Source organism: Salvia splendens, chromosome 2 (assembly GCF_004379255.2).
Source record: "Salvia splendens isolate huo1 chromosome 2, SspV2, whole genome shotgun sequence".
Classification (NCBI taxonomy): domain Eukaryota; kingdom Viridiplantae; phylum Streptophyta; class Magnoliopsida; order Lamiales; family Lamiaceae; genus Salvia; species Salvia splendens.
The window spans coordinates 34,027,631-34,136,991 of NC_056033.1; the positions used below are offsets into that span (position 1 = coordinate 34,027,631).

General features: G+C 39.0%; 10 protein-coding genes and 1 pseudogene across 15 annotated transcripts in view; 5 read left to right on the forward strand and 6 right to left on the reverse strand.

Moving 5' to 3' along the window:
• LOC121765046 (signal peptidase complex subunit 3B-like) overlaps window positions 1-1,295 on the reverse strand; it is a 3,410-nt gene extending 2,115 nt beyond the window's left edge. Inside the window, exons 1-2 of the mRNA XM_042161091.1 lie at window positions 1,049-1,295; window positions 892-939 (exon numbers count right to left, since the gene is read on the reverse strand). Coding sequence (XP_042017025.1) covers window positions 892-939; window positions 1,049-1,174 — 174 coding nt within the window. The 5' untranslated portion in view covers window positions 1,175-1,295. The remainder of the gene's footprint in view (window positions 1-891; window positions 940-1,048) is intronic.
• A 2,427-nt stretch (window positions 1,296-3,722) lies between these two features.
• On the reverse strand, window positions 3,723-7,216 carry LOC121765055 (probable E3 ubiquitin-protein ligase LUL4). 3 transcript variants are annotated; one of them, XM_042161117.1, is made up of 4 exons: window positions 6,573-7,216; window positions 4,806-5,313; window positions 4,071-4,173; window positions 3,723-3,978 (listed from the first exon to the last, which is right to left on the reverse strand). In XM_042161117.1, the coding sequence occupies exons 1-4, from the start codon at window positions 7,163-7,165 to the stop codon at window positions 3,968-3,970; spliced, it is 1,215 nt and encodes a 404-aa protein (XP_042017051.1). In that variant the 5' UTR covers window positions 7,166-7,216; the 3' UTR covers window positions 3,723-3,967. The 3 variants fall into 3 exon arrangements, with proteins under 3 accessions (XP_042017051.1, XP_042017043.1, XP_042017035.1); XM_042161109.1 differs by having other exon boundaries at window positions 3,723-3,981; window positions 6,573-7,214; XM_042161101.1 differs by having other exon boundaries at window positions 3,723-4,173; window positions 6,573-7,215.
• A 6,257-nt stretch (window positions 7,217-13,473) lies between these two features.
• Window positions 13,474-15,353, reverse strand: LOC121765074 (probable transcription factor At3g04930). Of its 2 annotated transcripts, none has more exons than XM_042161132.1 (2): window positions 14,049-15,353; window positions 13,474-13,770 (listed from the first exon to the last, which is right to left on the reverse strand). In XM_042161132.1, exon 1 carries the CDS (start codon window positions 15,242-15,244, stop codon window positions 14,078-14,080), a length of 1,167 nt encoding a protein of 388 aa, XP_042017066.1. In that variant the 5' UTR covers window positions 15,245-15,353; the 3' UTR covers window positions 13,474-13,770; window positions 14,049-14,077. The 2 variants fall into 2 exon arrangements, with proteins under 2 accessions (XP_042017066.1, XP_042017059.1); XM_042161125.1 differs by having other exon boundaries at window positions 14,054-15,352.
• A 4,734-nt stretch (window positions 15,354-20,087) lies between these two features.
• LOC121792337 (N-acetylglucosaminyl-phosphatidylinositol de-N-acetylase-like) lies at window positions 20,088-29,339 on the forward strand. 3 transcript variants are annotated; one of them, XM_042190240.1, is made up of 11 exons: window positions 20,088-20,211; window positions 25,552-25,757; window positions 26,068-26,134; window positions 26,266-26,336; window positions 27,163-27,227; window positions 27,366-27,410; window positions 27,697-27,777; window positions 27,952-28,019; window positions 28,335-28,386; window positions 28,572-28,732; window positions 28,879-29,339. In XM_042190240.1, the coding sequence occupies exons 2-11, from the start codon at window positions 25,649-25,651 to the stop codon at window positions 28,943-28,945; spliced, it is 786 nt and encodes a 261-aa protein (XP_042046174.1). In that variant the 5' UTR covers window positions 20,088-20,211; window positions 25,552-25,648; the 3' UTR covers window positions 28,946-29,339. The 3 variants fall into 3 exon arrangements, with proteins under 3 accessions (XP_042046174.1, XP_042046175.1, XP_042046176.1); XM_042190241.1 differs by having other exon boundaries at window positions 26,074-26,134; XM_042190242.1 differs by lacking the exon at window positions 27,366-27,410.
• A 1,987-nt stretch (window positions 29,340-31,326) lies between these two features.
• Window positions 31,327-33,167, forward strand: LOC121765091 (probable transcription factor At3g04930). Its single transcript, XM_042161142.1, has 2 exons — window positions 31,327-32,624; window positions 32,929-33,167. Exon 1 carries the CDS (start codon window positions 31,435-31,437, stop codon window positions 32,599-32,601), a length of 1,167 nt encoding a protein of 388 aa, XP_042017076.1. The 5' UTR covers window positions 31,327-31,434; the 3' UTR covers window positions 32,602-32,624; window positions 32,929-33,167.
• Window positions 33,168-39,192: 6,025 nt separating this feature from the next.
• LOC121792338 (5'-3' exoribonuclease 4-like) lies at window positions 39,193-51,528 on the forward strand. The gene is made up of 23 exons (XM_042190243.1): window positions 39,193-39,429; window positions 39,514-39,833; window positions 40,544-40,646; window positions 40,714-40,790; window positions 40,883-41,074; window positions 41,234-41,353; window positions 41,466-41,528; window positions 41,614-41,754; window positions 41,876-42,040; window positions 42,250-42,327; window positions 42,956-43,042; window positions 43,944-44,024; window positions 44,733-44,828; window positions 45,583-45,653; window positions 46,006-46,134; window positions 46,226-46,302; window positions 46,384-46,424; window positions 46,535-46,609; window positions 47,444-47,583; window positions 47,670-47,774; window positions 47,855-47,930; window positions 50,162-50,244; window positions 50,427-51,528. Exons 2-23 carry the CDS (start codon window positions 39,627-39,629, stop codon window positions 51,160-51,162), a joined length of 2,943 nt encoding a protein of 980 aa, XP_042046177.1. The 5' UTR covers window positions 39,193-39,429; window positions 39,514-39,626; the 3' UTR covers window positions 51,163-51,528.
• A 129-nt stretch (window positions 51,529-51,657) lies between these two features.
• Window positions 51,658-57,240, reverse strand: LOC121765104 (probable serine/threonine-protein phosphatase 2A regulatory subunit B'' subunit TON2). Its single transcript, XM_042161147.1, has 12 exons — window positions 56,964-57,240; window positions 56,787-56,878; window positions 56,642-56,704; window positions 56,384-56,482; window positions 55,563-55,721; window positions 54,628-54,699; window positions 54,397-54,529; window positions 54,245-54,309; window positions 53,853-53,928; window positions 53,109-53,210; window positions 52,343-52,535; window positions 51,658-52,145 (listed from the first exon to the last, which is right to left on the reverse strand). The coding sequence occupies exons 1-12, from the start codon at window positions 57,094-57,096 to the stop codon at window positions 51,911-51,913; spliced, it is 1,422 nt and encodes a 473-aa protein (XP_042017081.1). The 5' UTR covers window positions 57,097-57,240; the 3' UTR covers window positions 51,658-51,910.
• Window positions 57,241-60,933: 3,693 nt separating this feature from the next.
• LOC121765113 (E3 ubiquitin-protein ligase ATL6-like) lies at window positions 60,934-62,596 on the forward strand. The gene has a single exon (XM_042161154.1). The coding sequence runs from the start codon at window positions 61,012-61,014 to the stop codon at window positions 62,209-62,211; it is 1,200 nt and encodes a 399-aa protein (XP_042017088.1). The 5' UTR covers window positions 60,934-61,011; the 3' UTR covers window positions 62,212-62,596.
• A 9,890-nt stretch (window positions 62,597-72,486) lies between these two features.
• LOC121765132 (trafficking protein particle complex subunit 6B-like) lies at window positions 72,487-75,181 on the forward strand. Its single transcript, XM_042161169.1, has 4 exons — window positions 72,487-72,763; window positions 73,714-73,831; window positions 73,911-74,139; window positions 74,862-75,181. Exons 1-4 carry the CDS (start codon window positions 72,612-72,614, stop codon window positions 74,888-74,890), a joined length of 528 nt encoding a protein of 175 aa, XP_042017103.1. The 5' UTR covers window positions 72,487-72,611; the 3' UTR covers window positions 74,891-75,181.
• Window positions 75,182-75,418: 237 nt separating this feature from the next.
• LOC121778860 lies at window positions 75,419-94,832 on the reverse strand (annotated as a pseudogene).
• A 1,001-nt stretch (window positions 94,833-95,833) lies between these two features.
• On the reverse strand, window positions 95,834-100,659 carry LOC121765143 (zeta-carotene desaturase, chloroplastic/chromoplastic-like). Its single transcript, XM_042161177.1, has 14 exons — window positions 100,249-100,659; window positions 99,831-99,955; window positions 99,584-99,718; window positions 99,343-99,415; window positions 99,149-99,222; window positions 98,752-98,856; window positions 98,245-98,489; window positions 98,069-98,156; window positions 97,601-97,643; window positions 97,351-97,507; window positions 97,129-97,257; window positions 96,947-97,019; window positions 96,451-96,615; window positions 95,834-96,246 (listed from the first exon to the last, which is right to left on the reverse strand). The coding sequence occupies exons 1-14, from the start codon at window positions 100,397-100,399 to the stop codon at window positions 96,091-96,093; spliced, it is 1,719 nt and encodes a 572-aa protein (XP_042017111.1). The 5' UTR covers window positions 100,400-100,659; the 3' UTR covers window positions 95,834-96,090.
• Between the last annotated feature and the right edge of the window lie 8,702 nt (window positions 100,660-109,361).

Sequence of the window (109,361 nt, forward strand, 5' to 3'; positions counted from 1 at the left end):
GTACCCTGCTCCACCACGTGTGGGAAATATAGGATACTTGACAAGTCCTTTTCACTTTGACTCATTTTAAGGAATATGAGTGATGGGTATTCCCTTTTACAAAATGGAAACTAACTGTTTATACTGACATTATTGGGAGACTTGTCCCCAAGATTTTATAGACAGTACTCCCTATGATGATCACGGTTCTCTAATGTGCTATTGTAGCTCAAACCAAATATACAGGAAGGAACAGGAGTATCTATAAACCTTGTGTTAAGTAAAAGTAACTACAAATATACAGTAAAAAAATAACAATTTGTTTACACCATGTTTGCACAATAGATTTTCACTGTTAAAGAAAAATTTTATGTATAAGTGGGTCCCACCTTCCTGGGAAGCAAGCAATCTAGTATCAAAAGGTTGATCCAAGAGACATTGAGAAAATCAGGCTCCTGTTTAGTCCCTTCCATTTCACGATACATGCATCTAGACTCTCTGAACAGGTTTTCATAGTTATTTGATTAAACCTTTAGGACCCATTTATATTTAAATTTTTTATTCTTTTATAACATAATAAGATCTCCTTTACAGATTAGCTTTGCCGAGTAAGGACTGCGTAATGGTAATTCCCCATGATACACGGGCATCCAGCATCAGTAACAAGATAAAGATAGCACATGAAAAGGACCCTGGATTTGGAATTAAAGATTGCCAATAGGATTACAATCGCATGATCCGCTTGAGGCTATAAATTTTTGGTGAATAAGTAGAAACATTTTGGTAACAACAAAAAGCCTAAATTCTAAAGTCGAGCAACACATAATTCAACTACCGGTTTCTCATTTGCAGATCGGTTCTCTACTCAATTTTCCCACAATCTACGAATTAACTCCGAACAAAAAGAATTACCTCATCATCACCATCCGGTTTCTTCTGGAACCAATTGATGTTCAACACCTAAAACCCACAAATGAATTCAAAATCAGGGACGAAACAAACAAAAACGCGAATCTAATCAACTAATTACAACACGAAAGCATCAAAAAAAAACAAATTCAAAGCTTACCTGAACTTCAGAGGTCGGGGAGAGCGAATTGAAGTTGTCGGATACAGAGGCCATGGCGCACATTATCGCGAGAATGGTGATGGCGAAGGTTAGCAGAGCGTTAGCTCTGTATCCGAACGAGTGCATGATGATCCTGCTGCTTCAAATTTCAGCCCCCCTTCAAAGTATGCACAAAATTGAAGAGCAAATCTGAGCAAAAAGGGGCCTCCGTCAATTGAAGATCAATGAGAGTGAAGAGGGGTTATGACTTGTGACTTTACAACGTTTTTAATTAAGACCTCTTTTGTTTGCATTTAATTTCAATACTATATCATTATCGACGTCATAATTATATTTCTTGGACAATAGTCGATCTTCAATAAAACAGTAAGTACAAAAAATGTCTAGAATTTTGGAAATTTGTCAAAAAATTTAAACCTATCTTATTATGGCTTACTTGACTTTTCTTCAAATTTGTTGTAAGTATTTACATTTGCAAAAAAAAAATGGATCACCTACTCCACAAATGGTGCACCATTCCTACTCCACACTCACACTAAAATAAAATGTTTCCACTATCACTTATTAAAAGTACTCATGTTATTATTTTATTTTGGTGTGAGTGTGGAGTAGGTGATCCACATTGGATCAAAAATTAAATTGTAATTTCATTAAAAAGATATTAGGGTTATAGACTACTAAAATTAAACTGTCTATATACCCCAATAGAGAAAAGATAAATGTAAATAAATTGTACAAATACATAATATCCTTAATTTTTTAAATTTAAGTAAATTTAATTAAAAACTAGCTTGGTTATTTATTGTATTATATGTAGCAATAAGAAAGTAAGTGATATAGAAATTTTATGTCGAATCATAACATTATTTCGAGCTTGATTCGAATTAATTATATAATTTTTAGTAAGAAAATATTTTTTTTGCTTAAATATATAAATATTAAGTTAAAATTTTTATTTTTTTCAAAGCGTTGCAAAATGATTAGTATGAAATTTATTTTAAATCAATTAATGTTTATAAAACAATTTTCAATATCAAATGTTAAAAAAAGTTCGATTATGCATGTATAATCCATAAAGAGCGCATAATCCATAAAGAGCGGACACACATATTTAGGGGTTGTACTACATATTAATACTACTACATGTTATAGTTTATGTGAAAATATAATGTCATTTGTACAAATTTGATTATGCAGAGTCATTTGTTATTGGGCGAACCAGGTAAAATTAACATACTAGTAGTTTGAAATTCATGATATAATATAGGAGGTGTAGCTCAAAATTTCCACATTTTGTGCTGGGAAAATTCCTATTTAGATACCTCCTGGCAAAACAGAATCGTCGTCAACAATTTTCACTACGAAGGAAATACCGAAACTTTGAGATTGAAAATTATATATAACAAATCGTAACCACTAAAATTCAATCCGAAGCTTCTGTCTGAATTATTCAAGATTCGAATTCAATGTAATACGTACATTTTAAAAAAAAAAAGAACAAATACAAAGTTTCGTATAAAAAAAATGGACTTTTCTAACAACTTGGATTCATCATTTTTACAAACGACAATGTATCAGGGCCAGCTAGAACACTGATAATAGTAAATAATTTCTGGTATATAACATAGTAAGATCAAGCACAATGTGCAAGAAGTGTAAATACAAGCAGAGACCGAATATAAGAGCATCTCCAGTGACGGCCTTCCGGTAGGACGTCCGGTCGGACACGCGGAAGGGCTACCGGGACGTCCGCCGTTGGGGGGTCGAAGGTCGGATACGGACGTCCCGTGAGGACGTCGAGTGTCCTCGGACGTCCCGGCGACGGGCGGGCGGACGTCCGCCACTGTGGCAAGGGTCGGACGTCCGATAATTATTATTATTTTTTTAAAAAAATTCTATATATACGGCTCGTTGAACTTCATTTCATTTGCGCCACTTGTGTTAACAAGTTTCTCTCTTCTTTTACCACAAATTTCATTTCTACCTAATGGAGAACGATAGGAACTCCCCGGCCACGAGCTAGTCGCAGACTCCGGCGTTTCCCATCGATCTGGAGGGAAACGTAATGTCGGGGATGGGTGGAATGGGTGGGATGATGTCCCCTTATATGTACAATTGGATGGGTGGTATGGGTGGTATGATGCCGAGGGCAGCCGGGATGGGGGGCATAACCCCAAATATGATGAATAAGCGGAGGGGACGACAGGCCCGGCGCGGGCGACGGGGGGAGCACTGGTAGCGGAGGCGGCACGAGCAACGAGGACAGCGCGGAGTGAGCCGGGGATGTTGGACTATGTATTTTTCTTTTTTTCATGACTATGTATTTTACTTTTTTTCTAAATTCTCTTTTTTTTATGTTTTATGACTATGTATTTTTGCCCGTTTTTTGGTTTCCCGTAATTTTTCCCGTATTTTGCTTTCCCGTACTTTTTGTTTATATTAAAATTAAATTATTGTGATTTTTTTTATTGAGGGATGTCCTAGTGGGAAGGGCGATGGGAAGAGCGGATTATGCAGGGGATGTCCTAGTGATGTGGCAATAGGGTGGGATGTCCTAGTGACGTGGCAGGAGGTGTTTTTGGGATGTCCTAGTGGATGTTGGGACATCCGCCCACTGGAGATGCTCTAAAATCATTTAACACTTTGCATTACTCGGAAACAGGTACACCAAATCAAATCAAATCAAATCAAATCAAAATTAATATAGCAAAATAAAATATTACAAACTTTAGTTGTATAAAACACCGTGAACAGTAAACAAAAAACAAAATAAAAAAGAGGGATAATAGAACGAAAAGATTTGGTATGGACTGTACAGATCCTGATGAGAAGTGATTACATTCTTACAAGTAAAATTTGTGTATAGTTACTATTCATAGAGAAGCTGGTCGTTGATGATGGTTGTCCCATGGCAAGCTACTACGCCCCTCCTTCTAAAGGTGCAATAAGTCCATGAGGAAAAATCCACATGTAGTCATGGAAGAAGAAGAAGTACTACACTAAATATGTGTGGAATCGTTACCTTCATCGATCTTGATCTCCAGAAGCTCCTCAATGGGCTGCCGGCACACAGGACATTTATTTGATTGGATTCTCAACTCTTTGGCACAGTCGCTGCACAAACACTGCAAAACAGCAAAACTGGATTTAACAGGAGAGCAATAGATAACACAAGCACTGTGCACACACGATACCCGAAAGAACAGATATGGCACCAAACGCCAGATGAGGTAATAGGTTTCATTATTGCATCCAGGATTAACACTAAACACTTTCTTCTTTTGGTTTTCTGAGAGGTTTTACAGCTTTGACCAATTTATATAGAAGAATGTGAAGTGCTATAAACGCTTTAATAAGCAGCATACCCTGAACAAGATCCTCAGATAGTAGACAAGGTAGAACAAAATGGAAAAAAAACTTTTTATTATGAAACTTCTGGAATAGCAAAAGGTAGATATGTTAGTATAAGTTTTTGCTCCAAAGATGCCTATTTATCTTGTTAGGGACAGGTAAAGTGGCTTCTACAAAACACAAAATAAGGGTCAGTTTTAAAAACTGCAGTAGATGGATTCCAGAGCTGTTCGACAAGGAACTAATTATCAACTTGAACTAGATCAAACTTATTTTGGATGAATTTTCAGCACCAAAGACCCTTCACCCATTTCATTGCATAACCACACTGTTTCAATTATATGCATATGAGCATATCCACTATCCATGAACAATCAAAAGAAAATATTAAAGTTGAGGAAATTACCATGTGCCTACAGGGTAAGACAGCCGTGTTCTTGTCCTCAGTCAAACAAATTATACATTCTTTTCCTGAGTCAGCATCGCTGATGGTAGCTTCGTCTGAATCGCTTATTCCAAAAATCTCACGCAACTCATACCGTGCACCATCAATTGCTAAAATCTGCTTTATTACTTTAACTTGAAAACTCCCATCTTCCTTCTTTTGTAGGACAGCCTGAGTGATCTGAGCATTAGGAGAAGCATTTAGAACTTCCTCTTTTGAACCCTCATCCACAGGTGCCGATGCTAGATATGACTCTGCTACTATAACAAGCGGATAAATATCTTCTCCTGGCACAGGCTTTGACAGGTCATCAGTATCAAAGAAGCCTAAGTCCACACCGGTTCCTGAAGGCTGGCAGAATTTCTGCCCTAGTCCTTTCTGAAATGGGATTTGAACTGGCAAAATCTCTGGATAAACTGGAGAGAATTTACAGTTCTCCCCCTCCTTAGCAAAATAGAAGATGGTAATTCTACAGTAAAAGATTAAAATTAGATTGGTCAGGGCCAAGCCTCTGAAGAATACACAATGCATCCATAAGACAATAATTACACATAATCATAGTATTGCATCAACACAGTATTCACATAGTGTGATTTTGTATCATATACTTTCTAGATATTTAGAGATTACTAAGTTTTCAAGCTTAGCAAGGTGAATGGTAGATACACCAACTGATACGATCTCATCATCATCAGTATTTATTGTATTCATGGTTAGGTTACAGGGATATCCATATAGTACACAGAGTGTCACAATCTAACATGCTGCATTATTTTACATGCAAAAGGAGCTCAGCTAAATTCTAATTCAAAGTATTTAAGTGTACTAACCCTCTATTCAGAGGATTCTCAATTCACTTATACTAATTTCCACATTATTATCTTTCAAAAGGACCAAGTCCTCTTAATTTCATAATAGTTTGATCTTTTGAGCAAATGACTCAAATACTAAGATGTTATAAATTAATCCCAGACACCATCTTAAGATCATCAAAGCCTCATTTGATCGTCTGATAGGTAAACAAGTTTGGTTAGAGATTGGACTGTTGAACTTGGGGTATAACTCCTTGTTTTGACAAATGTGACTGAGTTCACAAAACTTTTCATGTGAAGCTAATTCAAGCTATGTCTGCTATTATCATTATTATCAATGCAGGGACTGCAAGCAATTCTGGTTAAATCTCTAATCACAATGCAATTATGTTGGTATTGCTAACTACTACAAGAAACAAAATATGTAAGAGTCAGCAACAAAACTCCTAACAAAAAAATAGCATGAACCACACCGTCAGCAGATGAACATTTCACAAACCATAACCAAATACATGAAGTGATTATCTTAAGACAATCCTACCGTGCATCAGAACAGTTTATCATGTTAATTCAAGGATAATCTAGCTGCCAACAACTACAATTTATCTTGTGATCAACTTCTCATGGCTGCAAATAATTCAAGTGATCGACACACTAGAACTACAAGCCAGCATGATCAACTTGTTAGTTTCTTTTATCTGTAATCTAGATAAGTTGATTATGCCTTAACCATTTTCATTGATTAATGTAGATCTAACCCCCTTCTCGGCTCATCCCAAAACAGGCTAAAGACAAAAATTATCATCAAAACAAAGGGAAAATCAAAGCAACATCAGAAAAACCATTTATCAAGGCAAGCACACAATACAGTATTGACCAGCAACACGAATTCCAAAATTTCGAATCCAATCCCTACCTTCCATCAACCAAGGCATCAAAAGTGAAGGTAATCAAGTGGCAATCGGAAGAGAGATCATCCAATTGAAGCCTAATTGTGTCTTTGTGAACATTCACATCGTTTTTAATCTTCTTAGCGCTCTGGTGATCGACGTAGGGAGCAGGCTGCTGCAGCTGCGGGAGGGGCGCGGAGGCGGACGGGCCCCAGGCGCTGATCTGGGGAGCGTAATAGGGACGGTAGTTGTAGTGGCCCATCATGTTAACCGGAGGTCTGGAGTAGTAGCCGGAAAAGTTGTAACCGTAGTTGTAGGGCGGCGGAAGAGGCGGGGGAGGGGGGCCGTAAGGGGGCGGCAGCGCGGGATAAGGAGCGGGTGAGTGGGGGGCGTTGGCGGCGAAAGCATAGCTTGTTGGATTGCAGGAGGGAGGCGGCGATGGTTGTTGTGACGGTGTTGGAGTTGGTGGGGAGTGGGTGAAGGGGGGAGGGGGGTTTGAAGAGGATGAGGGTGGGGGTAGGGGTGGGGGTGGGGGTGGGGGATGGATTAGCTGCTGCTGCTGATGGTGGTGGAATTGCTGATCGTCGTGGCGGCGCCTTTTACTGAAGGAGAGGCCCATATTGTAGCCGGAAGCGGCGGAGGAATAAAAGTCGACGTTTGAAAGAGGAATAAATCGATTTGTAAATAAGAAATAGAAATACTGAAATAAGTCGACCTCTTCTTTTCCTTTTCAAAGAGGCTGTTACCGCGTATAATTTGGATATTTGAGAGATTTTTCGACTTGTATTTGGCAAAGATTTTGGGAAAATCAATTTTGCATTATACTGTATAATTATATGTATAACAGGTATACACTCCTCCAGTCCTCCTATCTCATAAAACTTGAAATTTTGGAAATATCATGAATTTTAATATAAAATTAGTAAAATAGCAAAAGAAATAAAATAATTGAAATAGTATTATGAATAATGGGAATATGAAACTCACTTCATTAGTAATGCTAATATTTGGTGAAAAGTTTATAAATAAAAGTAATTAATTTTGGATTACTGTCTAAAATGGCATAAAAAGTTATAAATAAAATTAAACTAGTTTTGTATTACTATCTAAAATGGCATAAAAGATTTTTTTTAAAGATAAAAGAGTTTTTTTGTTTTTTTAATACTAGAGACTATAAACTTGTAACACCCATACTTTTAAAGTACTAAATTAAAGCATGTCATGAAATAATTAATAAAATTTTAATTATGCATGCTATGTTTCTCGTTAATGTGCTTGGGAATGAAGTATGGTATTTATGTGATGATGTGATTTTGGGACGTCCTTTTTATGTAATTGTGGAACTTTAGGAGACGTGTGAATGTCTCGTTAAAGTAATGGTGACGATATTGCTATACTTAGCATAATGAATGAGATGGTTGAGATAGATCTATTAGAGAACGGCGCGCGTGGATCGAGGAACGGTCGAGGAATTTATATTTGGAACAACACCACATATAAATTGTGACGTCGGGCGATTTTTAATCTTTGTGAAGAACAAGATAACGAAATTATATAAAGTTTCGTGAATTTTAATTATTGAAAGGAATGCGAGAATGCAAAGTATATATATGGGCTTCTCAATCAAATTAGAGTCCAAATGTTTATATAAAAATTTGCTTTGGGCCATAACAATTAAAAGTCTAACCAATTGATAATATTATACAAACTTGGGCTTACAATCAATTGAGCCCAAAATCATTTAATTTGGGAGCCCAAATTCTTTTCCAAACAAATGGGAGCATGCCCAAGAATCCTTTCTTCTTCTTCCTCTCCCTCGTGGCCGACGGTTTCTTCAAGTGGAGACCCTCCATTTCCACCTTCTTCACCTTCCCTCTTCCACCCATTAATTCTACCACCCAAGAGTCACACAAGTTAATACATTAGCCCCTTCAATCCTTTTATCACATTATACTTCAAAACAAGAAAAAAAGAGAGAGAGGGAGCCGAGAAGTGGAGAGAGCCGAGAGAGAAGGAAGAGACCTTGCTACCATTCTTGCTCCTCCATCACCAAGTTCAATTCTTTTTGAGGTATAATCTCTATCCAATCCCCAAAGCATGAATTTTAGTAGCTAATTCATACATTTTGTTCATACATCCACTCCCACAAGTAATTCAAACAATCCAACAATTGAAACCAATCGAACATCGCCGTAACTAATCGAAAACGCGAAAGAACTTAACTTTGTAATAACAACGTATCTTGCGGGACGTTTCGGGGTGGTTTCGGGCGTGTTCGGAGTGTTTCCGGGGGGAAGGCGGCTGTGCAGCGGCGACCGCGGGATACATCGGCGGATGCAGGTGGGGTCGCGCGGGGTCGGCCGACCCCACCGCCGTCCCCGGAGAACCGCCGGAAGACTCCTCCCAACAGCCCCCGACCCCACGGCATCCGGAACTCCGCCCCATGAGGGGTTCGTGTCAGCGGAGGAGATGGAGAAGCGGGTGGTTGAGCTGATGGAGGGGGCAGAGGAGGTGAGGAGGGAGGTGGAGAAGAAGAGCGTGGAAGCGAGGGAAGCCATGGCGAATGGGGGATCTTCGGTTGCGGCGCTCTGGAAGATGGTGGAATTGTGGACCTCTGCTTAGTGTGTTAGTCTTTGTTGTTTTTGTTTTTATTTTTGTCTTATTCAAATAATTGGACAATGTTTTATTAATAAAAGCTGATAAATAAATTTGTAAGTTTAGCATCAATTTGTGTCACAACAATCTTTGAAGAGGAAGCTCAGCTAGAAAACTAAGAACAAAAGGGACTCCGTGATCACTCGTCCCCATCCACACAAAATACATCACTATAAGAAAATAGGCACCTATATTTACCAGCTATCGCTCTCCCCTTTATAGAGTTTAACATTTACTACCAATTTACTTACTTCTAATATACTGGATTGTACTCACTTCTTATTTCATTTGAAAATATAAGTTAAAATCTAATTAAATATGTGCTATATATATGCTTTTTTAAAATGATCTAGATGATCAATAGATCAGATTATCAGAAATGGTAAAATTAAATTAAATATTTTCTAATTTCCAGTTGAATCTAGTTTTTTAAAATTATCTAGACGAGGCTCAATACTATATTTATGTATTCAATTTAAATTTACACATTTAAAAATTACGATAGTTAATTCAAATTTGTAAATTTCTACTATAATTTAATATATTGATTTTGAAATGAGATAGTTAGGGATTTGGGTTGTGTTTTGCATTTATGATTGTGTGAATTTAAGATTTGGGATTTAAAAATTGTAAAAATATTACACATAAAATTGAATATTACCACTCCATTCTTCTCACAAGAATGTGCGTTATTTCATTTTTAGTCTGTCACATAAGAATATGCACTTTCAATTATTAGTTTCTTCTCTAATGCAGTGGGACCCATTCTCCACTAACAATACTTTAATTACTTTTTCTCTCTACATCAATTTGGTGAAGGGGAAGAGAAGCAGATAAGATAGCAGATTCATTATTATTTATGTTCGTACTACTTTAACGTTTTTTAGGAAAACAATTTTTAATCTTGGGTTAAAGTCTTTTTTATCCTAAAGTACTTATAATTTGATCCATGCATCTTAATTATTCTCTATGTAACAAAATAAACATTTTAAATATTTTTGAAATATAAATATTTAGTGCTCTACTTATATCACTTTTGTATATAATATTTACAGTGATTTTAAATGTACATATATTTACAATAATTTTATATTTTACAATGAATAATACATATTTGCAAGCTAAAGCATGTTTATATTTATATAATTTTTATTTTAAAATGAATAATACATATTTGCAAGCTGAAGCATGTTTATATTTTATTAATGAAGCTAGTGCTACTTAAATATTAATATAATATTTATTTATTTTATTATTAAAAATAATATTAAATTAAATATTTAATATTTAAATATATGTTCCGCCCCCACCATTTTCGGGTCCTGGATCCGCCACTGGCGGGATAAGGCGGCCGAACAGCGTGATAGCTGACTCGGCGCTGCTGGTGGGCTACGGTGATTCCGCGATGGCCAGACTTCCTCCACTCCGACGGCGACAACAGCGAGCAAGGACGACGGACAGCTGCTGCAATGTAGACGTCGACCTGCTACTGCGGCGGATCGATGACGGCGACGCGGGCTGCCCATAGAACGGCGGCTGACGGAGGCGGTGAAGAAGCCGATGGCAGCAGCAGCCGGCGACAGCAGCTGTGCTGTCCGGCGACTTCAACAGCAGCGGCTCGACTGGAATGGACGACGGCGCGACAGCACCACCGTTTCTTCCGGCGAGCAGTGGTCGCCGGCGTGGGGGTCGACGAGGACGACAGTTTTCACGGAGGCGGCGACTCAACTTTGGGGAGAATTTGTGCAGTTTTCTGTCGAAGAGAGAGAGGGGAGGATAGAGAGAGGGGTGTGGAGAGGGTAGAGTAGTAGTTAGGCATCTTTAATTTATTTGGGGCTTTAAAATTAAATTGGAAGTAGGAAGTGAGATAAATAACTAAGTCTTGGGCCGATGATTTAATCGTAAGGAATGATTTAATTTATCGTGGGAATTTCTAATTAATTTCTGGAATAATTCAAATTATGAATAATTTATCCCAAGTCCGAAATAATATAATTTCGAAGAGAAATAGTTGCGATAACTTAAATATGCGCTTAATTAATTTTTAGAAATTATTTCGACGTCATGGAAAATACAAGGAGCCAACGGAGGAAAGAACGAGCGTAATCGGCCGACCGGCGTCGCACGCGACGCCTTGGGCTGCCGCCGAATAATAAAAAAATGCACGAAAACCGAGAAAATGAAATAAAAGACGTTAATTAGAGTGCATGCATTCTAAATGTCTTCGTTATTGAGATTGATGTGTACTTTATGTATTTTCCGAAAAGGTGGTTCGTACGCCCGCTAAAGTCAGAACGAGAAGCTATTTAAGGATATTTTAAGCTTTCGAGGTGGGCTTTATTACTTAAACTTTTTATTTGAAATTGACATGTTCATGGTGAAATAAGGGAGGTTTTAAATAGTATGTCATGCCGTGTTTTATGTTTTGAAATTGCCTATCTGATTGTCTACTAGAAAAATGTTCTACTAGACTTTGATGGTTAACGAATTCAGGTCTAACTAGGGTGTAAACCCTACTTAGGCTAGTGCACTGATGGGGATCGTGAGCCGTCCTCTAGGTCGGCCGGTCCAGTGAACGAGTTTGTGGCCACATTCTTGTTTCACATGATGATTCAGATATGGTATATGATGGAGGATGATGTTTGTCTGCGCAGACACTATTTTAAGGAATGATTTTAGTGGTTCTCGGCTCTTTAAAAGTAAAACCCGAGTTTTACGCAATGATGGCTTGACATAACTTAATCGATAAATGTATTTCAGGCATGAGTTCACTGGGTGCATCAAGTACTCAGCCCCTGCATATGTTTCCCTATATGCAGGTTGAGCAAGGACGGGAGACGGAGGATGTTGAGCAGTGGGCCAAGATTCATATTCAATAAACGTTCCAGTTACTATTGTGTCTTCATACATAGAAGTAGCTCTACTCTTAATTGCTTCCGCTACTCTAAGTTTTAAGAACTCCTACATTTCCTTTAAATTGTAGAACTATGTCATTGACACTATGTTACCTCGTGATTTTAAACTTTGGTTTGATAAATGAAATTTCGTCTTTTGATCTATTTGTCGTACCTCATTTATTTGTTTCCCCCTTCTTCCCCGCTTCTTAATTTCCCCATTAGTCGTGACCCACCGTGCTTCCTATCCTTAGGGAGTGCGGTCGTGACAAAACTTCACAACTAATAGTAAATTGTAGTATTAATTTCTATATATTTTATCCAAATTATAGTACTAATGAAAATGAAGTCAGGTCGATGATCCAAAGCGTGCTCACGGAAGACCCGCTACCGATGCCCACTTTGGATCACCTAATCCTTTTCCTAATACATTTCCTACTCCACCCCTCACAAACATATTATATGATGGTGGGGTCCATTACCCATGTTAGTGAGTGTGGTAGGAAATGTATTAGGAAAGGATTAGGTGATCCTTACTGACCGATGCCGGATTGGCCTAGGGCCCGACAGTTGTTCCTCTACGTGCAATGCGTAGTCCAACATGGCTCGGTCTAAGAGCTCATGCATCTCGTTGTCGGGCTGTCGTCGGCGTTCATTTTGAGTAGAGAGAATTGTGTTGTGCATTAGGGGCGTGCGTGGATTGAAATGAAATGGGATAAGGGGGGTTTATAGTGTGAATTTTGAAATTAAAAATAAAAATAATTAAAAATAAAAATTTGAACGGTCAGCGGTTTTACCGGCAGTCTGTGCTGCAATGGGCGTCAATCGACAGCTGATCGCGGTGAGCATGGGCGAGATATCGGGCGTTGGGGGAGCATCGTGGATTGGCGCATACTTTGCAACGTGAGACGACCAAACTGCCGATCGGTCGGCGTTGAGGATATCCCCCATTGTGAATGCTTTTATTTGGAACAAATTAAAATGGAAAGTGTGTTATCTTAATTAGAGCGGAGAGAGTATTAAATTGGGTTGGGGATATTGATAAAAGTAAAAATTATATACTACTAGTAATATATAAATGAGAAAGAAATTAATGGAGCATATTTTATTCAAAAGTGAAATTAAGTTGGATTGAAAGTTATTTATACTGTATAACCTTAGCGTAGCAAAAAAGGGAGTAAATTTTTGGTTTTTGAACTATTGATTTGAAGCAGCAAATGAACTTTTGCTCAAAGATGTTCGTCGCTTGTGGGCAGTGGGCTACAGCAATATTAAAAGTTACGATACCAGATTGATATTGGTGAGCAAAAGATATTGCAAATATACCATGTATATGAATTTGAATAAAACCTTTGTGTATAACCTTTTTGCTCGTTGGTTATTGAAAAACAAGGCATATGAAATTCATAACTTCACATAAAAGATTCACAACTTATTTGCAAACAAAGCTTGCTTCATCAAAATTTACAACTACTTTTTGCATCAAGTTTTCCAGATAAATAAACTAACGGTAGGTAGATAACGTTTACATCTGATACCTCCTCCACAAATTTGAGCTATGCTCATATAAGTATTAGTCTCTGGCTAAGCTAAGCAACCAACACTGTTACACTAACCAAGTATACATTTCGCATCCACCATGTAAACAGTAGAAGACAACATTGACGCCGCCGCCCTGGAAATTTCACAAACCCATGCTTATCAAACAAAGAAACTGCAAACACATTTGGTTTGAAGCTAGATTCTAATTCAGCATATGCATTTCATGTGTGGAAAGAAGTAAAATGAAGAACATAATCACCAATCTCAAATCAATATTTTATCAATCATAGCCTAAGCATGAGCTGCAGTTACACACTTATCAGCAAACATCCAAATCAAATAATCTACATACTTATAATATAACAAGAACCCAAAGTAGTTATAATAAAGTAGGACAAACAAGAAACACAACTTACTGCCCCAAGGAAGACTTGCATCGATCAATTCCCCGTGGACCTAAGCTCCTGCAGTTGGTCTCTAATCTCATCCTGCACCAGCTCCAGCCGCTTCGAGAACACCTCCAGCTCCAGTATTTGTTGCTTCCTCCACCGCTCTTTATCTCCCCCCATGCTGGTCCCGAAGCACAAGGGTATCGGGCTTCGTCCCAATCCGAACCCATTTCCACAGCACGGCGACCCGTTGCTGTTCAGATTAGGGCTCGTCGAATTGCTTAGTAGCTCTTTGAATATTGGCGATAAACAACTCTTAACAGTCTCTTCTATCACGCCTGATAACGACCCTGTTATCCCCAATCCAATTACCGGAGCAGCCATAGGCGCCACGGCAGATACAGGCTGAGCGTTGCTGATGTTGATGTTGGTGGCGTTGTGTTGCTTCTCCTCCAATTTCACTGCTCCGACACGGTTCCTCTTCCTGGAGCGCGGAGTTTTGGCGTTTATATCAATGCCGTTTAGGTTGGGGCTCTGGCAATCGACGAAATTATTGAAATTAGGGTTGTTGAGGGAGTCGTCGTCGTCGTCGATCGGCACAGGAGCGGCGCGGTAGGCAGCAGCGCCATTGACGGCGGCGTTGCCCCAAATTTTGGAGGAGATTTCGAAGGTGGCCTGCTCGTGGGGGGTCTTGAAGGCGTGGTCCTTGCCAGTGCCGAATTTACCGATGACGTTGCGGTACTTCTTTTTGAGGCGACGCAGCTTCTCGACAAGCTGGTTCTTATTGAAATCAAGCTGGAATTTGTTCCTGATCTGATCGTAGAAGGCGGTGGTGTCGTGGTGGTGCTGGGAGGAGGTGTGGGGGCCGCAGCGCTGGGTGGTGTAATCGAGGAAGCCCTGAAGCAGCTCAATTTCGTCCTCATCGGTCCAGAGGCGCTGGAAGAGCTTCCGCGATTCGTCAGGCGGTGGGGGAGGGGGTTTCTTAGCGGGGACGGAGATCTCCGGCTGGTGGTGGGGATCGGGGAGGCCGGGGACGGCGATGGTTACCTGAGCAGCAGAGAAGGGCGGGGGAGGACGATCGGGGGCGACGGGGGCTGAGGAGGCGGAATCGTCGTCGTAGTGGTCGAAGCTCTCGCCGTCGTCGTCTTCATCGTCGTCAAGGAGGTTCTCGTCCTCGTGGAAGACGATGGGGGCGGCGGGGTCGTCGGCGGAGGCCATCGGCTAGGTTTAGGGCGGGGGTTGGGTTTGGGGGAATTGGGGGCTCACAACGAGGCTGGCAGTCGCATGGTGTGTAATTGATGGACCCGGATCCTCTGCTGTGGCATAACCACAGCACAGCCTGCTGTGTATCCAAAACGGTACCGTTTTATCTGATGTCCATTTCGTTCCCTTTTTTTAATTCATTTATTTCCTTGAACTAGCTAGTACTACAGCAAACCCCAAATTATTTCTGTTTTTTAAAAACCCTTTAATTCTTACAAATATTTTGGTATATGTTAGTCTAAATAATAATTAATTCAAACTTTGAGGAAACAGAATGCCATTTATTTTTTAATTTTGCAAATTTTCTTTTATTTAAATTCTAAAATAATCATAAAATTTAAGTAATATTTTAAATTAAAATACTCTTACTATTTTAATCATGATAGAGTAAATTCCTGCTTGAAATTTATAAATTTAATTTTAGTTTATTTTTGTATTTAAATAAATGAAAATCTGCAAAATAAAAAATAATTGGCATACTAAGTAAATAATATTTTAGTGGAATGTGGTATCCATATTATTAGTAAGAGAGAACGGAAAAAAGTAAGAAAGAAGTTGTTAAAACTTTATTTTTTTTAAATGTGCTCTAGTTTTGTGGACAACAAAAAATGGCAAATGCACTCTATTTTTCGTGGACGGATGGAGTAACAGGTAATACACCCTCCGTCCAAGAAAAATAGACAAGATTGTGAATGATACGAGTTTTAACGTGTAGGGTTAGTATTGGTTGAAAATTTTCCCATTTGAACTTAATCTATTTTTGTTAGGCGTACTAAAATGGCAAAATTTGTCTATTTTTCATGGACGGGGTGAGTAGTTAATGTCGAAGTTTAAATCAATTAGTACATTTTATTTTCATTAACACACACCTAAATATTTGTAAGATAAGAGTTTTAAAAGAAATCTATTTTGCAGAATTGAATTTGCTCCAGCAGTTCAAATAAAGAAAAGAATTTTAAGAGAAAGGAGATGGATATCACACAAAAACGGAGCCATTTGTATCACAGCATGTTACATGCTGTGCTTATTCAACAGCAGAGGATCTGGGTCCGTAATTGGTGGGTTAGGTATGGACATCCAAACCAAAACCGAAACCAAGTGGGTTGAACGCTTCACCACACGCCACCTACGCTATGCTAGCTACCATTTCTACCGCTAATCCGATTATATTGTAACTAAAAATTAAAAACTCACTTTCTCTTTCAACTTTTACCAAATCCTCGTGGAGGTTTTTTTAGTTTATTTCAATTAAATTGATTCCTGATTAGATTGCACCGGCTCATTCCGAACTGACTGAAAAAATCGATTCATTTTTTGTATGGTATAAATGTTAGCTTCACGTATATATTGTGTACTGTATGAAATTATGTTTTTTGTGAAACTGAAATCTTAAAAGGTGGCAAGAGTTTTGGTTCCAGACACGTAATAGTACTGGTAGTCGCATGGTTTGTAATTGGTGGGTTTAGTATGGACACCCAAACCTTAACCAAAACCAAGTGGGTTTGAATGCTTCACCATACGCTACCTATGCTACGCCAGCTAACCTTTCTTTTACAGCTAACTCGATTCTAAGGTAACTTAAAAACCCACTTTCTATTTCAACTTTTACCAAATACTCCACTCCTAGTGACTATTTGTATTGCTTCATTTTAATTCTACCCAATTTTCTGACTACAAGTATTAAATATTGCGTACTGGAGGTTTTGTATTTTCTTTTAATTATAATGATACTGAAAAAATGATTCTTTTACTTGTTTGGCATAATTGTTAGCTACAATTGTAATGAATGATTAATTTATAATTTCACACAAATATTGTGTATAAAATTTGTTTCATTTCTGCTAGATAAATAGCAAGATCAATATCATTACTAGATTCTATAGGAAAATGCTCCAAGTGCATGCTATATAAGTTGGGATTTGGATCTCCTATTGTGTTCAAAGTCACAACATGATGTGTTGTTCCACACAACATAATATTTAATTCATAAACAATAATATTAATTTCTTTTATATTTTAATAATGTGTTGTATGAAACAACATGCTCTGATGCGATTTAGAGTACAATAAGGGAGTCAAACCCATATAAGTTGTCTTGTATATACATATCAGTTGACCAATGAAGAGAACGAGGTGCATTTACTACGTTCTATGAAACTCAAACAACTCACTCATCGACTCTTTCACTTCTTTCACTATTTCAGTTCCTTTAACATTTCCACACAGCAACTCGAAGCATGTCTCAACATGATTAATCTCCTGCATTCGACGAAGCATGCAATAAATTATACTAACAATCTTATTCATCTCCAAATTTTATTGAGTTCCTCCAGTTAACTTAGAATTCAATGCCCATCTCCAACCAACAGATAAGGTCAAAGATATCACACATCTCTATAAAGAATAAATGTAATGTTGGCTTTTTTATGGCGGATACACTGAGAGTCAATGAGTGGAACTTCACCAGATAATCGATCATCTTATTCACATTTATCCAATCTTCTTCCTCGCACGGTGAATAACTTATTAAGCAGATTATATTACCTCTACATTCCTTGTTACTTGATGTTTCTTTCGAACACAAGATTTTAAAAAGTTGTGCTTAACATATTAAATTTAGATAAAATAATGCAAGTGATTAACTAGAGAGTAAGTAAGACAAAGAATGAAGTTAGTGAAATTAAAAGATTTGTTTTTGCAATGAAAAGTAATTACTCAGGTAACTTAGGACAACCAATTACAATGGGCCTCTACCGCCGTCAATCACTTCTTGTAAAAATCCTTATCTATCCAACAAAGCAGACAACGTTTCCTGTCCCTCCCACCTCTCTCAGTGTCTCTTGTAATCACTCTCCGTCATCACCTTTTCATTGTGTGTGGGCTGACTGCACTGCACATGCAACACCAACGGATCGGCTACCACCACCACTTACCTCAACCATAAAACCTCTAGCCGATACCTTTCTTTTTATCATGCTTTGAATCGGAGGTGATAAATTATATACTAGTAAGTAGTAATTAGATTTGTTTAAGATAATTGATCTTGATAATATGTAAATTTTAAGTTTTTTCCGTTTTTTTCTGATAAATAATATTCCTTCCCGATAAAATAAGGACATTTGAGATGGCACGAGAATTGATGAATAATTGATAAAGTAAAATAGGTAAAAAGAAGGATAATTAAAATAATGTTATTGAATAGTAGGACTCATATTATTAACAGTGTTTAAAAGTGAGTATAGTGGTATAAGTTGTAATGAATTGATGTATATGAGTAATGGGGTTTTGAGAACTTTCCATAATTAAAAATGAAATATTTTTATAGGACTGGTGGAAAAGGAAAGTGTCATTATTTGTATGGGATGGAGGGAGTAGTAATGATGAAGGTAAAGTTGACATGACAAATACTTGACATATTATCATCAATGTGGCAAAAATTTAGGGGTGGGTCGATAGGTATACCGTAGTGAAAATGACATATCGTATACTGTATCGAAAATATCGGTATGAGATAATACCATACCGTTGTCGTTCTGAAATTTCGGTACACCGAATTACAGTATGGAGCATTTCCAATACCATTATCATACTAAATTTCGGTATACCAAACTTTACGATATATCGAATTGTGGTACACCATACCAAAAAACTATTATACCGTACCATTTCATTCTTTAATAGTACAAAAAAATATTTCAAAATAGTAATAGGTTTTAATCTAATAAACAAAGATTTTATTATTGTTTTAATCGATAAACACGGTATATACCATTAATATGATAAGTATTGATATACCACGATATAAGAAAATTCATACCATTACCATATCGAAAATTTATGATACGGTATCGTATCTACCGAAAATTATGATATACCGAAAATTTGATAATTTTCAATATTTTTGATATTTTTTCCCACCCCTAAACAAATTGTGGCAAATCATAATGACCTGTGATTAGTTTGCAATACACTGACTTTCGGTATCTTTATTTTTTTTTCTACTTTTAATACATTAATTAACTATGAGATTTTTTCTATTATTCTCCAATACACAAATCGAATTATAATTAAATTATGTTATGAATTGATCTAATTTTGTTGTTTCCTAAATTGTACTTATGTTTACGTTGTTTTACAATAAAACCATTTAATTTTTTTTTAAATTGGTATATGTCTAATACCTTGAAAATTGAACAAATTTTAATAAATATTGTGAATTGAGACGTTTGCGAATTATTAAATCCAAATTGCATTTGCCTAGGGTGATGATTGTTTTCACTTTTATATATAGTACTAATACTTAAATTTTTTTATTAGCATGATTATGTAAGAACTTACACACAAATTTAGTTTGATTATATTTTTCTTTATTTATATATGTGATTTAAAATTTATTATTATTATTATGTAAAATTCTATTTTATTAAAATTTTAATAAATAAAAATTAATACGCATGTCTAAATATAAAAGAAAGTGTTGGGAGTATTAAATAATTTTGGGAAAAATCTACCGTTAGGAAAAAGGTCAGAAAATCTCAAAATTTTGATGAAAATTTTAGAAAATCTCAAAGTTTGATATATTTACTGATAAATTGAAGTTGACGTTCAGATTTAAATAATGAAGTAATATTAATTTTGTAGGAAAAATAAAAACTCAAAATTCAAGTATTTACAGTTAAAAATAAAAATTGAGAAGAAAATTAGAAAAAATATTACTGCTTAGAATATATTTTAATTAAATTTATCTAAAAATAAAAGAAAAAGAAATTAAATAAAAAAATGCCACAGCTAATGGTTGTTGAAGTGCAACAGCAAGACTGCAATCGCCACTGAAACACCAGATCCGCCCGCCGCTGCCAATCACCTTCACAGCGGCCCGACCAACTCCGCCGCCTAATTACCATAATAAGATCGAATCTCCGGTTAGTCTTTCTTTGCTCTGGACATAATTGTTTTTTTGAAACATTATTTAACTTACATTACTTGGAATATCACGAATAGCTCTCTCAACCATTTATTGAAATTTTATTTTCATTCATAACCCAATTGATGATTGACTATTGAAATTCTCACTTATGACTGTGGTATTCTTATTACGGTGTTGGTATTTCTTGGCAATTCCGTTCTATTCTGGTACGTAGTTGCCGGAGAGTTCAGGATCGCCGGGGATCGGAGAACGGCCATCAGGAATCAGTCGGAAGGACTTGAACTTAGAGAGCTTGTAGAGCTAACGGATATAGGATGTGATATAGAAAATAAGCATATTTGCATTCATTGATGTAATGTGTGTATGCACTGTTATCAGTATTGGCTGTTCATAGCAATGAGGATGCATGGAAGCTATGGTGGAATGCACAACACTCAAACAAGATGTTCAAGTTTGAAAATCTGTTGGAGCTAACGGCTACTAGCCGTTTGAGTTCTTGTTTGCAGTGGTTTCAACCTTTTCTTGAGTGAAGCTCTCATTCACTCACTTTAGCTAAGTGTTTGTATAAATAGTAGTGAGTTCACATAGATGAAGGATGATAGTTTGTAACACTTCATCACTTTGTTCATTCAATAAGGTTTCATTCAAGTTTCTCACACAAAACACTTCTTCATCTTCTTCTCTCGGCACAAGCTTGTTCTTGATCGATCTTTCTATGATCTGAATTCAACAATTGGCGCCGTCTGTGGGAAGTCCATTGATCGATCAAGCGGTGTAGCAAATGGCAGCGAGGCTCGATGTTGAGAAGTTCACGGGGAAGAATGATTATGGCTTATAGAAAATGAAGATGAGGGTCATTCTGGTGCAACAAGGTTTATCCTCGGTTCTGACTTCGGATGAATCGTATGGAAAGGGGAAGGCTCCTGCATTAGATGATAAAGCTCAAGCAAAGCTCGATGAGATGCAGTTAAAAGCTCATAGCGCGGTCATCCTATGTCTTGGAGACAAGGTATTGCGTGAGGTCCAAGGTGAGAAGACTCCATCTGGCATCTTGAAGAGGCTTGATGATGTATATCTAGCCAAGTCTCTGGCTAATCGATTGTACATGAAAAGGAGGCTCTATTCGTACAGTTTTTCTGAAGATAAGCCAATTGTGGAGCAGTTGGAAGATTTTGCCAAATCAGTGGATGTCAAGATTAATGATGAAGATAAGGCTATCTTGGTCTTGAATGCTCTTCCCAATTCCTATGATCAATTGAGGGATGCGATCCTCTATGGAAGGGATAAGGTGATCACCTACAATGAAGTTCATGCTGCACTCATGGCCAAGGAGTTGCAGAAAGGTGGTTCTAAAACTTCTGATAACATGCCTGAGTCACTTAATGTCAAGAAGTTCAACAAGAAAAGATTCAAAAAGAAGTTTGAGGACACTAAGCATGAGGGCTCTGGAATGAAGGAGATAAGGTCTTGCCATTGGTGCAAGAAACCAGGGCACTTGAAGAAGGATTGTTTTGGATGGAAGAAGAAACAAGCTTCTGAAAACAAATCTCATTCAAATGTGACCAGTAGTGATGGAGAGGAAGCTGCAGAGGTCATGAATGTCATGGACAAGATTGAAAGGGGTTCTTGGATAATGGACTCCGGATGTTCATTTCACATATGTCCACACCTTGACTGGTTTCAAGATCTGGTGACTGGTTTCAAGATCTGGTGCAGTGCAATGGATCTGTCCTGCTAGGCAATGATAATGCATGCAGAATCAAAGGCATTGGCAGAATAAAACTGAGGTTGAATGATGGCTCTGTGAAGATTCTCTCAGGGGCCAGGTCAGATACATTCCATAAGTAAAAAGATATTTTGTATCACTTGGCACTCTAGAGAAGAAGGGTTACTCTTTTATCTCTGGAAATGGAGTAATGAAGATATGCAAGGGCCAGCAAGTGAAGATGGTGGCTCAGAGAGGTGGAAGCTTGTATTATTTGCAAGCTACTGTAATAATTGGTGAGGCTCATGTAGCAGCCAAGTCTGATATCAGGAATTGGCATCTCAAGCTGGGACATCCAGCTGAAGGGACTCTGAAAGCTATGATCCAGAGGAAGATCATTGATGTCAATAGCTTGGAGAAAATGGATCATTGTGAGGATTGCTTGCTAGGAAAGGCAAAGAAAATTTCATTTCCAGCAGGTAATCTTCTTCATCATCACCTCTTGACTACATTCACTCAGATTTATGGGGGCCATCACCCGTTAAGAGTCTAGGTGGAGGAAAGTATTATATGTCCATCATAGATGACTACTCCAGGAAGGTATGGGTATTCATCTTGAAAGAAAAGTCTGAGGCATTCATCACCTTCAAGAACTGGTGCACGGAAATGGAGAATGAAAAGGGCACTTTTCCTAAAGTCCTCAGGACAGACAATGGATTGGAGTATTTGTCTAAAGAATTTGATGTTTTCTGCAAGGATAAGGGTGTAAGAAGGCACTGTGCCTGCAAACCCCCAACAAAATGGGGTTGCAGAAAGAATGAACTGTACTCTACTAGAAAGGGTCAGATGCCTACTGTCTTCATCTGGAGCAGGGAAGCAGTTCTGGGCAGAAGCTGTTACTAGTGCAACTTATTTGATTAACAAATGCCCCTCCTCAGCCATAAGAGGCTCAATACCAGATGAGAGATGGTATGGTTCAAGGCAAGAATACTCAAGATTGAAACCCTTTGGATGCAAAGCCTTTGCACACTTGAAGCAAGGGAAATTGAATGCAAGGGCTTTGCAGTGTGTCATGTTTGGGTACCAGAAAGGAGTCAAAGGGTATAGGCTTTGGTGCATTGAGCCTGGGAGACAAAAGGTGGTGATTAGCGGAGATGTTTTTATAGAAGACAACATGCCCTTTCTAATGGGCAAAAATGATAAAGAAGAAACTGATGCAACTGATCTTAATTCTCCTCTGATGGTGTGAGTGTGGAGACTGATGAGGCAGGTGGAGGTGAAGGATCTCAGGAAACCAAGAAACTAAGTCAGATGATCTGCAGCCTCAGCAAAGCTTCACACAAGATTATCAGTTAGCAAGGGACAGACCAAGAAGATTAAATATAAGAGCACCAGCCAGGTTCAATGATTATGAGATGCTTTACTATGCTCTACATGTGGCTGAGCAATTGGAGACTACTGAGCCTAGTTCCTATACGAAGGCGGTGAATGGACCAGAAAGAGACCAATGGACTCAAGCTATGAAAGAAGAAGTTGAGTCTCTGATTAAGAACAAGACCTGGATCTTGGTTGAGAAGGCTGAGTTCAGAAGAATTATTGGATGCAAATGGGTGTTCAAAAAGAAGTTAGAATCAGCAGATGCACACAAAGTCAGGTTCAAAGCAAGACTTGTTGCAAAGGGTTTCAACCAAGAAGAAGGGATAGATTTTAATGAAATCTACTCTCTAGCTGTGAAGCACAAATACATTCGAGTACTATTGGCAGTGGCAGCTAAAAGAGATTGGGAGCTTGAGCAAATGGATGTCAAAACAGCTTTTCTGAATGGAGATATTGAAGAAACCATTTACATGGCTCAACCACAAGGTTTTGAAGTCCCTGGCTCTGAGCAAAAGGTGTGCATGCTCAAGAAAAGCATATATGGTGTAAAACAGTCCAGTAGGCAATGGTACTTGAAATTTGGTGAGAGTTTGTCAAAGCTGGGCTTCACAAGATCACTCTATGATAGTTGTGTGTTTGTGAAGAAAGAGAAGAACAAGGCACCCATCTATCTCCTTTTGTACGTGGATGATATGTTGATATCAGGACAAGATATTGAGGAGATCAGAAATGTGAAACAACAACTCAAGTCAGATTTTGAGATGAAGGATCTTGGTATTGCAAGAAGGATCCTTGGTATGGATATTGTCAGAGATAGGAGCCAGAAGAGGCTTTGGCTATTCCAGACTGATTATATCCAGAAAACCCTGAAGAAATTCAGACTTAACAATATGAGAAGCACAACAACACTAATGGCTATACACTTCAAGTTGTCCCGTGATCAGAAGGCCAAAGGTGAAGAAGAGAGGAAGGAAATGGAGTCGATTCCCTACTCTAACATTGTTGGCAGCTTGATGTACCTGATGATATGCACAAGACCAGATATAGCACATGCTATAAGCACAACAAGCAGGTATATGGCAGATTATGGCAGACAGCACTGGAGTGCATTGAAGTGTACTCTGAGATACCTTGGAGGTGCAGATAAACTAGCCATATTATTCTCCGGTGGAGGTAAAGTAGAAGAAGAGCCATTAATAGGCTACTGTGACTCGGACTATGCTGCAAATATTGACACAAGAAGGTCATAGACTGGCTATGTTTTTACCTTGTTTGGTTCTGCTATATGTTGGAAATCGAGTCTGCAAAATGTAGTAGCTCTTTCAACAACTGAAGCTGAGTATATGTCCTTGACCTCAGCAGTGAAAGAAGGCAAGTGGCTGCTTGGACTTGTGGCTGAATTTGGAGTGCAACAGAAGGGTGTGGCAGTGCATTGTGATAACAGTGGAGCTTTGTGTCTTGCTAGGCATCAAATGTTTCATTAACGTAGCAATCACATTGATGTAAGGCTGCATTTTATAAGGGATGAGGTGGAGAGTGGAAGGGTGAGGCTGATCAAGATTGACACGACTCACAACCCTGTTGACATGCTCACTAAGCCCTTAAGCAAAGAGAAGTTCGAGTATTGTTGCAGGCTAGTGGGATTGTGTCCGATAAAATTCTGAACATTGCTTTGAAGCCAAGGTGGAGATTGTTATCAGTATTGGTTGTACATAGCAATGAGGATGCATGGAAGCTATGGTGGAATGCACAACACTCAAACAAGATGTTCAAGTTCGAAAATCAGTTGGAGCTAACGGCTACTAGCCGTTTGAGTTCTTGTTTGCAGCGGTTTCAAATGTTTCTTGAGTGAAGCTCTCATTCACTCACTTTAGCTAAGTGTTTGTATAAATCGTTGTGAGTTCACATAGATGAAGGATGATAGTTTGTAACACTTCATCATTTTGTTCATTCAATAAGGTTTCATTCAAGTTTCTCACACAAAACACTTCTTCATCTTCTTCTCTCGACACAAGCTTGTTCTTGATCGATCGTTCTATGATCTGAATTTAACATGCACAATGCGTTTCATTTTCGCGTCTTCCTTCATTCACACTAAGCTAGCTAAGTTCGTAACTGATAAACAACATAGTGGAACTGCCTGGCAGTTAACACAACTATGTGCTAACACTCTTCTACTGCTAGCTTCTTGTGGTTGGTCATCTTCCTTTCTTTACATGTGTCATATTCTTATTATATTTGCTGTTTGTTCAGGCTTCACTTGAGGATCTTGAGCTGAAACTGCTCGATGAATTGCCTCGGTGACTGATTGCAGCTACATTCGATCTCATATTCCTGTGAAGCATCAAACATGACATGGATAGCCTTAACCTTAGCAGTGCTAGTGCTCTGGTTTGCTTCTCTCTGCAAAGTTTTTCTGGAATCTATGTCCGCTTCAAAACCGGCATTCTTAAATGATGGTAATTCATGGTTTTTTCCATGAGCATCTGATGAACTGCAGCGTTTCAAAACAAGGCTCACTTCGGTGCATTCACCCTAATTAAATCCCAGTTGTGATTAATAAATCCTAATTATGTTTGAAATATGGCGGACGCACTGTGCACCACAGCACCAGGCTGCAAACAAGTTTTTGATGCTTCTTAATTACTGTTTTATTCACTCTCCAAAAAGAAATTTGGTATGCTCATCGGCAATCCATAAATGTGCTCTGTGATTGGTTGTATATACACATATATACAATACTTGAATGTTTTTTGTTGGTTTCTTGAGTGGCAGGTGCTACTTCTAGAAGGAGAAATGTCTTGGTGGTTATTGCTCATCCTGATGATGAGTCTATGTAAGATTGCACTTTTGTTATTGCCATTTGATGTCAAGCACCACTTATGATTTATTGATCACCTGTTCTCTATTTTTCTCGTGCTCGGTCCATTTGGGTTTAATGTATCGTTTATTGTTCCATGCATGCAGGTTCTTTGCTCCTGTTATTAATTACCTGACTTCCAGGCATCATAATGTACACATACTTTGCATGTCAACTGGTAATGCTGCCTATGTACTCGTACAATTTTCATAATATGCCAATAGAATTTTACCCCACTCATTATTTGTTATCCCTGAATCCTAAACTAACAATGTTGTGAAAAAGTAATCATTAATTCATCATGATCGTTTCCAGAATCATTGGGCTTTATTTGTAGATATCATGAAACTTTATTGAGCAATTTTTGAACCCCTTGTAACTGAAAATATTTACCTCTAAATCCATGCTAGAAAGTGTTGTTGAAGTTTTCTAAGGATTACTGACAGTTTTGGCTTCTTTTCAAGCATAGTAATCAATTGACAGAAATAAAATCATCAACCCTATCAGCCTAATAGCACTCCTACGCCGATTTCTTCTAAAATTAGAGGATATAAGGATATAAAATTATTAAAGTGGAGAAAATGTTAGTAAGAGATAGCATAATGTAGATAAGACTCTTCTCTACAATATTCTCTCTCTTACTTTACATTATCTATTATTTTTCCAAAATGAGTGCAAAAATAATGCGCCTCGCTTATGGTGGGGCGGAGGGAGTATGATACAGAACAAGATGTGATATGGTTGATATGCATACTTAGTCAGTGTTAGTTAGGATTTGAATGTTGAATTAGTTGTTGCAGATTTCTCTCGTTTTGTAACTCTATATATTGAGGCTGTTAAGTGGTGAAAACCATCTTTGGAGAGATCACCAGTTTAGACGGTTGTAGACCAAATCCAATTTATTGTTTGTAAAGATATTTGATTGGTTAGTATAGAATATTTTTCTCTTAGGTTTTGTGAATTTTCTCAAACCCTACAACACTTGATGCCTGGTGGTAGTGTAGGCAATGCAGATGGCATGGGAAGTGTTAGAAAAGAAGAGTTAGAGCTGGCCTCCGTGGTTCTCAAGGTTTGTATTTTGACTTTTGGTTTGTTATCAGTATGCATATCATTGCAGGGATATTCTCCTAATTTCATCGTGAATGCTTTCTATATGGTTCCTGATTAAAAACTTTTCCGAAAATCACTCCAATTGCATTATATGCAGATTCCAGCACAGCAAGTGACCGTACTAGATCATCCAGATTTGCTGGTTTCTTTAGAAATCTCTTTCATATGCTAGCACATAATCCCTCCGTCCCATTTAAAGTGATTCATTTTCCTTTCTGGGACGCCTCACCTAAAGCAACACATTTCCTAAAATTGAAACACTATCATATACATCTCTCCTACTTCATTCTCTATCCAGTCAACTCACAGAACAACACTGCATAAAATCCCATGCCGAAAAAGAAACCTTTCGCTTTAAGTGGGACAGAGGGAGCATTTTCTATTTATTTCAGGTGCTAACATAATGTTAGGTTACATGCTACTACTAGGATGGTTTTGGCAATGTGTGGAACTGGGACCTGTTAGCTAGCATCATTGATGAGGAAACTCATACCCATTCTATTGACTTGGTAAGATTCTTTTGGTCAGAATGTCCTGATTATCTCTACTTCTCCACTCAATGGACATTTATGTTGATATTTTGAGTCGTTTGTGCTGGTGGAGCCACAATTTGGTAGCACCTCTGCTCATTCTTCCGTTTATTGATCTGATATTCTCTTAAGCTCTTGTATTTTCGTTTCTAGATCATTACATTTGACAATTACGGTATCTCGGGTCATTGCAACCACTGCGACGTTCATCAAGGAGTAAGGTAAGAGCAAGAAACTCATAGGTTATGCTCTGTTGGCCATATGTCAATTGCGAGAAGTTCCGGTGTTGTGTGCATGTGTTTAAATTGTAAATTAAGGAAATTCTAGTAGCATTGAGCAACATGTCAGGCTGTGAGATTGCTCAATGAGATGAATGCATCTCTTAGTTTTTTCTTTTATTTAAAAGGATTGTATTGGAATGGTGGTTCGTTAATTTTTTTCAACCAATACATATCCTAGGACTATTAACTGCAATTATGTTGGAGGCATTAGGTGAGGAACTTGACACTAATAAGCTTCTTTTCTTTGTAACCCAGAAAGCTAATGCATGATGCCTTAGGGGGAAGACATCTTGAGGCCTGGGAGATTGTAAGCTATCCTTGTCATTTGAAATCTAGATTCATGATTTAGATGTTTCAGTTCAACATTTGTAAATTGTCCTTATGTAATATCTTAAAGTCTGAAATTGGTCCCACATATTTTTCAAGTCTTAATAAGCTTTACTACTACAATATTTGGACTCATATATTTTGACAAGTTTTCATCATTTTCAGATAAGCCCTAACATAGTACGCAAGTACATCGGACCAGTGGACATTTGGTTATCCATCATGTTTAGCCTACTTGATAAAGATGGACTCTCACATTGCTTGCTTAACTTAGATCTCCGTAAAAGTTATGCAGCTATGGCTCAACACTCCAGCCAATGGGTTTGGTTCGTCTTTCTTGTTCTTTTTCATCGACTTATTTGGCATCATTATTATAATTTAACAGTGAACTCGTATCAAAAATTTTCTCTTTCAATTTCTGGTGCATATATTTATGACTAATTATTTCTTATGGTTTTACTTCCTAATGCAGGTTCCGCAAACTTTTTGTAACATTTTCGAGTTGTACTTATGTTAGCACCCTTAAGAAGATCGCATAAGTCTGCAGCCGAAGGTACATTGGTCTAGATGGAGGTCACGGAGCTATGATTTATGGTCTTACATCACCTGTGGTGAGTGGAATGATGGGTTAGGATCATCTGCTGCCTCTCACAAAAAAATAAATTAAATAAATAAATTAAATTAATATAATATTATTTTAATGGTTTGTGAGGAGCAGCAGAGGATCCCTATCCGTGGAATGAACCGATACATGATACTATGATAATAGAGATTAGCGTTGTTTTCATTTTTATTCCACAATATTAGTTTTGAATAACGAGTTTTTTTGTGTGTTTGGATTTTGGATGAAATAGCTATGGCGATTGGTGGCTTGGCGCCAAGTGCCAACATATATTTATATTTTTGGATTACTTAATTTTTTAAACAGTACTATTACGTGTCTGGAATCAAAACTCTTGCCACCTTTGAACACAATAGGAGATCCAAATCCCAACTTATATAGCATGCACTTGCAGCATTTACCTATGGAATCTAGTAATGAGATTGAGCTTGCTATTTATCTAGCAGAAATGAAGCACATTTTATACACAATATTTGTGTGAAATTATAAATTAATCATTCATTACAATTGTAGCTAACAATTATACCAAACAAGTAAAAGAATCATTTTTTTCAGTATCATTATAATTGAAAGAAAATAGAAAACCTCCCATACGCAATATTTAATACTTGTAGTTAGAAAATTCGGTAGAATTAAAATGAAGCCATACAAATAGTAAGTAGGAGTGGAGTATTTGGTAAAAGTTGAAATAGAAAGTGGGTTTTGAAGTTACCATATAATCGAGTTGGCTGTAATAGAAAGGTTAGGTGGCGTATGATGAAGCATTCAAACCCACTTGGTTTTGGTTAAGGTTTGGGTGTCCATACCAAACCCACCAATTACACACTATGCGACTACCAGTACTATTACGAGTCTGGAACCAAAACTCTTGCCACCTTTTAAGATTTCAGTTTCACAAAAGACATAATTTCATACAGTACACAATATATACGTGAAGCTAGCATTTATACCATACAAAAAATGAATCAATTTTTTTAGTCAGTTTGGAATGAGCCGGTGCAATCTAATCAGGAATCAATTTAATTGAAATAAACTAAAAAAACCTCCACGAGGATTTGGTAAAAGTTGAAAGAGAAAGAGGGTTTTTAATTTTTAGTTACAATATAATCGGATTAGCTGTAGAAATGGTAGCTAGCATAGCGTAGGTGGCGTGTGGTGAAGCGTTCAACCCACTTGGTTTCGGTTTTGGTTTGGATGTCCATACCTAACCCGATTATATTGTAAGCATAGCGTAGGTGGCGTGTGGTGAAGCATTCAACCCACTTGGTTTCGGTTTTGGTTTGGATGTCCATACCTAACCCACCAATTACGAACCCAGATCCTCTGCTGTTGAATAAGCACAGCATGTAACATGCTGTGATACAAATGGCGCCGTTTTTGTGTGATATCCATCTCCTTTCTCTTAAAATTCTTTTCTTTATTTGAACTGCTGGAGCAAATTCAATTCTGCAAAATAGATTTCTTTTAAAACTCTTATCTTACAAATATTTAGGTGTGTGTTAATGAAAATAAAATGTACTAATTGATTTAAACTTCGACATTAACTACTCACCCCGTCCATGAAAAATAGACAAATTTTGCCATTTTAGTACGCCTAACAAAAATAGATTAAGTTCAAATGGGAAAATTTTCAACCAATACTAACCCTACACGTTAAAACTCGTATCATTCACAATCTTGTCTATTTTTCTTGGACGGAGGGTGTATTACCTGTTACTCCATCCGTCCACGAAAAATAGAGTGCATTTGCCATTTTTTGTTGTCCACAAAACTAGAGCACATTTAAAAAAAATAAAGTTTTAACAACTTCTTTCTTACTTTTTTCCGTTCTCTCTTACTAATAATATGGATACCACATTCCACTAAAATATTATTTACTTAGTATGCCAATTATTTTTTATTTTGCAGATTTTCATTTATTTAAATACAAAAATAAACTAAAATTAAATTTATAAATTTCAAGCAGGAATTTACTCTATCATGATTAAAATAGTAAGAGTATTTTAATTTAAAATATTACTTAAATTTTATGATTATTTTAGAATTTAAATAAAAGAAAAATTGCAAAATTAAAAAATAAATGGCATTCTGTTTCCTCAAAGTTTGAATTAATTATTATTTAGACTAACATATACCAAAATATTTGTAAGAATTAAAGGGTTTTTAAAAAACAGAAATAATTTGGGGTTTGCTGTAGTACTAGCTAGTTCAAGGAAATAAATGAATTAAAAAAAGGGAACGAAATGGACATCAGATAAAACGGTACCGTTTTGGATACACAGCAGGCTGTGCTGTGGTTATGCCACAGCAGAGGATCCGGGTCCATCAATTACACACCATGCGACTGCCAGCCTCGTTGTGAGCCCCCAATTCCCCCAAACCCAACCCCCGCCCTAAACCTAGCCGATGGCCTCCGCCGACGACCCCGCCGCCCCCATCGTCTTCCACGAGGACGAGAACCTCCTTGACGACGATGAAGACGACGACGGCGAGAGCTTCGACCACTACGACGACGATTCCGCCTCCTCAGCCCCCGTCGCCCCCGATCGTCCTCCCCCGCCCTTCTCTGCTGCTCAGGTAACCATCGCCGTCCCCGGCCTCCCCGATCCCCACCACCAGCCGGAGATCTCCGTCCCCGCTAAGAAACCCCCTCCCCCACCGCCTGACGAATCGCGGAAGCTCTTCCAGCGCCTCTGGACCGATGAGGACGAAATTGAGCTGCTTCAGGGCTTCCTCGATTACACCACCCAGCGCTGCGGCCCCCACACCTCCTCCCAGCACCACCACGACACCACCGCCTTCTACGATCAGATCAGGAACAAATTCCAGCTTGATTTCAATAAGAACCAGCTTGTCGAGAAGCTGCGTCGCCTCAAAAAGAAGTACCGCAACGTCATCGGTAAATTCGGCACTGGCAAGGACCACGCCTTCAAGACCCCCCACGAGCAGGCCACCTTCGAAATCTCCTCCAAAATTTGGGGCAACGCCGCCGTCAATGGCGCTGCTGCCTACCGCGCCGCTCCTGTGCCGATCGACGACGACGACGACTCCCTCAACAACCCTAATTTCAATAATTTCGTCGATTGCCAGAGCCCCAACCTAAACGGCATTGATATAAACGCCAAAACTCCGCGCTCCAGGAAGAGGAACCGTGTCGGAGCAGTGAAATTGGAGGAGAAGCAACACAACGCCACCAACATCAACATCAGCAACGCTCAGCCTGTATCTGCCGTGGCGCCTATGGCTGCTCCGGTAATTGGATTGGGGATAACAGGGTCGTTATCAGGCGTGATAGAAGAGACTGTTAAGAGTTGTCTATCGCCAATATTCAAAGAGCTACTAAGCAATTCGATGAGCCCTAATCTGAACAGCAACGGGTCGCCGTGCTGTGGAAATGGGTTCGGATTGGGACGAAGCCCGATACCCTTGTGCTTCGGGACCAGCATGGGGGGAGATAAAGAGCGGTGGAGGAAGCAACAAATACTGGAGCTGGAGGTGTTCTCGAAGCGGCTGGAGCTGGTGCAGGATGAGATTAGAGACCAACTGCAGGAGCTTAGGTCCACAGGGAATTGATCGTTGATTACTTCCTTGGGGCAGTAAGTAGCGTTTCTTGTTTTTCCTACTAGTACTTTTTAAAACTACATTGGGTTGTTGTTATATGTAGATTATTTGATTTGGATGGTTGTTGATAATTGTGGAACTGCTTAGGCTATGATTGATCAAATAATGATTTGAGATTGCTGATCATGTTCTTCATTTTGCTACAAATATGCTGAATTGGAATCTAGTTCCAAGATGAAATAAGTAGTTGGCTTAGGATTGATAATGGTGATAACTAAATATGTTTGCTGTTTCTTTGTTTGATAAGCATGGTTTTTTATCTAGTTGTGAAATTTCCAGGCCGTTGTGGATGCTTCTTGTCCGGGAAATGGATACTACTTGGTTAGCATAGCAGTGTTGGTTGCTTAGCTAGAGATTAATATATGAGCATAGTAATGGAGCTCAACTTTGTGGAGGTATCAGATGTAAACATTTTCTACTAGTATGAGTTTATTTATCTGAAACTTGATGCAAAAAAGTACTTAGTTGTAAATTTTGATAAAGCTTTGTTTGCAAATAAGTTGAATCTTTAAGGTGAAGTTATGAAGTTCACATGCCTTGTTTTTCAATAGCTAAAGAATTTCTCATAGTATCTGGTATTTGAACGAACGCAAAAAGGTTATGCACAACAGATTGGATTCAAATTCATATTCGATGCTATATTTGCAATATCTTTGGTACTCATAGTGTTTGCGACAATCTTCATTTTCAGCAACAATCTATATTTTCTTTGTGACGTTGACATTTTTTATTTTAGTCACATAACACTAAATAATAAGGCTCTTCATTTTCTGCTACAATTTATTTCACCCTTTTTAAAAAACAATATTCAGTTATTTTTTTAATTTTTGAATTATAAACAAATAAAATTGCAAAATTTGAAGAAAATAACATTGACTAAAAACTCTCCAATAAAATTAACATCGACGACGAGGTCATCGTCTTCACATCAGGATTTCACGTTTTTTACGTCATTGGGATCGCTAACCATTGAAAGAAACTATGCGACAAAGATATTTTGAGTGGTCAAAGTCATGCAATTCATTAACGAACCACCCCGATGCGAATCCAGGTATGGCTAAATCATTTTCGTGGGAGAAACGAAGAAGGCATGGCAAACAACCAATCCGAAACTATAGTCTAATTCAAACCTTTCGTTGCCTATCAAGATGATGCCCAAATGCGCTTCTAAGACCACTAATGTTTTCATCATTGAAAGAACTTCGTGTGGCTACCTTATATGCCTCAATCAGAGCTCTGATGAAGAATATATGGCCGTTTAACGAAGGTTGCCCAGAGCAGTACAAATCTAGCGACTCGGCGGTTTTTTTCGGTGATTTTAACAAAGTTTCTAGCAAGTCGCCGGCTTCACACACCGACGAACCCGTCGACCCGCTATAATGGGAACATGCCCATGCGGGATTTTGAATAATTTTTAGACTCTTCACATTCCTCCTCCTATCTATAAATAGGGCCTTCGCTTCATTTGTAATAGATTAGGAGTGAGTTTTGAGGATCTCCTTGAGAGAGTCCCTTCCCATGTTGGGTGTGATAAATGTTTAGAAAATACATGGTCAACCTATGGTTAGTTACTTGGTAAATTCACAACTAGCTAGCAGAGCTTGAGTGAAAGTATACCATATGGGCGGTTTCGAGTATACCTTTAGTGACGGAGCTTAAACGAAAGTATACCCAGTGTCGTGTAGCTAGAGAAAGAGTCGATACAAATGTTTGCTTGGATGAAAGTTTTCAAGGGTATCCATCATCTTTTTTATGGAGGTTCTTAGGTTCTTTATAGCTAGCAATTGTGACCAAGTATATTATTTCTCACTCACCGAGATTGAGTTTAAAGAAAATGGATATACTACGGTCACCTATTCCGAACGTAGATCGACGCTATATTATTTAATTTCATAAAATTAAATGTCACGTTTATTCTTGGTCAATGTCATTTGGCTGAGCACGATTCGAATAGGATATCAATACCACCAAACAATTGCATCAACATCGGCAACGATATATAGATGTGTCAACGGTCACGGAAAAGCCTTATTGTGCGTCAGCCACTATTACCACCTGACACATGCCTACCGTCGAAGGCATTGATGCTCCTCATCACCACCCATAGTTATCGAGGCCCTCGACTCTTTTCTCTCCTATCCAATGACTCTAAACCCCACTGCTCAAATTTTGGAGACCATCTTCAATCCTCCATCCCCACTAGATTCTATAAGAGTGTCCACTACGGGACCGTCGCGCCTATAGCCCCGACGGGGGCGGTCCCGGGGCGGTCTATAGTGGAGGTGTTGTCCGCCCCCGGGGCGGATGAGGAGTGTGGGGGCGGCAGGCGGCGGAAGGGCATGCGGCGACGGGGGCGAGGACGCGGCGACTCCGGGGCGGACGCGGCGGATAGGCGGGGCGCCTATAGTGGAGCGGTGCCCGGCGTGGCTATATGCGGTGATTTTTTTTTGAATTCAATTTAATTCACCTATAAATACACCCCATTTCATTCATTATTTTCACACCATTCCAACTCTTCATCACTAAAAATTTCTCTCACTAGACTTTGTGGTCAGAAATGGACAATTTGTGGAGAGACACGTGGAATGCTCTGATTCAACAGGTGCAACACCAGGCCGCACAGGAGGATGCGGCGCGCTTGGCGGAGGAGGCGGAGGCTGCGATCCCTCGTGCTATTACTCATCGGCGGACCATCCCACGAGACCACGTCTGTGCGCACCAACGTCAATGGCTGATTACTTTGTGGATAACCCTCGTTATCCACCCGAGATATTCCACCGGAGATTCATGATGTCACTACGGCTATTCAATCATATAGTGACGAATTTGGCGGAGCGTTACCGGTGCTTCACCCTCCGGCGTGATGCCGCGGGCCGGATCGGGCTGTCTACGCAACAGAAGTGCACCTCTGCACTCCGGTAGCTTGCCTACGCCGAACCAGCCGATATGTTCGATGAATACCTACAGATGGGTGAGACGACTGGCCTCACGGTTCTTAGGCAGTTTTGTAAGGGGATCCGGGAAATTTTTGGTGGGGAGTTTTGATGTGTATTTTTCGAGCTTTTATATCAATGAACTAATGACACACAAGCTTAATAAATTAGCTCTAAAATTACAACCTTTCTGCAAGAGTACAGATGTAGTTGTAGTAAAAGAGTGTCGAACCACAGAGAGGCGTGGGTTATTTAATTTTAGGTTGAATTTTTTTTTGATAAAGATATGATAAAACAAACAAAGATAAATAAAATACAAAATTTAGAAAAATAGGATAAGAAGAAAGCATTGCTCCTATATGTCTCGGGCATATGAATTGGGATACTTCGATGGATTACTACAATCAAGACTATGCTTAAGAGGATTAAGTTTGTTTTACGCTCTCTATCCGTTGAACACTTCAAGGGAATTGTATACCTAGGATAAGCTGAACATGTCTCCAAAGTTCTACTCACTAATCTATCATCACTACTAAGTCGCGTAACAAGCTTTAGATTAGTTTATTCAATTGTCAAACACGATAATTAAATCATAAATTAACTTAATGCCCACACGGAAGCGCAGCAGACACCAAACCAAATTTACAGATAAAAACTATCGATCCACTCGAGACTAACTTTCTGAACAAGTATCAAATCTCGAGTTCCTTGCATATGAGTATTGGCCAAAATCTATGCTAAAGAGGCAATAGAATAATGGCTACAAAATTCTACCTATCTAGACGTCTCAAGATTAGTAGAATAATTAAACAATTCATAAACAAGAATCACACATAAATTAAGCCGTAAAAATCATCAAAGTATCCACAATTCACCCTACAACATATTCGAAGCAACGAAGGAAATTTAGCCAAACATACTAAAATGAATTACACCAAAAGAACCGTGAACCGTGAACTCCATGGTGTTCTCCAACTCTAGATGATGGATGATCTCCCCCGAGATGGAGTTTGGATCATTCCTTCCTCTTCTCTCCTCTTGCTTCTTTCTCCAATTTTCGTCCCCCGTTTTCTCCTCAAAAAACCCCCATCAACTCCCGCCGTCTCTCTTTTTTCTTCCTTTTTCCAAAACCGCTCCAAAACTGACGAGAAACTGTCAATTTGCAGTTAAAGATGAACCACCCGGTCGGGTGGATTTTGAAACTGAACAAATCACCCGGCCGGGTGATAGGAATTTCATCTTTTCTGGACTCTTTATGCTTTACGAATCTCACCCGACCGGGTGATTTGTTGGTGTAAAATTCACCCGGGCGGGTGGTTTCCACTGGAGTCTCCACGCCAAGAAGAAGCGGCTCGGGCGGGTGGTGCGTTGGCTGCCCGATCGAGTGGTTGCTGCTGCGTTTGGAACTATTAATCAGTGCACGCCAAGTGTTCGATGAAATGCTTCAAAGAGGATTCTGTACTTGTATTTTGCATAGCACACCATGTGTTTGATAGAATGTTTGAATGAGCTCCAGCCAGCTTTTCACATCCTAAACTTCGATGAAAACACGATTTGATGAGTTATAATTTACATAAAAATGTGTAGTCTAAGGGAAAAAATATAGAAAATATGCTTCGCATCAAGTTTCTACGGAAGCCCACCCCTGATGAGTGTCAGAACCTGCTGGATATGCACGGTTCGATCCATGGGTTCCCAGGAATGTGAGGAAGCATTGATTGCATGCATTGGGAGTGGAGGAACTGCCCCGTCGCATGGAAAGGCCAGTTCACAACTGGATTCAAAAGCAAACATCCAACGATGATTTTGGAAGCCGTTGCGGACTATCGTTTGCGAATCTGGCATGCGTATTTCGGTGTGGCAGGTTCGAACAACGACATCAATGTTCTTCAGTCATCGCCGCTCCTCAACGATGAGTGCTGGGGGGAGGGTCCAAAAATCAACTTCGTAGCCAACGACACGCAGTACAGTAGGGGCTACTATTTGGCAGATGAGATATATCCGCAGTGGCCCGTATTCGTCAAGATTGTCCGCCAACCGGTTGGACCGAAGAAACAACATTTTGCGCGCAAATAAGAGGGTGCTAGGAAGGATGTTGAGCGGGCTTTTGGTGTCCTCCAATCGTGGTGGGCCATTATACGATGCCCGACACGAGTTTGGCACGAAAATGATGTCGCGAATATTATGTTAACATGTATCATATTGCATAATATGATAATAGAAGATGAAGGATTTCCGGCAGAGCGCTGGGCACCGGAAGAGGGCGCAAGTACAAGTCACGGTGTTGCCTCCGCGCCGATATAGATGGGCGTACCACGGAGCAATGAATATTTGATCTAACGTTTCGCTGATATGCGCAGGATCACATCACATACCACTCTCCAGGCCGATTTGATTGAAGAAGTATGGGCACGTAGGGGAGGTGGCGGCGCAGTGTGAACACCTTTGTGATTTGCATTAGATTAAATTTTCGTTGTATAATTTTTCCTGTACTTTAATACGATGAAAATTTAGTTGTATTTTATTTTAATTATTCGTTGTATAATTTTACCCTTTTGCAATACAACGATTATTCGGCCCCAATTACCTCATTTTCTAATTATTTACATTGCGATGATTTTAATTATACTTGATTGAAAGTAAAAACATTTTAAAATGAAAATTGATTATAAAATTTTGGGGCTATTGGAAGTGTTCACCATAGTGGCGAAAACAAAATTTTAGGGCTATGGACAAAAAAACTGGGGCTATGGACAAAAATTGGGGAGGGGCTATTGGGGTGTACGCCTTTTAGTGGACACCCTAATAGGCCAGTCAGCCACCATAGGCGGAAAGTCTTTTGAAGAAATTCTAGGATATTGTAAATTTCCTAACACAAACTCTGACATACATACACTATTTCTAGGATCAGTTCAATACACGAGATTGGAATTGAATTGGAATTAAAATTCTACGGAATTGAATTATAATTCAATTTCAAATTCTTTGTTCGTTAAACAAAGGAATTGAATTTTGATTCAAAATGTGTTCGTGCGCGTGCATTTTGTGCGTAGTATATTTGTGGGTTTGTGTATAGTGTGTGCGTGTGAAGGTGCAATGTGTGTTTGTGGGTGTAGTATGTGAAAGTGCTTAATTTTATAAATATTTGGAATTCAATTATCTATTTTTGATATAGAATTAAAATTGTAGAATTGGAAGAAATTGAAATTGTAATGGTAATTTCCAAAGATTTTGCCAACATTGGATTTGGAATTTAAGGTCCAATTCCGCAAGCCCAATTCCATGATACCGAACTGAACTATGGAAAATTATTTTTTTAAAAGTTAATTCACCATACCAATTTAAAACTTTTAGTCAATGTTTTAATAAGCTACTAACTTTAATTAATAATTTAATAAGCTACTTAGTAGTAGTAGCATTTTGTTTTATAATTACAGCCGTTTGTGCAAACTAAGATAACAGGGCTGAATTGAATACCAACATTTACAATATTTGTATTTTCCCCTTTACTCTCACTGCAAGTCCTTAACATTGCAATAAATAAATAAAATTAAAATTCCCCAGAATTAAATTTAAAAAAAGGTATTTTTTAAGTGCAGCCAAGAATTTCTGACGCAACGATCTCAAATTTCCCTAAATCCAACGGTATACTAGTATAATTTCGACGCAGAAACAATTTCATCACAGTAAGTCACAGGCTCACAGCGGTGGTTATCGATCTGCTATCGAGAGTTAGGAGGAAGGGAAGGATAATTTGGGGGAGTTTGAAGTCAATGTCGAAGGGTGGATGCAAAGTCAAAACTTGATTTCGTTTCAAATACTCTAATTTTACAGAAGCAGCAGCTCGGTAGTAGATTGTAGAAGATACTACTAACTTTTTTTTTATAATTATTTTAGAGAGAGAATAGAATTCGCTCACGGTTTTTCGCAGAAGTGCATACATAGCTAGCAAAAACGCCCGAATTCACAAAATCAACAGCATCCGTCGGAGCTCAAGTTGAGCCGTTTTCGGTTGTGAAATCGAAATAAAATCTTTGCGAGGGAATGGGGGTTCCTGCTTTTTACCGGTGGCTGGCGGATCGGTACCCGCTGTGTATTGTGGATGTGGTGGAGGAAGAACCCGGGCAGGACGAGAGGGGTGTGCCCCGCCCTGTCGATGTTTCGAGGCCAAACCCTAATGGCATTGAGTTCGATAATATGTATTTGGATATGAATGGTATTATTCATCCTTGTTTCCACCCCGACGGCAAGGTAACTTTTTTGTTACCCCATTGGAATGTCATAGTTACAACGATTTGTTATATCTTTTGGTTTACTTAAATATATGAGATTATATCAATGGTTCCTATAGAATGTTTGGCTTTCAAAAGGTATAATCATGTGTGAATTGCAATATACAATGTGGCAGAGTAAAAGTTTTGTATGTTTCAGCTGCATCCTTTTCTAGCATGCCTGATTATGGCCTTAATACGAATTTCCGTATCCTGAGTAATTGATTATTTTGAACTAAGATTTATACAATGGTGTATGGTTAGATGAGTTCATGAATTAAAATGCTACACATCATAGTTGATTTCTGTGTCTTGATTTCTTCTCTAGAAATTGCTTTCTTTTATCAGAGTGAGGGTGGTAGAGATGATTTCATATGGCTAAGAGTGGCTGGTGGGCATGGTTCAAATATATTACCTCATTGACTATATATACATCATTTTCATAGTTAATAAATTTTACGTCTATGAATCTGAGCTGCTTGCATTACTTTTACGTGATGGTTTTGGCTTGTAATATGACAAGGCTGATTGAACAAACTATTCAACTCACATAAGAGTTATCATCCCAGAATGAAATTAAATAAGATGCATCCAGTGTAGCACTTTATTCTCACTCTACTGAGATTTCAAATACATTCTTCTTCGCCTTAAACATTGCAACAACATAATATTTGTTTTTTCTTAGTGCAGCCTGCACCTACCACTTATGCAGATGTATTTAAATCTATCTTTGATTACATTGACCATGTCGTGTCATTGGTTCGTCCAAGAAAGCTCCTTTATTTGGCAATTGGTAAGCCAATATAGTAAGATCTCTACTGCAGATCAAACATAGTACCAATGTTCTTTCCTTTCTACAGATGGTGTGGCTCCCAGGGCTAAAATGAACCAGCAAAGGTCTCGTCGTTTCAGGGCTGCTAAGGATGCTGCAGCAGCTGTACGTATCCTGATCTGAAAGTAGTGCGCATAAGTAACTTTGATGTTCATATTAGAAACGCAACACTCTTCATACCCTATTTCTCATACCAGGAAGCTGAAGAAGAAAATTTGAGGAAAGAGTTTGAACTTGAGGGGGAAAAACTATTGCCAAAAGGAAAGACTGAAACATCTGATTCAAATGTTATCACCCCTGGCACCCCATTTATGGCAGTGCTCTCTGTAGCACTTCAATATTATGTGCAGTCAAGGTTGAACCGCATTCCCGGATGGCACTTTCTCAAGGTTTCTAACTATCTTACAGGACTTCCTGGCTCTATCCCAAGATGAGATAAATCCTTCTTGTGGAGCGATTCTTTCTACTATTTGTTTTGGACTATATATTTTGCTTTCGGGATATTGTGTCTCTCTTTATTTATTTGCAAGGCATTGGTATTTTTGAAGGTTATTCTTTCTGACGCAAATGTTCCTGGTGAGGGCGAGCACAAAATTATGTCTTATATTCGTTTACAACGCAATATTCCTGGTTTTGATCCAAACACCAGGCATTGTCTATATGGCTTGGTGAGCGTTGAGAACCATTAGCTTATTCTTTATTGTTTTCTCTTTTTCTTCTAGCCGTTATGTTTGTTTTGCATTTTGACGAGAAACATTCATTAAAATATCTTTTAAGTAGGATGCTGACCTGATCATGCTCTCACTAGCTACTCATGAAGTTCACTTTTCAATACTGAGAGAGGTTCGTTGCTAGTGTATCTAAACTGAATGAACAGTTCTCTTTTCTATTAAAAAAGCTATATTTACCCTTTTTCCTTATGTTGCAGGTGATTACTCTTCCTGGGCACCAGGAAAAATGCTTCCTCTGTGGCCAAGCAGGCCATCTGGCAGCTGAATGTCGTGGGGGATCCAACGGTGATAGTACAAAGAATGCAGATGACACTCCCATTCATAAGAAGAAGTATCAGGTTACATAATTGAAGGCTTAGTCAAGCTCTTTTTTCCTGTTGTGACTATTGTCTCATTGTTCCTCCATGTTTGATCTCTGTAGTTGATTCTTATTGTGATAATTCTACATTTTGTTGCCAGTTTCTCAACATCTGGGTTTTGCGAGAATACTTGGGATATGAGCTGAATATTCCAAATCCTCCATTTGAAATTGATTTCGAGAGGCTGGTGGATGATTTTGTGTTTTTATGCTTTTTTGTCGGCAATGACTTTCTTCCTCACATGCCCACGTTGGAAATTAGAGAGGTATATACGTATTGAATCTGATGAATTTTTTGCTCTCCTCTGGTTATCAAGCTTGTCAACTACCTATTTTATTTACTCAGGCATGAACTGCAGATCCAAGCAAAAATGCTCTGCTACATATTACTATATCATAATCTAACCTACACATGATTTAGTAATCAATTACTCTTTCCCTCAAGTTTTTTGCTTGTTTACTTTTCAATCTGTAGGGCGCCATAAATTTGCTCATGTTTGTATATAAAAGGGAATTCACTGCAATGGGCGGTTATCTTACAGATGCTGGTGAGGTAATCTTAATGCCTTCTAGGCTTTTAGCACCATTTAAGCATTTTGCAGTAAGACATGCATTTCTAGTATATGTGCATTCAGTGCTAGTGAACTATATATACGGCTGTTTCAAAAGATGTAATTTTCCTGTATATGTGTACAAATTTGCATCAATGCTTGACTACACAACCCCTCTAGCTCTCCACCTTCAAATGGGTCAATGCTTCCACCTGCCCTCTTTGACCCAATGTACACCACCTACTTTGCCATGTATTAATGTCCTTGTGATGGATTATTATATATTTCATCATTGACTTCTTTTGTGTATAACTTTCGGACTTGGGTGTTCACTGTATTGTTTTATTTTACTCCCTCCGTCCCCAAACAATAGTATACTTTTTTTATTTTGGTCTGTCCCACAAAATTAGTCCACTTCTATTTTTGGCAAGTTTTTCTCTCTTATGAAGTTTGGCCCATTCTCTACTAACAATACTCCAATCACCTTTTCTTTTTATCCCTCTCTCCTACTTTACCAATTTCGCATTAAAACCTGATGTTCCCAAAGTCCCTAATTTTAGGGGACCGTGGGGAGTATATAATAAGGTCTGGACCTTTCTCATTGCTCCTGGTGTGGATCTAAAATTTCAGGTTTTCTTGGACCGGGTTGAAACTTTTGTTCAGGCAGTTGCGGTGCATGAAGATCAAATTTTTAAAAAAAGAACCCGTATACAGCAGGTAATTAGTTCATTTTTTCTTGCCCTGACCTTTTGCATGCTCTTTAACATTATCAGCCTTATACAGAGTCAATAGTTGAATGCATTTTGATTTTACAGCATCAATCTTTATGTGAGTTTAACTGGATGAGAAATTTTGTATCAACATTTGTTCAATACACTACTGGATATTGTATTTTAAGGATACTCTTGCATTTTTTTTTGTTATTCTTGTGCTTAAACATATAGTCTCCTTATGCATGCCTTACGTTTCTGGTGAGAATTAACCTATTTCAGTTAAATGGGTATTTCAAAATTCATTTTCTTGGTTGGTGCACTTGTACAGTTTATTTATTGTGTTGAACAGCTTTAAAAACATTATTTGAAGTCTCAGTAAGATTACCTTATTTTCCCCTGTATAATCCCAAGATTAGGTAAAAATATGAGATATTTGGAACTGGTATACAGTCATGAGACTTGTGACTATATAATGACAATACAGTTTCAAAGATATCAGTTTATTGGGGGGGGGGGTGCTTGGATGTTTTAAGTGGTATGCATCAGTTTCTTAGTGTAAATATGAGAACTCTGGAACTCTATAACATTGCTTGTTGGTGTTGCTGACTTCTCAGAGTGAGCAGTATCTTAATGATGTCCTATATGATTTTGATAAGCTAACACTTTAATTAATGCATGCATATGGTAGATATTTGTTCTCCTTTTCCTAATTGCAAGATGATATCCATCTTTGAGTGTCATCATAAGTTTTCCATGAATAAAAAATGCCTCTTACTTTCTTTTTTGATATCAGTTTTCTCATATCTATTTGGTTTGTAAAGCTAATAAGGTGTTTTTTCTTGTTAATTTTGGGCCCATTCCAATTACTGAGATATGAAGCATTGGCATTTCCCTTGTTTTATCAGGCATATGAGAATAATGAAGAGATGAAGCAAAGAGCAAGGGGGCAGGCTAGTCAAATTCCTAATGCTTCAGCAGGGGATAAGGTACTTCCTCTCTTCAGAGTATTCGCTTGAACTTGATATCCTATTTCAGTTAATGACTGGCGAGTTGAGCTGGTAATATCAGAATACAGCATACTTTAAAACCTGGTTGGTCTTGGTAACTAGTCTGATTTAATTGTCGGCTGTTGTTGTCCCCCCTCTCTCTCGTGTTGAATGTCAAATTACCATTTCCAGTAACTAGCTAAATGTTATGCGCACTGCACATGAATGCATGAACTTAATAATATGCACTTATATGTTTCAAATATAGATAAATCTCATCACAAATTTTAAGAGTTGGAGGTACAAGATGGCTCTTATCTTAGTATTTAGTCAGATGCAAAATTATTTGTATCAAAATATAGACCCTTTGGTTAATATGGATAATGGAGTTGGATAGCATTAGTAAAACAATTACTGTGGTATGGAACATTGTACTATTATTTATCATACTTGTAATGTGGCAGCTTATTTGGACTTCAAATATGATTTTCTCCCGATTTATTGAAAACAGTGATGATAAGTGTGTAGTTTGGTAATGGCGCAGTTACCTTTTGTGATTTTCTCAATTATTATTCTATTTGCTATCATGCGTTTTCTGCTGGTGTCTAGAAAATCAAAACATTCTCTTTGGTGTTGATCCATCCTTTTAAAATGCATCAAGGTAGTGGCTTTATATCAATAACATGGTGACTTTTTCTCCCTTATCAGGTGAAGTTAGGGGAACATGGATATAAAGAAAGGTATTATTCTGAGAAATTTGGTACATCTGATCCGCAGAAGATTGATGAAATACGAACAGATGTGGTAAGTATACCCATCATGTTCTGTGTTAGTATTTTGTAATAGCTTCTGTGTTGTGGTTACTTTTTTCTCTATATAGCTACCAGAAGTTTTTATTTAAATATTGCAGTAAGCATCAATTGCTCCATGGACAACTTTACAGTAGGCTTTCTACCAACTTGTTAGCTCTATATATAACTTCCTTATCAGCGTGGACAAGCTATTATAATCCTTATTCTGTATAATATGTGTTTGGTATATTTGATGTGTTGTAACTTGTAATTACCTTTTACTACCAAAATGTACTGTGTTTCCCTTGCCGAAGCTATTTCCCATTGCATCTTTTCTGCAATAAGTTCATGGTCTTACCTAATGAAAGTTTAATTCATACTTATTCAGTTATTATATGCAGCTCGAATACAAAATTTCACAAACTGAAATAAATTACTGTCCTTTTATGGTCTTTATTAAGACATTTTATTTGCCACTTTTTGAGTTTAAGTAAAATACCACTACATTTTGATTTAAATTATTGCATTTCTTTTATTTTCATATTTTCTTCCTTACAGTTTTCAGAAATATTTCTTTTCTTATTCTCCTTTAAATATTGACAAGAAAAACATAAAATCATCTAATCCAATGGAGAAGTGGGAGTTAGATCGGTTGCAATTTGTTTAGGAGGTTAAATTTTTCAGCAACAACCTTACTTATTCTTAGGTGCATTTATATATCTCAAACATATTTTCGAATGTAAATCTGACTTTTTTTCTTCTTCCAGGTTTTGAAGTTTGTGGAAGGGCTGTGTTGGGTTTGCCGCTATTATTACCAAGGTGTCTGCTCATGGCAGTGGTGTGTACTTTTGTCACCCTTTCACAATTGTACAATTGTTGTTATCTTTATTCTTGCTGATAGTGGTGCATGTGCATCGTGATCTACATATGGTAGTGAAGATAATTACAAACTACAAGGGTACAGACTCATGCTTCGGTTTGGTAATAATTGATGAAGCCATATAAGCCATTTTAATGCAACTTTGCACTTTCTGGTCTTTTATTAATTCTTAGCTGGAATACTGTGTTAATCTATATGCTGATGAACATGAAGGTTTTAATGTCATATACTTGCATCCCAAAGTAACTAACAGTTGTATTTTTTCCTCCCGAATCATGCACACTTTGACCATTTGATGTTTTTTCTCCAGGTACTATCCATACCATTATGCTCCATTTGCATCTGATCTTAAAGGCTTAGCTGATTTAGAAATCACTTTCTTCCCAGGGGAGCCTTTTAAACCCTTTGATCAGTTGTTGGGAACCCTACCAGCTGCAAGGTATTCCTCCTTTTCTACAGTGTGATGATCCATTAATTTTCCTCACTTGTTTCATTTGTTGTGTTTCTTCGATGTTGTGTCCTGTGCACAGTTCTACCGCTCTCCCTGAAAGATACAGAACGTTGATGACTGATCCTGCATCACCTATTGTTGATTTCTATCCAAATGGTAGTCATTTGTTCGTTGCAGACTGTCTCTTTTATTATATGTATTTACTTACCATACTTTTGTTTTTATTCTTGTGACCAGATTTTGAAATCGACATGAACGGAAAACGCTTTGCTTGGCAGGTACTCTATTTCATAATTCATATGGTTATATATTATTTGCTTTGGTGACCAGTTGTATCCGGTCTCAGGGTTTTGCCAAAATTAATGTTTTTCATTTGCCAAAATCTCAGGGTGTTGCCAAATTACCTTTCATTGATGAGAAGAAATTGCTTGCTGAGACCAAGAAGCTCGAGGAAACTTTAACGGTCTGTAAGATTTGCACCCATCGGGTCTCTAATAACTAACTAGTATGAACTGAAAAGAAACAACTATTATGCTTAAATATAATTAATTTTAAAACTGAAAAGCAAGAGATTTTCTATGCTTGCTATCTTTGTGGAGATCTTGCATAAATAGTCTGTGAGTTAGACCAAAATATGTCTCTGCAAACAATAAATTGGCTTCATTTAATCTCTCAATAGAGGGGCTGAGCTGATGTTTTTGCTGTTAGCTACAGCTTCAATATAATAGCAGGTGGCTGGCCCTATAATCATACTTCTTATATTCTACAAAAACATGATAAGTACTCCCCCGGTAATACCCAGGGAGTGTTAACTTTACCTGATATATCAAGTTTTGGGAGGAAATCTGTTCCATTTCTTCTGTTCAGTGAGCAAGATATGTATCTCACTGGCCCTAGATATGAGTAGTGGCCCTCACTGTTCACTCCATATATGCCCAGTAATTAATCATCCAAAAAAGGTCGGTTTTATATCTGATGGGCCAAATTTACTGTATGATTTGTAGCAAATTGACAACTTTACACACACAGAAAGAGGAATCATTATTTTCAAATCTGGGGCAATTCATACTCACCGAACATTGTATATGATTCTTTAATTGTGGGCCATCCACTACCCAAATCTGTTCTAGTTTTTAATATTGAGCTTCCCAAATCAGACTAAGTGAACACGACCTGAGCGTCAATTAAGGATACTGTTAATCCATTATAGCTGGAGCGACTGAAGTATGCAATGTGTATAAAGATGCCATACAATAGCTAGAAAAAGAAATGCTGAGCCATCTTTTGTTTTCCTCAGGAGGAAGAGCAGTTTCGGAATAGTGTCATGTTCGATTTGTTGTATGTTCATCCTCGTCACCCTTTGGCAGCTCAAATAACCATATACTATCGTCTTTCTGGAATTGAAAAATCCCCATGGCCTATTGATGCAGTTGCAAGGTTAGGCTCTATCTATTATGATGAAATTTTATCTTATACATCAGTTTCTACAATGTGAATCCTTTTCCATTGTCTGGATGTCTCAGTGCTGGAATGAACGGATTTTTGTGGTTAACTAAAAGGAATGGCTTGAAAAAGGTTATCCCTTCACCTGTCTGCAGTTTGGAAGATATCACAAACGATCAAGCCCTGTAAGTAATATGTGACCTTCAACCCAAATTGCATATTACTGAAACCAGAAACTGAATGAGCTATTCTATTTTTTTTCCAGAAATATCACATATCTTAATCCAGCACCTCATGCTCACATTCCAAAACCTCCTGCAGGTGTTAATATGCCTGTAAAGGTATGTTCCTCAGCTTTTTTTTGGGCCACTTCTCTTGGTCATTGATGCATAGGAGTAATCTTATTATTAAATTTTGCTGAGAGCTCCAATTTTGTTTTAAAGAAGATTGGGAACAGTATTTTGTTTTATTTCAAACAAAAGGTTGACAGTACAATTGGAACAAATGAGCAACACAGTTGAATTAAATTGAGAAGATGCGATCACACACCTTGAGTTTTTGTTGCATTTCCTTGATATATGATAGAAGCTCACCTGAAGGTCTTTGAATACTCCATCCGTCCCTGAAAATTTGTCACATTTCATTTTCTGCACTCGTTTTAGAAAAATGATACTCCCCCCGTCCCTAATAATTCGTCACCATTCGACTCGGCACGGGTTTTTTTTAGAAATGTAATAGAAAGTGTGTTGAAAAAGTTGATGGTATGTGTGTCCTACTTTTATATACTCCCTCCGTCCCAGCCTAATTGAGACGTATTCCTTTTTGGTACGTCCAACCTAAGTGAGACGTTTCCTTTTTTTTGGCAACAATCAACTCACTCCTCTCCTATTTTATCCTCTTACCTCTCTTACTTTATCCTCTCTCTTACTTTATTTCCTCTTTTTCTTTCTTACTTTATCCTCTTTCTTACTTTTTTTTCTCTTTCTCTTTCTTACTTTATCTTCTCTCTTACTTTTTCCTCTCTTTCTCCTTCTTACTTTACTCTCTATCTTACTTTACTATTAATAATTTAATTCACTAAACACCACTACCTAAATTCTTGTGCCAAAATAGAAATGTCTAGCTTAGGCCGGGACGGAGGGAGTATTAGTTTTATAATAAAATGTGAGTATGAATGGGTTAGTGGAATGTGGGGTCCACTGCCAAAAATGGTAAAAGTGAAAGGTGACAAATTTTTAGGGACGGACGGAAGTGGAAATAGGTTACAAATTTTCAGGGACGGAGGGAGTATTAAATAGCTAAAGTGAAGAAAAAGTAAAGTAAAAGAGAGAATAAAGTAGATGAGAGTCTTTTCTACATTATTCTCTCTCTTACTTTATATTATCTTCACTTTAACTATATATTATCATTTTTCCAAAACGAGTGCAGAAAATGAAATGTAACAAATTTTCAAGGACAGAGGGAGTATTACATTAGAAGTAGTTACAGAAATTTTTTTATCCCTTATCACGATAGGAACTCTTCAAAATTTTGACTGGAAAATTGTGAATGAATAGTTAACTTGGAGTTGAACTGCTGAATAAAGTTTGGACTGGCCTTTCACTGTAACCTTATTCATGTGTTTGAAAGATCGGATATTTGGTTCTGTCAAATGTATATTGTCTTTTGTTTATGAGTAGTTTTTGAAAGAAAGTGGAAAACATGGCAGATAATATGGTTAATAGGAAAAGAAGCAATGTTTCATAGATAATACGAGTAGCATTTATACTACAAGACTGAAGGACCTAGAAGCTTAGCAAACCCTAGATGCTAACTGACAGATTCATGCTACACCAGCTCAACAGCGTAGCCAACAGAAAAGAGAATATGCTCAAAGGCTTGATGCGTGCTCCTGCGATCACCCTTTATCCAAGCCTTCTTTTGATCTCGTAACAACTTTTTTCCACATAGCTTTGGATAGTGGTTTTGGGACCACTTCATCTTGTTTGTTGACAGCTGGATTGTTCAGTTTAGTCTCAATCTTCTGAACTGAATTAGCTCAATCATTTCCACATGCACGTCGTTGCTTAGGGCCAACAAGTTTACAGTTCTATCGAGTTGCTCTTGAGTTTGACAAGCCAAAGTTTGTGTTACCATTGTGCAACCATCGTCTATCATGCCAAATGTTGATGACCATGTTCCTTCTTTCAGTTTTTTGTATTTATATACTCCCTCCGTCCCAAGGTAGTTGAGTCGTATTCCTCTTTGATTTGTCCCAAGGTAGTTGAGTCATTTCCTTTTTTTGGTAAAAACTTTTATTCCCTCTCTTACTTTACTCTCTCTTCATCTCTCTTAGTTTACTCTCTTCACTTTAACCTTTAACAAATCAATTTCTTAAAACACGTGCCCAAAAGAATTGCCCCAACTACCTTGGGACGAGAGAGTATATTTTTCTTGGCAGATAGGTATGAGTTGGTCAATGATGATTTTAGATAGCATATAGCTGATTTTGAGTTCTCTACTCAATATATATACTGGCACATATACTTTCTATCTTTTCCACGATGTAACCAATTGTATATTTTAACTGCAGATAGTGAAATCTTTTGACATAAAACCAGCCCCAGTATTATGGCATGAAGACAATGGTGGAAGGCACCATCTAGGCAAAGAAAGGTACTAATTTTACACATGATATTCAGTTGCAGTCAGTGGTTTAAGGCCGTTCTTTGCTTTGAGCTTTAAATTAGTGAACCTTATTTCAAAATGGTCTTTTGGATATAAGGAAAGTAGAGTCTGGATATGTGATTGGTTTAGTTCCCTTATCATGCTTCTCTTGTATTGTATATGTTCCACAGACCACAGGTTTCCGGGGCAATATCTGGTCCTATTTTAGGAGAAGCTGCTCATCGTCTGGTTCACAATACGTTGAACATAAAGTCGGACCGTATGAATTCTCGCAATTTTCATGGGAATCAGGTTGCCAACAGGATGAGGCCAGCTGGACCGCCTGGGTATGAAATGGGAGTTTCAGAGATCCAAAATTCTCAGAATCGCCATGCTTCTTATAGGCCAAGAGCAGTCGTGCCTTCTGGGTATGGTCGATATGGTAACAACGAACAGGGATATTATAACAACTCAAACTCTTTTAGTGTCCAACACAGCCCTCACACTCCGATGGGAAGTGCTCGATACATTGGCCCCCCAGATAATTTGCAAATCAACAGGCCGATTTACAATGCTCAAGATAGATATACATATCAGGAACAGCATCATGTTCTGAGAGGCGGCATGTCTGCATTAACTATTGATGGTGGTTCTTCCAAAGGCAGGTCACTTGCTGGATCTTCTCCAAGGCCGTCAAATTCTGTTCAGATATCACAGACCACTGCTCAACTCCCACAGCAGAGAGGTCCGCTTCCATCTCCGCCTCCTAAATGGATCAGTAAACATCCAGCCGAGGCTACAGAAATGTATTATAAGCAACAGAGTTCAGTAGCAGCTGGGCAAGGGGGACCAGTGAAGCTGGCTAGCCGCTATCAGGTAAAAAATAAGACGGTGCAGAACGGCGTTGATCCACAACTCCGGCAGTGATCTCCAGGATGTTGTATACTGAATATGATGGATGCTAATGCGATCTATTTTAATCTCTTAAAGCAATGCACCTTGAATTCAATTGGAGGTGCATATATGTTGTTCCTTTTGTTTTGAAAATTTCAAAGTAAATTATTATAGCCTTCAATTAAGATTAGAACACAGGTTTAGTGTAGCCTTCTTCTCCTTAATGGATGCCACTGCCATGTTGTGGTAAAGGGTATTTTAATTTCCTTTCATATTTTTCCTCTTATTCCTTTTTAGTCTGAATGTAGGCAGGAAAGAATGTTATTCCAATTAAACTACACATTCACTGTTTGTAAAACAACGTTCTTGCGTACTCCTATGTAATCATTTTCATTCTAATCTTGCAAATTGTGATTTAGAGAATATTCTATTAAGTTCTTGGTAAAAAGTTAGTCCTAGAAAAATATGGATATGCACTTATTGAGAGAGCGAACGTTGTGACTGCAAATAATTAAAAAGATATCAGAGTTCAAAAAGCAAACATATATTCTGTTAATAAAATCCAGTTAGCTCGACAAGCGACATAACAATTACATGATGGTTCTACACATATAATTCTCAACACTAGGTCTTTTAAGCCTAGCTCATAAATCCACAACTTTCCTACAGGCTATGACACGTTAAACAAACAGAGTGAGACTACACATTCTTGATAAATCACAGCTTATCTGCAACATGTGTTGTTACTACAAAGTGGCTCTGAAGACTACGAAGCCTATTGTTACTCTTCGGGTTCTTCCTCTTCCTGGAGAAGATTTTCTCTGTTGTCATGTGCCCAGAATCCGCGCACATCAATAAGCATGCTTGCAACTGTGCCACCCTGCTTGCAAGCGAGTAGATCGGCTAGTGTAATTCTCAACGGGTCAGCTGGTTTTACCATATCCCAGATTTCATCCCTCACATCCTCGATACAAAGTTCATAGTTGCCACCTTCAATCCATTTCTGGTGAACATCCCTGTTCCACAATCAGGAAGATTTTAGTATCATAACGAAATAAGTTATCGGGGAAGATCTGAAGCTCGGTCTGCATGTCTGTCAACTTGAGACTTGAATACTTGATGATAGTGCTCAAGAGCTACATGCAGGAACTCCAGCAGCAACAAATATATTCTGAACACTTCAGCAACAAAATCAATTACATTAAAACCACACCTGAATAATGTGTGGATATCAGCCGTTGTAAGGAATCCCCTCCCATTTAGATCAATGCATCTCAACAAATATGTTAATCCTTCTGAAGTATCTTTATTCTCCAAAGCCAGAACAAAGTCGAGAAAACTCTCAAAATCCATCTCGCGAGCATTACCATTACCGTTCTTTCCACGCCGGACATGCTCATCAAACACTGATAAGAAAATGATAACATTAATTGAAGCTGGCTACCAAAAGAAATAATACAAAGTATGGCAAACAAATTTAACTAGCATGGTTGGTTAACTAGCATTCATACCCCAGGTTTTAGCAATGTTAAAAGTAGGGGTATTGGAGATCATATAATGGTAATAAATTTTACAATATGGAGTTTCAGTTTTGTTTAAAAGCAGCTTTTGAGATATCATCTCCAAAGTGGGCATTGAAAATTTTAAGGCTTCTGATTTTAATGGGAGCCAGGGTTAGAGGATTGCATTTATTACGGTAAGAAATATCCATCATAAAGGTTTAACCAATTGAGAGTCATTTCATACGTGGCATATTGCCTTCACGAAACCAAAATGGTTCCTATAAAGAGCAAGCTTGAATTGTAACAAATTAACAATGATGCTAACTAAAGAACATGTGTTGGTGTTGAAAAATATGAGAAATTGAATTTTATTCCAGATAAATGAAGAGAACGTATAATTGGCTGGGGTTGGTCAGATTTATCAATTGAAAGAGGTATTTTTTATGTTATTCCCCCGAGGATACAGTTGGTTCCTACCTCTCTCAATGAATATATCTGTCAATGTCCCATCTGCATAATCTCGAAGTTCCTGTTTGCTCAGTGATCCACTCATATCTTTATCCAGAGCGAGGAACATATCTGCAAGGACCAACCCTAGCAATTAGGAGTAATAATCTAATAAAAACAAACATCTGAAATAGGCCATAAAAACTATTCAAGGAATCAAAGCAAATTTCCCAACTCCAGAAAGAGGCAGTAAGAGTAGTAAAAAATTGTGCAGTCAGACGAAAAGATTCTGGAGTAAAGAGAAGAGTAACCATGGAAAATTTCAATCCGCTGAAGGTAAGCACTTGAATTAACTTAATCAAATTTTTTAGAAAATATTACTCTACATACGTCAAAACTTTCATAAACATAGTGTTCAAGAAGTTACTGAAATTTATACATAACTCAGACAGAAAGTACACAACACCACCTTAAATATAGTTTGTATAAAGTTAACTAGTATTTAGATTTAAACCGATCTATTGAATGTTAATTGGAACCTTAGGATTGAAATAGAATCTCTTGTCGAAATGTGAAAAGACATGGTACAAGAGCATATACTTATATATGTAAACATGAAGAATACTCAAATGAGGAAAAACACATTGTTGAAATAAGTTAACTATTATAGTTTAAAACCGATCTATTGACTGTTAATTCAACCTTATGATTGAAACAGAATCTCTTGTAGAAATATGACATTTCTTAAATAAAAACTAAGATCAAAGAACAAACCACATATGCGTTGAGCAGATGTCAATGAGAACCAGTTTTCAGCCTGTTCAGTATCCGTCGCTTCTTCCTCACTTTCCTGGTGTACATACAAGATAAAAATAATGCCATATGCAAAATATACAGGGGAAGAAAAAATGAGCAACAAATGGCCTAACGATGCTCCTGCTTTTTAATGCAAGAAAGTTGAAAAGGTCCAAAGATAGTATGTCTAAATGCTGGAGGTGAATCCCGCATGAATTACCTCCTTTTAAGTCAGATTTTTTAGACTAACTTACTAATGAATTCAGGCCTTAAAAAACAAGATCAAAATGGAATAATTTGAACTACGATACATTACAGAGGCATTTGATTCATCAGGTATTGAATTGATTTCAAAAAATACTAAAAGTTACCTGATGTAGTTCCATTAGCTCTTGAAGGCAATTACTAAGCAGGACTTTCTTTATGCATGCCTTTCCTGACATTACCAATAAGTATACATGCACAATGCATATTAGACAGGCACAACTTTAGAAGTGAGCCAACTAGTAGAACTGAAGCCAACCTCGTTTATGAGGATCACAGAAGAAGAAGAATTTGTGGGCAGCTATGCGACAATACATCTGCACAAAACCATCAGGCATATCCCTCAACTGCGCCAAGTTGGGAATAAGACCTCCTATGTAATTTTCCATTTCCTGTGTTCATAGAGAAAAGGGGAAGTTAGCACATCTGAGTTTGTAATCAACAGCAAATTCCAATCAAATCAAAGCTTCAAAAAGAACAATAAACATACGTGAGGCTGAAGAAAGCCATCTGAATCCTCATCAAGCTCACTCATATCAATTCTGGCTTGAGTGAGAGAAACCTGGACATTAAGAGATCAAGCATTATTTCATGACTGAGAATCTTTTTGAATCCAAGCAACTCATGACATGGCCTCATTCTTTTATTATACACACTGCAGTTTCTGACCAATTTCTTACTGAAAAGAACTCTCAACTGAAAGGCATCCATAATAACAGTTCAAGTTTATACTGTAAATAGGGATAGAACAAGTGGAAGGGGAGTATTATATATGAGACTTCTAAATGGCAAAATAGAAAGAACTATGTGCATTAGGTTATTAAAGACCAATCAATTATTACAAAGCTTCAAGTTTCTATTTGAAGTTGTCAATAGGCATAATATAAAGAATGCTAGTTACTGATTTGTTATTTTCGTATAACTGTTAAGGAAACCCAGGTCATCTCACCTTCACACATCTCTTTGAATGACCAGATAAGATCACCTTAATGCATTTTGATATATTTTGTTAAAGCACCATAAACCCAAAAATGCATATTAGGAGAATACATTGTCAAACTTTTAAATGATCCAAAAGAAGTTCTACTCAATAAAAAAACAACATTGGTATTAAACTTTTCTCAGAAACTTAACTATCCGTCATCTTTAACATAATTGTAGCTCATAAGGTGCAGGGAAAAGTAAGCTACAGAAACAACTGCCAAACTTTTTTTATTTAGAAAGTACTCCTATAAATGTGAAGATGTTTTAGCAACCCTTATTGAATTGTTGATTCATTTTCACGCAATTGGTTGTATTTTCTTATCAAGGTAAATAGAACCAGTAAAACAAAAAAGATACAGGTTAATATACTAAACATCTAGGTGAGATTGGGAGGGCAGTACAGTTAATTTTTGCAGAAACCAAAGGAGCATAAGCTTTTACCGTGCGCATCACATAGAGGTAGAAAGGGAGGATGGATATTCGCCCAGATTCATCTTTCTCAAACTTCATGAAATTTGAGGGGCTAAAAAAGCGCCGACATTTAAGGCCTATCTGCTCTGTACACACGGAGGCAATGTGGCAGAAGTCTTCATAATTCATCTAAACAATTACAAGAGCCATATATCAGTCACCTTGTTACAACTTACAACCAATCATACAAGCATCAGAAATCTGATGGAGTGAATCAAAGACAATTCATATATAACGAAACAAATTGACGAAAACCCCCTGAGTGAAGCCAGGCATACAAAAACTAAAAAAGAAGTTGAGAATAGCTGCAAATACATATCAACAATGCATATACATGCCAAAATAACGTCACCTACAAACAAAATATAGTTAGAACAATAGAACAGGGCCATAGACACTATAAAACGAAAAAAAAGATCAATTCAACATAAGCAGTTAGGCAAGATCTATACCATGTGGACCTCATATTACTGACTTGACTACTATCTGATGATTCAAGTTCCACAAAATTGGCATTTATGTGACCAAATTCCGTAACCGTCTGTTATTTCAGAGAACAACAATCAATAGACAAGCACTAATACATCATAAGAATCTATTTGACATACTGCAACCACCAACAATTCTTTCACTACCTACACAAACATTTTAAGTGTCTATCATAATGTATGTCTGGTGCATAACTTTGTGCAGCAAAGGCTGCAAGAATAAAGCTTTGGTACTCCAAATATACCATAATAGAAACATTTACAAACACTCTAAGGAAGAAATGCGAGTAAATAATCAGTAACCTTTTCAGCTCCAGTGGCATCGTCGATTACACAATTTTCTCTCAGGCAAACCCACATAGCATCCAGGTCATCGGCATTCAGCAAAAGATCAGATTGTTTCTGATTAGAGGAAAGAAAGAATTCTAGTTATACATCAAAAATAAAGTCAAGCAACCTATAATAGGAAAAACAACTGATCATCAGCTGTACTCTTACATGCTAACATACTGAAAGAAAATCAGATAAACAAATAGCAAAACACAAAATCATACCAAATACCTTGAGAAAACGATACTTGGCCAGCCTCTGGACTCTATGACTGATGGAACCTTCTTCGGGTTTCTGAACTCCGAAAGGAAAAATACAATCAAAACAACATAACGCCTAATTTATATACTACTATTTTCTTTTTATCTAAAAAAACCTTCTTGTAGAAGCTCGGAATGGTGCCAGCTTCAGCGCTCTTTTGTTGCTTTGCTTTGAATATGTCAAGCAAAATTCTTTTGGTCTCTAGTTCTGAATAAAGCAAGTAGCAATTCCACATTGTCAGTCTAGGTCGAAAATATGGAGGAAAACAAAGCAATTGTTAGCAGATACGCACCCATGAGGGCTTCGGATCCGAGACCGGCGCCGGATCCGATGAAGCGGCGGAGATTACGAACCCAGAGCATTGAAGACGCCGCGGGAATCTTCCGCTGCGTCGATGCCTCGCCATCGCTGGACCCACTATACATTTTCGCCTGATTGCTGAAAGCCCTCTCTTTGTGTGCTCCCAATCTTACCTCACCAGCAATGTCTGCTAAACAATTTGTTGCAATTGTGGTTAATTTTGCAAACTTCTAACATTATTCAGGGATATACTGCAATTACCACTCTTTTTGGGACCTTTATCTATTATACTAGTACCAAAAATCTAATCCAACTTATTTTACACCTTCATCCTACATTGCTAAAAAAAATTAATTTTTCTTCCTAAAATAAAATCAAATCCTCTATAATAGAAACTCTTTCTTTTCGATCCGTCCTTTAAATATAGAAATTTTCTATTTTAGAATATTTCTTTTTCTCTAATAAGACAGGATTCACTTTTTTTTTCTATTTCTCTTACTTTATCAATTTTATATTAAAATTAATGTCATTTTAATAATTTCTATTTTTAGGGGATGGATGGAACAGTATTATAAACGTTTCTTGCTTGCAAAAAAAAATACACTTATTTTATCTAACGAGACCCACTTATTTATCTACAAGACATATCAGCCATTTTATGTGAGCTTTACCGTACATTGCCGCATAAAATGAATTTGGTCATAAGTAATTATTTTTATTTCTTTTGTTTAATGGTTTAATATGTAAAACTCGTTTTAATTAATGAGGTACTTCAAAATTACTTTTAAGGACATTCGAAAAGGTTATATAGAAGACTATTTTTGTGCGATATGGTGACTAATCTTTTTTTTAATCATCTTAAATTTTGTATGGGTAACCATTATTTTACGTGTATAAACATAATCTGAAATGAACGATGATCTGTTGACACAGTTGCAAATTTGCAAGATTCTTCCTCACACATTTAAATGCAAATGACATGCGGAGCTGAGACGCGACGTGAAATGGGCCAAATAAAATACATTTTGCAATATGATATTGATTGGAGAGCCAAATTAAGTTTGAGATGGGATGTGAAATGGTATTATACATATTTGAACATATAAATAATAAGACAAATTATATGTGCAGCTGATAAGTGAAGTTTCTAATAATACAGCCCACTTGAATCGAACTTACTAATAATATGCGCAACCTCGAAAGTTCCACATATCCCAATTTCTTTTCGAAATTTCTAAATAGAATAAAGCTATTCGCGACTTTGCAGTATCTAATTTGTTTCAAACATTCAAATGTTGCGTATAATGTTTGATGTCTCTCCCGTTATATGAGTTATAATATTGCTTTATTTATTATTTTTTTTATTAATTTTGAAGTTATATTCTCTCCGTCTCTAGTTCCCATCAAACTTTTTTTATAGTTCTTATGCAATGCTATTTTATGCGTAAAGTAAATTAATAATAACATATGAAAAATAACAAAGAGATGAGAGAATATAACTTTAGAAACACTTTCGGAAATAGTACCAGTTTTAAAGTGTGTGCTTGAAAAATAAAATAAAAGTGGAAGTGTGTGTAAAAATAAAAGTAAAGCACCATATACTTTTATAGTCCATTTGAGGTACTTATGAATATATTCTTCTATCAAATCTTCTCTAGGATAATGTTTATCAATAGCATAACAAAAATGTAAGATTTTATAATGTCGAAACGTAAGAGCATTAGCAATGGGGCGCCCTAAGGCGCGCCACGTCAGCAGTTTTATCCTCCTACCTCCCCACCTGCAGTGGGGCGCCCTAAGGCGCGCTCTGCCCTATGGCGCGTCACATCATCATTTTATTGTTTTGTTTAATTAATTTAATTGTTTTCAAATAACAAGTAACGAGTAAATAAAAACGGTCTAAATAACAAACGGCGAAGTTTTAATAAAAAAAAGTTACATCATTGAACTAATATAAAAAAAAAACTAAGTCAGACCAATTCCCAACTTCCGACGCAGCTCATTGAGTAACGCCCGGAGATATTCGGCTTCGTCGGGGTCGGTACACTTCTTGAGGGCCCTGTGCGTCAGCAACATCGTCCTTGCCATCGGCGCTGTTGCTAACGACTCAAACGCGGTGGCCGTCTGGGTCGGGAGCTCTACCGGGACCGGAGCTTGGGTTGCAGCGGTCGACGATGAGGTCGCGGTCGCCTTCCCCTTGGCCTTCGCAGCCTTGACGCCGGGAGGACGCCGGAAGGACACCGGTGTGCCGGAACTCCCTTCATCCACGTACGTCCGGTTGAGGTCAACCGGGTGACTGCCGCTGCTCGTGTAGTCACCAACTTCGGTGACCTTCGTCCTCTTCGGCGCACCAGTGTGCATAATTCTACCTTGGAACTTCTGCTTCTCCCTCAAGAGCGCCCAGATGGCCTCGTGCTTGAAATCACCGAACATCGACCGGTACGACAACATCGCTTTAGTGCGCACGTCGCTCGCGCTCTCGCCGCTCACCTGTGACCGCGTGAACTTCTCGAACTCCGCCGTGTACAAGTTCACTTGCTTCTTGACTTGATTCCAGTGCTTGCGGAGTTGTTCACGCTTGCGCTTGTACGCGGTCGGCGGCTTGACCGAATTGTAGAGGTCCGCGATGCGTTCCCAGTACGTGATCTGTCGCTGGTTGTTCGCGAATATCGGATCTTCCGATATATCTACCCAACACCGGGTTAAAGTGAGAGTTTCGTCGTCGTTGTAGTTCGTACGGCCGGGGGCGTACTCATCGCAATCACCGGGAGGCGGCAACTTCTGCGCCCGCTGCCGGTTCCGCTTCTTTCTGGCTGAGGCGGAAGCGGTCGCGGCGGGGTCGGGATCGGCCGCTGCGGTTGGGCGGTGCGGAGACGGCTCCATGTCAGACAACCCATATGATTCTGTACTAAAATCGGGATCGTAATGGATGTTGGTGTCGAACGAACGATAATCGCCGGGTTCTGTACCCGGTCAATGCGCCCCTGCGCTAAACGTAGGACTATTGGGGCTTGAATCCATTTCGTAGTAATTATGTAAATGTAAGTTTCGAAAATGAAATCGCGTGAAATGAAAATGTTACAAATGAATGGTATTTATAAAAAAATTTAACCGCGTGCCATCGTCCGCGGTCGATCGTCTGCGACCTCCACAATGAGGTGGACGATGGCCATCGTCCGCGACAGCCGCAATGGGGCGGACGATGGCGCGAACGATGGCCATCGTCCGCGCTATCCTCCGCGACCGAAGTATAGGGCGCGACTATCGTCCGCGACCTATGGCGCGCACCCGCAATGGGTGCGGACGATGCGCGCCATCGGGCGTGCCATCGTCCGCCCATTGCGAATGCTCTAAGCGACTAACTTATAAGTTATAACATGTACTCCTATAAGATTTATTGTTATTTTCTAATCAATTAGATGTTATCTTTATAGTTTGCCGAGATATAATATTTCAACATTTTATTCTTTACCCATATAATGGAGTAGTATTTATAGGTCATATGACTATACAATACCTATAATAAAAGTTGAAACTGATGGAGTCGACTGTCGACCCTAGGTCGCACAATGGCTACGGTCCCAAGTCAATTCTATAATTTTAGATAATAGCATAACACTTTAAATATAATTATGAAAAAATAAAAAACATTACGACATAGATATTTTATCAAAACTCCTTTTTAAATTACGAGATCGTTAATTTGTAGGAGTATATATTAGGATGTTCGCAGCAAGAGAGGCACAATTAGTGTTGACCAGAAAGTCACGAAAATAAAATTAAAAAAAATGTTGGTCAAGTGTGAATTGTATGATGGGGAAATGCCGTTGGAAGGTTCCAATATAGACTAAAGTCTAAAAGGATGTAAAAATCATAATTACATCGATCAACAAATTAAATTGAATAAGATTAAAATAATATAATTAAATCATTATCATAACCTAAAAGTAACATTTCCTGCTTCATTTCCTTCCATTCCAGTCTCTCTCTAGAATAAATTCAGCAGCAATCATTCACATCACCAAAATGGTGCAGTATATATGTATTTCCACACATATCTATCTACAAAAACTTTAATCACAATGAAATCCACCTACAGCAAACGCCATGGCACCATCTCCCTCCTCTTCTTCTTCCTCGTTCTCTCCCTTTCGCCGGCGGCAGCCCAACCAAGCCCCAATCCAGACAACATGTACGCGCGCTTCAGCCCCCCCATGGCCGTCATCATCGCCGTCCTCGTCGCCGCCCTCTTCTTCATGGGCTTCTTCTCCATCTACATCCGCCACTGCTACGACGCCTCCGCCGGCTCTAACGTCGGAGCCGCCCTCCGCCGCGGCAGCCTCTCCCTGCACGCCCGCCGCACCGCCGCGCGCGGCCTCGACGCGTCGGCGATCGAGGCGCTCCCGACCTTCTCCTACTCCGAGGTGAAGGACCACAAGATCGGCAAGGGCGCGCTCGAGTGCGCCGTCTGCCTCAACGAGTTCGAAGACGACGAAACGCTGCGTTTGCTCCCCAAATGCGACCACGTCTTCCACCCCGACTGCATCGACGCCTGGCTCGCCTCCCACACCACCTGCCCGGTCTGCCGGGCCAATCTCGCCCAGCAGACCGGTCCTGACCCGGTCCAACCGGAGGAGACCGATCCTCCGGTTGAGGGTGATCAGTCCAGAGACGAAGAGATTGTAATCCAAGTGGACGAAGATGATCATCCGCAGCCCTCCGAGAGTTTCGAAACACCGAACCGGCCGGCAAGGTCGTGGTCGATTCGGAGGCCGAAGATGCTCGGGTTTGGTAAGTTCCGGTCACACTCGACGGGGCATTCGCTGGTCCAACCGGGCGATAATCTGGACCGGTTTACACTGAGGTTGCCCGAGGGAGTGAGGAAGGAGGTGATGGACCGGGCAATGCTGAACCGGACTAGAAGCCTCACGGCGGGGCTACAAAGGGAAGGTAGTTCGAGGAAAGGATACCGGACCGGGGGAGAAGAGGGGAGCAGCCGGGCTGGGCGGTTGTATAAGCGGCTCGAGCTGCCCGGTCGGGGAGCCAACTCGGACCGGTGGGTGTTTTTCACGAGAGGGATATCGTTCCGATCGCCAAGGGTGGTGGCGGACGGCGGCGAAGGGTCCAGCTCAAAGAGGAGCGGGGGGAAGACGCCGGTGAAGATGCCGTCGTTCAAGTGCTTGGAACCTAAGACGGACGGAGATGAAAACCGGCCGTTTTCGGAGCCGGCGCGGGTTTAGGGGTGTTGGTTAGTCAAAATTGGCGGAAAGGTATATGATGGGAAGGCAGTTGGAAGAGAGGGCTAGGTTCGGTGGGGTAGGAAAAAGTCTAATTTGGCTATTTTCTTATTGGAATCGGATTCTAGATTAACTGTGCTTTTTTTTTGGTACTATGATTTTCTTATTTGGCTCTATTCTTCTCTTTTAATTGCCTATATATCTGTTTGTTGTTCATTGATTTGTGGTACAGTATCATTTTTGGGTAAGCTTGAGGATGAGAAATGGAAGTCAGTGCTGTAAATTATTTTATGACTTTTCGGAATGTTATGTACCGTTTGTAGAATAAGAAACAGTTAGTTATTGAATTTTATATGCTCTTTGGGAGCTAATTAAGATTCTAAAGGTATTTTTGGGTCGTTACTGTTTGATTTTAACCCACATGAGAAGATACGTGGCTAGTTATATTATATACACAAGAAATGGTTTACCTAACTTTGAAAATCAATATTTTCTATCCACTACAAAAATTTGATAGTCAATGGTATGAATTTTAATAGTACTATAAAATTATTGAAGTACGAGCAAGAAAAAGATGTTAAAATATTTTTTTATATTCTTTTGTTGACGTTTCTAATATAGTTGGAGTATTGTTAATGAAGAGTGTGATAGTAGATAAATTTTTTTTATCAAAATGGTATTGAAGACAACATTAGTTTCAATATATTGTAGATATCCCAACAAAAGCATTATGTAAATGTTAAAACATTAAATATTTAAAAATTATGTAACGATAGTTTGCCCGTCAGTATTAACAAACATCACTAGTACATGAGATCTTTAGATTAGTCCGGTCACAAAATTATAAGTTGTGAGGTTATTGTGATTGGTGTGAGAGAGATAGAGGATCGACAAGTTAGTTACCACAATTTTCATCCTCGTAAATAAAATCAATTGTTACAAGAGGTGGTGGAGTAGGATAATTTCGTTTCTCAAAAATCATAGCTTTAAATTACCAATATATTAGGCCAAATATTCAAAGCATGTGTATATATAGTAACATATCATTTACGAGTAGGTATTACAAAATAAACATCACAAGTTCAATGTGAAGTCAAATTAATTAATTAGAAAATTTTGGTTTGAAAAAAACCTTTGTTTTTTTTGGGGGCTTTCATACTGAAAACGGAAAATTGGTTACGCCAGCATTAATCGTTGTCATACTGTAGAAATAAAATAAAATAATTTTCGTTCAAAGAAAAAATAGAAGAAATTTTCGCAGGGGTTGAACATTAAGTGTCCACTATAGGGGGCGGACAGCCCCTCCCACCGCCGCCCCCGAATCGAACCGCTGCGCCGCCGCGTCAGCCGCGGCTATAGCAATAGACAGCCGCGGCTATAGCCCCACTCCTTCTCTCTCCAGCCACCCTCAGCCGCGTCCTCGCCCCGCTCGCGGCGATTCCGCGTCCGCCGCCCATCCCCCCACCCGCCGCGTCCACCCCCGCGGCGGATACCCCCTCCACTATAATAGCCGCGCCTACCGCCCCGCTCGCGGCTATAGCCACGTCCACCTTATAGTGGACGCTTAGTGAATGACATTAATAAGTGGTTAGTTTTTAATTAGGGGAGTTTGAGTTGAGTGGATGGCTTTACATTGGGTTGCCCATAATCCAAAGTCAAATCACCTGTCCTTGTCATAAATGGGAACGCAATTTGTTCTACGAATTAAAAAATACTTACTCCATAGTCTCGAAAACGAGTTGCAGCCACATGCTTTCTTTCTTTTTTTTCCTTCAAACATTTATCCTACTTTTCTTATTTGTCAATTCTTTTCTTATCACAAACTTAAAAATGTCTTATAAAACGTCATGGAACCTTTTATCAAAATATCAGTACAAATTAAAAACTGGGGAATTTCAAAGATTAAAACATAATTGATAGAATTGCTGGAAATTGAGATTAATTTGAAACCAATCAATTGTAGTAGTCAAAAGTCAAAGTCAAAATCTTTGAAATCACTTCAGCTTCCGAATATCCCAATTAAATGTGCAACCCATGCATCAAGTCATGAATGAGTTCCATTGCTCAAATCATGAAGCCATCTTGCTCAAACAGTTTTGTTAGCTACGTCTTTCACTTCTGTTTCGCTAACATGGAGAAGATTCGTGAAGGTGTGGAGGAAGAGCCCTACTAAGAGATTGCTTGAGCCTAAAATAGTGTCAAGAGGAATAAGCAGAATTTCTAGGCCTGCACACCTCAAAACTGCAACCAATAACTTTAGTTCATGTAATGTGGAGTGTACTAGCTACTTACTCACACTTTCAATCATATGCTACATCTTTATTTTTAGAAAAAAAGGTTATCTCTCACGTTATGACATTTTTTATGAGACGAGGGACGTATATAATAGTGCCACATAAATAATAACTCAACTATAAATCTTTACGTTGTTGCGTTAAATAAAAGTTTTCCTTAGGAAATAGATCTATTATTAGAGAGAGTTTTTCTTTTCATTATAAAAGAAGGAATCACGTGACTCGCAAACATGTCTTTAAGAGAAACATGGAAAGATCTTGCGTCTTTTGAAAGATACATATGGGAAACACGTTAGAAGAACAAAAGTATTAAGTTGCGCAAGCGGTTGGAGGCGCGATTTATCGTCTTCAATTGCCCACACCCAACAGTGTGTTGGTTTCTGGATTACAAGATAGCAAATCCGGGCGTAATACAACCCAAAAGAAGGAATACAGAAGGAAGAACTGAACTGAAATTACAACTTAAAAATGAAGCAACTAAACCAGTATGGTATGATAGCCGAGTCGAGGAGGCCTCTTCCCGCAAGACGAGATACGCCCCGGTAGTGCTCTCGGTTTGGCGTGTCGTCCCCAAAGGTAAAACGGCTACGTCTCTTTTGATGCAGCACCGCAATCAGCAGAGCTCCGGCGAACGGGATGGAGGAGAGGGCAGAGCTTTCGACAGAAAAACAATGCAGAGAGGGAGAGAGCTTATGATGCTGAGAATGCTTGTGAATAATGTTATACTAATGCAGTGGAATGGCTAGCCTATTTATAGGCCAAGCCACCATGCAGGGTCAACCAAGCCATGAAGGCTCATCATGGCAGATTCGTAACCGCCGGCGGTTACGAGCGTGTGGCAGGAGTGTGCCTTTCGCGTGTGGAGCGTGTGGATTTCTTATGTGGCAGCCGTGACTGTGATCGGGATCGGGATCGGGCCCAGGCTCGGGCTCGGGCCGGAGGCCCGCGGCCCGCGGCCGCGGCCGCGACCACGACCACGACCACGGCCACGGGCATGGGCAGGAGGGCGGGCGGCGGCGGCGGCGCGCGCGTGTGGGCTCTTTCACCCATCTTGGTCCACTATAATTATTAAGTAACATAAAGTCACTTAATTTATACACATTAAAAGATGTGTTAATCCTCCAATGTGGGATAATTAACACTAGTTAATTATTCCCTAAGCTCCAATTCCAAGCTTTAATTAAAAACTAATTATGCCCAACTTTAATCCACTATTTCTCACTCACCGGAAATCGGATTTGAGAAAGTGAATATACTACATTTATCTACGTAAAATGTAGATCGACGCTATGTCATTTAATTTCACAAAATTAAATGTCTCGTCACATTTATTATTTGGTCAAAATCCATTGACCGGGCATATTTAATCCATGATTTTTACAATCCCCCACATGAGTGGAAATAGCCAAATGCATATGCATGCAGACACAAGCTCAACCCTCGAGAGGTATATAAGCATAAGGATAGGTAGTTGTTGGCCTTGAACCTTCCATAGTCGACACCATCGGATACACAGGCGGCTTAGTAGCGCGATGCTAATCCCCCACGGCGTGCACCGAGACAATGGTGTTAACGCTTAAACACCTCAACCTCATCCGTTCTCACGTTTTGTGTCCATTGCGGTCTTGGACACCACTTTGGATTCATAAGTGTGTTTTATGAAGCGACCACACTTCACACTTACATAGGTGATTCTTAGTCAAGTACCTTGCCATACTTGGTCTCTTTGAGAACTCCATCTCTTTGAGATCCTTAAGAACCATTAAAAGTCATAGACTTAGCCTTTACCACTAGGCAAGTTCTCTAACACTCTATTGCTCTCTAGGGAATAGATATAGTTGAGTGTTTCTCATGAACTCTCATAGCTTAGTTGTCCCTTTGAACCAAGTTCTTGGGATCTCCAGTCATCATGGTTGGGTTACCACTATAATAGTTCTTTAGTTTGTGGATATCAAACCCATTCCCTCTAGCAACTTGTTCATTTGATCACGGTTTAACCCTTTGGTTAGCGGATCCGCTAGATTATCTATTGACTTCACATAGTCAATTGTAATCACCCATGTTGTGATCAAATGTCTCACGGTGTTATGTCGTCGACGTATATGTCGAGACTTACCATTATAGAAGCCATTGTTTGCCCTTCCAATAGCTGCTTGGCTATCGCAGTGGATCAGCACTGGTGGCACTGGCTTAGACCAACATAGAATATCTTCAAGGAAGTTCTTAAGCCACTCGGCTTCCTCACCCGCCTTATCTAAGGCAATGAACTCCGATTCCATTGTTGATCGGGCTATACATGTCTGTTTTGTGGATTTCCACGATACAGCACCACCCCCAATAGTAAAGACGTATCCACTTGTTGAAAGTGAGTCTCTATTATCGGATATCCAATTGGCATCACAGTACCCTTCAAGTACCGGGGGGTATCTCGAGAAGTGTAGCCCAAGATTTTGAGTATGTTTTAAATATCTCAAAACCCTCACAAGAGCTCTCCAATGCTCTTTCTTGGATTGCTCGTGTAACGACTCAACTTGTTCACGGCACAAGCAATGTCAGGTCGAGTGCAATTAGTCAAGTACATAATGCATCCGATCACCCGTGCATACTCTTCTTGAGCAACAGGCTCGCCTTTGTTCTTGCTCAAGTGAACGTCGAGTTCAATTAGAGTCTTAACCGGTTCGCCATCATAGGCTTTGAATTTATTCAATATCTTCTCAACATAATGTGATTGTGTTAAGATGATTCCATCAGACGTTCTTAGAATCTTCATTCCAAGAATTACATCGGCTAGACCCATGTCTTTCATGTCAAAGTTTCTCTTTAACATGGCCTTTGTATCGTTAATTACTTGAGTGTTACTACCCAAGATTAACATATCATCAACGTATAGACACACTATAACATGACCGTTATTAGTGCTCTTGATGTAGACACATTTGTCACACTCGTTGATTTTAAACCCATTTGATAACATCACATTATCAAACTTCAAGTGCCACTGCAATGGCGCTTGTTTCAATCCATATAGAGACTTTACGAGCTTGCATACCTTTTTCTCTTGTCCAGGTACTACAAACCCTTCGGGTTGCTCCATATATATTTCATCTTCTAATTCACCATTTAGAAACGCGGTCTTTACATCCATTTGATGAATCTCAAGATTGTGCAATGCAGCAATAGCGAGAAGCACTCGGATAGATGTAATCCTTGTTACAGGTGAATATGTATCGAAGAAGTCATGTCCTTCCTTTTGTTTAAAACCCTTTACTACTAATCGGGCTTTATACTTATCTACTGTTCCATCGGCCTTAAATTTCCTTTTAAGTACCCATTTGCAACCTAGAGGTTTCGCACCTTCAGGTAGATCTACCAACACCCAAGTGTGGTTTAGCAAAATTGAATCAATTTCGCTTTGAACAGCTTCTCTCCAATGCAGCCCGTCTGGGCCAGCAAAGGCTACTTTTATCGATGTTGGTTCTTCATCCAACATGAAAGAAATGTAGTCAGGACCAAAAGTTTTTGGTGTTCTGACTCTATTACCACGTCTTAGTACTGTATCTTTTGGATCGGGCCTTGCACGCTTGCGCGATTCAGGTTCCGCATCCGCTGATTTAGAACTAGTGGCTTCTTCTTCCACTTGTTTAGAACTAGTGGCTTCTTCAATTCTTGTCTCAGAATTGGTTGAGACTTTTTCCTTGTCTTTGCAAGGAAATGTATTTTCGAGAAATACAGCATTCCTCGACTCAATTGTTGTTCCTACTGTGATAGTCGATATTTCAGACTTGTGAACAACAAATCGATATGCACTACTGTTAAGTGCATATCCAATGAAGATGCAATCAACCGTCTTAGGTCCGATTGTAACTTCTTTAGGCGGAGGAACCATCACCTTTGCCAAACACCCCACACTTTGAGGTATTTGTAGGATGGCTTCCTTCCCTTCCACAACTCATAAGGAGTGACATCCTTTCCTTTGAGAGCGATCTTATTCAAGATATAGTTGGCTGTCAAAACAGCTTCCCCCCACATGTTATGTGGTAATCCTGAAGTTAGAAGCAGTGCATTCATCATCTCTTTTAGAGTTCGATTTTTGCGTTCTGCAACACCATTAGATTGTGGTGAATATGGTGCAGTCGTTTGATGGATTATACCATTTTCGTTGCATAATTCCTCAAACGGGGCTACATATTCGCCTTCTCTATCGCTTCGAATCGTTTTGATTTTACAACCAAGTTGATTCTCAACTTCGTCCTTATAACTTTTGAACGCTTCTATTTCTTCATCTTTACTTCTTAAAAGATAAATGTAACAATACCTTGTGCAATCATCTATGAAAGTGATAAAGTACTTTTTACCACCTCTAGTTTGCACCATCTTTAAATCACATACGTCCGTGTGAATTAATTCAAGGGGTTTTGTGCTTCGTTCAACCGAGTGAAACAGCAACTTAGTCATTTTTGCTTTAAGACAAATTTCACATTTATCTTGTATATCCAATTCATTAGCCTTTAGTAAATCTAAATCTACTAATCTTTTAATGGCTTTTGAATTTACATGTCCCAGTCTACAATGCCACAAATTTGAACACTCAGTCAAGTAAGAGGAAGTAGATGCTTTATTTTTATTAGCCAAAGGCTTTGCAACACTGCGAGTTGCCACACTAAGCTTGAAAAGCCCATCGGTTACATAACCTTTTCCGAGGGATTTTCCAAACTTATACAAAGTAAACCTATCAGAATCAAATACAAGTTTAAACCCCTTATTAACTAGTATTGATCATGACACTAGGTTCTTGCGGATGTCCGGGACATGCAGCACATCCTTCAAAGTGATCGTGACGCCAGACGTCATCATGAGAATCACGTTACCAACGCCGAGGACTTCGGACGATGCTTGATTCCCCATGTTGATCTTCCTCCCTTCAGCAGCAGTGTAGGAGGCAAACTTGCTCCTATCTGAGCAGACATGAGCAGTAGCGCCGGTGTCGATGTACCAGCCACCCTTGTTATCCACAAGGTTAACCTCTTCGGTGACCACAACAATGAGGTCGTTTTCATCCCAGTCCTTGAACTCCTTCTCAACGACGTGGGCAGCCGGCTTCTTCTTCTTGCTGCGGCAGTCTTTAGCAAAGTGGCCTTGTTTGTCACATTTGTAGCAGTCGCCTTCAAACTTCTTTGAAGGCTGCTTTCCCTTCTCTTTGTCGCTTGGACGGTTGGGGCGAGGGCGTTTGTTGGAGGGACCGCCCCGCTCCAACAGATTGGCTTTGGCTTCAAGTGGGGTGAAGCCCTTAGCCTTTTGGTCGCTTTTGCGCACATCAGCCTCAATGCGCAATTTCACGATCAAATCTTCAAGGGTCATCTGCTTTCGCTTGTGCTTGAGATAACTCTTGAAGTCCGTCCAACTAGGAGGGAGCTTGTCAATGATCGTGCACCTTACGAATTTGTCGGGCAAGGTCATCCCTTCAGCCACTAATGAGTGGATGATCACTTGGAGCTCTTGGACTTGCTCCATGACGGGTCGAGAATCGACCATCTTGTAGTCCATAAATTTGGAAGTTACAACTTGTTCCGTCCCTGCAGCATTATCTATGCTATACTTCTTTTCTAGGTTTTCCCACATTTGTTTAGATGTGGTTACATTGGAGTATACATTGTAGAGGCTATCATCTAATGCACTTAAAATAAAATTTTTACATAGATAATCCCCTTTTCTCCAAGCTTCATAGTCCGCCATGACTTCGAGCCTAGTCTCTTGGTCGCTTGGCGCGGGCGGCTCGTTTTCAGTGAGAAAGTTGGCGACGCCCAATGTTGTCAAATAGAACAACATCTTTTGGTACCACCTCTTGAAGTCAGATCCTCCAAACTTGGGTGGTTTCTCGGCAGGTGGCATCATTCTTGGTGCCAAAGGTGCCGAACTTGGTCCATGGAAGGAACCAATTCCGTTGCCCCCGAAGGAGCCAACAACATGGTTGGGCATAGAGCCCCCACCATTCATGTTGGGCATAGAGCCCGCCATGGTCATGTCGGGCATAGAGCCCGTCATGTTCATATTGGTCCCGGAGGAGCCAATACCCGTGTTGGTCCAGAAGGAGCCAGCACCCGTGTGAGACCCGAAGGCCCCAGCACTCGATCCATTAAAGGATCCGAAGGAACCACTAAAAGTGGAACCAACTGTTCCACTCGAGGTGGATCCGCCAGTGAGCCCATGGGTGGGGTTGTTGATGAAGATGGATAGAACCCAGGGGTTGGCATCATCGACGGAATCGATGAAGTGTTGACCGGTCCAGTGGTCGCCATGGTGGAGGGAATGGCAGCGGCGGAGGTGGTAGCGGCGGTGTTGGAATCAGTCGACATTTCCAGCAAAGGTATTAAGTGTTTCGAAAGTTTTTAGGTTCAGTTTAGAGTCCAAATTCCTTCAAAGGCAAGTTATATCTCGTCTTGCGATTGTTGGTTTCTGGATTACAAGATAGCAAATCCGGGCGTAATACAACCCAAAAGAAGGAATACAGAAGGAAGAACTGAACTGAAATTACAACTTAAAAATGAAGCAACTAAACCAGTATGGTATGATAGCCGAGTCGAGGAGGCCTCTTCCCGCAAGACGAGATACGTCCCGGTAGTGCTCTCGGTTTGGCGTGCCGTCCCCAAAGGTAAAACGACTACGTCTCTTTTGATGCAGCACCGCAATCAGCAGAGCTCCGGCGAACGGGATGGAGGAGAGGGCAAAGCTTTCGACATAAAAACAATGCAGAGAGGGAGATAGCTTATGATGCTGAGAATGCTTGTGAATAATGTTATACTAATGCAGTGGAATGGCTAGCCTATTTATAGGCCAAGCCACCATGCAGGGTCAACCAAGCCATGAAGGCTCATCATGGCAGATTCGTAACCGCCGGCGGTTACGAGCGTGTGGCAGGAGTGTGCCTTTCGCGTGTGGAGCGTGTGGATTTCTTATGTGGCAGCCGTGACTGTGCCTCGCTTGACGACGTGTCAAGCCACTTGGACTGCTAACTCGGCGGTGGTCTAAAAAGATTAGTTTGGGCCAAGCACCAAGCCCAAAGACCACCCAAAGACCAAGATCCAAGATCCAAGTCCGAGATCGGGATCGGGATCAGGCTCGGGCCCGAGGCCCGCAACCACGACCACGAGCACGGGCACGGGCGGGCGGCGGCGGCGGCGCGCGCGTGTGCGCGCGTGTGGGCTCTTTCACCCATCTTGGTCCACTATAATTATTAAGTAACATAAAGTCACTTAATTTATACACATTAAAAGATGTGTTAATCCTCCAATGTGGGATAATTAACACTAGTTAATTATTTCCTAAGCTCCAACACCAAGCTTTAATTAAAAGCTAATTATGCCCAACTTTAATCCACTATTTCTCACTCACCGGAAATCGGATTTGAGAAAGTGAATATACTACATTTATCTACGTAAAATGTAGATCGACGCTATGTCATTTAATTTCACAAAATTAAATGTCTTGTCACATTTATTATTTGGTCAAAATCCATTGACCGGGCATATTTAATCCATGATTTTTACACAGTGATATTGTGATTATATTTCTCCATCTATCACAAGCGAGACACTTTATTAAGCACTTATATTAAGAAAATGGTATTTAATAAATTGAAGTTGAGAGATAATAATAATACAGATAATTAATCATTTTTGCAGGAAAAATATGAGTGATTACCTATTAAATGTTACTATCTCCATCCCATAAAAATATGCACTTTTTTTTAATCCGTCCCACAAGATTATGCATTTTCTAATTTTGGATAGTCTAGTATCTCTAATGACGTGGAACCATTTCTCCATTAACAATACTTTAATTATTTTTTTCTCTCTTTTATTTTACTAATTTTATATTAAAACATGTGCTGAACCAAAGTGCATATTTTTTGGGGAAGGAGAGAGTACTATATCCCAAGTGCCTTAATTATTAGTAATTTTTGCAAGAAAAAATCAACAAAGATTCCATTATTTGGAGGGGAAAAATTTAAGAAAAACAGGATTTAGGTTCCAAAATAGAACATATGTTCACATTTTATAATCGAAGCCTAAGGTCGATTTGATTTTCGATCTCCCAAGAGTCAGATACGCAATGGTGAGAGAAGTATCGGAAAGTTGTGTGGAGAGTTTGCTTGCAGAGATAGTGCTATCGTATTGCTCAGGCTTCTACGCCAACAAACCCGAGCTCGCAGCGCGGAGGATCGAAGCCATCGGCTTTCAGGTCGGTCACCAATTAAGTGAAAGGTTAGTTAATATACTTTCTGTATTCGATTGTCAGATTCCACAAATGTGTTTAATTGATATCGATTTCGATTTCGATTTCTAGTCTCTCTTGATAATGTCTCCCCACTAAGATATAACCCTAGTTTATAATTTCAATGCGTCATTCATGTCAAATTTGCTTAAACATATCGAAATAACCAATTGAGCCTGATCAAGTTAGGAATAGGACAATCTCATTTGAATTGTATGAGTAAATTTAGCATATCAATCTTTGTTGTGACATGGTCATGCATATAATGGAAATGAGGAATATATTCGGATTAGAAATTCTGCTTGCTGTGACAATATTGTTCGAATTAGTTAATTGACTTGAACACCATCTGAACCTTGTTTACGATATTTCATCCTTGTACATCGACGTTAATTAGTGGCCAACAGAAATTATATCCCTTATAGTATTGTCTGATGACTAATTATGTTTGAATGCCATTTGTCTTATACAAGATGAATACCATACAAGGATTTCTAATAAGGGAACAATGTGAAACAATGAAACTGAAAGATTGAACTTGGATTGTGATTTCATGGCTATTAAGCCAAAGATGTATACATGACTATTCCGCAGCATCTGAACATTGCAATAGGATTGATGTTGATGTATAGATAGGGAATGTTGGGGGTTTAACAGATATAGGGAAATGACTCAAGCATTTTCCACAACATATGATTTTTTCTTGCCTGTCATGCATCTTACTACTTGAGGTTGAAAAGCTAATACTACATGATAATTTATTACTTCACAAGCTGTGTATTAATCATTAATTACCTTTATCCCGTTATGCATTTCTGTGGTAGGGTTCTTTTAAATTCAGTACAAACAAAGTTCTTTTTCAGAAATTACCTTTTTACCTGAAGCAGAATGTTTATCACTTCATACATTTCGTCCTCTGCTTGTCATGTATCCCTCTCAGGTACACAATGGATCGACCAAGGTTCACCGATAACCTAGACGCCATCAAGTTTATCTGCAAGGACTTTTGGTCCGAACTCTTCAAGAAACAGATAGATAACTTAAAGACAAATCATAGAGTAGGTACCAGAATTTGAACATAGCTTCATATTACTTCAATTCAAAATGTTATGACTTCAACCATAACTTTTCTTGCAGGGTACTTTTGTATTGCAAGATAATCGATTTCGATGGCTAGCACATATGTCTGTTGACCCATCAGTTCAAGCATCTGGCAATATTCAAGATCCTTCAGCAATGGCGGAAAACAAATCAGCTCAGGCTACTGGAATGCACCTATACTTTCCTTGTGGAATCATCCGAGGAGCACTTTCAAACTTGGGAATTGAATGTGCAGTTTCTGCAGATATATCCAACCTCCCAGCATGTGAGCTTATTTCCTTAATTATATTCAATACTTGGAGCTATATATAGAGGGAATAAGTTAATAATTACATGAATGTTCATCTTTTCCTTTACTTATAACAATAATTTTGCACTACATTCCAAAAGAGTCATGAAAGGTTTTGTGTTTCACTCTTCCTTAACGCGATGCACATTGTCAAGCCCTTACACTGTGATGCACCGTCAGCCCTTTGCCTAGCCTTTATAATCCTAATGCCGTTGCTTTGGTTGAGTCAAAATCTCTTTTCTTCTATATCCTTGCAGAATGCTGACTATGCTGCACTTCTTGTGCAGAGTATTATTTTCTAATCAGAACACAAAAAACATTTTGAATTGCATGCTGTCCAAGATATATCCAGGACTACTAGGTCTTAAGTTACATCTGATTTATTCCTCCTCCATAGTTCTTGATCAATCCTCATCTAGTAAGTCCTTAATTTGAAGTGCAATCCGTTTTGCCTCGTGGTCATTTCCTTCTTTTCTTTCTTGCAGTTCTTTTGAAGAACCACACTTTAACTGGTCATAACTAACATAGTTATGTCCCTGATCTCCCGGACTACTGTTGCACTTGCTTTTTGAGAAAGCTAAACTGTATTCTTTTTTCGTTTTACCAACTTATAAATGAGAGATTTTATTTCTGAGGCCAAACCAAGTCGTGCATGACATATCTACCATTTTTAATACCTACGTGTTCTCTTCGTGCAGGTTCTTTTGTTATCAGAATAAAGGCATGATAGTCCATTGAAATGGTGCCGGAGTTGTTGGCTGATGCTTGTGTTGAAACTTCTTTTCTTTCTTGCAGTTGTAAATCGTACTTGTACACCACCAACTCTATCTTTCTGTTACTCATGCATGACTGAAGCTGTCTTATTTACGCAATTGTTATCAGAAAAATGGTTATTGCAATCTGCTGTGCCTTCTTCCTAGACTTAGGTTTTGTAAAGCCTATTGCTTTGAATTGTTGGACAGATGCGTAATAATCTCAGGCGAACTTAATATGAGAATTGACGTGAATTCTGATTCTAGTAGAGAACTTACATCTCTTCGTCTTATTCATCTATCTTGATTTGTGTTTAAATCGTATAAAAAATAAATATAATCATGTTTTGAGTGTTTTTGAATTCGAATGCTCTGTGGTTGGAATCAGAAGGCTCAGTTACTCACTCATCTCGAACTTCGAAGCTGTTCTAAGGAACTCGACATTTAATCAAAAGACATGCACAAGAAATGCTTTTTGACAGTACTTATTCATTGATGTTATGATCCTGTATAAAAATGTTCATGTGACTACACATTCTATTCTATATTTATAAAAACAAGAATTCACCTTAAAGGCAGAGGTTGCTGAGATGATATTCTGCTATACACAGATGTGGCCATAGAATGAATTGCATGCTCATCGCAAGGGTTCCACCGCCTTAAATTTCTAATCTACAATTTCCCCTTAAAATGAATCCCGTTGCTACCAGAGCAAAACGAATCAGAGGTACAAGTCGAGCACAAGCTGAGTATCAAACCAAAATTCACTTCTCTAGTTCTGCAACGGCTGGAGTTCCTGCTCTGCTACAACCAAATCAACAGGCTTGTATGGGACTTCGGCCAGGTTCCGGTTCCTCCTCCAGATAAACCATCCCCCAGATGCCAGCATTCCAATTACAATCAAATGCTATGTCCTAAACTCATTAAGTTGTGCAATTTCTCAGTCTCACATGATGAAAACAAAGTAGGCAAAAAAATGAAAGATACCGCTTTTATAACTATTTACATAACAGTCCCATCAAAGAATCAGATAAAATCTAAACTACATGCAAATAAACTTGAAAGCGTAGATCTAAGACCATCCACAATAGGAATAGCCCAGCAATAGCCCAGCCACTGCCACATCAGCAGCACTAAAAATCCTCCTGCCACATCATCAAAACAAGCAAATAGCCCAGCAATAGCCTAGCCATAGCCCAGCCACATAATATCCACATCACTATTAACAAATATATACAAAATGAAATAATTAACAATCACACAATATGCGAAATTTAATTTACGACACAAAAACGAGAAAATTCACAAATATTAATAAAATTTAAAAAGTACATTAATTAAAAAAAATTACATAATTAAAAAAAACTAACGGCGGTCAATCCTCCGTGCCCATAACTCTTCAATTAAATCCTTTTGGAGTCGAATATGAGCCACCGTTTGGCGCATGTCGGCATGTGCTTGTAAGAGGCCGGCTTCATCGTTAGGTACCCCACTCCGTACGTTGGGGGCGGCCACGCCGTGGCTTGGACCGGCTTCATTTTCGTCGTTGACCCAATTGGTCAGTTCGCCACCTTCATCTTCGACAATCATGTTGTGCATGATAATACATGCGTACATGATGTCAGCAATGCATTGGACATCCCACATATGCGTTGGACCCTTAATTGCCCCCCATCGAGACTGGAGCACACCAAATGCGCGCTCCACGTCCTTGCGCGCCGACTCCTGCCGTGCCGCAAAGTAGGCCTTCTTCTCATCTCCTGGGCATCGGATCGTCTTCACAAAGACGGGCCACCTAGGGTATATCCCATCCGCCAAGTAGTAGCCCATATCATGTTGGCTGCCGTTGGCGACAAAACTGATGGCCGGACCGACGCCCTGACACTACTCGTTGAAAAGTGGCGACGAGTTGAGGACGTTGAGGTCGTTGTTCGAACCAGCTATCCCAAAATACGCGTGCCAAATCCAAAGCCGGTAATCAGCTACGGCCTCCAGGATCATCGTGGGATTCTTTCCCTTGTAGCCGGACGTGTAGAACCCCTTCCAGGCTGTGGGACAGTTCTTCCACTCCCAATGCATACAATCAATGCTGCCTAACATACCCGGGAACCCATGCTGACTCCCGTGCATCCGCAACAGATCTTGGCAGTCTTCGGGGGTAGGCTTTCGCAGATACTGATCACCGAATACTTCTATCACTCCCAGACAGAAATTCTTCAGACATTGCAGGGCAGTCGTCTCACCGATGTGGAGATACTCGTCCCACATGTCTGCCGCGCCTCCGTAGGCCAACTGCCGGATTGCCGCAGTGCACTTTTGAATAGGTGTGTGGCCGGGTCTGCCAGACGCATCGTGCCTGAAGCGGAAATACATATATCGTTGCTCCAAAGCGTTGACAATACGCATAAACAGGTCCCTGGTCATCCTAAAACGACGCCTGAAAAGGTTGGCGGTGAACCGAGGCTCCTGTGCGAAGTAGTCTTCGTATAGGCGCTGATGTGCAGCTACGTGATCCCGATCAATCACACTGCGGCGGTGGACCACGGGGGGAGGTCGAGGTATCGCCGGCTGCAAGGCACTTTCCATCCATTGGTTTATCGCGTTGGTCGTATAGGCGTCCAACGCCTCGGCCATACGACGTTCGTACTCCTCAGCATCCCCTCCGTTACCACCACTACTACCACCAGCGTTACTCATTTTGCGTTGTTGATCTTGAACAGAAATTAAGATAGAGAGAGTACTCGTTAAAACAAGTGGTGCGAATGAAAATGCCGAGCAAAGCGCGTATATATAGTGTTTCGGAAAAAAAAAAAAATTAAATTTCGCGCTGGGCGGTGCGCTGGGCGATCCGGGAGCTGCAATAGCGCCGAACGGACCGCCCAGCCGACCGCCGAGCGCCACGCCACCGCCCAGCGCTGCGCGGTTTCTCTCTCCACTCAGCCGCTGGGCGGCTGCAATAGACCGCCCAGCGAACCGCCCAGCGCCGGCGCTCGGCTGGGCGGTCGCTGGGCGCCTATTGTGGATGGTCTAAGAGAATGAAATTACGTTTCAGGACGTGAATAGGAAAATGTCATCATCCACCAATTCAAAAAGAATGCCTCCTTCACAATTTATAGAAAGGTCAATCCTCAGAAAAAAAGAATCACCATGTCTTGCATTAAAGGAAAACACATAAAAAAGAATACTTCAATTTACCTCTCAGGTGGCGGCTCCAAGCTCCATTCAGACAATTTGTAGCTTCCAAAACTATCAGGGAGATGCAACTGATTTCCACTCAACCTGGATACAATTTTCTAGCAAAAGAACAGAAAAAATGTTAATCTAAACAATGCTACCACCTCATAACCAAAATGATGGAAATCTTCTCCAGTACAATTTTTTTTTACCGTAGCTGTAGCATTAGAGATATAATCATCATAATGTGCAGGCAAAATAGCCCATCTTAATAGTGTCTCATTCCCCCAGAAGAGTAGTTTGTCAATTTAACCTGTGTGCAACCCATCACAAATGTAAGTCCCAATGTAAATGTAGCTGGGTACAAATGCAAAGGATACAGTAGTACCACAAAAATCCATTTAAAAAAAGAAATTAGAAAATCAAACTCAGTAATAATATCCATATTGAATTCTTAAAAAATCAGCAATGTGTATTGATCTACCTGAGAAGGCTTAACATCTAAATCCTTTGCAATGAACTGAGCGAGTTCTGCGATGTGAGGCTTCAGCTCTGTGTAGTTGATGGTCAACAGCATGGAGAATTTTACCAGGCCAATCTTAACTTCCCCTGTGTATTAAAGGATACCAACAGTTAAGTTATAAACCTTTCTGATTTGGCTCCCATAAACATACAAGCAACAAAAGTAACATATCAAACCAGGAGCTTGGGGTTGATGGGGTCCAGTTGGCGCAAGATTAGGAGCTATGCCTGTGGTTGAGTTCACCTCATCTGTGTCTGAAGGAAGAGGTGGTGAGGCAGGCGACAAGTGAAGTCTCTCCCATAACTCGGAGCAATTGGTTTTCCAGAAACCAACTTTTTCATGTTCACGGTCATATGTTACAAGTGTATTTCTGACAATTATACCTGCCACAAAAAGAGGTAATACATACCTATATATATAGGGTCTTGTTAGGTTAAGATTTTTTAGCTTAATTGAGAATTGAGATGCATTTTCAGCCACTCATTTTGAAATGTCAACTGCAAGTAGATTATGTCAACTAAGGGGTATTATCGTCATTTCATTTCAATAGCCAGAATATCAAATGTCAACAACTCGTATTAAAATGTCAACAACTAAAAAAATTTAATTTTTTAAATTTTTTTAATTTTTTTAATTTTTTTTTAATTTTTTTTTAAATTTTCGCGCGATGTCAACTACTGAGACATTATGTCAACTACGATGTGTAGTCTGCACATCAAATGTCAATAGCTCTGCACATCAAATGTCAACAGCTTATAATTGACATTATATATGTGTAGTTGACATGAATTGTATATGTAGTTGACATTATATGTGTGTAGTTGACATGAATTGTATATGTAGTTGACATTACATGTGTGTAGTTGACATGAATTGTATATGTAGTTGACAAAAAAAAAATAAAATAAATAAAAATAATCGAAAAAAAATAATTTTTTTTAAAAAAATAAAAAAATATTTATTAAATAAAATATATGATGAAATTACAAATATGCCCTTTCACAATTAATTAATATAAAAATATTTTCCATGTGGCAAATTCTGGACCACTCATTTAATAAAAATGAGTGGCTTATAATGCATCTCAATTCTCAATTAGGCTAAAAAATCTCAATTGATAACAACCCCATATATATATATATATATATCCTTCAATTGTGCAGGTTAAGACCACATATCCAGAACTGTTCCATGTTTGCCATCAAAAAACCTTGGGATTCAGGGGCAGCTTTTTCCCAGCAATGTGAATCTCATTCAGCTCGATATTGTAATATGGACTGTTGCCATCCCGAAACTAGAGTAAATGTGTGAGATGTATCAAGTGTACTTGTTAGGATAGAGCCTAACACTCAGTTGTAATACCTCAAAGTCTTTAAACATACCAGCGAACAGGGTCTGAATGGGTAAAAGCCATCTCCTCAGGGGAGGAAATTCCTCCAAGAACCATTGAACCCCCACCGACATCCATTCCACCATAGCACAACCAAAATGAATCACTGATTACACCTTTCTCAACAAGTTGATCCACGATACTAAGATCTCCACAACCTAAACCCATTATCCCATCAGCATGTTGGCTGTAAAGATCCCCTGTTTCCATATTCTCACATCCAAAAGTAGCTCGTTGCGGTTGTAGATCACTTTGATTGCCAATACTCCCAAGACCCCACTGGTAGTACTCATTTCAGCATATTGCCGTTGATAAATACATTGTTCTCTATCACTATCACATGTGCAATCAGTGTTGCACTTAAGAGGTTTATAGGTTCTTGACCCTTCCGGTTGGAACCTTGGATTCTATTAAAAGAAAGAGAAAGAGATCTCGATAAAATTAAGTAAAAGAATGGCGTAATGTAGATTACAACTTGGGTTAGGCAAATGTAAGCACTATAATAAACAGGCATACATGCAGTGACCAAAATATAGTATGGAATCTATGGATCATGGGTATGCACTGCTGAATCATTAAGTAATACTGAATGAGAGAGAAGAAAATAGTGAAAACACACAAGAAAAAATGCATTAAAGTTAAAGATCAATAGAAATACTTGAGACAGATGGATGTATATGCTCCTCACATTAGTGAAGCAATGATATTTCCCCCCTTCCTCTTTCAAGCTGGCTACTCATCTTTCCCTATATCCATTTTGTCTAATTTGACGGGAGCATAATACAATTCAGAAGTGGATCTCGAGGGCTACGATAGTGAGAAATCAATGATAAACAAAATACCGTTCTCACTAATCTGATGCACATATCCTTTTCTTTTACTATGAGGTAATCATAATTTCTATCAAAACCAGCCAAGCCAGTAAAGATAATTTAGTCATTTTATAACCCTTGTAATCTAAGTCATTTTGTTCTTTCTAAGACCATCAGCACTGGGGCGCCCTAAGGCGCGCCATGTCAGCATTTTTATCCTCCTCCTTCTCCACCTGCAGTGGGGCGCCCTAAGGCGCGCCCTATGACGCGCCACATCATCATTTTGTTGTTTTGTTTAATTAATTTAACTGTTTTCAAATAACACGTAACGAGTAAAAAAAAACGACTAAATAACAAGCGGCGAAGTTTTAATAAAAAAAATATTACACCATTCAACTAAAAAAAGAAAAAAACTAAGTCGGGCCAATTCCCAACTTCCTACGCAACTCATCGAGTAATGCACGGAGATACCCAGCTTGTTCGGGGTCGGTGCACTTCGTCCTCTTCGGCGCACCAGTGTGCAGAATTCCACCTTGGAACTTCTGCTTCTCCCACAAGAGCGCCCAGATGGCCTCGTGCTTGAACTCGCCGAACATCGACCGGTACGACAACATCGCTTTAGAGCGCACGTCGTGCACGCTCTCGCCGCTCCCCTGATCGCGCGCACTTCTCGAACTCCGCCGAGTACAAGTTCACTTGTTTCTTGATTTGATCTCAGTGCTTGCGGAGTTGCTCACGCTTGCGCTTGTACGCTGTCGGCGGCTTGACCGAATTGTAGAGGTCCGCGATGCGCTCCCAGTACGCGGTCTGTCTCTGGTTGTTGGCGAATATCGGATCTTCCGATATATCTACCCAACACCGGGCCAAAGTGAGAGTTTCGTCGCCGGTGTAGTTCGTACGGCCTGGGGCGTACTCATCGCAGTCACCGGGAGGCGGCAACTTCTGCGCCCGCTGCCGGTTCCGCTTCGCCTTCCCCTTGGCGGCACCGGTCGCTGCGGGGGCGGGATCGGCCGATGCGGTTGGGCGGTGCGGCGACGGCTCCATATCAGACAACCCATACGATTCCGTACTGAAATCGGGATCGTAATGGGTGTTGTCGCCGAACGAACGATAATCGCCGGGTTCTGTACCCGGCCAATGCGCCTCTCCTCTAAACGTAGGGCTATTGGGGCTTGAATCCATTTCGTAGTAATTATGTAAATGTAAGTTTCGAAGATGAAATCGTGTGAAATGAAATATTACAAATGAACGCTATTTATAAAAAAACGAAACCGCGTGCCATCGTCCGCGGCCTTCACAATGGGGCGGACGATGTCGCGGACGATGGCCATCGTCCGCGACCATCGTCCGCGATGTCCGCAATGGAGCGGACGATGGCGCGGACGATGACTATCGTCCGCGGCATATGCCACACACCCACAGTGGGGGCGGACGATGAATGGCGCGGACGATGCGCGCCATCGGGCGTGCCATCGTCCGCCCATTGCGGATGGTCTAAAGCGCCACTGCTGCGGCTTTCTGAATTGATGCATAATCGGCGGTGGATTGGTTGTGGAAACGGAGAATGAGGATGAAGGTCCACGTATGCCGTATGGGATACATGTCGAAAATAGAGATAACCTTCTATTCTAAGCGTTTGAAATCATTCATATTATATTTTCTATGGAGTAGTGGAAAAATTCTATTTTTGGTAATGCATGTTAATAGAATTCCATTTTAATGAAGGGTTTTAGTTGTATTCCGACTCAGGGAGTGACGCATAACTGTTATGCGTCGTTATTAATGAAACGCACAACTCTTATGCGTCTTCGGGTAATGACGCACAAAGCTTATGCGTCTTTCTGTAATGACGCTGATGCGAAGCATATTTTCTATGTTTTCCCCTTTATATTACACATGTTTATGTAAAGTATAACTCATCAATTCGTGTTTTTATCGGAGTAGGATGTGAAAAGCTGTCTCCAGAACTTATCACCCGGTCGGGTGAAATTGTGGTGCAAAAATCCACCCGGCCGGGTGCGATTCAGAACAAGGCAGCGCGAGTCCAGGAAGGGTCGAATTTCTTCCACCCGGCCGGGTGATATTTTCAGTTGTAAAATTACATTCCAACTACAAATCAGCAGTTTCTCGGGCAGTTTCATGCATGGAAAAGGAGAGAGAAAAGGCAGTTATGTGGGTACCACTTGGGGAAGATTAAAAAGGGAAAATTGAGGGAGATTGGGGGACGTGTTTTTGGTGGGTAGAAAATTGAGAGAGTCAGCGAGAGTTTTGAAAGAAGAAAAGAGGGGAAGAAGAGGATCCCACATCCAATCTTCATCATCTCGGAGACGGATTACCGCCGGCTATAGGAGAACACCATTAATCTTACGGTTTTTTCTTCATTAGCATGTGTGGCTAATTTTTCTTCATTGCTCCTAATATTAGTAGGATGAATTTATTGTAGAGATTATATATTTAATCATTTGCTTTGGTTTTCGTCTATGGTTCGGATTTTATATATGCTACGTTTTGATGCATCAAATGCAGTATATTAATTGCCTCTTTCTAATGTCTCTTTAACTTGGAAATTGGATGAAAACTTAGATGAAAAACTTGTGAATTTAACCTTGTTCAGAGATGAATGCATAAGTGAATATTGATGTAAAAAAGTCTTCGAAGTTGAATTAATACTTACTACGCATCCGTGGGAGTTTAGTTTGATGAGAAGATGTTTATGTGTTAAGTGTTCAGCTAACCATAATATTTGTTGGCTTGAGAAGTTAGTCTAGTATTTACCGCGCTTCCGCAGGAATATTAGTCTAATGAGTAGGTACTTGTGGCTATGTGTTAAGCTAGCACTAGTACTATAATTCTTTAAGTATGTTCAGTACTTTTAGAGTGTAAAATTGATACATCGTTCTCAATAGCTTATGAACTTGAATATAGAATCAATACAATAGTGATTCATCCGACTGTTGTTAGGAGCAATGTTCTTTATCTCTTGAGTTTCCCTATTTCCGTATTTTAGTTTCTAAATTTAGTTTATTAATCTTGTAAAATCTTGTTAAATAATCATACGCCTCCCTATGGATCGACACTCTTTTACTACAACTGCATCTGTACTCTTGCAGAAAAGTTGTAATTTTAGAGCTATTTAATTTACTTGTGTGTTATTAATTCATTGATATAAAAGCTCGAAAATTACACATCAGACGCACAAATATTTTGCATTTTTAAATGACGCACAACGCATATGCGTCTTTGTAGAATGACGCATAAGGGTTATGCGTCTTCGACTCGAGTTTTAAAACAGGCAGAAGGCTTCGCACAGAGCAGAAGCAGCGAACAAGCAGGCAAAATTCGTAGAGTCGACTTCATCCGACGAATCCCAGCTATTTCTGGCGAAAGAATCTAAACCCCCTAGGATTGTATTCCGGAAGTGGTTGTTCACCTTGCATAACAGGTTTACATGCTACTATCTCATCATCAGAACTACCATCAACATCATCAGCACCATCACCATCACTAAGATCGGGGTCTGGCTCTGTCTCACATAGTGGCGTTGGCTCATCAAGATCATCTGCAACATCTACCTCATCATTCAATCCAACACCAACATCAGCAACATCTACAACATCTCTCTGCTCATTCATACTATGATAAAAGCTCATATGCTCCACCCTCGCAGATGATCCAATATCACGGTCAAAGCTCATTTGTTCAACCCTCGCAGATGATCCAATACCATAATCAACAACTGGTGAGATTTCTAAACTCCTCACAGGTGAATACTCAACAAATAATTCAATACACCCACTTGAATTTTGAGCATTGTTGAACATAAACATCACACTTTCATCATTGCAAATCACAGAACATGTATAACTCATACCGGAAGCAAAGACTATACATTGTCTCCATAATAATTCTATTATGTGTTGGTTCATATCTATTCTCATCGCATCACATATCATGGCTACCAATTCAGAATAGAAAACACATGAATTTAATATGATGGAGCTCCTCGCACGAGGTGGTTCATAACCAATACCCATATGTGGTAGTTGAACTACTCTACCACCTCAATACAAACTCACAAATACTTGCATGATTTCTACATCAAAAAAATTTAAAAAAATAACAATTATTGACATTTTTCCTACAAGCCATAATTTAATAAATTGGGTAAAACTAACAAATGAAAGCAAAATAAACATTAATAATGATGAATGTAGCTAAATTGAAGAACAATTACCGGAACTTATGGAGATAACGTTGGAAATCAATCGAAATCGCCGGAAATCGCCTACACCCGAGAGAGGAATTGAAAGTGTATTCTGTGCGCTGCTTCTGCCTTCTGCGTTCTGATAAAACCCGACTGAAAGACGCATAATGGTTATGCGTCATTACACTAAGACGCATAATGGTTGTGCGTCTTTAAAGACACATAATGGTTGTGCGTCATTACGTAAAGACGCATGATAGTTGTGCGTCTTATTAATAAAGACGCATGATGGTTATGCGTCACTCCCTAAGTCGGAATAAAACTAAACTCCTTCATTAAAATGAAATTCTATTAGTGGCCTAGAACAAAAATAGAAAGAACTCATGGAGTAGTAGAAAACTAGGCGAATGGGATGGATAATTGCAAAAATTTTAATTTTAATAATTTAATTTTTCAATTTTCACCATTTATTAGAGTAATTTATTTGACATTTTTCCCCTTTCTCATTTAGCAACATTTTATACTCTTACTTAAAAAAAAAATTATCCACGTAATGCAAAATTATTGAAATAGTAAGAGCATCTCCAATGGCGGACGTCCAGTCGGACATCCGCGACGGGCGACCGGGACGTCTGCCATTGTGGCGTTTCAACTCGGATACGGACGTCCCGTAAGGACGTCGGATGTCCTCGGACGTTGCGGCGACGGGCGGGCGGACGTTCGCCATTGTGGCGTGGGTCGGACGTCCGGGTCGGACGTCCGGTATATTAATTTTTTTTAAAACTCTATATATATGACGAGTTGAACTTCATTTCATTCGCACCACTTGTGTTAACAAGTTTCTCTCTCTACATCTCTATTTTCAAGTATATCTACAATGGCTAGTGACAGTGATAGCGAGGAAGAATTGGAGGTCGCTGTGGAAGGTGCGATAGATAGGCTGCTACACTAGAGGGAGCGGCGGCGGTACATCAGCCGATCCGTCGTCGGATTATAATACCCCGTGACCACATTGCTGCACATATTCGGTTGTATCAGGACTACTTCGCTCCGCAGCCGCGTTTTGGGGATGCCTTATTCCGGCGACGTTTTAGGATGCATCGTCCGTTGTTTATGCATATCGTGGGTGCTTTAGAGAAAAGATACCTGTATTTTAGGATCAGGGAGGATGCAGCTGGCAAACCCGGACTCACGCCCTTACAAAAGTGCACTGTCGCAATCAGACAACTGGCGTACGGAGGCGCGGCCGACATGTTCGACGAGTACCTCCACATTGGCGAGTCGACAACCGTCGAGTGTCTGCAGAATTTTTGCGCGGGCGTGAGAGCGATATTCGGTGAGCGGTATCTTCGGAGTCCGAGCCCCGAAGACTGCCAGAGTCTGATAGATATGCATGGGTCGGTGCACGGGTTCCCTGGGATGTTGGGCAGCATAGATTGTATGCGTTGGGAGTGGAAGAACTGCCCCGCCGCCTGGAAGGGGATGTACACTACTGGCTTCAAAGCCAAGCATCCCACGATGATCCTTGAAGCTGTAGCTGACTACCGGCTGTGGATATGACATGCTTATTTTGGAGTCGCCGGGTCGAACAACGACATCAACGTTCTCCAGTCGTCGCCCCTGTTCAATGCTCAGTGCAATGGCGTTGGTCCCGCCATCAGTTTCGTCGCCAACGACAACTTGCACAATATGGGATACTATTTGGCGGATGGGATATACCCAAACTGGCCCGTCTTTGTGAAGACAATCAAGCATCCGCTCGGACAAAAGAAGTCATACTTTGCGAGCCGTCAGGAAGCAGCGCGCAAGGATGTGGAGCGGGCATTTGGTGTGCTCCAGAGTCGATGGGCGGTAGTCAAGGGTCCTGCACGGCAATGGTATATTCCCAACATCGGCGATGTCATGTACGCATGTATCATAATGCACAACATGATTGTCGAAAATGAAGCTGCGGAACTGACTCAGTGGACCAATGAAGATGATACGGGTGCAAGTCCAAGTCACGGCGTGGCCACCGCGAATGTGAATATGGGGGTACCTCATGGAGAGGTCGAGCGGATGCGTGCATTTGCCGACATGCGGCAAACATATGCCCATGTTCGACTTCAGAACGATATTATCGAAGAGGTTTGGACGCGGAAGGGTTGACGTTGATGTTAGTACTTTTTTTTGTTTTATTACTATGTAATTTTTTTTTCAAATCATGTATGTTTTTTTTAAATGAAGTTGTTAATTTTTCCCGTTCGTATTCGTGTTGAAATTTTATTTCCGTAAACATAAATTGCTTTATTTGTGAATTTGTGATTTTTTAATTGCGAGAAGTCCTAGTGGAAAGGGCGATGGGAAGAGCGGATTGTGAAGGGGATGTCCTACCAAAACTTAAAAGTTATATAGTACAAATAAATAGTAGGGCTTAATTTTTGTTATAACTAACTAAATAAGACAATATTTTAAATTATGTTATTCATTCACAAAAAAATAATTACGAGATCCAGCCGCAATACTTTACAATCAAAATAAATTAGAATGGGAGGAGAGTGGTAAGCTGATGGTTTCCAGAGTGTTGACAAGTCGAGCAAGGACAGGCCCGTCCCTTGGCCGGTGCGGCCTGTGCGACTGCACAGGGCCCCCAATTTTCAGGGGCCTCTGAAATATTTCAGCCCATATACATGTATTCCTATTTTTTCAGCTCAACAAAGCTATTTCTCTTGTATAGCAACGCCCAGGCCTTTTTCTAGCACCGTGACTCCAATTCTGATCGGTTTCTTTTCCCTATCGTAGACCTGAGAGCCGCTCGTTCGTGTTCGGTGTTTCTCATCGACAAACGCCGCAACAGGGACCAGCTCACCAGAGCCATCGTTGATCGCTTCTGCAGCGCCTGCCATCGTCGGCCATTGCGATTGGGAGCAGCGCAAACGCATCAATTTGTTTTTTTTATAGTATATTTCTTTAAAATGCATTGTCTTTTTTTATTTAATTATCATATAGCTTTAAAATGCATTGTCTTTTTTTCTATAGTGGTAGGCCTCATTTTAGATTTTTGCACAGGGCCTCTGATTTTGTTGGGACGGCCCTGAGCAAGGAACATAAGTAACAGAACTGCCAGTGTCAAGTATGAGAGCGAACTGCTGCGGCGGCGGCGTTCCGATCCACAGCGGAGTCGTGTAATACCTGCACCGCCACATCATATATTGAAGATCGGATCTGGCGAGCATCACAACGGAAAATGTACAGTTAAAAATAGAAGAAAGACCAGCATGCGAGTCGAGATGGAGGCGGCTTCTGCTGCGCTGCTTGAAAAACAAGGGCAAGATCATGGCGTTCCTGTGCTATTTACAAATCTAATTGAATGGTAATGCGGAGAATTTGATGGAGATGTAGCGGCGGAGACCGCAGTAGTGGTGAAGAAGAGGATGGCGAGAGTCTGTGATGTGAATGTGAGGGCGGAGGAATATTGTGAAAGACGGAGAGTTTATTATACTCCATGTAACTTGTGTTGACTTAGTGTCTACTTTTTCAATTTTTCTGAGTTGACTTTACGTGCTTTGGGTAGGGCTGGAGAAAAATATCGAAAAAATGATATATCGCTCGTATCGTATTAAAAATATCGAAAAATTATCGAATTTTCGATATATCGTAATTTTCGATACGATACGATACCGTATCATAAGTTTTCGATACGATAACGATATGAATTTCCTTATATCGCGATATATCGTTTTATATTGAATATACGATATATATCGATATTTTCGATATATCTTTTTATATCGAATATACGATATATATCGTATATATCGAAACATATTGAAATTCAATACATATTAAAATTTAAAATTATAAATATATAAATCCATTTAATTGTACTTGGTTGTGTTGTATTTTGATTATGGAGATAAGAACACTATTAATTTTATTGTGTTGAAGTTTTATTAATTTTTGTGTGAATTTTAAGTTTTGAAATTATAACTTTCGATAGACAGGTATTCGATACGATATCGATATTTCGATATATCATACCGAAATTCGATATATCGATATATCGAATTTCGGTACGATATATCGAAATATCGATACGATAACGATATTGATATTATCCATATCGAAAGTTCGATATATCGAAACACACGATACGATAACGATATGAAATTCTTTCATATCGATATTTTCAATACGATACAACGTTTTCGATATGATATCTCGTATCGACCCATCCCTAGTTTTGTGGTTTGCTTTTGCAATAATAATAGTAGCCTTTAGAGCATTAGCAGTGGCGCGGAGCTCCCGGAAGAATTCCCAAAAACGCCTCCTATCACGTCATACGGACTTCCCACTGCACTGCCACGTCATACGGACTTCCCACTGCACTGCCACGTCGTACGGACTTCCCACTGCACAGTGGCGGAATTCCCGACGGACTTCCCACAATAAAAAATTCACAAATTCACAAATTAAACAATTTCCGAAATTAAACAATTAACGGAATTAAAATTTCGACACAAATAGGGAAAAAATTCCATTAAAAAAAGAAAAGTACATTTCACCAAATTAAATAAAAATACATTTCAATAATTTAAAACTACATCAACGACGACCCCTCTGCTGCCATACTTTTTCAATAATATCGTTCTGGAGTCGAACATGGGCTTGTTTTTGGTGCATGTCGGCAAATGCACAGACTCGATCGACTTCGTCATGGGGTATCCCCATGCGTACATTGCTAGTGGCCACGCCGTGGCTTGGACCTGCAGCATCAACATCATCATTGGCCTAATCAGTCAGTGCTGGACTTTCATCTTCGACAATCATGTTGTGCATGATAATACATGCGTACATGATGTCGGTGATGCTGTCAACATACCACAGTCGTGTTGGACGACCCTTCAATGCCGCCCATCGAGCCTGGAGCACACCAAATGCCCGCTCAACATCCTTGCGCGCTACCTCCTAGCAACCCGCAAAATATATCTTATTTTCATCTGCTGGGCATCTGATCGTCTTCACAAAGACGGGCTACATAGGGTATATCTCATCCGCCAAATAATAGCTCATGTTGTGCTGGTTGCCGTTGGCGACGAAGTTGACGGCCGGACCGACGCCCATGCACTGGTCGTTGAAAATGGGCGACGACTGGAGGACGTCGATGTCGTTGTTCGACCCGGCTACTCTAAAATAAAATTGTCAAATCCACACCCGGTAGTCAGCTACCGCCTCAAGGATCATCGTGAGATTCTTGGCCTTGAAACTAGTAGTGTACATCATTTTCCAAGCAGCGGGGCAGTTCTTCCATTCCTAGTGCATACATACAATCTATGTTGCCTAACATCCCCGGAAACCCGTGTTGATTCCCGTGCATATCCAGCAAAGCCTGGCAATCTTCGGGGGTAGGCTTCCGAAGATACCTATCCCCGAATATCTCCCTAACGCCTTGACAAAAATACTTCAGGCACTCTCGGGCAGTCGTCTCGCCGATGTGGAGGTACTCGTCGAACATATCGGCCACGCCTCCGTATGCCAGCTGCCTGATTGCGGAAGTGCACTTCTGAATCGGCGTGTGGCCGGGTTTACCAGCCGCATCCTCCCGCACCCTGAAATACCGTATCGACGCTCCAAAGCGCCCACGATACGCAGAAAGAGCGGACGATGCATCCTAAACCGTCGCCGGAATAGGTTCTCCCCAAACCGTGGCTCCGGTGCAAAGTAATCCGCGTACAACCTATGGTGGGCAACGAGGTGGTCTCGGGGTACTATAGTGCGACGATGGATGGGTCGAGGCACCGCAGGCGCCGAGGCCGCTTGTTCCTCCCTCTCTGCGGCCTCCCGCACACGTGCGTGAATCAGTCGCATCATGTGTTCATAATGCCCATCACCACCACTACCACTACCACTACCACTACCACTATCGGCCATTACGGATATATAAAAAAATATAGAGAGAGAAACATGTTAATACAAGTGGTGCAAATGAAATGAAGTTCAACGGGATGTATTTATAGAAATTAAAAAAACATTTAATTCAATAAACGGGAATTCCGCGCGGACGTCCTTGGGAGTCAACGCAATGGCGGACGTCCGCACGGAATTCCCCTCGGAAGTCCGCGGAACGCCGCAGAACTGCGAATTCCTTGACGGAATTCCGTATCCGTGCATGCCACGCATAATGGCGGACGTCCGCCACGGAATTCCCGCACGCCGGTGGGAATTCCGCGGTGACGTCCGCCACGGCTGATGTTCTTATGATACGTGCAAGTGCAACACAGCTGGGTGATCGATTCGCATGGCCTAGTGATTGGATGGATCGTGGGAGAAGCGCGCCACAACACTTTTCTCTTTCTATTTACTTTATTTTCTCTTTTTCATTTTCCTTTTTCTTCTTATCGGTGAATTCAAAGAAGTACCGAGTTTACTACTCCACTTGGAAATAAAAATCGATAGTTTGTACATTTATAAATTAAATCTACCAACAATTGTTTTTCGATAAATTTCATTTGGTTCTTAATGTCTGATATTAATAATCAGAATAAGCACTTATTATATTTTTTATTCACTAAAGTAATTTTTGAACTATTGGTCCTTTTTATTTTCATGTTACAAATATTATTATTTTAAATAGAGGGAGTCCTAACTAACTCTATTGTTAAAATTCATTTTCAGAAAACCCCAATTGGAAAGAAGACATGACATGAACAAATAAATGACAAAGAAGACTGTATATATATGGAAGACTAAAGTCTCAAAATGGTCCTTAACATATGACGTTTTTTGATTTTGATCTAAAATATTATCTTTTGAATTATTTGGTCTCTCACATTTGAAATCGGACCACATTTAGTCCAAAATTGACGGAATAGTTAAAATGTAACGGAATGTAACAGTCAACGCAATTTTAATCAATTTTGACCCGATTAAGTTTTATAAAAATTCGATTTTTTCCTTTTTGAAATAAACCCAAATTTGGTTCAAAATTATATTTAATAAAATAAATATAAAACTAATTTTAATTCTCTCTCTCTCATTTCCATTCATCTTCTTCGTCTGAGGAAGGCAGATAAACGCGAGAAACCCTAGTTCTCGGAAGAACATCAAGTAACCCCAACTCCCCAACCATGGACCGTTCGAACCACAACAAAGAGACCGGTGAGAGTGGCGGTGGACGTGACCTCTGATTCCGGTACAAATTTTGCCATTGCAAGAATCGAGCTTCGCTGAGAATCGTCAACACCCATGGAAAACCAACAAGGGGGAAGCTATACTTTGTTTGTGAGAGAAAAGATTGCCGTTTTTTCAAGTGGTGTGAGCCAATCGACGAAGACGACGCCGTGACATCTGCAATGCTGCTGCCGGAGACCGAAAGTGAGAGTTTTAGTTTGATTTTGTCATCAATCGAGGAGAATAATAGGGCAATAGAGAAATTACGTAGTGTTGTGATGTATGGATTTTGTTTATTTGTTGTGGTGTTTGTTTGTATATTAGGGTTCAAGTAATGAAATTCCGTTTCCAATGGTAAATCAAATCTGGAATCTGAATCAAATTTCGTTTCTTGGTGTATGTTGTACTCCAGAATGGTATGAATTGCACTCCGAAATTGTGTTTCTTGGTGTTTGAAGGGCAAATATATCTGCAACTCTATGCATATATTCTTGTTGGCCGTTACTGGACTTTCAGTGGCATGGACTGATCTACACCTTCATATCATGATTTTATAGTTGCCATGAATTACATATACATTGTTTTCAAAATATGAGTATCGCATAGTTTGGTGCTCTCGGGTGAGGAGGTGCATTTAGGGGCTTATAGGCTGGGTTTGGTGCTCTTGGGTGAGGAGTTGTATGCTCTAAGAGTGCAAAAAATGTTAAGTACCAAATCTAAGCATTTTAGATGGACCAAAATATGTCAAGGACTAAATCTGGGGTGAGGAGTTGTATGATTGAAGATTGCAAAAAATGTTATCAAAATGTTAAGGACCAAATTGGCAGTGTAATCTTATATAAATATGCTGCATAAGAGTGCAAAAAATGTTTTCAATCTGGTGATTATCTGATACGATCATGGGAGCCGTGCATCAAACATTTCAGCCGCAACGGGATTCCAAGGGTACTCGACCTATTGAAATGACGTCTAAACCCTAAACGATCTTCAAAGGCCACCAATGTGTTCATCTTCGAAAGAGGGTCGCGTGAGTATATTGCACGCCTCGATCGGAGTCCGGTGGAGAGAGTTATGGCCGATTTACAAAAGCCGCGTAGAAGAGATAGCGAGTCCAGAGAAAACACCCGACCGGGTGATTGTGAGGTGCAAAACACCCGACCGGGTGTTTTCATGCTGAGCACAATTGGAGTCCAGGAGGCAGGAGGTTCACCCTCCGGGTGAATTAACTTCGCGAAAACACCCGACCGGGTGATTTTACTGTTTTAGACGATTTTCACTTATTTTGGGCCATTTTCTTGGGTTTCTAACCCTAGCTATAAATACCATTTGTGAGACATTTATTTGCAAACTTTGATGAATGATATTTTGAATACTCCTTTGAGAGCATCTCCCTTGTGAGATTTTTATCCAAATTCCTACATGTAGGTTGCTTGGTTTATGTTCATTAGACTAGATCAAGTATAGGTATGCATTTATGGTGGTGTAGTCATGAATGTGGAGCCAATGGAGTATTTTCTTTGGGTGAAAGTAGCCTAGGGTTGCACACATCTTCTTGTGGGAGGTCATAGGTCCCCAAAGAGGATTCCTCTTTCATTACACTTTCTTCTCATCCATTTTCTCTCCATCCAAATCCATTTTGAGTCTAGGCTCTTTATCTTTATCTTTAGAAACTAAAAATTGAAATCAAACACTATTTTAGGTATTTCTTGGGCACATAGAAGGATTCCCTCACAAGAAACCTTATCATTATCTTTTCAGAATACAACGAGGCATCTCTTGCAATTAGTATCTCAATGCAGAATGAATTTAAAGATTGGGATATAACAAGTATGTTCAAAATGAAGTTAGCAATTCAGAATGAAATTTTAAGATTGGGATATAACAAGTATCAACATACAATTCATTTCCCTTGCTCTTCTTCATCTTCGGATCCCGAACTTGGAGAGTCACTAGGAAGTTGATCACTGTCACTAGTATCATCGGTATGGTGCCTTGACATTACATCCACGACCATTTTCTACCATTCCACTTGGGCAGCCATAATATTATCTTCATCCTTATCACTAAGGTCGTAGTCACTATCAACAAATGGAGGCACCTCCACATTGACCTCCTCAGCAACATCAACCTTGCTCTTCCCCTTAACAGTCGCATTTAGCCTTTCATTTCCCTTGTCAGTGGACTTTCCATCATCAACATTAGCCTCTCCATGGTCTTGTGTAAGGTCGTAGTCACTATCAACATATGGAGGCACCTCCACATTGTCCTCCTCATCTACATCAACCACACTCTTCCCCTTAGCAGCCGCATCTAGCGTTTCATTTCCATTGTCAGTGGACTTTCCATCATCTCCATGGTCTTGAGTTACTTGACTGACCACTACCCCAGTTGTTTCCACAACATAGAGGTCAACTATCCCTGCTTTTACTCTAATTTCAGCCATATCCATGGAGGATTTATTGTCAAATAAGCGGACCAAGCCTTCTTTTAAATTCATCCCAATCTTCAAGTAAAAGTACTCCAACACACTTACATCTAGACCAAACTTCTTCTTAACAAAGTCATCTACTTCAAGTTTCGACCATTTGTCTGGGTCACATCTGTGCATGTACTCAGTCATCTCATCCACGTATTGTTTTCCACGACTTTCACGACTTTCATCCATATATCCAGAATAATGCACTTTTGTTGTGAAGGTACCATCTTCAATAAAAAGAAAATGAGAATCATATCAATCAGTCCAAAACATCTACTTTAAACAATCAAATATTTATATTAACAAGTGTGGTCCCCACTACCAAGATTGTTCCCCAACACCAGACCATAAGCATTTGAAATTTGAAGCAAAACACACATCACCAACCTTGGTCCCCACCAACACACATAAAAGAATATACACACATACCCACATGCTCAGCACACTCAGTACACCACACCCATATGCTCAGCACACCCAGCGTGAAAATCCTAATCGAGACAAAACCCTAATCACGTAATAAGTGAAAATCGAGACAAATCAATTCCTAATAAGACAAAATTGAGACAAATAGAGGACAAATTGACACAAATTTGGGACCACTTTCGAAACGAGATTAAACATGAAGTAATACCTTCTCGATTTTCACTCGGCGTTGGTTGACTGTGCAACGCCTTCCTCCTCCTCTCAAACGTGTATTTGTTATCACGAGGATCGCCGAGGCAACGGTGATAGGAGTCATACACGTACCAACTCATTGCGAACTACTTTGGAATCGTCGGTGAGAAACAGGTTGAATCGCTGGCGAAATCTAGGGTTTCAAGTGTCGATTGGAATTTATGGGCAGAAAGAACCCTAATCTATTCGAATTTTGTGAAGAGTTAAGGGAAGAGTTTGTTCGAAGTATGGATGAAGGTTGCGTCGCTTCGCATTTCAGTCGAACATTTTTATTTTATTTTTTATTTGCAGGTTTTATATTTTAACTTATTTTACATTTTACATTTTTAAGTTTTAGGTTAATTAGGTATTAGCCCATAATAAAACATAGTTATAAATCTTAATCTGGTCAAAATTGATTTAAATTCCGTTGACCGTTACATTTTAACTATTCCGTCAATTTTGGACTAAATGTGGTCCGATTTCAAATGTGAGGGACATAATAATTCAAAAGATAATGTTTTAGACCAAAATAAAAAAAACGTCATATCTTAAGGATCATTTTGAAACTTTAGTCTATATTGAATTACAATGAGTTGTTAAGGCAGACTAGGTGGGAGTTGCCCAATGTCAGTTTTTAATCTGCTACAACATTGTACAACCTTGCCTTCTTCTACCTCAATTCCCCACAATAAATAATAAAGTAGTTTAATTTTTGGTGTATACTCTATTAGCCAGATAGTTCTGTATTTGCAACTCACAGCTCATTTTTTGTGGGAGTTAATGGAATTCAGACAAATGTTAGCTCATCCGATGTCGCAGTTTCTTCGAATTCAGTGGCGTCAAGAGCCTTCCGTAGCACAACCAGCACCTCTCCCGCGTCGCATATGTAGGCAGACGCTTGCCTACCAGACAGTGTCGCTCCTTCCATGCTATCAATGTAATCCTGTTAGACCCAAAATGCCACTATGAGATCATAACATTTGGGATTGTAGATGAGGCAAGCTACTCAGATCTAGACTTAATACAGTTCATCCGAGCTTGTTCACTAGTTAGCTCATGAGCAACCTCATTTCATGAACTAGCTTGAAAATGCCAAATACTAAAAACGAATTGTAAATTCCATCAATACGCAGCGAAAGACGCCGACCTGTTTAGTGTAGGAGCCAGCCAGGAAGAAGTTCTTGATGGGCGTCTTCTGGTCAGGTCTGAACGGATCTTTACCGGGGCCTTCTCGATACAAGGACTGTGCAATTTTCACAACGGACGACCAGGTGACCTCCAGACCTTGGGCAGATGGGAACAGGTCCAAAACCTGATGTCAAGAAGTAATTATCAGCAGGGCCAACATGATAACAAATATAGGTGGTGGCTAACCAAAAAAGTATAATTAAAGCTTTTAGAAACAAATGGGATATGTCATAAAGCATAAAAGACATTGTAGGCTAACAAGCCTCTAAGTAGAATCAGAGGTTTCCAGTATACTGCAAATCAACTCATCAAATATGTGATTTTTTATTTGGAAGTGAAAATCATTACTAGAGGCTAAAATCATTTATAGCTTTTTTCCTCTCAATAGTCAAAGGTTTCATCTAGTCATCTAGAAGTGTTTCTCAGTTGAGCTGAGAGTGGAAGTAAGGCTTTACCTGCTTTGATACTCTCTCTATGATTTCGTTGTTCGGTAGAGACATGTAAGGGTCTCCAGGAGTAAGTACACACCTATTAACAGACACAAACGTATTGACCAGGCAGAAACCATAAGAAAAAGATTAACTTGTTTACATTATTCCTGTGCTCAAAGAAGCAAAGATAAACAGCATTTTCTTACTGAAGCAATGACCCTTGGCCCTCAAGGTAATAATCTGCTGGTGACGACAGTGCAAGGTCAGAAAAACATGAAAAATCTGCATCCGGAGTGTAAAGTAGGTTGTCCAGGCCTGCAGCTTCCCTCAATTGCCTGACCACCTAACCGTTAAATCAAATTGACAGAAAAATAGATGCTGTTTGAAGAAAAGAAACTATGAATGTTGTAGAAGTAGCTACTGCTCACCTTGAACGTTCCAAGTCCTTTAGCTCCGTAACCCAGCCATTATATCGCAGTTGCACAGTGACAACGGGTACTCCCACAAGTTTATAAATATTGTCAAAGAATTCCGAGTCCCTCCAGCTTTGGGGAAGCAATCTTTTAATTCCGGGGACATCACAAGCTGCAATCACAAAAGTTTTTATGGAGTTTATCCCTCAAGATGGAAAAAGAGAAAAGAGAAAAGAGAAAGACTGGCAAGTCCATGCCCACTAACCTGCTACATAAGCATCGGCTTTTATGATTTGCTTTTGAGTAGCCTGCGTAATAATATACCAGTTAATTAATCCGCATGCTGCAAGTACTAGAAACTTACAACTATATTGCATTATTACGTAAGGACACAACCCTAGAGTAATTAGTGTACAACATTCATGGTGATGCATGGAATGCCTAGGCTGTGGTTCTGTATGATTACCAATGTATTCATAAAAATACAGTGCATATGAATATGAACATTAATAGCAACACATATGATGACTTTCCTATTTTCACCTAAAAGGACAACTCAAGAACAGAAAATACACAATCTTAATAATCGCAACTTTTTTCATTTAAATGTATCATGATGAGCAGAGGGTGCCATGCCATTGCTCGATAACCGCACCCTTTATGGAGTCAGGGATCGCTTAAACAACAAGTTAGGACAGGTGAAAATAGATCGTCTGAATATAGATGCATGAACCTTGGATATGGCAAGCCCCTTTACATATACACCTCCATCAGCAGCTTTATCATAAAGGATTTCTCTGCATCCCCACCTCAAATGAAACCTGGGTTGCAGACGGATAATGAAGTTATTCGATAAACCAACCCAAGAACACTGGGTACATATAACTACCAGCTTATATTTGTCATCACCTGCCACCCTTTTCCAGGATATAGTTTTTGATTGGACCACTCAAATAAACATCTGGAGAACCTTTAAGCATGCGAAGAAGGGAGGCCTCGGTTTTAGTAGCAAAAAGTGAAAATATAGTGAGCATACAGCGCGCGCTAATATTATCACAATCGATGAATCCCAGGGCATAAGCCACAGGATCCCACATCCTCTGGATGCTCTTGCGGGTCCCCCCTTTAGAAATGAACCAGTCCGAGAAGCTTATCTGTTGTAGTATATAGCCAAGCAATTACTAGAAGCCTATATATAAAAGAAAGGATAAACCTAATCTAGCAACTTAAATTTTAAAACTTAAAGGCTCATATTACCAAACAAATAATGTATTCTACTTAATCCCTCTGTTGTTTGTTTCTCATTCTCTCTTAAAAAGTTATCACTCATGTGCTCCTAGTCCTACTCTTGATATGCAACTTCCTCACACACTACACCAAGAAAATAGGAGCCAGAGTAAGGGAGAGAACACAAACATTGTCTACATCACGTATGTTTCGCATAGCTCCATCTGGATCGACAAGAGCCCTTACAACTGGACTAAGGGCGAGAGCCACTGCATTTCTTGCTTTATCATAAGGCTGCACATAATAGGGAAAACACATTACAGAGGTTTCTTCAACTTCTAAGACAACAAAATACAGAAACAACAGTCTTCTTTCTAATTCTACCTACTGTTTTCAGGCTAGTTTCGCAATGGAAATCTAGCTGTATTCTGAAAGTTCTTTTCACCAAGACAAGTGAGCGATGTGCAATGATCAAGGTAAAAAGAACCCAGATGAGATACCAGTACCACTATGCCACACAATCCCAAACCATAATACTGTTCCTTCAGTGAAACTGACAGACATGTATTCAGCAAGCACTGGGTACCTCAAGCTGATTTGTCGTCAGGAATGCATTAATTCCATGAAGTGGTGCTCCAACTGGGAAGCGAAAATCCAGTTCTGCAATTTGAGATGAAACCAAACATGCAAGGTTTTATAGAGTTACACAATCCTCCGATTGCAAGCCTGTTTAGGCCCAAAATATGAACTGTCTAATTTTTTTAAGCATATTGATCATACCGCCAATTTCACCGCCTTTGTTGACAAAAGTGTGAGTATGATCCTTCACAAGCAAATTTTTCTCAGCTCCAACCTGTGAAAAATTGGTAACAAATAAGTAGATCATCATGCAGAACATGATTATATGTAATTTCAGGAAGACTCACTTCACATATATTTAAACAGCCTATGTCTAATTTAGCCCGTCACGAGCAAATCAACACCTATGTTTTTCCAACAACGAGGAGCAAGTTGAGTTTACCTTTTTCAATAAACGAAACAGATTATTGTAGCATCCGAAGAAAACGTGCAGTCCCATTTCAATGTGATTTCCCTTCTTGTCTACAAAAGAACCAACTTTTCCACCAATGAAAGACCTCGAATCATATATATCTACCTGCATTTGTATCCATAGCTCATCAAACAATACATACAACTATATTCCCTATAACAAAAGTATGCATACTGACAAAGTGAAGAGCATATTGGTTATCAAGGCAGCATTTTACCTCATGACCTTGGTCCAAAAGCTCCACTGCAGTCGACATGCCAGCAAGCCCTGCTCCGATAATCGCCACTTTTAGCTTAGGGCCGCGGTAATGCTCAGGTTCCGGTGGAAATAAACCTTTTGGAGCTGCAAGGCAAAGAATCCACGTTTATTTCCACAAGAACAACTCTTCCCAAACTCCCCCAAAATCAGAAAGCGTGATAAGAACAAAAATAACGAAATAAATAAATACAGATAGGAAGAGAGAGGGGGGATTAATAATCACGGTTGCTTTTCAATCTAGAAATTCGAACTCAATCTAAAATGAATGACAAAAACAAGAATCAAGCAATTCACACATATTAAAATTGAACTTCAAAAAATTGAAACCAGTTTTCAAGAAGCAAAGCGATCAGAATCAGCAGCTCGATTTCACCTACCATTAGTCCTCATGTCGGAGACATTGGAGTCCAAATCAGAGCGGATTGTTAACCTACGAAATCTGTTGAGCTGTTTGGAAGATGAGCCAATACGGAAATCCGGGCGGCTCCCATTTGCCGGAAGACAAATAGAAGCGGAAGCAGCAGCCATGCACTAGCTCTTGTTCTTGTTTGAAGTTGAATTGAGTTGAGAAGAGATTAAGAAAAGGAAGAGGGGTGAAGGGAAGGGATTAGGCAGTGGGTTATTTATTGGGGATATCTGAGAGAAGTAGATGCTGACGATGATGAAATTTGTCTTGATCCCAAACCAAATTTGAGCTCTGCTAATTTTGTTGTTGGAATTAAACCAAATCGCCGTTTATTTGGAGGGCTGAATTGATTGCAAGTCGTTCCCGTTGCGGAAAAACATAAGCACCCACACTCAATAGCGACGAACACAATAAATCATTTTTGTATTTTATTTTATTTTACACTTCATAGGTTCACAGCTAGGAATGTCAATCGGGCCGACCCACTGAATTTCGGGTCAACCCTACTCAGATTGCGGGTCAATCGGGTGCGGCTAATTGGGTTGAGATTTTTTCGGATAATAAAAGTTCAACCTTAACCCTAAACGCTCGGGTTTCAGGCTGGCCCAGCGGGTTAATCGGGTTGCTACCGATAAAATTAACATGCGATCAATCCAATAAATAATGACGAAAATTAGTTATATTTATAAAATATAAATATTTAATTATTATAAATTTAAGATATATACTTAAAATCAAGCATAGTATTTGAGATTTGTGTAAAATAAAACATAAATTTAAATATTTAAAACATGTTTTACAAATTTAAATATTTATTAATGAATTATAAGTTTCTAATTTATTTATTTATTATATTAATAAAAAATTAATATATAATTTATATATTTAATATAAAATTGAATGTTATTTTTTTAGTTATCTATATTATAAAAATAATCAATGAAATTGTCCAATTAGGAGTAAAATAAATAGAACAATAGAAATTTTATCGGGTTTTCGAGCCAGCCCATCGGGTTTTCGGGTCTCACCCTAACAGGTTGCGGGTTAATCGGGTGCGGGCTAATCGGGTTGTAATTTTATCGGGCTAGAAATTTCAACCTTAACCTTATAAATTTGGCGGGTTATTCGAGTCAACCCACGGATTACGGGCTGCATTGACATCTCTATTCACAGCATTGCGCATCATAAATTTGGAGCAAATATTTAAGATAGTACTAGCTCCTTATAAAAAAAATTACTCCCATCTCTTATAAGAAACATCCATTTTTAACCAAATAGCCAGGGTTCGATCATTTTCTTTGGGTATGAAGCAACTTTAAGTTCTTGAGCTAGCTATCCCACCCATTGAGATGCCTACAAATAAGCGCGGGAAAGAGGCACAGGGCCCGCCAGTAAATACTCTTGATAATTACAAAAAATACATTTGCTAATATATAAAGACTAATTTTATAGATTATCTAAAATAGAAAATATAATAATTACTCCCTTTGGAGTCTCATTTATATTTTATACGAATTTTAAGAAATGTTAAGAAAAGTGAGTGAAAGAAAGTTAGAGGAATATGAGTCTCAATTGTATATATTAGTTTTAAATAATATGTAAGTAGATCGAGTTAGTGGAATGTGTTGTCTTTTTGCCATTTATATTAATTATGAATCATGACTCCTATTGCGGATGGACCAAAATGAAAAACGAGAATTATATTCGCGGACCTAGGGAGTAACTTGCATTTTCAATCTTGATATTGAGACAACATAAAAGATGAGTGAGACCATGAATTGCACGTTACTCCCTTCATCCCGCAACAGGAGTCCTATTTGGTTATGACACGAGTTTTAAGAAATTTAAAGAAAAGTGAGTTGAATAAGTTAGTGGAATATGAGTTCCACTTATATATATACTACCTTCGTCCCACATTAGGAGTCACATTTAGTGTGGACACGAGTTTTAAGAAACGAAAGAATAATGGTTTGAATAAGTTAGTGGACTATGAGTCAACACATTAGAGAGAGGTGTGATGAAATACAAATTATCTATAATACAAACTATACAAACTGATGTCAATGGAGTGTACAAATTCTGTCAACAGGGGCTGATGTCAACGGAGTGTACAAATTCTGTCAACGGAGGGCTGATGTCAACGGAGTGTACAAATTCTGTCAACGGGGGCTGATGTCAACAGGGTGTACAAATTATGTCAACGGGGGTGTACAAATTCTGATTGTTCGATGTCAACGGAGTGTACAGATTTGTAGGAAATGTTGACATTAGAAAAATCTCTTATATTAACCGTTGATTAATTGTATTAAGTGAGTAGGATTAAAGTTTGTATAGTTTGTATTATAGAGGGTTTGTAGTTTATCACACCCATATATATATATATATATATATATATATATATCTTTATATATAGGGGAGCGTTATTCTCCTTTTCACATCTTAGATCCTTTTTCCTTCTTAATATTACGCGTTAGATCTAAGGCATCAACGGATCAGATTGATTCTATAAAACTGGTTCCGTGTTGCATTATAGAAGGTGGTTGTATGCATTACAAGGTTATTATTGACATTTGACGGAAAAGTAACTGCCACATTTTGGTATCTGCGAATAATGCACCACATGGTCACGAGTAATGCATATAATTGACTATATAATGCACAATATGTGAACTGCAATGCATACGAATAAGATGTACCATGTTATGATGTTTGGACACACGTTTCTTGTTTCCCCTAAGGGTTTAATAAGCTTAGGGGCTAGGGTATAGTACGTAGACACGTATGTAATCTTCACATGGTAACGAGTAATGGATATAATTGACTATATAATGCACAATTTGTGAACTGCAATGCATACGAACAAGATGTGTTGTGTTATGATGTTTGACACACGTTTCTTGTTTCCCCTAAGGCTTTAATAAGCTTAGGGGCTAGGGTATAGTACGTACGCATTAATAACAAATTATAAAACGATACGAATAATTAACCAAATTGTCACGAGTAATGGATGTTATTAACTATATAATGCACAATATGTGAACTGCAATGCATACGAATAAGATGTACCATGTTATGATGTTTGACACACGTTTCTTGTTTCCCCTAAAGGTGTTTAATAAGCTTAGGGGCTAAGGTATAGTACGTAGACATTACTAACAAATTGTTGTTATTGGAATATACGTATGTGCATTATTTGGTTTAGGTTGTGCATTATGTAGCTGTTAATTGTCATTATCTCAGTATATTATGCATTATTAGAGGTATTGTGTATATGGGTTAATCAACGGATTGAAGATTACATACGTGCATTTAGTAATGTCTACGTACTATACCCTAGCCCCTAAGCTTATTAAACCCTTAGGGGAAACAAGAAACGTGTGTCAAACATCATAACATGGTACATCTTATTCGTATGCATTGCAGTTCACATATTGTGCATTATATAGTTAATAACATCCATTACTCGTGACAATTTGGTGAATTATTCGTATCGTTTTATAATTTGTTATTAATGCGTACGTACTATACCCTAGCCCCTAAGCTTATTAAAGCCTTAGGGGAAACAAGAAACGTGTGTCAAACATCATAACACAGCACATCTTGTTCGTATGCATTGCAGTTCACAAATTGTGCATTATATAGTCAATTATATCCATTACTCGTTACCATGTGAAGATTACATACATGTCTACGTACTATACCCTAGCCCTAAGCTTATTAAACCCTTAGGGGAAACAAGAAACGTGTGTCAAACATCATAACACAACACATCTTGTTCGTATGCATTGCAGTTCACATATTGTGCATTATATAGGCAATTATATGCATTACTCGTGACCATGTGGTGCATTATTCGTAGCGGTTTCCAGCCATTATTAAATTACTATTGTACCCTCATAATGCACAAAATAGGACAAATAATGCAACACGGGATTAATTACCCAATGTTGATCTTGACCGTCCATTTCTCTAATCTAATGGCTGATATTAAGAAGGAAAAAGGAGGAAATATAGGAAAAGGAAATGAATACATCCATATATATATATATATATATATATATATATATATATATATGGGAGCGTTATTCTCCTTTTCACATCATAGATCCTTTTTCCTTCTTAATATTACGCGTTAGATCTAAGGCATCAACGGATCAGATTGATTCTATAAAACTGGTTCCGTGTTGCATTATAGAAGGTGGTTGTATGCATTACAGGGTTATTATTGACATTTGACGGAAAAGTAACTGCCACATTTTGGTATCTGCGAATAATGCACCACATGGTCACGAGTAATGCATATAATTGACTATATAATGCACAATATGTGAACTGCAATGCATACGAATAAGATGTACCATGTTATGATGTTTGGACACACGTTTCTTATTTCCCCTAAGGGTTTAATAAGCTTAGGGGCTAGGGTATAGTACGTAGACACGTATGTAATCTTCACATGGTAACGAGTAATGGATATAATTGACTATATAATGCACAATTTGTGAACTGCAATGCATACGAACAAGATGTGTTGTGTTATGATGTTTGACACACGTTTCTTGTTTCCCCTAAGGGTTTAATAAGCTTAGGGGCTAGGGTATAGTACGTACGCATTAATAACAAATTATAAAATGATACGAATAATTCACCAAATTGTCACGAGTAATGGATGTTATTAACTATATAATGCACAATATGTGAACTGCAATGCATACGAATAAGATGTACCATGTTATGATGTTTGACACACGTTTCTTGTTTCCCCTAAGGGTTTAATAAGCTTAGGGGCTAGGGTATAGTACGTAGACATTACTAACAACAATTGTTATTGGAATATACGTATGTGCATTATTTGGTTTAGGTAGTGCATTATGTAGCTGTTAATTGTCATTATCTCAGTATATTATGCATTATTAGAGATATTGTGTATATGGGTTAATCAACGGATTGAAGATTATATACGTGCATTTAGTAATGTCTACGTACTATACCCTAGCCCCTGAGCTTATTAAACCCTTAGGGGAAACAAGAAACGTGTGTCAAACATCATAACATGCTACATCTTATTCGTATGCATTGCAGTTCACATATTGTGCATTATATAGTTAATAACATCCATTACTCGTGACAATTTGGTGAATTATTCGTATCGTTTTATAATTTGTTATTAATGCGTACGTACTATACCCTAGCCCCTAAGCTTATTAAACCCTTAGGGGAAACAAGAAACGTGTGTCAAACATCATAACACAGCACATCTTGTTCGTATGCATTGCAGTTCACAAATTGTGCATTATATAGTCAATTATATCCATTACTCGTTACCATGTGAAGATTACATACGTGTCTACGTACTATACCCTAGCCCCTAAGCTTATTAAACCCTTAGGGGAAACAAGAAACGTGTGTCCAAACATCATAACATGGTACATCTTATTCGTATGCATTGCAGTTCACATATTGTGCATTATATAGTCAATTATATGCATTACTCGTGACCATGTGGTGCATTATTCGTAGCGGTTTCCAGCCATTATTAGATTACTATTGTACCCTCATAATGCACAAAATAGGACAAATAATGCAACACGAGATTAATTACCCAATGTTGATCTTGACCGTCCATTTCTCTAATCTAATGGCCGATATTAAGAAGGAAAAAGGAGAAAATATAGGAAAAGGAAATGAATACATCCCTATATATATATATATATATATATATATATAGGGAGATGATCAAAATAAGTATGTGTTTAAATCCAGAAATGCAGACCAAATCTCAGCCCTAGGATTAGATGATCTAATGGTCAATAATTAACCAAAAACACGGAAGGTCATAATTAAGCAATTTTAGGTCATATTATAATATTTGGATTTAATGTCATACTAAGATCGTTTTAGGTCATGCTTTGTTAGCATGACCTACAAATTACCTAATTATGACCTAAAAGTGCCCTAATTATGATATTGTTCTGCGTTTCTGTATTTAAATCCAGTTTTGCATAGATCAAAACCCTATATATATATATATATATATATATATATAACTAATCTCAGTCACTCATTATCTTATCTCAATGTATAACTAATCTTAAGTGTATAACTAGAGAACAAATCTCAGTCACTCATTATCTTAATCCAATGACCAAAATAAGTAAGCATTTTTAGTTAATAAAAATTGCATAGGGGTATTTTAGGAAATCAACTTTATTCTCTTATTTTCACATAGACACACTATTCACGCTCACACACAAACACACACTCTCTCCTTCTGTCACTATTTGAGAGGGAAATGGCTCACGTCTAGCCAGAAACTCACAAGCCAGTTCTTGAAGATCGCCGCCTCGAGGGGTAAGAAACTGAGATGTTAAGGTGTCGGTTTGATGAGGGAGATTCCATGCCGTTGGATCAAATAGAGACGGCAAATCATACGTTGCTGGAACTGCTGAAAATGCGGGGAGGTCGGCTATGGATAAGGGTGGTGGTGGTGGTGGTGGTGCCGCCAGTAGCGACGGTTGCTAGAACTCGCTTTGCTCATCTTCTTATGAAAGGAAAACATAGAGACGTGTCACCTTTGTTGAGACGTGTTGATATTCTCTATGCTTTCTATCTCTGCGACTAATCCCACTGGATCTACTTCCGTTTTTCTCAATTGTTAATGCTTCCATAGATTACCCCAATTCCAACACTAAGTACGCTACGCACATTTTATTTATTTGTTTTCGCATTCTCGTCTTATTCTCGGTATTGCATTTTGTAAATTAGTGAGATTTGGAGGAAATTTTGAAATAGGGGGTTCTACAAGGGGCTTTTACCAATCCCTAGCTATAATTACAATTCGAGAATGATATGATGATAATTACACCATTTTCCTTCTCTAATTTCGAATTCCTTTTTTGTTTTCTTTCCATTGTAAGTTGGAGAATTGAGTTCGTGATTTTCTGCTGATTGATTTTGTCATTTTCACTCATACTCTCTACTCATTTGTCTATCATTTGGGAGGCAACCTGAAGTAAAATCATGCTAATAGTGATGTGTTTTGTTAACAAGAGTGAAGTAAAATCATGCTAATAGTGATGTGTTTTGTTAACAAGAGTGAAGTAAAATCAAGCTAAGAGTTATGTGTTTTGTAAACAAGAGTGAAGTAAAATCAAGCTAAGAGTGATGTGTTTTGTAAACAAGAGTGAAGTAAAATTATGCTAATAGTGATGTGTTTTGTAAACAATAGTGAAGTAAAATCATGCTAAGAGTGATGTGTTTTGTAAACAAGAGTGAAGTAAAATCATAATAAGAGTGATGTGTTTTGTAAACAAGAGTGAAGTAAAATCAAGCTAAGAGTGATGTGTTCTGTAAACAAGAGTGAAGTAAAATCATGCTAAGAGTGATGTGTTTTGTAAACAAGAGTGAAGTAAAATCATAATAAGAGTGATGTGTTTCGTAAACAGTAGTGAAGTAAAATCATGCTAAGAGTGATGTGTTTTATAAACAAGAGTGAAGTAAAATCATGCTAATAGTGATGTGTTTTGTTAACAAATGTGAAGTAAAATCATGCCCTAAATTTAAAATTCTAAATACATATCATGACCTACATATTCTTTAAACTAAATTTCTAACTGTGTATACGTTTCAATCCGACATGGTTCTAATTCTTCATACTAAAATTCATTCCTCGCGGCAGTTTTCTCTCTCTATGCGCATAATATATATGTCTTTCGTTAAATTGAAAACTCGTTTAGTTTATGTTGAAAACTAGAATTATAGTCCGTCCAAAATAATGATACTCCATGATAATGGGCTACTTTTTTCTTCAGCACACTGCGGCGAGCAGAAAATACATGTCATTCAGAGGAAAAGGCTAACCCTACAGAGTACGTTTCCCCCTTTTATTTTCAGATCCGAAAAAAGGAAAGACAGTTCATTCAATAAAGTGACGAAGCCATTTCAAAATTCTATATACATATCATGTTAATGGCGGCACTCATGTTGAGCTCGGCGGCGGAGGCTGGGGAGAGGAGGAAGAGAGGGGAGAGGAAAAGAAGTGTGAATTGGAGTTGGAAAATTGGAGGCGGTTGGAGTTGAATATGGTTTCCAAAAATACCCTTGTGAATTACTTTTTATTTAAAACATGTAAAAATAGCTAAGCCATAAGATTAATTTGGAGTATTAAGATGTGTGGCTGAGATTTGTTCTCTAGTTATATGGTTAAGAGGTGTTTGCCATAGATCATGACCATATATATATATATATATATATATAGGGTCTTGTTAGGTTGAGATTTTTTAGCTTAATTGAGAATTGAGATGCATTTTCAGTCACTCATTTTTAAATGTCAACTGCAAGTAGATTATGTCAACTAAGGGGTATTATCGTCATTTCATTTCAATAGCCAGAATATCAAATGTCAACAACTCGTATTAAAATGTCAACAACTAAAAAAAATTTATTTTTTTTATTTTTTTTATTTTTTTTAATTTTTTTTAAATTTTCGCGCGATGTCAACTACTGAGACATTATGTCAACTACGATGTGTAGTCTGCACATCAAATGTCAATAGCTCTGCACATCAAATGTCAACAGCTTATAATTGACATTATATATGTGTAGTTGACATGAATTGTATATGTAGTTGACATTACATGTGTGTAGTTGACATGAATTGTATATGTAGTTGACAAAAAATAAAAAAAAATTAAATAAATAAAATAAATAAAAAAATAAAAATCGAAAAAAAAATAATTTTTTTTAAAAAATAAAAAAAATATTTATTAAATAAAATATATGATGAAATTACAAATATGCCCTTTCACAATTAATTAATGTAAAAATATTTTCCATGTGGCAAATTCTGGACCACTCATTTAATAAAAATGAGTGGCTTATAATGCATCTCAATTCTCAATTAGGCTAAAAAATCCCAATTGATCACAACCCTATATATATATATATATATATTAATTTTTAATAAAATGTGAGTGGATACTTACCATTTATGGTAAAAATTGAAATATGACCCTTATTGTGAGACTAACCAAAATAGAAAATGTGTCTCTTATTGTAGGACGGATGTAGTATTAGTTTTATAAT

Coding starts and splice junctions, on each gene's coding strand:
- LOC121765055 (XM_042161101.1), bottom strand. CDS start 7,165: ATGGGCCTCTCCTTCAGTAAAAGGCGCCGCCACGACGATCAGCAATTC. Junction 5,314..6,572: donor GATGCCTTGGTTGATGGAAG/GTAGGGATTGGA, acceptor CTTTTACTGTAG/AATTACCATCTTCTATTTTG. Junction 4,174..4,805: donor TCTTACCCTGTAGGCACATG/GTAATTTCCTCA, acceptor GCTGTTTTGCAG/TGTTTGTGCAGCGACTGTGC.
- LOC121765074 (XM_042161132.1), bottom strand. CDS start 15,244: ATGGCCTCCGCCGACGACCCCGCCGCCCCCATCGTCTTCCACGAGGAC.
- LOC121792337 (XM_042190240.1), top strand. CDS start 25,649: ATGACATGGATAGCCTTAACCTTAGCAGTGCTAGTGCTCTGGTTTGCT. Junction 27,778..27,951: donor ATACCCATTCTATTGACTTG/GTAAGATTCTTT, acceptor TTTCGTTTCTAG/ATCATTACATTTGACAATTA. Junction 28,020..28,334: donor GACGTTCATCAAGGAGTAAG/GTAAGAGCAAGA, acceptor TTTGTAACCCAG/AAAGCTAATGCATGATGCCT.
- LOC121765091 (XM_042161142.1), top strand. CDS start 31,435: ATGGCCTCCGCCGACGACCCCGCCGCCCCCATCGTCTTCCACGAGGAC.
- LOC121792338 (XM_042190243.1), top strand. CDS start 39,627: ATGGGGGTTCCTGCTTTTTACCGGTGGCTGGCGGATCGGTACCCGCTG. Junction 41,075..41,233: donor CCGGATGGCACTTTCTCAAG/GTTTCTAACTAT, acceptor GTATTTTTGAAG/GTTATTCTTTCTGACGCAAA. Junction 43,043..43,943: donor AAAGAACCCGTATACAGCAG/GTAATTAGTTCA, acceptor TTGTTTTATCAG/GCATATGAGAATAATGAAGA.
- LOC121765104 (XM_042161147.1), bottom strand. CDS start 57,096: ATGTATAGTGGGTCCAGCGATGGCGAGGCATCGACGCAGCGGAAGATT. Junction 56,483..56,641: donor CCAAGTATCGTTTTCTCAAG/GTATTTGGTATG, acceptor TCCTCTAATCAG/AAACAATCTGATCTTTTGCT. Junction 52,146..52,342: donor GATATCCACACATTATTCAG/GTGTGGTTTTAA, acceptor ATTGTGGAACAG/GGATGTTCACCAGAAATGGA.
- LOC121765113 (XM_042161154.1), top strand. CDS start 61,012: ATGTATTTCCACACATATCTATCTACAAAAACTTTAATCACAATGAAA.
- LOC121765132 (XM_042161169.1), top strand. CDS start 72,612: ATGGTGAGAGAAGTATCGGAAAGTTGTGTGGAGAGTTTGCTTGCAGAG. Junction 73,832..73,910: donor ACTTAAAGACAAATCATAGA/GTAGGTACCAGA, acceptor CTTTTCTTGCAG/GGTACTTTTGTATTGCAAGA. Junction 74,140..74,861: donor TATATCCAACCTCCCAGCAT/GTGAGCTTATTT, acceptor CTCTTCGTGCAG/GTTCTTTTGTTATCAGAATA.
- LOC121765143 (XM_042161177.1), bottom strand. CDS start 100,399: ATGGCTGCTGCTTCCGCTTCTATTTGTCTTCCGGCAAATGGGAGCCGC. Junction 99,416..99,583: donor TGTTTCGTTTATTGAAAAAG/GTAAACTCAACT, acceptor AATTTTTCACAG/GTTGGAGCTGAGAAAAATTT. Junction 97,020..97,128: donor GGCCAAGGGTCATTGCTTCA/GTAAGAAAATGC, acceptor GTCTGTTAATAG/GTGTGTACTTACTCCTGGAG.